Source organism: Blennius ocellaris, assembly GCF_963422515.1.
Source record: "Blennius ocellaris genome assembly, chromosome: 14".
Lineage (NCBI taxonomy): Eukaryota > Metazoa > Chordata > Actinopteri > Blenniiformes > Blenniidae > Blennius > Blennius ocellaris.
In genome coordinates this window covers 8,714,579-8,857,563 of record NC_137663.1, presented here as the reverse complement: position 1 = coordinate 8,857,563, position 142,985 = coordinate 8,714,579, and the positions used below count along the sequence as shown (strand labels likewise).

Below are 142,985 nucleotides of genomic sequence, written 5' to 3'. Positions count from 1 at the left end.
ATTGAATCCAGAAATGTAACTATTCACACTCCAGTTGATCAGGTTTTTAGAAACACAGCAGCACCAGAGGCTTCAACCAGAATCTCACATGAATTATTGAGATTCATCAGATTTTTTTCAACAACTGAAATGAGACAACGGACTTAGTCCAACAGTTTTTGTTCCAAATTAAAGCTTTTTGTTATTCTATATCAGATCTGACTACAAGTAACTACTTGCTTTAATTAACTTTAATTAACACATTTTAAATGACTTAACCTCTGCACTCGGCTGTGGAGAAGAACACGTCAAGGAGGCCTACTTGTTTGAATAACGTGTCTTTAAATATTTTCTTTTTTTCAGGCTTAACATATGGAAATGATGTGGAAACTTTATAGAAAAGTGTTTATTTCAGTAGAATAGTTAACATAAAGTGAGTCGAATGGTTTTCACTGTTTTGCACAGATCAGTGCAGACATAAGATATATATCTATCTTCTAATTCACATAAAATACAGAGGACTGGAGCTCACAATGAGACACTGAATGAATGAATGCATAAACATTTAGTTTTAAAAACAACAATAGAAAAACAAACGCCCCCCACCCCCAAAGAAATACAAATAAGGGTGGAAGTAAATGTCAAAATGCATGAATTTTTCAGTTTAAATTAACTTTTCATTACCAAAAAAAATCATCCAGTCATTCACTGTTAAACTCACAGAGCAAACAAAGACAACTACTTCTTGCACATATTCAGACAAGCACTTTAGAGTCACCAGTTAAACTAACCGGCCCGTTTGGGAAGCTGGTGCACCTGAGAAAACCACACATACGCAGGAAAAAAAGGTGCGAACTTGAAGAGAGAACGTCGCAGCACGGACTCAGACTGGGAGACCCGTGGCGTGAGGCGGGACGACCGACCACCGCGTCCCCGTGAACTTTTGTTACAAGCAACAACTGGAAGGGAACGTCAGTGCTGAAAGGATACTGGCCAATGTCGTGACCCTGGTCTGAATGGACTTCAGCATCCCACGTTGAAATGTCATGCTCTCTTTGGTCGCCATGGCGATGCTGGAGGGAGAGAAAAAAAAAAAAAAACCCCACGAGGAAACGTCATCATCAGCTTCTGTTGAGGAACCTTAAAAGGCGAGGAGGTGGGCCTGTCTGAATGATCTGTGTTTGCACGTGAGGGTGAGTGAGTGAGCGTAAAAGCAAGAAACAGGAGGCGGCTGAGGAGAGCAATTAAGCAGCTTACCTTATTGCATTGTCAATAAGTCGATCTGAGCTGTGGACATGAAGCAGGACACAGGCAAAAAGTAAGATCATGTGTCTGGTTATAGACGTACACTGCCGAAAATACACCTTCTGAGAACAATTTCACATTAAAACGTCTTCATTCGGAGTCGTGAAACGGCAAAGGCGGACACAAGGGAAGCCCTGATTCACCAAACCACACAGCTCGTCTGCTCTATCATCCCTACAGAGGCACTCGGTCTGCCTCCTCGGAGAGACAACAAAGTGCTGGTTAATGGAGGATTGGGGGTGGGGGGTCGATTAATGTCACTTAATGTGTGCAATACGTCTGCATACATAAGTTTTATGACAGTGACGTCATCCCGGTTATTTCTTCTCGGCACCTGTAAGCAAAACGGCCGTTAAGACGTGGGCGAACGGCGAGTGGACGAGGTTTCCTCTGCTCGCCATTAGTGACGGGCCGAAAGACCAAGTGTTTGGGCTCAGAGCGTATCGGGGCAGCAGCGTGCATCCTGTTCGCTGGAAGACAGAAATCAATAAGGCGCTTTCTGCTCCCTCCCTCCCTCCCTCCCTCCCTCCCTCCCTCCATCCGCTTCTCCCACCGTTGCTCTGCTGCTACGCTTTCGCCGCCCGGCCTTCATTCGCGGCTGGAAAACCACAGGGACGGCTTCCGACTCTGCACATTCACACTTTACTCATTAGTTCTTTCGGTTCGAGTGACAACTTTTACCAACGGATGTTTCGGGTCTACTCTGGGTGGTGCAGTGGTTTTAGACACTCCCGTGTCCTGGCTTGGCTTCCTGTGTGGAGCTTGCATGTTCTCATGTGCACGACTGGTCTCTCTCCGTGCAATTCAGTCACAGCTAAAACATACGTTTGAGGTTCATTGGCGATCGTTCAGTTTCTCATCGGTACGAGTGGGTCATTCAGTACTTATTTACATCCGCTCTTTTAGTCTTGTGTTATATTTGTGACTTGCGTGTCCCCGGGACACTCACTCATTGAACTGTCTGATTTGACATTAGTGAAAATGTGTTTTTTATTTATTTTTTTCAAAGAAAGGGTGTGGTACAAAACCTTTCATTCACTCTGTGTGAAAGGATGGACATAAACAATCCACCATGTAACAAACAAGGATATCAGATACCATGGACCTTTTTGAACACCGAAATATTAATATCCTGTTCTCTTATCTGAGTGATGTGCTGTTTTTTAAAAAAAATAAAAAAACAAAAAAACTACTTACCTTCTTAGATGTTCATGCTCCTTCAGGAAGAGCTCTGTCTTTCTGTTATTCACCCCCGTGCTGCTCTTGTAGGACCTGAGCAGGAAATTAGGGGGAAAATGAAAAAAGGGAAGACCAGACTGTGCACAGAGAATACACTGGAAAACATTCAGTCTTTATTTGTGGAAGAATTAGGATTGTAGATGACACCGAAACCATGACGACACGACCAGGAGAGCATGGAAAACAGCCATGTGGGTGTTTGCATGGACATGGTGTCTGGATGAGATAGATGTTGAGGAAATGATTATACAAAAACTAGTCTGTAACTGAAGCCTGAATGAGTCTAAAAAGGTTATTTCACTCCTGTTTAACAGACGCCTGGATGCTGATGTACTTCCTGTGTTAAAGCTTTTAAGGGAGTCGCTCTTCCTTAAGCCAAAGCACCGTTCCTCCAGCTCTTATTTACAGTGTCCACGCCCTTTTCTGGACTGATCATTGAGTCAATTCATCATCTGCCCTGCTCCTCCAGCCCCTTCATCGTTTCCTCACATACTTGTCAGCTCCATGTCAATTATTAAAACTCGCCGTCATCATTTTCTGCGATCGGTCAACGTCAGACCACGATGACTTTGTCTCCCTCGCTCCGTCTGACTGCCGTGTCGCCCCCCTTTCCTCCGCTGATGAAGCATTTCTGTGCATCAGCAGGCCAGATGTAACCACTCTCCCTCAGCTCGGGCTGAATGAAAGCCTTGTGGTTTGATTTACTGTAGGAGGCACTTAGGAAGGATGTCCCATGAGGAAGACAGAGATGCAATGAGAGAGAGCGAGAGAGAGAGCGAGAGAGAGAGCGAGAGAGAGCGAGAGAGAGAGAGGAGGGTGATCTGCTAATAAGAGGAGGTGCCTCCTATTAGAGGATGAAACATGATCAAGGGGATGGAGAGTAGTAAAGGGTGGAGGACGTTCAGAAGACAACTGTGAATTTCTGCCTCCTGCTGGTCAAGAAAATATAGCAACTCACTTCATGGGGGGGGGAAGAACCAGGCAGAGGACATAAAAGGAGAATAAATGTTGGCAGTTCCAAAAGAATGTGGACTAAAAATGTAGTGTACTTATTTAATATTAAGCTTCTGCAAGTATAGACACAGTCTCTCTGACAGCACTGCCTCTCTGGAGCTAAAGCGAGACAGACCAGGTCAGATATCGTAGACGAATCAAGGCAGAAGGAGACGAGGAAGACCTCAGAGAAGAATCATGATAAATTAAAGGAGGACATGAAGATGGTTGGTGAAGCAGTAAAGGAGGCAGCGGAGACGGTGAGAGTGAAGCTAGTGATCCACTGTGGCGACTGTGCGCTTTTCTTTTTCTCACAAGCAGCATTTCTCTTGATTCCCGTGCTTCTTGCCATCTCTTCTGATGTAACGTTGAAAGAAATCATGTGAATTATGACACGCTGCCAACAACACAAGCCAGATCAATAAGGCTCCACCTGATTGGCCAAATGCGTTGAAACACACAGAGAATGGAAACCTAATCCAGCTATTTATTTTTTACACCCTAACCCGAGTGTTGTTTTTTTTTTTTTACTTATCATTGACTGATGTGAATGATTACTGTGAAACCGAACCACAAAACTATGTCTGTTCAGCAGGAATACAGTGTTTTCTTTGGTTGTGAGATGTTTGAAGGTGCTTACTCAATGTCTCTATGAACTGAGCCCAGCAGATCCTCTCGCTCACGCAGACTGAAGAAGTTACTTTTGGTTTTGTGGAACTCGTGACTGTAATCCTGAGGGATTAAAAAAAACAACCAATGAGATAATCAACTACCAATCTATGAGACCTGCACCTCTTTAATGTACTCCGAGCATGAGAAATGAGAAATTTGGCATACTGTACCTGTAGAATATCCCTGTGTCTCTGCAAGGTGTGCATCAATGCAGCGTTATGTGACACACCTCCTGGGATGTTTATGTATTCCACCATTTTTTCATTCACAGATGTCAGCTGGCAGAAAAGGACAAAATCACCATCAAGCTAAAACATGAACATTTCAAGGTTCGAAAAGTTTTAACATCTTGGAAAGATTACAATTTGAAGTGCCAGACTGAATAGAAATATGTATATGATGAGGGAGATGCATTGTGATTCTAAGAGTCTTTACAGCTGTAAAACAATCTATAAGAAAAGCACAGTAAGCAGCTACTGGTGACCATTTCTCTATGATGTCTCACTTACATTTGTCAACAACTGTTCCAGCTCGGCAGTCATGGCCACCAGCATGTTGTCATGTGATGAACCAAGAGAATCAGTCCTGAGTGACAGAAAAATAGATGGGAGATAAAATGAGCTTTGTGTGAAAAACAGCGAAGCACAGTTCAATTTTACTTTTCCATTGTAAAAGTGAATTCAGGAGTGTCGTTCTGACCTGCTGTCTCTGGTACGAAGGCCTTGGCTGCTGCTGCCGCTGCTGCTATAACTGGTGCAGAGCTTACTGAAGGAAACCAGCTTCAGGTCCAGCTCATTTTCCAGCTGTCTGGCCTGCTTCCGCAAATCTGAACACATGGTAACAGTCAAATATAAGTTATAAAGTCCTTGCCATATGAAGGGGGTTCTCAAATTGAGGAAACTTGGTAATAAAAGGTCAAGGCAACCATGCTTTTATTATATATTTCATCTACATAAAGAGCCTGGTGATCTACTGAAAATGGCAACGTCTTTAAGATCATATAAACGTGGATTACTGAGTTTGAAAATCTATTTTAACGTCATAAAACTTTCTAAAAATAAAATGAGGTTGAACACTGCTGGTCAGTAAACATAAAGACGTGTAATGCTCCGCTTTAGAACTAAGTTAGAATATTTTGTAACATATCAAGAAATAAACAACAATTAAATAATGAACAAACAAACAACAGATAATCAATTATTGGTGGTATCCCTGAATATTTTAATAAATAATTAGAAGAAAGCTTTTAGACAAAACCACATACTTGTTAGATTGCCTGTAATATAACAGAATATACAGTAGAAAGTGGGACACATTTTCTACATTGATCAAGTGGATCAAGTGATTAAAAAAATACTGTTTTACATTTACCAAAACAACAATATTGTGATTTTATGACCAGCAATGACGTCAAAGGCTGCTCTGATTTGTTTATCCCGTATATAATCATATACAACGTGTATTAGAAGACAGAGCAGCATAGTTATACAACGTTTGACAGAATTTGAGTGAGCTTGAAGGATGAAGTTATTAAAGATCTTTTAATCACCGCGGGACAACTTTTTAACTTCGACGTTAGCAGGCTAACAGATTAACATATATCTCTCTCTATATATATATATACCCGCGCCCCGATACGAGACAGTTTATTAACGCAGTATGTAAACTGTTTACCGTGGCTGATGTCAGTGGGAGGAATAATACAGAACGGTAAACAATCAGTTTTAAAGAAGATGACGATTTATTTACCTTCCCAGTAGCTGCTTCCGGTCGCCATGTTTGTTGTAGATATGTCATCAGCCGTCAAGCAGGGAGAACTGTCGCGGCACTTCACCGGGCTCCCACACTGCCATCTAGCGGCCGGTATGCTGAACTGCTTATCGTTACGAACCATAGGGGGAAATATGAAATAAAATCATTACGTTTTTATTTTAATTCTTTCTCTAAAACATCCAATTTAAAAAAAAAAAAAATTCTTCACAGTGCTTTTCAAGAAAATAAAGGAAATACACGAAAACAAGGCAAATGAGAATCTTAATCTGAGGCAATTAAGATTATAGAATACATCAAAACAAAGGCATGAACAGGAGAACAACTAAAGTGAAGGCTTTATTAAGATGAAGGTACTAAAATAATTAAAAACTATTATTTAATGCAAAGCCTGAACAAATAATTATGTTTTAAATTCTGATTTAAAAGAAGTGTCAGCAGTCCTCAGGTGTTTCAAGGTGTTTTTTGTTTTTGTAGGTGACAAGAATATGAACTCAAGGCTGCTTCACCTTGTCTCTTCTGACTCTGAAACACTGAGTAAACCTCTTCCAGAGGACCTCAGTGGTCCCAATATTTCATTTTCTACAAATATATCTGAGATGTATTTAGGCCCGAGACCATTCAAACCTTTGGAGACAAGATGTGAGATGTTAAAGTGGATCCTTTGACACTCAGGCAGCCAGTGCAAAGATTGAAGCTTGGGTGTAATGTTCTCCATCCTCTTTGTGTTGGTGGGGATTCTGGATTAGCTGAAGATGTCGAACTGTTGGTTTTTTTTTGTTTTCTTTTTTTATTTACTGAGACCTGTAAATACACTGTTCGAATAATCCAGCCCCTGGTGAAAATAAATGCATGAATCCTTTAATTATTGCAATAGTTCTCACGTTGTGATAACCTTATTACATTATTGTCTTGATGTGGTTGTTGATAGGGTGAAACTTTAAAACGCTAAAACCTTTTTCTGAGTTTTATGTATTGAGTAAACAAAGCAGAAAACCTGAAAAGCAAGTACATAACTTGCATGTATGGATGTTCCCTAATGTTTAGTGAGACAGACTTCAGCTTCTATGTCACGACAAAGTAAGTAAATATGGGAATCATACGATGAAATGTGTATAATAATTCTATCAACTGGGCTATGATCAGTGAATAAAAAGTTTTTTGATGTTGTGGGTGTTGCTCAGGTTTTGAAATTACTTGTGGGAATATTGTCCATGAATAAAAACACCTTCTATGACTGGAAGGTGTTTATATTCATAAGCAAGGTTAGCAAATAGAACTCAACTAAAACTTTGTCATTAACCCTTTATGAGACAAGTAAAATACATAAAACTAAATAAAAAAAACAAAAACTTCCTGTGTCATATGGCTCAGTTATTCCGTGACTTCAGGCATTAACAACAAAGGCTTTTCCTCAGTGTTTTCATCAGGATTATGAGATTTGGATGTGGATATTTCTCTTAGATTATTAAAAACTGTGACTCCCTCAAGCTTTATTTTAATCTTCTTACTTCTAGTGTATTCATCTACTGCGGTTTCCATAACACATGTTTCAAATTGCACTTCAAAGCTTTGGTATATTTTCAAAATGTTTCTAAAAAGGTTTAATTTTCATCACAAAATAATTGTAATCATTCTAAAAATGTAGTTTTTGTGCATATTTAACTTTATTATGTATATGAATACCCTTTAATGAGCATTAATTGAAATAAAATCATATTCTACATTGTCTTGGCTGTATTTTAGATAATCTGTTGCTCTTCACTTTCATACCTTTAAATAAGTGCAGCCATATTGCTGCCGATTACTATAAATGATATCTTTGGAAAATTCTAACCTCTTTCTTATCGAATACGAGTTTCAAACAATTTTGAGGTTTTAACAAACATTATAATGAAGCACTATTGTGTTTATCTGGGAAAGGAAGTTGTATGATGGGTCTGTTTTGTTGGTTGAGTTGTAAACTGTCAGGTGTTTGCTGCTGCATCAGTGTGTAAAACCAGAACACAGGCGTGGTTGAGGTGAACGTCAGTATCGTGAATCTCTTCGTCTCTTTGCTCATTCTCTTTATTCATCGTCTTGAAACACAGGCAGTCATGGGTATCACAGTAACAGCAAGACTGGAGGTTGTGTTGATGTAGGAGAAGCTGACGATGGTGGAGACGATGACGGCGTCGTCATCAGTGGTGGAGGTGAAAAAGAGCGAGGGGAAAAAAAAACAACCACCTTAGGATGTTTTCACCGGCGTGTGGCCGACCTCAGAGGAAGAGGTCGCTCTCTCACATTGATTCAACTTTTTCTTTCAATGCGGTCGTTCCTATTTTCTGTCTTTCTTACATCTTTCAATTTTCTTGTGATGTTTTTCTTAGAAAAAAAAAATGCAGTGCTGGCGAGCAGCTGACACCAGCGAGCACCTTAAGTCCAGTCCCAGGTCCCGCTTTGACTCGCTGGACCAGCGGAGACCCGGGGAGATGGAGGTCTGCGGGAGCGGTGGAGTTGAAGGAGGGATGGGAGTGTAGGAGGAGGAGGGGGGGGGGTGTGGGAGCTGGGCGGCGGGGGGGACCTCTCACTGCTGGATCCTCCTGATGGACTGAATCTGGGGAGTCTGGGAGTGGGAGCCAAACTCACGGTAACACTTGTACTCTCCTCCGCGGCAGTCACACTCCATGATGTACTGGTGGCCACGGTAGCCGGGGTACTGGTAGCACACAAAGCTGCAGAGACACACACACACACACACGTTGTACTTATTGATACACACTCATTGATTCATATTGCCACTTAGTACTGTTGTAGGCAGAGGTGGAAATAATGTAAGGAGGCGTGCATGTCTTGATTTACTTAACAAAAACAGGTCTTTCTTACCCCTAATAGATTTGATTACACAATGTTTTGAACATTTTCATTCCTCTCATAGCACAGCTTTTGGAATTTGTTTCTTTCATAAGCAAAACTCCCAGATCAGACATGGACGACAGGCGTCCCCAAATCAATTGATCCAGTATCACAGGATCTACAAATTATTGGCTTCACAGGTAAAGGAAAGTCATTGTAGGCATGTTTCAATCAGGTATCGATTGACAAGACATACTGTTAGTTGTTTTTGTTAAATTGGCTTCTACGATCCTCACTGTGGCCTTATGGGAGTGAGGAGGAACTCTATGTGGCCCTCGCAATGGAACATTAGACAGTTCAGGATATTAAGGAAATTCCAAAAACTCCAGAAGGCAGAGAAAAAAAGCTTTGCACCAAAACCATGACAAAGACCTGGAACAGCTGCAGTATGAGCCTCAATATCATCTATTTGATTTACAAGAGTGTCACGCAATTGTAACGTGCAGTCAAAAACACACTGTGAGGATGCACTCTGACTTGGTGCAGTCAAAAGACCTGAATTCTAAAAGCAGCATTTCTGAAACAATTGACAACAACTCAGACTCTTCAGTTCAGAGTATTCATATTTAGTTGCATGAACAGTGGTTGTGTATGTGTAATTCTGTTCATCGTCGGACCAGGTCTCTGGTAGACTCATTGTGGTTTTTAAATTTAAATTTATTTACTTTTTACTGTTTTTGACCTCCTGAACAATAATCGGTGGGGTTTCCACCTGTTGAATCCAGAGACTGTCTGAGCTCGCTGTAGTAAAGTACTTCCTGTCACAGCTCGTATGCTTTAAATGTTTGCGTCACGTCAAGCACCATGTGAAAAGACTTACGCTCCACTCTGGATGTGCATGGATCCAACCTGGTTGTTCATCCAGCCCATGGCCTGCAGGGAGGGGTAGTCGTCGCACAGCTCGAACTGACGACCCATCATGTTCTCCATCTCGAAGACGGTCATGCGGGACTCCTTGTGGTTCTGTTCAAAGGAGAGACAACGGAGGTTTGAGCCCCACTGGCCCCAGTGATGAAGATGTGATGGCAGGACGTCTCAGGCTGAACTCACAGCGCAGCAGATGGGCCTGAAGGAGATCATCCTCTCGATGCGGTAGGAGTTGCTGCCGCTGTAGGCCTCGAAGCGAGGGTAGTCTCCCTTCTCCAGGACGAACTGCTGGCCGCAGAAGCTGGAGTGCTCGTAGCCAACCCAGCTGAAGAAGAGGTGGAATATAAACTTTGTCTTTAACCCTTGATGGGACACTCATTGAAATAACTGAATATAGTAAATGAACACTTAAGATGTAGTCACTGCCTATAATCTATTGGAATTGATCATATTTGAAAGTTTATGGCTAAAAACACTCCATATGATTATATTTGTAACTACAACCATGTCATAATAATAATAATATATCTAGAAAAGGGAAGAAATTCAGAATTTACTAAATATGGTAAGTTGCCCCCCAAAAAATAAAATGGCATTATACCCCAAGTATCTCAACAATTATTGAGGTATCATTTCTATATCTTTACAATCAGATGAAGTGAAGGTAAGATCTTTGGACACGTACGCGCCACACTCGACCTTCAGGGAGCGGATGTTCTCCATCCCACACTCCATGATGTTCTGGCAGCTGGCGGTGAACTCCATACGCCTGCCCTGGAAGAACTCCTGATCGTACACAGTGATCTGTGACGCACCAAACACAACGCACAAGATAAGTCACTATTTGTCAGAGCACTGTCCAGTGTTGTTATAGTGTTAAATCGGTCCGTGTCGCCTGTGCTGGTGGGAGAGGGAGTGTGAAGCTTACCTTCCAAGGGCCCATGGGCATGGGGTTTATCTGAGCCATGTTGTCTTCTGTTATTGCAGTGCCTATGATGAAAACACACACACACACACACACACACACACACACACACACACACACACACACACACACACACACACACACACACACACACACACACACACACACACACACACACACACACACACACACACACACACACACACACACACACACACGCCGTCAGAAGGAACATTAAAGAAAAAACAAGCCACTGTCACCAAACTATTCTTATTTCTGCAACCTCCTTCTATGTATAGTTTCACTCCCAGCTTCAGTTTAAGTTTAAAAATCACGTTTTTCTTCTCCTTCATACACCACTAAAGTAATAAATAAGCTCTTCCATTTCATCCAGTTAGTTAAAACTCTATGTTGTTGTTGATATATTCCTTCAGGCTGAACCGTGTCCACACACTGTATTGTTGAACTAATCTGACCTACCCAAACCGGGAAGCTGTGTGTCGCAGGGTTTCACTGACGGGTCTGCAGAGGCAGTGAGTGTGGGGGTATATATACACCCCCGGGTGTCGGGGCGGGGGGCCGGGGGGGCATGCACGCCCTCCCGGCTCGTGTCAGCACTTTGCTTTTGACTCCATTGTTTTGTTGTGTGAGCTACACAGGGGTTAACACGCAGACACACAGTGATTCATGCAAACACAAAGACGGCGTGCGGCTATAGTGCGCTGGAAAGGTAAAAAAACGCAAAAAAACAGGCCTATGTGTGGATCTATTATCACATTGCATGAAGTGCAGTTCTGTTCGTGATTTATCATTTATTATCAAATGATTATTGAAGGTTTGTTGCAGATGACTTGCAGCTGAAAACTGAAATGAGACGTGACCGAAGGCGGGGTGAGGGTGTAGATTGTGATTTGTATTGTAATTATTGAGAAGAGGCTGTATATGTAGAGGAGTTTTCCCAAGAAGACTTTAGTAAATGAAATGAAAGCAGTGAGTGTGTCTGTTTATCAGGGAATACAAGCAGCGATGGTGAGTGCTGAAATGAGCTCCAGTCACGAAGCAATTGGAAGAGCTACAGTATCATTTTAAGCAGAAGTTGTGTGGCGGAATGTGTGAAGGAGGATTTGTTACAGTAAAGAAAAGCAATGCGACCACTCAGTCTCAGAACGATCCAAGGAGGACATTTGTTAGAAAAAAAAAATCATACATTAAAACCATATTTGTATTGGAAACAAAGGAAAACATCTTAAGCTGACACCATTTTCATGCTTGTAAAGTAGAAATACATACATACACAGACTTATTCCTTCTTTTGATGGATGATCAACATATTTTCTTTGACATTTCATGAGATCATACAGTTTCAGCACTGTGCTTCGGGGGGGTTACTGCCCCCACCTTACAGTAGGAACATCCAAGGTTCAAGTCCAGAATAGAGCTTTCAATGCAGACTTCATGTGGTTTAACTGTGCTCACATGGGTTTTTCTCAAGGTTCTGCCACTGTGTGTCTCTAAATTGTCCCGAGGTGTGAATGTGACTGTGTGTGTGTGTGTGTGTGTGTGTGTGTGTGTGTGTGTGTGTGTGTGTGTGTGTGTGTGTGTGTGTGTGTGTGTGTGTGTGTGTGTGTGTGTGTGTGTGTGTGTGTGTGTGTGTGTGTGTGTGTGTGTGTGTGTGTGTGTGTTTCTGTGATCTGTCCACGCTGCATCCTAGAGTTTGCACATAGTCAGCTGGGATTTGCTCCACTGACTCACCATCTTGAGATGAATAATGAGAGAAAGATGAATGGATGGTTTCATGAAGTGACACCAAGGTAATAAACCCTGGTGACCAAGGGGTTGCAAAAAAAAAAAGAAAAAAAGATTGAAGTGGGATGTATCCTCAATCATGTTGGGATGAAAACCCTTTGACTGGAACAGGAGTGTGAAGGATTGTTCAGAAAATATACTGTGACCATAGGAACCGCCCTCGCTTCAGTTTAAGATGGAGACAGCACAGGATTGAGCACGAAAGGTTTTTGAAAGGCATCAGGGCTGAAAGATTCACAGATAAGTGGAAAAACCAGCTACGAAGTGTATGGATAACACCGTCCCTCCTGTCTGAAACTGCTGCTGATACTCAAGCTCCACCCTCACTGGCCTTCTCCATCAGCTTGTTGAGTCTGCAGCTAAATAACACGACAGACTCATAAAGCATCCTCAGCGTGGTCTGACCTGACGGTCCTCGCCGAGGCCGTCAGTGTTTTTCGTCCAACACTGCCAGTTATTTGTAACGTACCGTCATATCAACGCTGTGCCTTCGTATGTGGACTGGGGTCAAAACCTGACTGGATTTTTAACACAATACCTCCAGGATGAGAGGGGAAATGAAATATGACAGAAAGTCTCTACAAGCTATTGAACATCTTATGTATATATATAAATGTGTAGTGAGTAGAAGGTTTAATTGATTTTATTTCATTGCACTGGCATCATTCTCACACTAAATGTACATGGTGATAATTAGCAATAATCCTTTAAATAGATCAAACTCGGCTCATGGGGATTAATCGTGTGCAGGACATTTGGCAAAAGTATAGTTTTCTTGTAATTTCATGGCAGTTTGACAAACTGCGTTAATGATGGTTACTTGTGGACATTAAGAGGCAAAAGCTGCATTAGAAGAATCTTTTCTTCTTTCATACCTGCTGTATCCTCGGTGGGTTTGCAGCAGTGGCCGCAGTCCAGCCCAGCTGACATGAGGGGCTTCCACCACTCAGCCGGATATCCAAACTACTAAATGTGAACAAAGACAGTCCAAACCAGATCGTCCAAACTGAGCGACTCTCTCCTCGGTGGCTCCGTCCTGCTTTTACTCGTGAATGAAAGCAGCCGTTGCTATTTCGGGAAATTCTGCACAACTGAATAAATCAACCATAAAGGTTAACGGGGGGCAATGGCACCAATTCAAAGACCTGGTTGGCAGCTCTGGCAGAGGTTTGGCATGGAGCTGTAATTGGCGCTTTACTTTCAGACAGCTGTGTGCAATAGATTATTATTAAACCGGAAGGACATGGAGATGACTGCGGAGCACAAAGAGGAACACATCAATGCTGTCACGTTGTCATCAAAACAACCAACAGTGATTTTGTACCCAGAATTCTGTCTTGATATTGGCGATAAGGCGTCATTTTATGGAAATCACTTTTGCAGTGTATCATTAAATAAACAGTGTGAGCAGCTGGTAGGTTCAAAACTGACCGCTCACCCTCTCTCCTCTGGCAACGGCGAACAATAAACATTTTGGAATGGCTTACCGAGGTCAGCACATTGTCCAGACTCTATGTCTGTGTCGGTGTATTTGTGTGTGTGTGTGTGTGTGTGTGTGTGTGTGTGTGTGTGTGTGTGTGTGTGTGTGTGTGTGTGTGTGTGTGTGTGTGTATGTGTGCATGTGTGTGTGTGTGTGTGTGTTTGTTTACTTGGGTAACCATATAATTTTCTGATCATTGGTTGAAAACTGCATTTGAGAGAACAATAGAACTGTCAGAACTAATGTCATCACACATTTAATATCAAAGTGGATTTATTCAGGCCTGAGACAGTCCGTGTGTGTGTGTGTGTGTGTGTGTGTGTGTGTGTGTGTGTGTGTGTGTGTGTGTGTGTGTGCGTGTGCGTGTGCGTGCGTGTGTGTTTCTGCTGATGACAGCAGCAGCAGCTCAGACGTGACAAAGAGTCCAGCCAACTCAGCAGGCCGGTGTGAAGAGACCACGGTGACCATATAGTGGACTGTGAGCGGGCGGACGAGCGCGTACAGACATCACGCTCACACCCCACCAAGCCTGCGTGTCTTCTGTACATCAACCACCTGCTGAACATTAGACTGCAGCACACGCAGTGTCTGACGGACACACAGACAAGATGTAACAAATACTAATTACAATACAGCAAACGTACAAATCAGTTTGGAGGAGACTGTATTAATTCAAACGAGTCTCACTGGTCTAAATAAGTAAAACAAGCTGACTTTTAACAGTTCAGATGTGCATACTCACTGCTTTTTGTCACCTATCTTAACAGCTACAAATAATTCTGTCCCTTCTTTGGAGAGTAAAGGACAAACTGAAGATAACGTTGGACACATTTTGTAGTAAATGCAGGCTGCCTGTAGAGTGCAACATTTCTACATAAATCTCTCAGACCTCTGGAGATTGAGAGGAAGCAGATTTCTCTGCATTTCACCAGTGGCACTCATAGTTGAACCTGAGCTACACGTAGTAGAAGAGGTGAGGTGCAGGTCGAGGCCGAACTCAGTGGAAAGCTCTGAACCCGCTAACCTCTGATCACAGACTCACTCCTCTATGGCCTGTCGTCATCCACGACTCAGGAAAACCTCAGTTTGGTTCAAGCGATCGCTCTCACTTAAAGAGTTTCTGTCTTTAATGACATTTTTCTTATTGCGGTTGCTGCTAAATAAAGTTACAGTTGGTTAAATACTGTTTTCATCAGACGATTCCCGGGTGAGGTGGAGTGTACAGTCTTCAAGGACTGAGTCAGGAGAGGGCGAGAGAGGGCGAGAGAGAGAGAGAGAGAGAGAGATTAGTGACAGAACTGCTTCCATCCAGCTTCTAGACATGTCTTTTCATAATGACAAAAATATTTCTTGAGCTAAAAATGTCAATTTTGGAAAAAAACAGCAACATTTACAACTTTTCTCAGTCATAATTATGTTTAACCCTGAAATATTTATTCTAAATCAATGAAAACATTTACATTGAATGACCAAATTTCTTTTTATGGTGCTTTTTTTTTTTTTTTTTTTACTTCATGACATGAATTTCCTTCGCTTTTGGAAACTTAAGGTTTCTTCAGTTACTATCATTCTTCACACAAAAAACTAATCATATTACTGTATTTATGTAACAGGCCATCATATTCTTTAAGTTGCTTTGTGATGTATTACAAATTCGATGAGCATATCACCTAAGTTTTTAATAACTAACATTGTGCTATTTGTGAAATATGTGGAAAGCTTCGATACTGATCTCAACACCCACAAATGCTTTGCTTGATAAGCTTCCCCGTTTATAAATGTTTTTTAAGTGAAAGTCGATTGTTACTTTTTGATGCAATGTGATGGGTTTGACGTGACACTGTGTGTTCACCGTTCTGATGTGAACTGACAGTTGGTCATGTATCTGTATATTTCTATTAGATATAGAATTAGGAATTATTTAGGAAACACTCACAAGTGTTCACAGGAATTTTAAAAAAAGGGAATTTGATGTGAAAACACTCAAACAAGACTCATTATTCAAGTATTTAAGTTATAGCGTGACTGTTAAGTTGACTTCATGAGAGTGAGGTTTGTTTCGAGCCAAAGCTTAAAAGAGGAGGTTTATACCTGAAAATGTTCATGATGGTCATTTATGTATCATGTATATTTCAACAACCCTTCTGAAGTTTGGCTTTTGTTATTGGGAGTTCCAGAGGTCCAGATTTGCTCCATTGGCTGAAACGCGTAAACCTGCGTGGATTTCAGCTTAAAGGTATAGTAGAGGATTTTCTTCTTCCGGGTGGATCATCAAAATAACTGGTCCTCCCAATTGTCAATCATTCTGGTGATATATGACGTAAGCCCGTCGTACGTGCCCGTCCCTGCGCGCAGCTCACTCCACACGGTCCTCATCATGCCGGTGGCCGACCCGACGCATTATTCTCGGACATTTTTACACAGTTTCACCCCCTCTGGTGCAAATCTTCTTGTAAAGTGAGCTTATGTGAGCGATGCCGACTTGTGACTTGTAAACAGAGCGTGCACGAGGAGAACTGGGCTCGTGCATGTCTCTCGCACGCGTTTTAGTAGGCGTTCCGTCTCGGGAGCAGGTACAGCGTTGCGCATGCGCATTTTTTTCAAACAGTGGAGAGGGCGGTTCTTTCCTAAAATTCCTGAAAATCCTCCTGTATACCTTTAATTTCTTATTCCACATTTTGTTTCTTTCACAGACTCAATACACCATCTTGAGGCACAATCTTGTATTGCAAGACCAACTTTTTCTCTAAATTCATTTGGGACTGATGTTCAGCTTAGTGGCAGAATGATTTACATTCAACCAAAGGAAATATATTTTGTAATTTGCAAACACTTGTTGGAAGTTTTGCATTTCAATTCAGCTTGGACCTTTCTGTGTCGAGTTTACATGATAGTGACGTGTGAGTTGAATTAATGAATTAATCGATGACTTTAATTGGTGACTCTTAAACTCCCTGCGTGAATGTGACTGTGCGGTGTTGTCTGATCATGTTTGCTCTGTGGTTCACAACTAGTCCAATGCAGCCTGTCTCCATTCAGTCAATTCATTCCCTCTGACCATTGGATGGAGAGAGAAAAAAAAGATGGTTTCAATGATTGCCAAGACGGGATTTTTTCCAGGTTTCCGCTATCATTAGAAACCAGACACTGCACATATTGGCAGCGTTTTGAATGAATCAGCTGCGAGTCACATCAATTAATGCGCGCCGTCAGTTGGAGCGCAAGGTTTGCGCGCAGCAGCAGCACCGCCCGGTCCCCCCCCCTCTCCTCCTCCTCCTCCTCCTCCTCCTCATCGTTGACATCAACAACCATCTGCCGCCTCTTTTTCAGTTTCAAACCCGGCAGATTTATTCCCCACAAGCGTCCAGCTTCACTTGACACAACCGAAGGAGCGTCTGACTGAGCAGCTGCGCAGAAAGAGTGCGCGCTCTCCGCAGACTGCGCGCAGCAGAGAGAGAGAGAGAGAGAGAGAGAGAGAGAGAGAGAGAGAGAGAGAGAGAGAGAGAGAGAGAGAGAGAGAGAGAGAGAGAGAGAGAGAGAGAGAGAGAGAGCGAGCGAGCTGTTTGCATGCACACCGGCTGCAGAGGAGACAGACTGCTGGGATCATAAAGACGAAGCGGATTGGAATTAAGCACAGGATAACAGACAGCAACTCTGCATCCTTTGGCGAGGGAGGGAGGGAGGAAGGGAGGAAGGGAGGGAGGGAAGGAGGCAACTGTTTAGTATCTTGGAAGCTTTGGGTAAAGGAGAGAGGGGGGAGGAGGAGGAGCGGAGAATGAGCTATTCCTGTACCAGCAGAGGCAACAGCCAGGACCCATCAAGCGCTAAGAAGCCCGCCGGTGGTAATCCGGGCAGAGACACCGGAGGCACCGACAGCGGCACAGACAGCACCAGCAACGGCAGCCCGAAGCAACCGGCGGCGATGAAAGTGAAGAAAGGCTGCAACTCCGCCGAGGTGGGGGTCCCGGCGACCACCGAGGAAGACCTGCTCGCCAACACGGTGATCAGTCCGGAGGATGTCCTGGGCTTGCAGAAGATCACGGAGAGTAAGTTCACCGAGAGGGAGAGAGAGAGAGAGAGAGAGAGAGAGAGAGAGAGAGAGAGAGAGAGAGAGAGAGAGAGAGAGAGAGAGAGAGAGAGAGAGAGAGAGAGAGAGAGAGAGGACAAACGCTGCTGGAGATGTGACAGCTATGACTCAGGCATCACGTCACCGCCGTGTCCCCTTATTCATGCGATCTATACCCGGGCCCCGCTCAAACTACTGTCTGTGATGTGCCGTCAAACCCTCGACACGCTGGCCAACGTGCGTGCAGATCTGCAGTCTGACAAGCTCCCCGGTTGGCATCTCGCGTGCCCTGTGACCCGTGGAGGTGCCAGCCCACTGCTGCGTGCGTCTGTGCGCGCGCGTAAATACGCGCGCGCGTGGAGGTGGATGAGTGGCGCTTGACAACAAAAACGTGTGCAGTTCGAAGAAGTGCAGACGGGTTGTAAAGAGCGGGGCTCCATGGCCTCTGAAACAGTTCAGTTTGATTAAAATGCACAGATGATTTGCTTGACATTTCTTATTCAGCGTTCTTTCGTCATGCAACCAAGCAAGATTATTACATTATACAGCAAATACTAGATGGATATGCATGGGTCACTCTATATCTCATTAAATTACATTTAACTTGAATGCCCGTGCTCAGCCCATTATAGGAAAACTACAATATGTGTATATTAAGAAAAAATGTTTTGCTTCAAGACTTTAAAGCAAGTTCGTAGATTCAGAATTAAATGCCAAATAAATCTTTGGATAAGTAATGTGAAAATGATCAAAATAACACACATTTCAACATTCTTAGAATGTCATAATGGCCAATGATGTAATAAATCTGATACCTCAAAAAAAAACCTGCCAATAAAGTGAAATAGTAAACACTCATTACAACTATGACAGAGAGAGTACTGCATAATCTGTATCTTCAATGAATGAGTGTGAAGATGATACCTCACTTTTATTACATTATTAGCCGCATTTTTACATTTAGAAATTTTTTTTCTTCAATATTACTCCTTCCTGTAATGATTTCGATGGTTACAGTGCTTAAGTCCACCCTTAAAGAATGGCTATATTGAATACCACAGAAAGCACAGAAGTGGGATTATTTCTACTGATTCGCTGTGTTTCAAATAAAAACAGTCAATTTGCATTCATAAGAATATGTATCAACCAGTTCCATATTTAGCATTTCCTTCGATTTATCATTGCTAATTTAGAACAGTACATAAAGAGATGAGATGAAATGACCAACTGTGGACCGTTGTGTGATAAAGTAATGAGGCTGGATTAACCTGAGAGTTAAGGCTTGAGGTGTCGGGGTGACTGAGCATCAGAGCAGCACGAGTCCTTATTCAGCATCAGTTCTCTCTTAGTTCAGTGTAAAATAAATGCACTTCTTAAAGTTGATCAAATTGGCAACAAACATGAAATAATTCCATTGCAAGTTTTAATGTAAATAAATAGAAATCAAGTTGTTTTACTGGCCTAAAGGCGCTGTGATTGTTACACATGTATAAGTAGTCTTATGCTGCCTAATTCTAACCAGATTATGTTGTTTTGGGATTTTTCCTTTCAACTTTTAAAGTCTCGATCCTTAGATTCATTCAAATTTGCAACATGTTCCTCTTTTTTTTTTAAAGTGTTTCTTTGTTGTTGTTGTTTTTTTTACTTGTCGGTTTGGTCTATTTTTAATGTTTGACACAAACAGATCTGCTGATTTCACAACAAGTTTCTTAATGCAGCTGTTTTGTGTGAACGAGGTCACAAACCACCAGGAAGCTCTTATGTGCACAAGAACACCTCCATCCATCACCAGCACAGGTCTTAGTGAGCTAACAGGTGGCAGAGGGCATCAGACTATTTAAAGGCCGGTGTAATACCTGACTTACACAACCCAAGCGAATAACATGCAAACATTGGAGGCTTTTCTCACGGCTGTTTTTGAAAAGAAAAAAAAAAAAAAGTGTTTGTGAATTTAAACAAATAGCAAATCTGATGATGTCCTTATTGCCTGACTTGGCAAAGCAACCCAAAAACAAAGTGTTTGTGTTGTGACTTACTCTCTTCTAATTTCTTTAAAAAAAAAAGTTTTTTTATCTTGTTATATGTTATTATTGTGTTTGTGGCCGTGGCTTCTAAAAGAAGATAAAGCTATCCCTTCCTCGTCCACTCCAACGTAATCACAGCTTACTGAGCTGCGGGAACATCCCTTGGCTGCGCTCGCACCCAAAAACTCTTTAATTCCTTTATTGATCCTTTAACTCGGTCATTTTTAGAAACGGAGGAGAAATTTCATCTGATGACGGCGTGAGTCTGTGTGTCCAGCTGCTCGGGGACGCACACATGCACCATGGTAATTATTCCGTCTCCCACGACTGGACCTTATTATGGTCTTGGAAACTCTCCCTTTCCTGTCTCGCAGCGTCACTGCTGGAGGCGAGAGGAGACTTGCGTTGAATCACCACGGCAACGTGGATACACGCTCGGGTCACTACGGCAACGCGAAGCATCTCCCCTTGGTTACAACCAGCGGAGCGTGCACCTCGGCGCTCCCACATGCTTCCTCTTCCTCCTTCCTCCTCCTCTTCAGCAGTGTAGGTGTGCTGTCCCCCGACGGGTGACGAGGAGAGAAGTGGAAACACATGCCAGCACTTGTTTGACGTCGTTACTGACAAACAGATTCAACATGCAAGCTTTCTATGTACATCAGAACTGTACTGGTGTTCGTTCCGGGACACAAAAGACCCCGTTGGTATCTCACAATGAGCCCGTCTGCGGTTTGAATCTGAGCTCGGGGACCTTTCTGTGCAGAAGTTGCACGTATTTCCTGTGCATGAGTGGGTTTCCTCTGTGGAACTCATGAGCGTTATTGGGGATTTGTACTTGTGTGCGCTTCTGTGAATGTGAAGGTGTGGAGGTCGTCCGTCTCTCTGTCTCTGCCCCGTTGGTCTGATGACCTGTCCCGGATGTGATCTGCGTTCGCCCATCACCAGCTGTGACTTTAAGTTGCACGAGATGACGCTGATGGGTTGTTTTGTTCATGAAACTTTCCCTGCTTAAACTCTCACAATGAGCAAACACGCCTGTGTGGGATCAATCCTCTCGAGGGCTGCGGTCGCTCAGCATTAATAGTCCACAAGGGACGACACAAGTCGAGGATGGGAAACATATTTCACCTCATTTAAGTCACACGTTTGACGTTGAACTTTAAGGTAAGAGTCTCTTTTGAAAGATTGTCAGCTGTGTGGACATAAGCTGGCGATTACATGTCCCTCCCCAGTAACCAAAAGACCACAAACACTGGAAATGATCATCTTGCAAATAAATACACTAAAATTAAAAATAATTAATTAGTTAATTAATTGATTAATTAATTACAAGCAAATGTACATAAAGATAATATGGTATTATCAAAGAGCAGCAGAGCTCCAGAGCCACCCATCCATCCTCGGGTAAGGATAACGATATAAAGACGTACTGTAGTTATCAGTGCCTTTCACAACACCGAAGTCAAGATAACCTGTTAAATAAGCCAAATTAATCCATATTCTTCACCGGTATCTCAAAAACATAAAAGTTTTTGGTCTGTGTGAGGAACCCTGGAGACAGCACACAGAAAGGACCACCAGAACATAATCGATTGGGGAATTCTCACTGTGAGGAACTAGATAGCTTATCACAGCTATCTAAAAATACCTTTTGCCACTTGTTTCAACATTTAGTGCTTGAAAATTGTATTTTGTCCCAAAAGTCTTAGAGTTCAGTCACAAACAGCAGAGATAAAGGGGAAAAAAAACAGAATTTCAGAAGAGGCAGCATTTCTTGTCAGTTTTTCTCTCCTGGAATCGGTTAAATAATCAGTAACATAACACATCTAACAATACCCAGGACTTTACAGCTGAGCCAGAGGGAATTCCTCTCTGTGTGGTGTTGAGGCAGATACATTTTCAGAACAATGGCCTTTTACCAGCGTGGCGTTGCCACTAATTGTTTCCCCCCCTCCACCGTTTTAATAATCAAAGACAGCTTCTAAGACTGATGGAGACAGAACAGACTTTCTGCTCTGTTCAATGACTTGATCCAAATGTTCTTCAACCGAATCCAAAACTTAATTTCTGATGTCAGCATGGAGCCTCACAGGTATGGTATATTTGAAGGATTATTATTTTCATATCACTTATCAGTCGTGCACAAATTATCCTGATAGAAGATGAATTACCAGGCTAAAAATGTCATATGAAACCACGTTTAAAATCTGTCTTTCTTTTGAAGCCAATAGAATGCCCCAAAATACAAAGTGAATAGAAATCACTGGTTCCAAGAAGCAAATCTGTGACAACAACAAACCCTGAACAAAACACAAGCTCCAGCAAATGGATGTTTTTGACAGTTTTTTGTTTGGTTTTTTTCCGTTATAAACAGCGTCAAGAGGACAGTGTTTCTCAATGATGAGATATCTTATTGCATTTGCAGGTGAAGAACAGTTTCTTGATGCATTTGGCTTCACCTTGAGCAGTGGAAGCACGACTGCACAGAGCTTCTGCAGAGCTCAGCTCGCATTAGCAGATTGGCAACAGTTGTTTCCAATCACAATCAGGCAGGTTTACAGCACGGAGATCATTACCCCGACACTTACCGCCGTTCGTCTAATGATTACACTCATTCAAATTACATTTCTTGGCAGGGATTTTGACAGCTGGCCAACAGTCTCCTCCTTATGTGGGGTGTTGGATTCAGCTGGTGTTCATTTATGTGTTACTAAATATGATTAGCTCTTTAGCAGACGCAGCGGTGCTCCTGAAGAATCTTTGAGACCTCCTGTACAGTATTTCATTGGAATATAAACACAAAACACATTGGATGTGCTTGCAAATAGCGAGAAACAGTTTGAATGTATTTATGTAGCGGATGGATGGATGGATGGATGGATGGATGGATGGATGGATGGATGGATGGACGGATGGCTGGACAGTTAAAAACTGAAATATAACAGAAACATTCATATATTCTATATATTTTAGTTTATTCACACATAAACTGAAAGATTTCACAATTCCTGTTTCGTTTAGCTTAAAGGTCGTGATATCGTATCCCAAACTATTAGAATACTTCATCAGATCAGATGTTTTCTCTATTTGTTGAAATGCAAGCCATATTTATGACAAGTGAAACTTTAAAAATGCTATAAGATTGTAGTTTGTATGTATATATGTATGGATATATTCAGCATTTGATGATTTCGCCTCAAAATTAGAGCAGGGATAATTAATCACTAAATGTAATAATAATGTGCTTAACTAAAATATATTCTTAATTAAGTTTTTTGAAGCAAGCAATATAAAAATAACCTGTATAAGGAACATGGTGATTCGTTTTATAAGTCAATAATTAAAAGTCACAAAGGTCAAATCCTGAGGTCTCGTCATTATTTTTAGTTCATTTGCAGCACTGTCAAGGCTTCCTAGCCAACAAAATCATAACTTTACAGTTCAGGATATTATCAATTCACTGAAAATGTCATTTTTTTGTTTTGCATAAATATTAATTATTATTATTATTTTCAATATTTCTCATTGGAAACAATATAATTCAGAGCTTGTCTCTCTAGTTCAGAGGACACTAATAATAATACTATATGGCTGCTTTAAATGACATTTCCTTTTTAAAAAAACGCCTCAATAGCCGTAAGACCTGACCCAAGACTGTGTGAACGTCCCCCGTGACTTGTGAGAGTCTGTGGTGTGAAAGTAAAATAACTAAGCGGTGCTGTGTCAAAATCAACTCCAGTCAACGACCCATAAGATGCTCTAACGCATCATGAGCTCGGATGGCCCAGTAAGGCCCGCAGCACATTTGGCTTGTGTGCGACGTTAACAACTGTTAAAATATTCTGGTGAACATCTGATGCAGTAAATGCTCCACACTGTGAGGTGAGATTGTTTTGGAGTTATTGTATTTATTTCACATAAAACCATACCGATTTTCACCATGTCGCCGTTAGAATGTGACTTCGGTCCTCGACTGTCAAAAAATTAAAAAATGACTATACATGCAAAATAGGTTGAAATACATTTGAATCAAATTTAAATCTAATCAGAGTGATGTGTTTAAGTTGAGAGCGTGGATAGAAAAAATGTAAGTGGACTCATCCAGTCCAGTGAAATAAATCACACGAACCTGAATACTGACATTTTCACTTTTCCCTTTATTTGAATGGAAAAAAAGATGTGAGTACGTTATGAAAATATAAAAAATGTCTTGCACCGTTTACAAAGTCTATTTGACGCGGAACAGGTGTGTGTGTGTGTCAAACATCGGGATGTTTGACATTTCGCAGCCTGGTGAAAAGTTTAATCTGAAACGTCTTCCACTTGTAATTTGAGAAATCTCCCCAGATGTTAAAATGATCACATCGCAGAAAAGACCATTTAAGCACCTCAGACTCATTTCATTACTTATCAGTGCCTTCATGGCACACCTGCTGTCCCCCCCCCCCCCCCCCCCCCCCCACCACCACCACCACCTCCTTCCACCCCACCAGTGATTAGTTGGATTTGCCTTCATACAAGGAACTAAACCAGATTAACCCAGGCGAGCCGTGCTGTGTCAGTGTCTTTGTCCTTTGCCTTTGTCCAGCCAATCTTCCACTGCATCTCTGTGACCGTCATCATTTCTTGCTTTTAATTTATCGCACAGCCTTAAAAGTGTTTTATACCTCAGTCTGTTCAGCTGCCATTATTAGTTCGTCACGCTCAAAGGTCAGATACCTCATATTTATGCAGTTCTTGTGGTTGCTGAGTACAGCTGTTACTTTATCACCAAGCAACATTTTTGCATAACTTCAGCTGAGCACGCTGTCCTTCTCTTCCACCTTCAGCTTTGGATCAATTGTTCAATAACTGATCTGTAATGCAGTTAATAGGACGCATAAGACCTGCTGAATAGAAGCACATTTCCTTATTACCGTGTTCACATGTGTACAGTTCTAAAACACATGTAACCAGTCTGCAGGTAATTATCCTCAGTTTCTCAGGAAAAAGTGTTTCGAAACGCAATTTTTTTTTCATTAACTTTTGCAACTTTTTGAGGTTGGTGCAATTTCTTTAAGTACATTGCACACAAAAGTCAGACAAGAAGTGTTTAAAGGTGACAGAAGGAGCTCACATGACGTCTGGTCACAGAAAGCTAAGAATAGAAAAGAGTGAGAATAGAAGACACTGCTGATTTTACTTCCTCTAAGTAAAAACACTGAAATAGCTTGTTTCATGTGACAAGTTTTAAGTTCCAGTTCATGCATACATATATATATATATATATTAAAAAATCAAATTAAACTGGATAAGCATGGAAAAGTAGCACATGCTTTCATTATAGAGCTGTCGTTTGGACAAAAGCTGAGTTTAAAAATTTTTTTTTTTATAGTATAAAGGTCATTAAACATCCAGGACGATGTTTAACATGGATAACTTGTGTGAGGATGAACTGGTCTGCAGCTCAAGTGGGACACGGAGCTCGATCCCATTACCAGTGTCAGCTGTTCTCCTCACCAGCATGTTGTTGTGTTTATAAGCCTTTAATATGGTTCGATGTGCCGGTGAATTTAAAGCCGTCATGATGCATCCTAACTGGGTGAACTGCTAAAAATGAGCTCCGGACGGCGTATTTTAGCCACATCTGGGTCATTCTGGTTCTGGATGTTGTGAACTGTGCGTCTGACCCAGTCCGGCTCTCCACTGGTAGTTTGACACATCTGCTGTAAACATCTTTAAAAAAAACAGTTTTCATTTGCTGATAAAGCGCTGAAGCATCTCTTCCTCTTTTTGTCAGCGTGTTGTTCTATGAGTTGCACATTTATTGTTGACAACAGATGATGAAATGAAGCTTTTAACTCCTGAGATGCTTGAGCAACATCTGCAGTTCTTCACAGACAGCGGTGCCAATTTGCTGAAGAAATTGTATTTAGTAACATTTGTTTGTGTTTCATTGGAACTTATAGTTCGTTGGTGACAATAGAATAAATACATAGCTATGTTGTTAGGCTGAATTGGGTGAAGTGTGAGTTCGCGTGATTGAAGCGTTAAAAAATGAAAGTGAAGCGTCGGACAGATGTTTGCTCAATGTTTCAGCAAGTCAAATTCAAAGAAATGTATTTAATGAAGTAACCTTCTCAGCTAAAAATGACTAAATGTGCAGTTTTTAGACGGTATGTAGATTTTTTTTAACATATTATATTCTGGATAAATGGTTTATTGATACATGACCACACTGAGATGAAGCTCAATGAGAAGGTTAATTCATGTGGATCCATCTCCAACAGCAACAGCCCAACATTCTGATGAAGTCTGCATCGTCTGCAGACACACAAACTTTTAGGCTTCAATTAAACCAGAGATTTAACATTTTTGTCCTTCGGGGCCAAAAAAAACAACAGTCTCAGTTCTGGCACATCCAAGTATTGACTTTCACTTCAGTAAATCACCATTTTAAGTTTGAAGGAGTGCTTTACACGTTTCCTCGTTCCAGAGTGACCACCAAGCAGCTCTGTGATCTTATCTCAGCCATGTTTTGCAATTCAGCTTCTGCTGCAGCCGCCGGACTCTTTAGAATTTACATAATAAACGTGTCCATCCGTCCCCCCACAGAGACTGTGAAAGCTGGCGACGTGCTCTGTGTGGAGGTGTTTACTACGGCGGTCCAGAAGGAGCGCTGACAGTGACGAACCGGAGTCTCCTGCCGGCTTCGGCTGAGAGTTATCTTGGATGGTTCCGTAGTTGCGTGTGCTGTGTGCACGTACCACAGAAATCTGTTCACACGTTGACATTTTGGACACTGTTTGTCCCTGTGAAGGCAGAAAATCGACATATTTTCGTGTTGCGCTGGGGTTGAGGTGGTGTTACGGGTGGAAGGTTTGGCTTTCGGGTGAGGGTGAGTGTAAACGATGAGCAAATAGCAGTTCCGGTCAAAATGAGAACAGTTCTAAAGAAAATGAAAGGAAGTCAATTGCGATATGTGTGGGCAGAGAGCTCTCGGTTGTGGGGCCCCACAAGTCAGCCAAACACACAGACACACACTCTTGCGTGCACACACATACACACCAATTCCATTGTCTCCTCTGCTGCCTCATTGCCCTCGCGGGACTTCATTAGCAGGCTCAAAGGTAACTATTAGCAGTAGGTTAGAAAAAGGACAAGGAAAACACCAGCTGTGCCACAGCCGGTCGCACCGCACACTCCTGCAAATCTGGTTTTAATTTCCCCCCTCAAACTTCACCAGCAGACTTTTGTTTGTTGTGAACTCAAAGCGTGCGGCCGCCGAGGGCGTCTGTGTCGGTCTCGGTGCGTGTGGGCGCCACGTGCACGTCCACGTGTTGCACGGCTGTTAAATAGGACGGCGTGTTTAGAAGAGCCGAGCTCAGCGTTCAGACTGACAGAGGAGCGGAGGCATGGCGGCATCACGGCGGATCAGGTCAGCTCCGTCAGGAGCGCTCACCTCCCGCAGCAAAACGAGCTGACAGCATGCAGCCACTTGAGGCTACGCGTCTTTTCTTCTTCTTCTTCTTCTTCTTCTTCTTCTTTTGGGGATGCTTCATACGTAAACATGAAAAATAACATGCAGGGAGGTTTAATGTGAATAATCCCAAGTACAGGCCCGGGCTTCAGCTTGGTGATGTCACATTACATCATTAATAACAAGTTAAGCTAAACATTTTTGGACCATCTTCCATGTTTCATTTCTCGTTTTGTTTTTCATCTCAGCACTGGCGTGTCGTCACCAGTTTCATAACAGGAAGAAAGTGCATTTTAATTCCAAGCCCAATGAACTACGGTACTTTAATCTATGTGGATTTAAGTGTGAGACCTGATAAATGCTCTGCTGTGTCAGTTGTTTGGTGCCCAGGAAGGATTTTAAATCAACTCACTTTGGCGGGGAAGTAAAACTATCAGACACATTTTGGAATCAAACAAAAAAAGTGATCTGAAACCCAGCTGTGACTTACTCAGCAGTATCTCTTCATTCTTTGTGGATTTGTTCCCGTGACTCCTCTGACACTGACGCTATCGTTTGACTCAAAAATGAAGATTTTATTGCTTTAAAAAAAAAAACAAAGATGCAACTGATTGTGATTGTTGCAACTCATTACTGACGCCTCAGTCCCGATCAGTCATCTTCCACACCATGTTCATCCTGTAACAATGCCATTGGCTACTTGAAGCTGCCATCATCAGGAATTAAAATGCCTTCAGACACCATCTCCTCTGTTCGCTGACAAAAAAACCCCCAAACATGCTCCTTGTGAAAAACAATTGTGTGCCAACTCTGAACCCCGAGATAATGAACACATGGAATCACTGACTTTTGTCAGTTTTCTACTCTTAAAGTGTCTAATCTTTCTGTTTTGTTGTAGTTCCTCCGTTTAAACGCGCTCAAATGAATATCACACAAAACTAAGAAAATCTGTGTGTTTCTGGTGCCGTACAGATGTATTTGAAAACATTGGCATAAATCACACATTATTAGAGTTATATATTGTTAGTGTAATAACTGGAGAGGAAAAAAAAAACAATACACTTTTCAATTATGATTCCTTCTTGGAAATAATTCTTATATGGTGATGCCTTTTGTTTGTGTTTGAAATGGTAAGGGGGAATGCATTTGTGGGATAAGCAGCAGAGGGAGAAGAAATTCACCAAACGCAGACGCCCTTGCCGGCAGCATGGCGTTGAGCTTTGCAGCTTTCGGTGTGACACAAGAGAGCAGCAGCGTCTCTCCGGTGGAGGGGTTGACGGACAGACCTTCTCGTGGTGTCGGATCAGGCGGTGAGCAGGAAGTGTCTGCTCTGCTGGGGAGTTTAATAAGGAGCGACACTGCCTGGTGAGGACAGGAAGGATTAACAGAATAAAAATAACTTCACTTCCCTTTCTTACTGGGTGTGTGTGTGTGTGTGTGAGGAGCACAAGTTGTCATCAAGACTCACATATATATAAATGGAGGGACGTTTTTTAATGCTTCTACCAGTTGTCGTTAACTTAAAACTGCCTTTGAGGAGGGTTTTCTTCACTCCTTCGGTGTTTTCTGAACATTTGCATGCCGTCATTCATCTAAACAAAACGCAGTTTTCCTTGTGTATGTGTGTTCCACCTTTAAAGGTCTGTGTCCTCTCCCAGAATGGAGTGAAAGTCCAGGTTTATGACTGCAGGTTCAATTGGTGCCTGGTGAATCACCCTGGTGTTGTATTTAGTGATATCTGGATGTACAGTACACTATAATCAACTTATTACCTCCCCTACCTCCTCAGAGCTCCTCCTCTTCACCAAGCCAGTCAGAGCCTTGAGATGAAATTAAGTGTGTAAAAGTTAACAGGAATGACCCAAACAAACAGATAAACACAGTGAACATGTTAGAAAAATATAATAACACAATATAATGAGGCTAATTGACTAAAATGTGTCATTGGTATGAATGTGAGTGTGTCCAGGATGTCCCCTGCTTCAGTCTTTACTGGGATTTAATAGGAAAACTTTCATCAGATGTCATCTTCAGGTTCTTCTTTTTTGTATTTGATGGAGGCGAAATCTGGCGAGCTTTAAAAGTGAAGAAGAAATCTCCAAATCAAGGATAACATACACAGGTAGATAATGGAAGGAAGCTTTAATCTGGGTTATGTGACTCTGCCGTTTCCTGTACGTGTGCATGTGACTGTGTGTGTTTATCTCGCTGTGTTTGCCCTGTGATCGGCTGCTGACTTGCCCTGAATGCACCTTGCCATCTCTAATAATCAGCTTGGATAAAGCGACATGGAAGATTTATGGGTGGAGGAAATAGGACAATGCACAAAGCCACGACAGAAGGACCAGTCCTTAACTGCCAACTGACGTTGGGTTTTTCTTCTTCTCATTTTGCTTAATTTTGTTCTGAAATTGTTTGTTTTCAATCACTCTTGTTCAACTATATCCTGAATTAATTCATAAAATAAAAATTAAAAAAGTTTCTCTTGGGTTTTCCTGAGAAACAGCATTGCTCTTAATTCTATTTCAAAAACCTTCATCAGATACGTTCTCACGTGTCGCTCTTCTCTCTCTCTGTCTTCCTCAGATTATCTTTGCAGCCCGGATGAGAACATCTTCAACATCGATTTCACCCGGTTCAAGATCAGAGACATGGAGACTGGCACGGTGCTGTTCGAAATCACCAAACCCCCGTCTGCAGGCGAGTCTTACAAATATTCAGTTCACTCATTTTACAACGAAAGTACTTGAAAGAAAAAAAACCCCACACACACACATTTAAGAAGCAATTCATTATGGAAACTGTCCAGTCCTAAACCTGAAGATCACATTTGTAATGGAAGTTTTATATTAAGACCTACTGGAACACAGAGGAGACAATGATTCATCGTGTGGAGAACAGGATAAATGCGAACTAAAAAAGACATAATATTATTGTTTTTGACATCACAAAAATAAGCTATAATGAAGTCCTATCGCTTGTCAGTAATTAACTCTTGCACAAAATTGAAGAACTTTCATCTCTCATGAGAAAGTATTGGCTTACCCAAGAAATAAAACGACTTGAAATAAAACTTTCATTGGACTAAAACCTTTCATGATATAAGAGAATATATGTCTTTGTTGTTTTAGCAGTGAGGAGCACATTTGTCATGTTTTATCATTTCAGCGAGCAGAAGAAGCTATTATTCTTCAAAATAAAGCGAACTGAGCTCAGAGTTACATCACACTTTGTTTATACCACAAACATCAGCTTGCAGGGACATTTGTTTCATTCCATAACATGTGCGCGCACACACACACATAAACATGCATCTATTATGTACCGGTAATCTGTCTTTATTAAGATTAAAGTCGGCTGTGAGAAGATGCTAATTTATCATCTAAATTCCACATTTAGGAATACAATTTTAAATACTGTTTTGGAACTACCTGATGTAAATGGAATATGCTCTGCGTCTTTCACTGTGACGCATGAAATTCAGCATTAAGGAGCTTCATATCTCAGAGTAGGAAAAGGTCCTGTGAGTTCAGAGTCAAATGCAGGAGTTGTGCCGTCCGTTTTAGTCCTGCTATGTTATAAATCCTCATTGAATTCCATAGAAATTAGATGGGAGGCTAAATAAAAGGAAATCTACAGTCCTGAGTTCCAGATTGCGTGAACATAAAAGAACTGCAGGTATTAAGTGAGACTCAGTTAAATTGTTTCATAAGGCATGACGCATGTACATGTACAAATAATAGACGCCATCGGTCAGCCATAACATTATGACAACCGCCAAATATTGTGTCAGTTTGCCTCATCTTCCATTTGCAGCAATGCGCTTTATTCTGTCACCTTTCCATCAGAACCAGGATTCATCTTTACACATGTGACAGAATTTGCTCCCCATTTACATCAGATAGTCACATCTGCCCACGCCTTTGTCGTTGGTTCACCATTTCACCAATTTTGGACAGATACCTTGTAAAATGATCGTATTTCCTGCTTCTAAGGCACCAATTTTAAGGACAAAATGGTCACTTGCTGCCTAAATATATCACATTGACTGATATTCAGTGGTACCCGGCTCATCTGTCAGCGGTCATAGTCTTATGGCTGATCGGTGCCTACGATATTGAAAGAGGTCAAGTTTTTAAAGGGACTTCTTTCGTTCTTTCATTCATCAAGTTTTAAAAAAGATCACAAGCCTCTGGTCTTTTTCACCGAGTCGTTTCATGCTCTTTATTACTTGGTCACTGCACACAAAGAGGAATATTATTAAATTTTTATGAGCTTTTATTTGATTTTTTTTGGACATATTGGGAGGTTTCTATTTCTGATCATATTTTCCCTCTATTTTTTTCCTTTCCTGGGCCGACCAAACCGTGTGTTTACCTTTAGATAAAGCAGGAGAGAAGAGGGATATTGACCCAAACGCTGGCCGGTTTGTCCGCTATCAGTTCACTCCTGCTTTTCTCAGACTGCGGCAGGTTGGAGCCACGTAAGTGAGAACGTGTGTTGCTTTGTCCTTAAAAATTCAGTGGCTGATTGATATTGAACACAAGGAGCTTTTTCTAACATTAGTAGAATCAAGCACCATCATATGCTGCTTATATTGAGCTACATTGGCTGGATCATGGAAAATAGTGGGTATTCTTACTTATTGAGTCCAGCAGACAAAAACATGGAATGAAATTCATTTATTAGAAGCTTTAACCTGAACCCAAAGATCTAAAACTCACATATACACCCTTGATAATGTCTAAACATAAAACAACCAGAAACTAAGAAATACATGGTTTACTGTAAGATGAAACACAAAATGAAATGATGAAATGCTACAACTTAACCTGGCCTAACCCTGACTTTTTTTTTTTACATATATTTCAATATTTTTTGCTCATAAATCATTAAATAAGTGAATTTCTGATTGGCTTTGTGTAAGAAGTTCGACAGCATAATGCTGCTGGAACATCCTGCACACAGTAATGACTGGTAGTTTCCTTTAAATGATTTGACAATTAAAATGGCTGTTACATGTCTGGGACGGTGAAACAGTGGTTTCATTTGCGATCATTTTCACAAATTGTACAAGTGCCAGCCAGCCAACACCTCTTTATTCGTTAAATGAGACTTAAAAGAAAAAAAGATAATCCGCTGATGTTTGTCTCGCCCACCTTTGTCTCCCTGCCTGTGTCCGTTCAGCGTGGAGTTCACAGTCGGAGACATGCCGATAGAGAACTTCCGGATGATCGAGAGACATTATTTCAGAGAGAAGCTGCTCAAGAGTTTTGACTTTGAGTTCGGCTTCTGCATGCCGAGCAGCAAGAACACCTGCGAACACATCTACGAATTCCCGCCGCTATCCGAGGACATTAGTGAGTCCACACACACACACATGCATGACAAAACCAGTAGGATGATGATGATGATGATGATGATGATGATGATGATGATGATGATGATGATGATGATGATGATGATGATCATCATCATCATCATCATCATCATCATCATCATCATCATCATCATCATCATCATCATCATCATCATCATCAGAACCAAACCAGAATATTAATGAAGAGTTTTAGAGTTTTAATATATTAAGAAACTAGATTATGCTGGTATTAAACCGTGTGTGTGGGTGTGTGTGTGTGTGTGTGTGTGTGTGTGTGTGTGTGTGTGTGTGTGTGTGTAGATTAGGGGGCTTTTGGTCACAATGTTCGAAAGAGGCTCATGAGTTTGGTTTATCTTGTTTTTGTTGTCTATGTTGTTTATGTTGTTTGCGGTGGGGACCCCCGGGGGTTCGTTTTCTAACGACTGTGTGACGCTCCTGTGTGATTCCTCGCAGTCAGAGAGATGGTCCTGCATCCCTACGAGACGCAGTCCGACAGCTTCTACTTTGTGGACAATAAGCTGGTGATGCACAACAAAGCAGATTACTCGTACAACGGCGGCACGTAGAGACGACGCCCGGCGGCGAGGGAGACGGGCGCATCATTGGACTGACCCTGGTGGAGGGAGGGGGTGGGGGGAGGGGGGGTACGAACACTGGTGGAGGTTCGCATGCTGTCAATCCAGTAGTCTCTTTCTTTCTTTCTCTTATCTTTCCTCCTGTTGAGAGAACATCCAAATAACAGCAGCACACACACACACACACACACACACACACACACACACACACACACACACACACACACACACACACACACACACACACACACACACACACACACACACACACACACACACACACACAGAGCTTGCTGCGTCTATAAAGTTTATTTGCAAAATGATAAACCAGCAGGAAATCAACTTTTTGATGATTTCATCATGAAGTGGAAAAAAAAAAGAGTCTTAATATCCTGATAGAAATAATTTTTATTCATTCCAGTAAAAGTTAGGATTTAGGAACAAATCTTGTGTGTTTTTAGGATGTTAAAGACTTGTTTCTTTCCCCTCAGATTTGGTGTGTGTGTGTGTGTGTGTGTGTGTGTGTGTGTGTGTGTGTGTGTGTGTGTGTGTGTGTGTGTGTGTGTGTGTGTGTGTGTGTGTGTGCGTGTGCGTGTGTGCGTGTCAGTTTGAAGCATGAGTCCTAATCTGGAGAGTAAAACAATATGAACATGAGGTTTGCAGAATTCAAATAGTTTTCCACAAACCTTGTTAGAACATTTTCTACACAGCAGATATTTAGTAGAAATTTTGATTGAATCGGTTTCTTTCTTTCTTTCATTAGACTTTCTGGAGTCGTGTGACCCACGTTATTAACAGTAGAGCAGATGTGTTTATCGTGTTCGCTCAAAGCACAACATTTCTACAGACCCGACAGCGAGCAGACGTACGAAGGCGAGCCCATCTGATATGACTGTACCTGTACTTTGTCATCTGAGCTCTGCGTGAACTTCTCCAGCCTTGTGTCTCATTGTTTGGGTGATTGACATCTTAACGGTTCACAGTGGACTTTGCAGTTTGGAGACTTTTCATAGGAGCGAGAAAGAAAAAAAAAATCACAAAAAAACTTGAATATGTTGTTTTTAAGGTGGAATTTCATTAAAAAAAAAAAAAAAAAAAAGCAGAAGAAGAAAATGGTGAATGTAGCAAAAAGTTGTTCAAAGATCAAATCACTGTTTAATGTTTTTGTTTTCATGTACTTTACATGTTTGGTCAGTGTTGGTTCTCTGCCGTCTGATTCCTGCCTCCGTCTTATTGCTGCTCTCACTTGGACTCTTTCTTGTGTTGATCTTCGAGGGCCTTCGTCATCCTGAACCATCTCGGGATTCCTCCAAACTATAAAAAGAGTCCAACTGTCTCGCTCTCTCTCTCTCTCTCTGTCTTTCTCTCTCTCTCTCTCTCTTTCTCTGTACGTCATGAGACACAACCCGATCATGTGCATCGCTGTTTTCTTCTTCATACCTTCTCATTAGCGCCACTTTGATGCACATGAAAGTCGCTTTCAAAACGGGCGACTTTTCTCTCAATGTACATGCGACGTGTCCAAAGACGATTCAGGAAAATAGACGATTCAGGAGCGACAGCAGCCGGTGAAGAAGAGCATTGGACCCCGGGTACAGGTCGACGAGGGCTCAGGTTTTGTCGGCAATCGTTGCACAAGCTGCACGATAAGAGGTGAAATGTTAAACTGTGGTAAGAAGCAGAGAGGAGGGAACTCAGACTAAACTGCTTGACTTTGATTGTTTCAACAACATTTAGAATTAAAAAAAAAAAAAAAGGTAACACAGATGTTTAGAGCAGATTTACGTGCGGCTGATTGTGACTCATGAATTGTTTTGAGCTCATGTGAAGTTTTTGACGAGACAAATGTTGGCGTGACGGAAATGAAGTAAACATTTAAAAAATAAAATAAATAAATAAAGATTTATGGGACTGTTTTTGAAATACGACGGCGTCTGGAGCGTTATTGATCAGATGTTGAGTGAATGAAGGGGACGCTCTGTTCATCACTTGTGCTTGATTCCCGTAATATAAATGACTCATCTGTCACTCGCAGGGATGGAAAAAAACAAGCTCATCTGCCGCGCCGCCCTCCGTATTGTCACTTTATTACTTTGACTTGTGATAAACGTGATAGAAACGGGCCTCTCGGCAGCCTCTTATCTCACAGTTGTCCTTCAACTAACCTTTCCTTCTGCTCTGTACACATTAAGAATCTCACTTTGTTATTATTGATCCCTTCATCTTTATCGGCATATTTTAGATCTCATGAAAGATAAAAAGGAGAGGGTTTGGAATCATTTTAAACAATACAGTGACATCAAACATTATAAACATTAAAATAAATAATAATAATTAAAAAAAAGCAATGGAGTTTACCTGATTTGAGTTTTATTTTGACAATTTGAGGGCAGAAAAAGTCAAACATGTTCATGTTATCTCACTGGCAAAGTAGCAGCTCACAATACAAAATATACGAGAAATTACGGATAAAGATTCACTCATGAATTCCATCTTCTTTACCGTATACGGATCAAATCTCAAAACATGTTGTCATATTCACACTTACAAGTAAATTTATCTTGATCTTGATTTTCCTTCAACTGCATTTTGTTTGGACTGGAGAAGGAAACCAGAGTTCAAAACTCAAGTGCAGAGAAAACATGCAAACTCAGACTCAAATTACACATTTTACAGTAAAATCTTCCATTTTAATTTCCTAGCACACAAAACTTACCTGCTGTATGTACAGTTAACTGAACTAACTTAAAGACATTTTCTTCTCCAGAGTTTAGAGTTAATAACTTATATTTGGGCTATATTCGGGAACTTTAATTGAATCTTGAACTATAATATTGAAGTCAGAAACATTTGATGTGAGCCAATCTTTTTAAATTCATCCACACACAAAAAATTGATCTGTGTTTTCTTTGTTATTTCAAAACACCAAATACTACAATACCCATAAGATATCCGTGTTATAAAGCACCACGGAAAGATGCAATAAAGATATACAAAGAGGCTGTATTAGTGGAAGATACACTGTCTAACAAACACAAAAACCAGTTCATACAGAGGATTTAATGATCCTGAGAAGGAAAAACACGAAGTTCCCTTGTTAGAGAAATCTTGTTTCGTCTCATAAAGAATGATGTAATTTGCAGTCTGTGTTCAAGGATGAGCTGTGTCAGCACTTTTGGAACGTCCGCTTTTGATGTCCTTCACTACAAGACTCAAAACACACTAAAGCTGGTTGGTACACGGAAAACACTCAGGAAGCAAAATCCCTTTGACTTATTGTCTTTTCAAATGTTCCTTACAGTGCAGTTGTTTTAGCGAGTTTAATTTGCTTGTTTAATTTTAGGTGTTTTGGGTGATTTAGAGTCTTATTTTTTAATCGTTTCAGCCATTTTGTCTCGTTTTGAGCTTGTTGGAGCTTCAGTTCTTTTGCAGTCTGTGTGTAAAGGGACACTTTGCCACACTGAACAACCTCGGGACCTGCTATTTGATTATGTGTGTGAATGAGATGTGATTAACTTTACTTGAAATTTATTTTTCATGTAAAAATTAAGTAATTAAAAAATAAAAACAACAATCGTGGTTCTGTCACAATTTATAAAAGTTTCAGAAACAGGAGCAGAGCCAAATATCATATCGAACATTAATCATCTATGATGAACGGAAGTTTTCCACTGCGATGCCCCCTCTAAATAAATAGTTTAATAAAGATGTGTAATGTGATTCATGACTTGCAGATCAGGCATGGAAACAACAAATCTGTGGGTGTAGGGAAGTTTATTTCATAAATGCAGTGCAAACAGGCTGGAAAATACTTCTTTACACTTGTTTTTACACCAACCTGCGTTATCATAATCATTTCTGAGCTTTTGTTGGACATATTGTGTCACTGGGAAAAAAAACAAAAAACAAACTCTGTAGTCTTAAAGTGAACTGACAGTGATAAAAAAAAATTTAACTGTATTCCAACCTGGTAAAAACAGTCATAACAAAAAAGAACAAATGCAACAAATATTCATGGTAAAACAAAATGGACATGGTAATAAGTTAAATTATTTTAAACAATTATCATTCATCCCTTTTGCATTTATATAGCAAACACAGTTTCACTTGCAGTAATCATGATATTTTAAATAATCAGCCAAACACAGAGTGCAGTGTCTCATCTGTAAATGATAACTAGCTTCATACGTCACATTCAGGGAAATGGCAACAAGGAAATGACCTTGGCTTTCAGATAAATATCTAACATGTAATTCGATTTTTTTTTTTTGTTCTGTCACAACAATAACATTCATTGATTTCTGTATCCGCTTTCTAAAGTGAGGGTATGTGGTGCTGTTTTTCATGTGCAACAATTAAAATCTATCCATTCTGAATGATTCTGTCCTTTCAATCACAGCTGCTCGAGCCACGACACCAAATGCAACATGGAGTGGAAATACTGAAGACGACGATATTGTTCACACTGATTCCTCTCAGTCTTACTCAGGGTGTTGTGTGTGTGGTGTTTGCCCAGTCGGGGAAGGTTCCCATATCAAACAGGGCGTATCCCCACGTGTTGATGCCCAGATTAGTGGTCAAGATGCCGATAATGTTCAGAATGAAGCCGGCTTTCACCTGAGGGAGCAGGCAACAGGAAATTCACAGTCGGAGGGCGTCAGTGCAAACATTCATTGTTTTACCAAAAAGGAAATAAACAGGACGTTCAGATGAGAAAGTTAGATTCTTCAATGGAAAATCCCAGCAGCACAGTAGAAGGTACATTATGTATTGCATGAGTGCACATCTCACCATATCCAGGACTTTGAGGTTCCCAAAGGAGAAGGCGATGGCGTTGGGTGGCGTGGCCACGGGAAGCATGAAGGCCAGGGAGGCGGAGATGGTGCAGGGCAGCATCACGTAAAGCGGGTGTATCTTGATCGCCGTGGCCTAGGACGAGAGCCGGAGCGGTCAGAGACAAGCTGGGGGGGTGAAGGCATTGATGGAGAGGCGTGGGATGTCGGCTCACCATGGAGCCCAGGATGGGCAGGAACAGGGTGGTGGTGGCCGTGTTGCTGGAGCACTCGGTGAACGTCGCCACCAGCAGGCAGAGGAGGATGGAGATGGCGGCGGGAGGAATGCTCTCCAGGGGAGCTAAACTTTCACCCAGCCAGGCCGAGAGCTTTGACTCCTGCAGCAGCAATTCAATTAATTATTAATGGTCCGATTCATAAAAAGACAACTTTTAGCTCCCGACATGTACAATGGAGGGCTAACATCCAAAATGTAGAAGTTGAAAAAGCAATTTTCTTTGATAGATGACCCACAAAATACAGGAAATAACTTTCAAGGTGAAAAATAAGATGTGTTTGGTTTCATCAAGTCCATCTGGGTGGGCTCATTCTGGTCAGTAGGCCTCTTTGTTTGACGCCTCTAATACGGGACAGATGTGAATCACATTTCAACGAACAGTTGTAGAATTAACTGGGAATCACTCGTTCCAATCCCACTGCTCGCCTGCTGTGAAACTGTACATATGGATCCAATGTGTGTCACTTCTGTGCAGGAAAATCTGCGATATGCATTAAACTGACAAAAGTCAAACTCATTTTTTCTATTTCTTACTCTGGAAAATTGGATAATTCTCTCACTGGATTTCTGTTAAAGTTTGATATAACTTATAATGACAAAAAAAAAATCCCCTGCAAGTTCAAAATAAGTGTTTTAAAAACTTGTCATTTACTATGCAGTCACTGGTAACAGTTTTATATGGGCACTGCTTAGTTTTCATTATCAAGCAAACAGATCCTCAATTTACACCTTTTGTCCAAACCATCTCCAGATAATAATAGATAAGAATTTTGCCAATAATCTTCCTTCTATTTTTAGGATTTATCACACAGGAACTGAAATACCATTTTGTTTTATTCTTAAGGTCAATAATAGGACGCTCACTTTTCAGTTCACATGTATAATAATAGAGTACAAAAATCCTTTCAATTACAATATTGTCTTGTTTTGTTTATTTCCAGAACATCCCATTTTTTTGGTTATTTTGGTTTAAGCTATGTAGAATATTATTAATATGATGTTTCATAAGTTATAGTGTCGTTGTCAGGTATCACTTGTGTTTGACCTCAGTGTGATATGATGAAACAGGTATTTTATCACAACAGTCCAGCAACATAAGAAGCCTTTAATTCAATTTCCCGTCCAGAAATCGTCCCTTTGTGACGGTGAGAACCAAAGCCTGTCCGTGTGTTGTGGGTCTTCACCTCACTGCCTTTAGCCAGAGCGAAGCCTCCTCCCAGCAGCAGGATGATGTTCCAGGGCATCCGCTCATGAACCACCTGCCAGTTCAGCAGAGCCGGGGGAGCCTTCACCAGCTTCCCTGCGAGCCCCCGCAGGAGTGTGAACATGAAACAGGAAATTAGTTGGAAAAAGGGGGGGGGGGGGCGAATGTGACGTTACAACTACCGAGTCTCACCGTCCTCTCCGTAGCCGTAGCTGCCGAACGTGGGCAGCCGAGACGGGATGACGAAGAAGAGCATCGACATCAATATGGCAATGGTTCCATCCGACACAAACCTGAACGACACGAGATGAGATTATGTCACTGCTTCTGTAACGGTGCAGAAACATTTGTTTGAACATCCATCCATTTTTTTCCCCCATTGTTGCTTCAGTTCTATTCAACCGGATGGCTCAACAATTCTGCACACAAAAAGAGAAAACAAAAAAATCTAAAACCATGTCAAATAATAATGCAAACACTGGAGTCACGGTGTCCAGCGTGTGTCCCACCTTTGCCCACAGTCAGAGCCCAGCAACCCTCGGGGAGATAAAGAGGTATAGAAGATGGATCGATGTATAATTTTGTGTTGGGCACGATGCATTTTCAGAAGGAATCGTCAGATCCTTGGGTTTCAGCAGTCTGTTTTGCTTGAGCGGTGTGTTATCGTTCTGTTTCTGCAGGTCCACCTTATCAGGCCCCTGCTAATCTTTATGGTCATTTGTGTGGAGAATCTAAAACACGCTGGGGCCGTTGGTGTCCGGCGTTGGTTGCACTTTGACGCGAGGCTCAAGCGGGAAAAATGGCTAAACCCATCTGCACTCACGTATCCGTCTGGTTGAAGAGCACTGTCGCCCAGCCGTCAATGAAGCCCGGCTCCCTGGTGAACCACAGGAGCACCAGCAGGACGAAGATGGTGAGGACGGCGCCCTCGGCAAACTTCATTTTGCCCAGCTTCGCGTACTCTTCCTTCATCACGGCGTACGCCTCCTTGTCTCTGTCGGTTTTCCCCCCACAGCCAAAACTCTGCTTCAGGCTGAGGAGGAAAACACAAAGATGCTGCAGATTGAATCCCCCTGAATAAACTATTTGCTCACAGGTTGGTAGAGACGCTGCTGCGAAACGATGCAGCCACATGTGACTTTTAGAAAGTCTCACTTACTTGCAGCCCAGGAACATGAACTGGAGCCACATCCACGAGAGCACCAGCATGATCACCATGTTGGGAAAAGCAAAGGCGAACCAGCTGGCAAAGTTGATCACGCCGTCGCTGCCGGGGAAGATGCTTCAGAGGAAGGAGCAACAGAGAGTAAAGCACGTGTCAATACCAGATAAGATTCTTCCTCCACATTTGGACTTGTGTCATGCACGGTCGCGTCTTACTCCTCGATCTGGCCCTTCAGGATGATGTTGGGCGTGGTGCCAGTGAGAGTCGCCGTGCCGCCGATGCTGGCAGAGTAACACACACACAGACTCATGCCTTTGGTCAGGAGTTCATACTTTGACTCTATCCTTTTCCTTGTGTCCTCCTGCAGAGACTCTGGGTCGTGCTCTTCCACATCTGCGCATCAAATTAAAAGTTAGTCGAGGGGAAGGCGTGTTCAGGCCCTCGCTTCCTCCGCCGAGCAGAAGTTCGACTCACACGATTGGTCCTCCGGGGACGATTCCATGTCCAGCTTTTTGTTGTCGGTGATTTCGGGCTTGGACTCGGTGACCTCCAGCTCGAACGCCGGGTTCTCGGCCATGGAGATCCGCAGGTCTCGCTCCTCCGCCCGCATCTCCGTGGCTCTGAGCTGCTGGAGCACGGCGTTGGCGATGGGCAGCATCATGGCCGTGGTGGCCGTGTTGCTGATCCACATGGACAGGAAGGCTGAGACCATCATGAAGCCGATCATCAGCCTGGAGTGAGGGAGGAGCGAAGGGCGGGGACGGTGAGGAGAATAGAGCACAAAATGTGGTGAGAAGCATTGACGTATCGGCGATAACATTATGACCACTGACAGTCCCAGTGATGAGCTCTGTGTCATGGCGCCTGTGAACCGCAAGTAAGGTATGATAAAGGTAAATAAAGGAGTGAAGGTTGAATCTTGACATGAAGTCAGTGCATCATATTTTTTTTAATATAAAAGAAACAAAAGGGAAACTCTCACAATATTAGGCAGGTGGTCATAATGCCATGGCTGATGGTTGGATAGAGAAAAGTGAAAATATATACAGATGTAATGACTGAATCAAAAACAACAGAAACATTTTCATACAATAGTATTAACAGGAAAACCAAAATCCATTTCGGTTGTCCCTGACAGCTAAAAGTGCAGTGCAACTTGCAAAAATACAACAAAAGGAAATCAAACAAACAAAACTGAAGGTAGAATTTAATAAAAACAACTGAGTTGCGAGGCTCTTTGTTTTCCTTTCATTATATTTTTACTCATCTTTTCTTGCGTATTCAGACGATTCAGAATCCGCACACTTGGCGAAGTGCTGCATTTCTTTATTTGATTACTCGCTTCTATAAGCTTGTGTTTTATTAAGATGCCAAATGAGCCCAGCGCTGCAAAAACAGAAAAATAACTATAGATATGATCCATAAAATGCTGCAGATTAAAAAAAAAAAAGAAAAACAAACATAATTTACAGGACTCATTGTGCCTGAACAAAACTATGAGATCATAGAGTATGTGTTCATGACTTTTAAGGCGGCCACCCGTGAGTGTTCTTCGGGGGCTCTGAGCAACCACTTGGGGGCGCTACGTCGCGAGGCTCTCTTACAGCGAGGGACGAACACCAACCAGCAGCAAGACTCGCAGGGCGATGCGCTTGTGGAGGTTCCAGTGCTCCACCGCGATGGCCACCAGCAGCCCGCCGATGAACAGCATGTTGGAGTCTTTCAGATACTCGACGCTGACCTGGAACAGAGACACGCCCACACGAAGACGGAAACATTTTCAGCATTCGTTTTGGCATTAGCACTGGTGAAGAGCAGCTCTGTTACTGTTTCACTCAACTCCGGTTTACTGGAGGGTGACAGCAACCGTCAAACTCAAAGAACCACATTGATCCGCCTCTTAAGTGATTTTCCTGAATGCTGAATGACTCTCTGATGTTTTTCCACATTATAATATAATATCGCTAATGGTTGTTGGGTTTCATCAGACATCTGATAGACATCTGAGGTGAACTGAAACAGAAGTTATTCTACAAAATAATATGTAACTTGTTCTACAAAAAAGTAGCTCCACAAATTAAAATTTTTCTCTTTGCATGTTTTTCTTCACTCTCTATATAGACTGTATGTCCATTGTAAATATATTTGTCAATACTTAATGTCGTTTTTTTTCTTTTCTCTGGTTTGTATAGTTGTGTTTGTGCTGTGCATGAAGGAAGCCCATTCATATACAGGGAGAACATGCAAACTCTACAAATAAAGCTGTGAGGTATTACCTTTGTATTTTGGTTATATGTGTTAATTGCTGCACTACTGTGCATCTTTGTACAAATTTAACGCACAGTCACACTCATTTTATGAGCAATAAATCTAAAACTGTGGCATCAGCTGCTGCCTGCATGACAATAAAAAAAAAAAAAAAATGTGGTGCCTGCTGTGGGTTTTTTCCATTCAACTTCAATAATCTTGTTTTCCTGGTCATAAACTCATTGTCTTAACAGAACACTCTGGTCTATTAAAGTGAATAAATGAGGAATTGATTCTAAATGAGGTCTCAGTTTCTTCTCGTATTTTGTTCAGTTTGTCCGTCGGGGACGAGACACATGAGGACTGTGGACTTAGATTTCGGTCCAAGTGTGATCTCACTTTGTTATCAGAGGGAGATCTTTTAGATAACGGAAACAATAAACTGAACCAGAAGAGGAAGAACCACGGGCCGGGCCGTACCGCTCCAGCTGTCATGATGCCCATCATGGGGAGAAGGACGACCGGCAGCAGGGCCGTCACGGCCAGAGGCATGCACTCTGTGCACCAGTACAGGGCCATGAGGATGATGACATACCCACATCTCGCCTCCTGCACACACATACACATAAATATTGAAATGCATAAGGATACAGATGTAGACACACACACACACACACACACACAGTCACAACACTCATTGAGCTTACTTGATCTTTGTTTTTTTATCTCCGGTGTCTCTTTAGGAGGCAATAAAGATTTTTCACATGCAGATACGACTGAGCCGCAGTCGTGGACTTATCTTACAAGATAACTCAAGTTCCTCCGGGAAAGACGACCGTTTGATTACCTGACATAAAACGACACACAAGTCTCGTCACAATTTGCTCCGAGAAAGATTATGATTGGAAAAAAAAAAATCTGGGTTTTAGGAGTTAATTCACCATCATACAACCAAATAAACAACGGTAATATAGTTTATTTAAAACACATATTTCTTTTTTTCCCTACTTTTTTCCTATTTCCTACATCACTTGTTTATACAAAATATAGATTTTGAATTATTCGTGCTTGTTATTTTTTAATTGTCATTTTCCTTGAATTATTTTAAACTCAATATTAAAATCAAGTTAGAACTGATCTACACCTAGTGATATACATAATATATAATATATATATATATATATATATATATATATATATATATATATATATATATACATATATATATATAAAATATACACACACACACATATATATATATGTGTGTGTGTGTGTATATATATATATATATGTATATATATATATATAACCGATTATGTCACCATCTTTATGTGTCTTTTTCGACTCTGTAAATTCACAAAGTTTGACACGTGATTCATAAACGCCTGTTTGATTCTCACTTTTCTTGAAGTTTACAAATTTCATGATTCACATGTCTGCTGACTTTAATATCCAGTAGGTTCCCGTTGAATTGTTTATTATCTCACACAAAGAAGCAAAGAGAGATTCATTTATGTTTTTATTTTTTGTATTGAGTTTTTTTGGCTGTTGTTGTTTTCAATATTTTGATTTTCTTTTCACATGTCCGAGATAAAAACTTTGTGTAATCAACTACTGCTGAATAACTGACGCGCCGTCATATAAAATGACTGCACATATTTAAAAGGGTTGATTAATTGTCTTTGATAAGAACATTTATGATATCTGACAAAGCTACTTTGCCGACCTCTTATGAATGAGACCTTTTCAGTGTGAGTTGAACAGACCGCCTGATGTTTTCATGTCAGTTAAGAATAATCAATGTGACTTAATTGTTGAAGTGCACTGAAAATCCTGTACGTACATGGATGTATAGAGAGAACATGAAACTCCACACAAAAGCCACATCTTCAGGGATCAATCATTTTGAAACTGTTTCTTTGCAGGATGTAAAAAGGTTTTTTTTTCTTCTCTAGTCCAGACATGAGCCACAGGCTGCCCCTTTACCTTTCTTGAACTGTGAGACAATCTCCAAAAATGTATGTTTGCAATTATTCTGTTAATATTGTGATTCAATGCATTTTAAGGTGGAAAAAATAGATGTATGTATGCATGATGATTTATTATATTGCAGATAGTAATTTTCAATTAATCAGAAGTCATTATTCTCAAATACTGGTTGGGGTGACTATTGTCAATGTGCAGGGAGTTTCAGGAAATGTTCTGGAATCTCATTCAGATCGCAATGTCACATTTTTCCTAAGTACCACGATTAAAAAAGAAAAGAAACAAAGAGAGGATTTCCATAGTGTCTAACTGGCTGCTGCTTTTATGCAGGACATCCTCCCTGTGGACTCTGAGATACACATTGAGGATCAAGGCCACATTTGGCCATCTCAAATCTCATTTTCCCAATTTCAAGTCAAGTCAATTTGTTGTCATCCAAATGTGTGAAAAACATTTCTTATATATTTGACTTTATTTCATTTCCTTTCTCTGACCACTAAATATCAGTGTTGAACTGTAAAGAAAGTCGGTAATATTAAGAAATGATGCAATGCTCCGTAAGCACAGCTTTGTGCTTTACACTTGTGTTTAATTTATTTATTTTTGGTTAAATTAAAGTCGTGCTGTGTCCGGCAGGATGCAACAAGTCTCAACAACGCTGGGTTTTGTCGTGTGGCTTTAGAAGATCCTGTTTTCTGCTGCTGTGCTGCTGATGGTCAAAACATGTGACAAACATGTCTTCTATTGTTGTCACATTGCAGATGAATGAAAAAGTTCACTTCAATCCACCAATCCGCTGTGAGTCTTTAACTGTATTTGACCCAGCTCTCTTTTAAGTCCCCTTTATGAAGTTCACGTGAAAAACAAATCACACTTTATTGCTGGATGCAACCTCAACACTTTACGAGGGCGAGATAGAGAGAGGGAGGAGCAATTCCAGGGAGGGGAAACCCTTTAAAATGTCCTCTGGTAACTGAGTGCCAACATGTAGTAAAACGTCAGCGCACCTGTCAAGTTCTACTAAAATGAAAACGCCTCCTGTCCACTGCACTGATCCTACTAAAGATTTATTAAAACACATTTATTACTATAAAATTTAGTAGATCTCATAAAAAAAAACATTTTTCATTCTGGTGATTCAGCAGCCTTGACGGAGCAATAAAGATCTATTTGATGTTTTATATTGAACTATTTATCCTGCATATCTTCACTTTATTTATTTAATTGTTTTTAATAATTTTGGATTGTTGAAACCTGTATTCAAATTCCTGCCGTCTGTTTTCATGGGTTGTTTGGATATTTTATATATTGAAGAAAGTAAAACAAAGAACTCTTGAACTGATCTCATCTCAAAAAAATTATTGTATTTATATAGTGCCAAATACACACAAATGATAAATTAAATTGAGTCAATTAAAATGAATGTATTGTACAGATTTTATATTCTTTCATCCATTCTATTTGATGAGTAATTTTTCTTAATTATATTATATTTTTAATGTACGAATATAGTTTATTCCAATTCATTCAATTATTAACTAGATTAACTAATGTTGCTCATGTGAGACTAGTAATTTCATACACATTTCTAACTCAGTGCAACTTATATATTTGCATTGATCCAATATAATTATTTTTCCCCCCATTCAACAGGTTTAATAAATTATGAATATATTTAATAAAATCCTTTACCCAGACATCTTCCGTCAACAGAATGAATCAATTCAGCTCATCTTTTTAAATTTAAAATGATACAAAAGTGGATGATTTTAATATCATTTTCAAACACATGTTGAGGAGGCAAGTTGGTAGAGTCATGGAACAAGTGTTGCTCCAAAAAATAATCCCACAGACCTTCACAGGACTGTTGATGAAGGCTCACGTTTCTCGCACGCGCGCGCACGCACGCACGCACGCACGCACACACACACACACACACACACACACACACACACACACACACACACACACACACACACACACACACACACACACACACACACACACTCACCGATGTGGGACTGAGGAGCGGCAGGGGGAGCAGCACCAGAGGAGTGATGATGATGATGAAGTAGTTTCTGTGGTACCAGAACCACTTCAACCAGCTTTCCATGATGCTTTCAGAGAAGTCAGATTAGTAATCCAGAGGTGGAGGAGGACGGCGGCTGGAAGACGACGAGCTCCACTGAGAGCATCTGAGTTAAAGGAACAAGGAGATCTCGATGTGTGTGTATATCTGTGGTGGCTTGTCAAACATTAACTCAACCCACCAAAAGAGATGACACTCCTCGACGGGGAGGCAGGTGAAGCTATTGGCAAAGAGGGAAAGGTGGAGGTGGAGGTGGAGGGCAAAGGAGGAGAAAGAATGAAAGTGTACACGGGTTTATTATAAGAGGAACGCTTAAGCTGGTTTTAACCAAAGGTCAGGAGCTGCGGATGAACTGGAGTTCACTGCAGTTGATCAATACTGGCTTTGCCAATACTCTTATTTTGAAGAAAACTTTGATTTACAATCACTCTACTCTGCAGCCAGCAAAAATCCGCCTGGAAGCACTGCTAAAGTCAAGTAGCCCTTTTATTAACACTACATTATAAATCATATAAATCCCTATTGAAACTGCATGACGTTGCATATGGTTTAAACTCTTAGTATTTGCATTTCTCAAAATGTTTACCCCTCTGTTGTGCACCAACAGCTGTGTTTGAGTTGTTTGTATAGTAAAGCTCTTCTTTTTGTTTATCATTGCCATATTTCAGATCGGGTCCAATGGGAAAACCATCACTCTTCTATGGACAACACGACTGTGATGAAGTGAAGAGCTTCAGCTATAAATATGTTTTTTTTTAATGTAATTTTTCCAGCAACTGTTTATGTGAGCGACTCAACACACCACCCTGTGGTGCAAAACCCACATTACAAGGTTTTACCAGTGCTGGATAACTTGCTGACTTTGCTGGTCACAAAAGTGCTGTTAATTTACATAACATATTACTGACATATTGCATAATCGTACCTTTAAGGTCAGATGGTACCGCCTTCGATTGTCGTGCTGCGTGTTTTAATATGTCAGTAAAGAGATAAAGATCTCCTCTTTACTGGAGAGACGTATTACCGCAAACCTTTTATGATCTTATACAAGGACATCACTGCAGACTTTCCGTTGTTTTATAACTTGCTTATTCCAACTCTACCGACTTGTGTCAAGATAAGAGATACCTTCAAACAAGTCGTAAAATGCACGAGGCGCTCGTGTTGTTCACACAAAGACTCAAAAAGAAGTCGGGGAAAAGTGATTCATAAACAACAAAAACACCAACTGAATGTCTCTCAAACACTAAAACTCCTCCCTCTGTGAACACATACGTCTACGACTCTACCGAGACTCCAAATATTCACAATTTCACATAATTTGGCTTTTTAAACGGGACGAATTCCAACAGCTTGATACTGCGAAACTGAACGTTTTACAACTGGATGTGTTACAGTCCATAATGATCAACTCAAAGGTTTAGTGGTCTTTGTGCAGAAGCCCACGCCTCCACCCCATCAACAACAGCACTGCGGGCCCGATCAATGACCAGATTAATATTTGACATTCAAATTGGCACGCAGTGACAAGAGCACATTCATGAGGATACATGCATGAGTAATCCCTGATGATCTCTGGTGTCCACTGTGCTCTGCTGCAACAGCAACATAAACTGATGATACGCTCGACCGTGTTTAACGTTTGACTCACTCGCTGATCAGTATCTACAATTAGACGGCGTGGACTCATCCTCTGGCGTAAAGCTGTGGACCCTCTTTGAGCTCACAGGGTGTCAAACAAAGTATAAAAATATCGAAGAAGAGATTCCCCCCCCCCCCCCAACAAGAAAACAACTGCTGGTGTAAACACGTGCAACACCGACACCCAACAACATCGGTGATGCAGCGGCACTGATTGCTTCCTTATTGCTGAGTTAATGGCACTGAAGTCAAATATGAGGTTTTGGTTTCTGAAAAGATCGACGAGGTTTTATTTCTAAAGAGCATTTGAGATTGCTCATATAAGATTTTGTCAAACAATAAACAAAGAGTGAAGTAAAGAATAATTTCAGGATGCACTTTCGGCACTGAAACTATGGGGGGGGGGGTATATTATCGTCTGTTTTTAATTATTGTTTATTTTCCCACTCATGTGAGAGTGAGACTCTTCCATCACAGTGAAACCAGACGACTAGATGTTTTCCAGGTTCATGAAAAATGTCGTACCGCCTTACTTGACATGTGGAAATCAATATTTTGACAACCTGAGAGCAGGTAAAGCTGGCACAGGTCCCAAACACGTGTGTGTGTGTGTGTGTGTGTGTGTGTGTGAGAGAATTGTGCCTTGTCGGGTTAGTGTTGGCCAACACGGAGGCTCAGAAGGTTCCAACAGTGTCAACTTGCCACATGAACAAACATTTTCTCGTCAGCTGATTTATTTGTGCAGATTAGACGGTTTCTCTCAGCTAGTTTTAAAAAGTAGAAAACAAATGCATAGTTCAAACACGCTATGCAAAAACAAAGTGTACTTGTTGAAATTCTCACTGCAAATTTGTTTGATTTAAACTCCAGAACAGAACCTTTATCTTACAAAAGCAAAAAAAAAAAAAGATACAGGGCTTATTTTGTTTGTTGGATTTTTTTGTTTTTGTTTTTTGTTAACATGACAGTTACAATGAGCAGTAACACGTGTTCTCCTCATTCTCATCCGGGTTTGCCTTGTGTTCAAGCTTTCTTCTGGATCCCATAAGTGTTGTTGAGGGTTTTTAGTTTTTTTTCCTGTTACAAAGTCAGTCTAAACAAAATACAGTTCATCTGATGATAAAACTCGTCCGTTAGCGAAGGAGCCGCTCTGGAAAACCACCAGGTGATCAACCGGCCCCGGGTGGATGGTTCTGAGACGACGTACGGTGACTCCAGATAAAACCCAAATATGTTATTTTATACATGTGTAAATGTCTCGCAGGTAACAATAAAAAATATACTGAACCGGTGTGTTTGGAGGCTGAGTTTACAGCTGGTTGAGTCTTTAACTCGCCCCCACGTCAGGCAACCAAAAAAAAAACAAACAAAAAAAAAACACGTGCCATCAGTCGTGGGAAGGAAAACAAACTAACACATATTATATACATAGATTTTTTTGTTTTGTTGTTGTTTTTTTTTTTTTTTAAAGACAAGAAACGGCGACTCATTGTCCTCAGTCGGCTTGTTCCAAGTGGAAATGTGTGTGTGTGTGTGTCGGGTGCTACGGCTGGTCGGGGGGGCTCGCTGCCGCGGCCTCGTCGTTGCTGCTGTCCACCTCCTGCTCCATGGGGCTGTCGTCCTCCAGCTGCTGGCTGGTGTAGTTGGTGATCTCCAGGAAGCCGCTGGGCTCCACCACCACGTTGGACTGGCTGGAGTCCGGCAGGATGGAGTACTGGGGGATCACCTGCGTGAGGCGGGCTCCGGTCAGATCACTTTATTCAGTCCAACGAGAATGCAAACCGGTACGGTGTCAAACAAGAGTTAAATGAAGGCGACATGAAAATCTAAATTGCAATGTGCTTCTTGTGCTGCTCGACATGTGGAAAGAGTTCATTCAAGAGGTCTGAGCTGGTTTATTTGTGATTATTGTGAATATAAAAGGTTTTATCTTATAAAGTTAGTTTATTTAGCTGCACTGTCCCTTTAAGACAATTTTGACAAAGACAAAACAATTTCAAAATATAATTTGCTCTTAGTTTAAATTCATCTTCTCTATCCCAGTCGATTTAAATCCTAAATCATGGCAGAAATGAAGCTTGAGTGATTTATTGACAGTATTATTGTGAAAAGAATTAAATGAATCACCTCAATGACTTCCAGGTCTTCTTTGCTCCTCTGTGCCGTGAGGCCCTGCACGCAGCCGAACTTCTGCGGCTTGGTGTGGGAGTGATGCATGGAGGCGCCGGAGCTGCTGATGAACTGGCCGGCGTCCAGCGTGCCGGACACGGCCTGCACCTCCAGCGCTTTGCCCAGGGGGCCGCAGTCACTGGAAGAGTCCACCACCATGGGCTCCGTGCTCGGGTCGATCTCCGCCTCCATCATGGAGATCTTCAGGATGTCCGACACCGAGGGCTTCTCCCCCGAGGGCCCGGAGCTGGACTCCGGGATCAGCTTGGCCGCGGCCTCGCCGCTGCTGAACACCGGCGACGTGTGGTGGGAACCGCCGAACGTGATCTTAGTGACGGTGGCACTCTGCGTGATGATTGGCTGCTGTGGGAGGAGAGAGGAGGAGGAGGAGGAGAGTATCACTTAGTGAAGCGAACATCTCGGGAGACGTGACGTTGGGAAAGCCCAGCATGGTTTTAATCTCTCCGGGAAGGAGCCGTGACGAACGCCTGCATCAGACACCCACCTGGCTGGAGGTCATCTTCTCGGTGCTGACAGGGTGGTGCGCCTGGAGGGGAGGTGGGTGTGACATGGGTGTGTGCAGAGGCCTGTGGTGGGACGTGGGGGCCTGCTGGAGCTTCGGGAGCTGAGGTGTCACCAGAGGCTTGGTGGGCGTGACCGGCGCCGTGACCTTCGCCCCGGCCTGAGGCGGCGCGGTCAGCGGCCTGTCTTTGGGGCTCTGAGTTAAGGCCTGAGGTTTGGGCTGACTCTGCTCTCGCAGTTTGGGGATCTTCTTGGTCAGAGGAGGAGTGGAGGGGAAAGCAGAGGAGGAGGAAGAGGAGGAGGAGGAGGAGGAGGGCTGGCTGATCTGAGGTTTGCTCTGGAGCTGTGGGGGTGGAGGAGGCTGCTGCTGCTGCTGCTGCTGCTGAGTGGAGGTGGAGGAGGAGGTGGAGGTGGAGGAGGCAGCGGAGGTGTGCCGGCTCTGTTCTGCCACTGCCTGGCTGGACGGAGGTGGCTGGGCGACCACGGAGTGAACCGCTGGCTTCCCAGGATCTGAAGTCTGTTGGCTGGAGCGGTAGAACAAACCGGTCTGAGGGTCCAGGGTGTCGCCCTCCAGCTCGCCCACCTCCAACACGGCCTCCGATTTACTGTGGCTGTCGGAGGGCTGAAACACAACAGAGACGACTCCTGAGTGATGTCATCAAGTGGAGACGGACATGTAACTAAAGCTAAAAGGAGCTCTGCAGGAGTACAAAAAATAAATAAATACAAAAACAGCATTGATGTGAATCACAAGAAGTTAAATATGATTGATCAGTTGGTTTGTTTCCCTCAATCCAACCGGTGGAAGCAGTTCAGCGTCTTGCTGAAGGACACGTCCGCACACTGACTGGGGATTCGCACCTGCAACATGCGACTGCAATACAATCGAATGAAGCCAAATAACTTATTTCTTCTTTTTATGTTAGCTTCACTGGGAACTGCAATCTATACGATCTCCGGAGAGTTGGCCAGCTCCATACACAGCCAGGAAAACTCATTCATTCAATAACCAAACGTGCATGTCTTTACATTTTGGGTGAGAGTTTATCTTTCTCGAAATCTCTGTATGTCAAGAGAATAAAGTGAGTATAATTTTAGAGAAATCGTAAGGGGGTTAGTCACCGAGACCGAGGCGCTCACATGCGAAGCTGCGGCTGCAGACGAGACGACCACCGGTTTGGTTGCCACGGTGACTTGGCTGATGCTTTTATAAGGCTTCCCCAGCTGCTGGCTGGATGACATGACCACGTTGTCGTCCTCTGAGGATGCTCCCACTCTGCTGGTTTTACCTGCAGGACGGGCCCAGGGAGTCAGTCGACGGCAAACATCAAGCCGCTTTTCTGGCATTAATGGCTGATGTGATGACGGTTCCGGATGCGAGTGAAGCAGACTGGAGCGCAGTACCTGCTGGGACGTACTCGGTGCTGGGCTCGGCCTCTGACGTGGAGGGTCGCGGAGATTCTGGGGTGGACTTCTTCTCCTGGGCCAGCTGGATGGGCACGGCCATCTGGCTCAGGTCGATGGTGTGCTGCCGAGGTTTAGACTCTCCTTTCTCTTTCACTGTTCAGGGGAAGAGGGAAAAAAAACACTTCTGAATCGTATTTCATTTTTGAGAGGGGAATCTTCAAGTTTAGACTCTAAACTGTCCATAGGTGTGTGTATATTTCTGTGTTAACCCTGTGATGGACGACTGTGTCGTGCAGTGTTACAGATCTGCCACTGACAAGTATGCACTTTATTTATTATCCTGGTTATTATAATTAAATTAACAGTGATATTTTTCCCCTTTGATTCGTTTTATTTATTCCGTCAGTTAACCTGACTGATTCATTTCACCGAAAATATATTTTTTTTTAAAGAAAACCGTGTTGCTGACAACACATGACAGGTACATTTAAGAAACTTTCTCGAGGATCCTTTAGGGAAAGAAACACTATTGTTGTGTACTACTATGTGCAGAAATATTGACAACTGTGTTATTTTGGTCAGCAGGTTTTATTACATAGAAATTAAAGCCTGATCTAAAGTGTTAAAAGGAAACTGTAAAATACACCTTGAATTGAAAAAAATGTGATGAATTGACATTAAAATTAACAAACCTGAGAGGACTGCTGTGGAACTTTGTTCAACCGCAACTTAAAAAAGGCAGCAGATCAGCAATTATATTGACATGAGAAGATTTAAGACTTTAAGAAGTTTAATCTTTCTTTTTGTGTCTGTTGAGGTGAAGTCTATTCTTTTCTGTTCTTTACTATTGTTCATCAGATGTTTGCACGACCCGAAGTTTCACCAGCTCATTGGCAGTTGAAGCTTGTGTGCAACATAAAGGACTCACCTGTCTGTTGGAGCTCCAGCAGTGCTTTAATGGTGGAAGTGGCCGACTGCGAGTCCCCTGCAGACACCTCCTGGTAGATGATAGTGGGGCTGGACTCCACCGCCACTTCCTGCTCGGTCCAATCCTGCTCCCTGGAGGACACCACGTGCACTACAGGCTGTACCTCTGAAGGACACAGAAGTGAGAGCATTTTTGTTTTTGAAAGCTTCTCACAGGAAATGCATGAACCTAATAGTTACGTCCACATTTCTCGGGTGTGTGAAAGAAGTTGTACCTTGAGAGCTGTTGTGGGGGGCGTCGCCGGCTAAGCTGCTGGCCTCCGGGAGGCCGCCGGCATCGTCCTTGGCGGACCCGTCCTGGCCAGAGGTCTGACCCTGGATCAGCTCGGCGGAGCGCGTCACCTGCTGCAGCGTCTCCGTGACCAGTTGCCTCGTCTGTTCGCTGACCACCGCCGTCTGAAAGACTGGCTTCGGCTTGATGAGAACCTGCAGGGAAGTCAAGAGGAGCAGACGGGGACGGGAGGAAGAATCGTAAGAACGACGGTGCACGTGCTCAACTCGCGCGCTCAGAGAAAAGGTTTCTCGCCTGTGTCTTGCCCTGCTGGCCGTAGACGATCTTGGTTGGAATGATCTTGGTGGCGGTGGACTGGGCCCCCGAGCTCATGCCTTTGGGCTGCGTGACGATCATCTTGGTGATGGGCCTGGAGGCCGTGATGATGGCCGGCTTGGTTCCCTGGACTGCCTGCAGGCTCTTTTCGCCCTGCGGCACACACACAGCGACATGCTTTGGTAAAACACATCGCAGAGTTTGTGTCAGAAGGTTGCACTCAGACAAGACAGTCAAACAACAAGCACATTGCTAAAAAAGGCAAGTTCATGCTTCATTTAGATTATGTGACACGTTTATCAATCTGATACTGAATAAATCACTTATCATTGATTTAATTCCTCCCCGTCTGGTAATAAACAGTTTAGTAAGAGGACCGTCTGAATAATATAGTAACTCTATATATTGTCTAAAGAAATGCTGCACCTGATACACTTTCATAATCTCGCTTTCCGTTTTCTGGCAATTCTATCTTTTTAAATTCCAAACATATCATGTCTTCTTCAAATCTAGGCTGAGGACAGTTCGTGTCTGTGTGGTGTTTGACTGACCCCGGCGTTCAGTAGCGTGGTGACCACGTTCTTGCCCGGCAGTCCTTGGATAGTCGCTCCTTTCCCGGTGGTTTTCTGCACAACGATGACGTTCGGTTTGGACGTCATTGGGATGGTGGTAATCTTCGTAGTCGTGCCTGCGGAGGAGAAAAGATGATAGTCCGTCGAGGGAACAAAACATGAAGAAGTAAAGAGTCTTCCACGGAGTTGATAGGAAATTCACCGGACACGATGTTGCTGCTGATTATCTTCCCGCCCAGAGTGGCCAGAGACTTGGGCACCACGGTGATGATGCTGCCGCTGGTGGTCTTGACGTAAGTCGCCCCTCCGCTGGAGGCCGATATCCTGGCGCCGATGCTGGGGCTGACAGTCGGCCGCGTGTAGGTGGCCTGGGTCGCTGCACACAAGAGACGTAGAGGCGGGGGGACCTAATCAGTGAGGTTTGTTTAACCTTCGTGACAAAGACCTGAGAAGAGGAGTTTTTGCGACGTTCATACGAAGAACTGATTCTGAAATCACGGGTAACTACAGTTTCCAAAGATTATTATTATTTTTTTTTTTTAATGGCTCTGCAAAGTCAGAATGACTGAGAAAGAACAACTCAATGTCTAATAAATCAGATTTTATCACTTGTATTTTCAACATTCCCTTCACGACATTTGATTTCGTGGTTTGGGGGTTTTGGCGTCCCAACCTGTGGGCTGAGTGACCAGCTTGGTTGTCATGATGGCTCCGTTGCTACTGACGACCATGATGGGAGAGGAGCTGCTGCTGGACAGGGCCACTGATGACGGCTTGGGCAGGATTTTGCTGGGCTGCACCTGCTGAGTGATGATCTTCACCCCTGTACACACACACACACACACACACACACACACACACACACACACACACACACACACACACACACACACACACACACACACACACACACACACACACACACACACACACACACACACACACACACACACACACACACACACACACACACACACACACACACACACACACACACACACACACACACACACACACATATTGGCAGGCATTCAATTTTACAATGAAGTACACACATTCTATTAATATAGGAAACATCTTCTGGACAAATGATCCAATCTTGCATTCATGTTTTTTGTGATTTCTGTGTTTTTGGGAATGATGATAAGACTTTTGACAAATAGTAAATAAAAGTGAAAAAGGTTATTTTCTGCATTTTGATTCGAAGAAACATAAATAAATAAATTACTACTAATAATGATATATTCAAAAAATACATTAAACAAACTCAGAATTCAGCGGCAAAATGAATTAATGCAAATGTTTTGTAGAATTGAAGTTGGTGCTGGTGAAAAGATTTTAAAGTAGCATTTCCACACACTTTTGTAGTCATTTAAATAGAAATAAAAACAGATTAGTTCAGTAGAAAACAAAACAAACAAAAAAAACTGCCTACCAGACTCCTGCTTGATCTGAATGGTGGGTTTGGCTCCCGGCGGGGTGGAGGTGGCGGTTTGCGTCTGGCTGATGCTCGCACCACCTAAAGGCGAGCTCTGCTGCAGCTGTTTGGGCGACTGCTGTTTGGGGAACTGGGCGAGGATCTGCGTGGGCGAGCCCACCAGGGTCTTGGGCGAGGGGAGTCTGGCCGAGGCGACCTTCACTCCAGCCGAAGCTGCACCTACAGTAGGAAACGGCGACGGTCAGGTGGCGATCACATTGTTCACACGTTGCAGCTTTGAGTGGTGGAGGAGCGTCTTTACATGTTGCCATCGTCGACATGACCACCGAGGGCGTCGAGGAGACCACCGTTGTGACGGCGACGGTGTTGGCGGAAGAGCTGCTGGAGCTCGCCGGAAACACCACCGTTTGCTTCTGAGTGGGTGCGGCGAGCATGGAGGTGGCGCCGTGCTTGGACACGGCGGCGTTGTTGTGCGCGTGAGACTTGGACAGGATGTTGGGCACAAAGTTGGAGCTCGGAGAAGTCGTCACGATGATCACCTGCGCAGACACAGGAGCATAAACTCGGATTTAGCGCGCCGAGAGCCGAGTCGGGGGGGCGCGTCACCCACCTTCTGCGTGGTGGTGCTGGTGGTCTGGATGGTGGGCTTGGTGAACGTGATCTTCACGGGGGACAGGTGGGGCGGCAGGGAGTTGGCGATGCTCTGCATGATGTTGCTCATCTTGGGGCTGCCGCTCACAGGCACCGTGATGTTCTTGGACACCTGCGGCGACACTTTGGAGACCTCCTTCAGCATGACTGGCGAGGAGCTGGAGGAGTTGGTGCGCCGTCGCTTTCGAGGCTTCTCGTCTTCATCGGAGCAACTTACGCCTGCAGGGACAAGACATTTTAAGATGTGGCGTGATGGGAGAGCAAGAAAGGCCTGTTGCTTTTGGAAAGACGATTTGCCATATTCATGCAAATCTTTCATTACTTTTTTTAACCATCATGACTTTTTAAAATTTGTTTACCAAGCAAATCATTTTCTTGTAATATCTTCCATATCCTGTATACTGCCTCCACGTTCTTCCCCATTTTTTGAAATATAAATAATGATTAGAATAAAAATAACAATAAGAATTAATTGGAAAAACTGTTGAGCAGGTTTGTTCATTAACTTCTTTAGCTCAGCTTAAATCACTATAATGTAAAATAAATCTACTCTTTACTGAGGTGCAAGATCTAAATACTCCAATTCAATAACAGTAATACAAATGTAAAAGCAGGAAGTAGTTTGTGTGAAAAAAACAAAGAGGTTAAAGGTGAAAAAAGCTAATCTGCATGTGGAAACAGGGAAATGTCAGATCAAGGCTAAAAGACACTGAAATACTAAAATAGAGTTAAAAAAAAAACTCAACATATGATTTCTGAAGTAGAAATAATGTGACTTGGCCTGTTTTACTGTATGTACACAGTGCATTTGCTCACATATTAGAATATTGTACATTTTTGAGTTCGATGCATTCCTCGGCTGCCATGAGTGTGGGAAAGACATGCATCGTACACTGTGAAGCAGAAATGTCATCCACTTTCAACATTTTTCACTAATTCTAGAAATCCTGCAAAAGCAGCCTCGATTGCAATGTGTCCCACAGCGACTTCGTCTCGTGTTCACCAACTGTCTTCATTGTTGCTTGCTTGAAACAAATGTAAAACTCAAAGTATGTCGCCATGCGACAAAAAAAAAAAAAGGTTTTACAAATAAAGCTGTCCAATTATAATTCAATTGAAAAACAGTTTGTTCGCACCATTTGACCCCCCCCACTACCTTTTCAAATGCCGACACTCACTTTTCACGTAAACCGTGCTCCCGCTGGGCAGAACCACCACGTTGGACGAGGGGCTGGGCGGCCGCGGAGACTTCACCGCTGCGCCGATGGGGCCGCTGGCCGCCGTGGCGCTGGTGGAGGTGCAGGTGGTGCTCGTGTAGGAGTAACACACCACCACTGCGCAGAGGGGAGAGCACAATCATCCACCGTCCGGCGACGTTTCGACGCACCCGCAGTGCGACGCCAAGACGTTTCCCTCACCTTCCTTGTTTCCCGTTTCGGCCGGCAGCAGCAGCGAGGCGTTCTGAGTGGCCGTGGCGCTGGCCACGGCGTTCGCGGTGACCGTGAAGGCCGTCTGGGGGACGAGCCGTGGCATCAAGGGAACGAGCCGTCGGCCTTCGATGGACCACTCGGACGAACTGTTGGGACCGGACATGCTGGAAAAGATCCAAAACATTTCTAAGGATTAGCACAAGCTTGATACTGCAGGTAGGCAAAAGCTGAGCCACTTGTGGCTTTTACATTAAATCTAATACTTGTTTCTACAGTGCTTCTGCATTCATCACTGGGTATTACCATTCCCTGATTTTGTAGAATGAACCAGCTGCCAGTGGTGTGTCCGTGTGTGTTAATGTGTGAAACTGAGTCATCATGTAAAGCAAGTTTAGATTCCGGAAGCAGGATCAGTCACACACTTACTGATATGCGATGGTGGTGAGGCGCTCATCGTTGACGGCCCTGCGGACTTCTGCACGGTGGCGTTCTGTTGAGATCCTGAAACGAGCAAAAGAGTTTATTTTAACATGCAATGTTTTGGGGTTTTTTCAATGAATGAAAGAACATCTGTGATAAAAGTGAAAATGAATCACCCAAGGATTTTAGTGAGCTCCCCCAGCAGGTCCTTCTTGTCCTTCGTCAGGTCTCCTTGGGCCCGCAGGGCGCTGATGACTCCGGCGTAGGCCTCCAGCTCTGAGAGACAGAAACACACATGAGGAGTCCAGACAACACTACAGCAGCTCACTGACAAGCTCAAACACAGACTTCTCCTACATATGCAAGGATCTGTATGTATCTCCTGCAGTTTAAACATTTTAGAACTCCCTGTTGTAAGTCTGGATGGGCAATTTTCATTAATGTGAGGATCACAAAAAATGGAAGTTGATATCCATTTAAAATGCCCTTTCCTCCTATCAATCACCTATTAAAAAGATATAGTCATAATAATCATAATACAGAAATAACCACAATAATTCATGGATTTAAGGAACTTGTCTTGCTTGGCGCCAAACAATCAGTTGTCCACACTATTGATTCTTCCCTTGTAACCACGATTGTTTGCCATGTGACCTCAGTCTCACCCAGTTTGCGGAGAATCCTCTTGCATTCGTCCCTGCCCAAGTCGAGGATGGTGGGCCATACCACCGGCATGGTACCAGTCAGCACCGGTTTCTCCAACTGAATCATGTGCTGAATAATGAGAGCCGACAGGAATGCAGATTGAGATCGCATTTCTTCCTCTGCTGCGTGTTCATATCTCACTTGTATCGTTCATTTCAGTTAAACAGCAAGGAAGCGACCCATTTTTGACAGCTGTTTCGTGTTTGTGCGGGAGAATGACTACTATTGCATGACATGGTGATGTTATGTTTATGTCAAGATGATCATTTATGGCCAATATGCTGTACAGGAAGAGTTCATGTTAAATACTGTACACAAGGCAAGGCAGGTTGTACCATGGACAGGTTGTCAGTCCATCACTTTGATGTAAACACAGACATCCACACACACACAAGCAATCGAGGGCCACCAATTTGCCTCAAGTTATTGTTTTTGAACTGTAGGAGAAAACCTGTGTACCTACATACTCGAACATGCAAACAGCACAAGATAAGGAACGTGAAAGATCACCACCATTATGCAGTAAATCACCTTTTTTTGATTGACTTAAAAATTAATTATAAGGCTATGATTTGCAGAGTGTGTGACAGACGTGCCTCAGTCTTGCCTATAGCTGTTTACAGTAGCAGTACTCGCCCACCGGGCCTGTGAGGGAGAACAAGGCCAAGCTGACCCACACAACTAATAATATATTCTTACATTTAAGGAGCAGATAAGACTTCAATACATGAGCCCAAAGTACGAGAGGGACACTGTCACATGCAACTGCATATTTGCTGGTCGGTCATGTTTAGGCGTTTGCTTGAAAAGACAAAGTTTAAACACAAGTGTTTCCTTTTGTGGATCGAATTCTGACAGTACAGCGCAAAGCGGGTCGTCAAGCCGGCTCGACGTTTTCATTCCTTTATCTAATGATCCACTGCGATGTAAAACACTCAATGGCATTAAATTACCAGAGTGAAATTGTCCGAGACATGGCCACAGGATGAAGCTTCGATAAATGCACATGACATTTTAAAATCCCAAATAATTCACCTTTGTGAGAGCTGTTGTTAGCCTAGCTTCCCCTAGCTCCGAACCCCATCCAATGTCTTACCGTCCGTTAGCAGGGCGACATTAGGGCCTCCGTAAATCCCACATGAAAGCAAACATGGTTGATCGAAAGACGTCCAGTTAACCGATCACATCATGGGTTGGGTTTCCAGTCAAAAACGAGAAGAAAATAGGAGCCGAGCTGCTAAAATCTTCCGATCCACCCAGAGATGTGGCAGTGTTTATGTTATCCGCTGAGTGGCTACAGCTAGCCTGTGGATGGATGGTTTCTTCTTCGTGTTGTTTTTTATTAGTATGCCATCGTCTCAGCATGCGCCGTGCTGCCAGCTACAGGCAGGAGATGTAACTGCAAGGGAGCTCCACTCAAATATTAGCATTATTACGGTAAACCAACATCATGTTCCATGTGTCATTACTTTGATTTATAATCGAACTACTACCAAGCAACGTAAAAAAAAAAAAAGCCATTTCCTATTTTACGTATTATTTAGCTTTATTTCACATATTGGTTGAGTTATCGTTTTGTATATATATCAAATCATTTTATATTGTTTAGACAATTTCTGTATAGTTTATGTTGTGCACCGGATAGATAGATAGATAGATAGATAGATAGATAGATAGATAGATAGATAGATAAATGTTTGCTGAACAACCACAAAGAAGCAAAGTCACGAAAACTGATTTCCAACTATCCCCTTATAAATTCTATGAATACATCTCAAAACCACTCCGTTTTGTCCACAAAACCATGACAGGCCACAAAGGAAACTCCAAATGACATAATATATATATGAAAACAACACATAAGGAACAGTGAAAAAGCACGAAAAACAAAAACATTTAAATCGACACCCACAAAATACTCCAATTGAGCTCAGAAGCCCACCAAAGATATAAAGACAACTTAAAAAGAAGAAAAAGAAAATGCATGCTAAATTAAATACGTGTCGAATTGGGAAACATTGTTTAAACTTTAAAGCAGCCAGAAACATTTAGAACCTAACAGCAGAATTTTATTTGAAATAACCTCTAAAACATAAAATCACTCAGGTGCGATCTAAAATATGGGCAAATGTTTACAAACAACACATTCTAAACACGAACATATTCCCCACATTCCTAGTAACAACTTGAATTGATCCAAAGATGATATAAATGGATTTACAGTCATTTGAAAGAAGGTTAAAAAAAATGTGGATGGAATTGTTGCTTTTATGAAGAACTTACATTTACGTTTTGTTGCCTGGTTATGCATAAATACACTCAAACTAATTAAATACAACATGTTTTCAAATAATTTATACTTTCTAGGTGAAGTTCGGTAAACTTATACTGAAGAGTGATAGTTTAGCAAACTCCGAGGCGTCCCTGAATGCAACATCACGGAAGGTGGGTTTTTCTCCTCTCTTTTTTTTCAACTTTTTTTGGGGAGGGGGCACGAAGCATTTCCTTTTTTTCCCCCCCTCCTCATTTGCATTACACACAGCAGAGAAACAATCGAGGCAGTTTGCAGGAATTAGTGATCTTTCCAATGCGGCGGATCGGGCGGAGGATGCGGCAGTAGACTGCGGTGCGTCGCAGGGAGCGCAGCGGACTGCGCGAAATAAAACTTCATTCTGGGCTTTAGCAGCCAAACTTTGACGTAATTCTTTCCCTGATCGCAGGACTGGACAGGAGGATCATCATGGAAACATTTCCCAAGGAGAAATTGGAAGATTTTATCATCTCTGAACTTGGACGTAATTGTAGAAGTTGGGAAATGAGCGTTTTGTAGCCCGCTTTGTAACTTTTTTTTCTCCACCCCCCCCCCCCACATTTCCCATCTGATGCAAACTGCGGCTGCTTTTTGACATGCATTCACACCCTGAGACAAAAATACCACTTTTCCCCCACATGTCTGGATGTTAGACAACCTCACCCATCGTTTGTGCTTTAGAGGACTTTTAGAAATCTTCATGCTGGATGTAACGTGGACATGGACGAGGAGACAAAATAAAGACGCTGGTTTAATTATTAACTAATAATCAGACTTTGACATTAAAAAAAAATGTTAATCGGGTGAAGTCCTCGGAAACACACAGGGAAGCCCAATGAGTGGCACACAGTCAACACTCACTGACAGGTAGGCCAAATGTCCTATTTTCTCCCTTTTCTGTGTTTTGGCACAGCTGCTGATGGGATTTAGTCACACGCCAAACTCAATTTTAAAACATCCATATTTAATGTTTCAAGTGTTATGAGAAGATACTAATCTCTAACTCAACTGGAAATTCTATTACTAAATACAGAGTAGTTATTGGTGTAATACGGCAATAAAATGAATCAATGTAAAGCTTCATAGTTTCCACAAAGTTACGTTTTTTTTAACTGTCTAGCAGCTGGATGTCCTCACGCCACTCAGTCAGCAGCCTTGTGAACACTTGAGAATACCATCTAAAAGCATAATTAAGTACCTTTTATCGGGATGTTTCATCCGATATTTGTAAGCCGATTTAACTATAAGGGTGTCTTGAATCGAGTTTCTTTCTTTGCTGATTCGAAGTAATTTATAAAGTACAGATACATCAGCAAAATTCTGAATTTGTTGATTTGTTAATGGAGTTCGGAACATCAAAGTCCTGAGAGAACAGGGCTGGGTTTTCTGCCTTTTTACTGAACAATCCGGTTGGCACAGTTGAACCTGTAGGGGGCAATTTCCTTTCATGACATTTTGTTTTTAACGGTGCCCCCCCTAAAGTATTTCCTGAATTAATAGCTTCAATACTTGTACATTGAGTCCAGGACGAAGGAGAACATGTGAGCAACTATCTCAGAAACATCTTGTTCAGTCAGTGACACATCTGCATGTACAGGTGACACCTAAAGATCATTTCATTGACCAGAGAATCACATTGGTTCTCACTTTCACCATGTTCATTATTCAAAAGCCAAAAATGTACAAAACCTGAACTAATATCGCCACAAAAAAAACAGAGCCTCACAAGAAGAAGTAACCTTCTTAAGCATATTTATAATAAAGGCTTGGCAGTTTTTGTTTTGTTTTTGCAACAAGCTGAGATAATTTGGGGAACTTTTCACTTTATATAAGATCCATGTGATGTGGATCATTGTGTGAAAACATCAATAATTGACTTTGCAGTTAGATTCCATCCCTCCTAAGTCACTTGTGTATTTTTACTCTCAGTCATCAGCCGACTCCTTTGATGAATAGCCAGAATAAAAGCACACATGACTACCTCGGAAAGTCAAACAGAGTCATTTGATTTCTTGACCTACAGCCTGCAGTAAGAGCGCTACAACAATGGGCCTCTTCTGTGTTTTCTTTGCAGGATCCACTTTTGAAAAGTTCAGTTCAAGAAACCTTTAACAGACTCTGTATCTTCATTTATCAGCCGCACATGGAGGAATTATCTAAAAAAAAGGACTCTGTGAGCAAAAAACCAGAATCATTAATGATCAGCGTGACGCAGAAAGCGAAGCACAAGATGCATATTACAACCATTTGAAGAAGTTATGAAATCAACTTGGTGGTTTTCCTCTAAGAGCTGGTTGAAAAATAAATACAAACATAGTTTTCCCGATTATGACTATTCATCAGAGTGACGTTTCATGATACCGTTTAAAAAAAAAAGTTTTTTCTACAGCAATTTGCAGTCGCTTGATACACAGTGTGAAACAAGCTATCTGATGGCCTCCTTCTCCATGAATTCACTTTCTTCCAAATGGAAATCTACCACTTGCCGATGATTTGACACCAGCCTCATGACTTTTCATAAGGTCAGAGCAGCAGCCAGCAAGGCTATGAGGCTGGTGTCAAATTACAAGCCTCATAACCTTACTCGCTGCTGCTCTGACCTTGTAAAATTGAACAAGCACAATGCCTATGCATAATGACACTAATGATGCTACGTTTCTCGCACCTGAAGCTTAGAAGAACTCTGACAAGCTTATGTAATGGCGGGACTAATGTCAGGTTTGGCACAAGAGAGGGATTGAAGCCAAAAATCTGTAGTGTACCACCTGATCCACCCCCCAAAAAACACAATTTGACTACAACAGTAGTACTACGACGAATCTGAGAAGCTTGATATTTTGAATATATGTTAATTTCTGTGCAGGTAAATTAAAGTTGTTCACGGTACATTTAGTTCAAAATATGTTCATCATAAACTGGTAATCGATTCATTTCGCTGAAGGCATTGGAGTATAGTTGACCTTCAGTGTGGTGGACACTGGTTCGATTCCCAGTGTAAAAGTGGAGCTGCTCGATAGATGCCAGTAATTTTACCACTTGCTTTTTCACAAGCAAAAATGTTCAGTTAAAATCTCCATTCCATGAAAGTTTTCATTACTGCAGATGAATCTTTTTAGATCAAAAATGTGACAAATAAAAATTTAATTTGTGTTTCTCGCGATGCTTTTTGGAAATAAATGCAATATTTTTGAATAATGCTTTCCCAAGTTTCCCTCCCTCTCCGGTAGAGAAGCCATATTTATTCATTATTAAGTGAATTCTTGTCATACTGGTGACTCTGATCAGTTTTATTGCCTTTAAATGAAACATTATTCTCCCTCAACAAAGCATTACTTGCTACATATGTCTAAAGTCACGTTGGTTCTGCGTACCTACCGGAAAACAATAACCACACATGAATGTGAATCTCACCATGTGAGTTTTTTTTTTAAACTGAGCTTTATGTGGTATGAATCCCTCCTGTAACAACAAAGAGGCTCTGGACTCTCTGTGAATCCATAAATCCTTTCACTTATGTGGTTTTGCGGCGAGCTGATTCAGCTTTTTTTTTAATCTAAACAACACACTCATCTGTGGATTTGGAAGGTTATTACTCATGTCTTTTTTTTTTTTCCCCACATAAGCGAAGTGTTGCCTGGCAGACTGTGTGCCAGCTCTGGTGGTGGTTGGTCACGTCTTGGACGTCAGTCAAGTGTTACTCCGTGAGAAGAATCTGCTTCCAGCAGGATGAGAAGTTGTGGCATTTCCTGTGGTGGAGTTTGCGTTATTCTACATGTGTGTGTGTGTTTTCAATTTCTCTCTGTGATACCATATACCTGTCATAAGAATCACGTGTCTACTAAGAAAGATGTATTCATGCCAGACATGGTCGAACTCTTGTTCATGTCAGATGATGTCATGAACATGAGCACCTCCATACATGCAAACACATGCAGATGTGTCCAGTTGAATTTGCATGGAGAGACGAGGGAGGATGTAAAACTGGATGAATTGGATCTGATGTGCTTTTGTCTAAAGCCGGCGTCTCTGTTCAGTGTATTTACAGTCGATTTTTTTTTTTTTTTTTTTTTGGTCGCTCAGTTTTGCTGATCTTTGTGTTTTTCCCGCCTGTAGTCCTCCCGTCAACCCCTCCCTCCTCCGGCGATATGCACCCGGACCCTGACAGGAAGCGCTGACATCACTGTAAAACAATGTCCGTCCTGATGGACGCTGCTGCTCCTGGTGACACATCAGAGAAGCCGGGCGCCCGGTCAGGCTGAACACAATGAGGCTGCAGTGCTTCATTTGTGAACCTTTCAATGATACGGAATCTGTCCTTTTACAGCAGTCAACACTGTTGTTAAAGGTAAAAGTCTGAGTTTTGCGGCTCTCGTTGATTCCTTGAGTCTGGATGTTGCTGCTGGAAGTAGAGTGACGTGAGACGAAAGTGTGCATCAAATCAGGTCTGAATAAACAATCCTAATATGAATAGTTTTCTGTGGATTTGAACCCTTTGCGCATTTTCTGTTGGTCAGAGTCGGTCGTCTTTGAGGTGCTTGTGCAAGAAACAAGTCTAACCATTTTCTATGTAAGTGGATTACTGTCAAATTGATTGGGAACTCTTCCCGTCAGCTGCTTTGGTCGCTTCACTGTCATTCTAAATCGTCCTCCGTCTCTAGTCTTAATCACTGTGTACTCAACATGTAGTACAAGAACTTCCTGGAGAGGTTCAATTCATCAGCACGGTTAATCGTCGGCAAATGTTTATCCTGACGCGTCGTGCTCTTTCCTCTGGATGTCCAGTTGGCCAGCGTGTGCTTGATTCCACTGAGCAGCTGCTGTCGTTCTGCAGGTTGGATGTGTTTGTCTCCATGTGCTCTCTGGCCAAGCTGATGTGCTACTGAAAGTACTGGAAAAACTGCTCATAGCTGCCGTCTGATGACTCTGTAGCGCAACCTAGTGGCGCTTATTTGATCTTATCCTTGTACTCGTGGAGGCTTAAAGAAGTGATGTCCTCATTTTAGGAATGTACAAAAAGTACGTATAGGTTTACTCAACTATAACGGCTGAAATGGGAGCTTAACCTCCTCCGTATGGAGCGTTGATTGAAGTGGCTTTACGGCCATAAAGCCGATATAAAATCAGTATTTTCTCACAGGAACAGACAGATAGCGGCGGGTTCAGGTTACAGATAGTCAGATTAGCTATCAGATGAAGTTAAAGCGTAAATGCTCTCGTGTTTCAGTAAAGCCTCTCGCTTTCATAATAAATGGCGAGCTCTTCTATATTTGGAGTTTCTGCTCCATCGTCGTTGGACCTCCAGCTCTCCAGGCCTCTGCAGCTACTTTGCCGTTATCATCCCAGAGGAATCGTCTGGTATTTTTGGCATTTGAGGCTCAAGTGGATTTCTGAGTGTTTTCTGGGTCCTACTTTGATAACTGTGCACAAAGTAATTGAAGAGAAACAGACCTGAATCCCAGCTGCTCAGATAATTCTGATTCCCGCGGGTCAGTGTGCCAGTTTTCATATGAAAACAAGCAGGTTTGTTGTTTATAATCCCACCAAAATGGAGGTTTTGGGCACTTTCCACCCTGAAGGTTGTGAAGAAGAAGGGATTCTGGCATGAAGAGCGTTTATTGAGCTGTTCTGACCAAAATAGGTGCAGTAGGGTTTGTTTTTTTTCTCTTTTTTTGTTAGACTTTTTGTTTAACTTCAAATTTTCCATCCGTCTCTGTTCATCCCGATGTGGACGTAATACACCTATGAGAGGAAACACAGGTTTCCTTATTTACAGTCTTGCAGTTCCAGCATTTTTTTTAGAAAAAAAAATCCCAGTAATTTGTCATATTTGAATTTTTTTTACAGTACTTTTTTTTTCTTCTTTATTTATGAAACTCATGCTTTAAACTCGGTAGTACATTTTGATTTTATGCCTGACAAACAGACATTGTTGTTGTATGCTGAACTATAGACAATTAATGGTTCAAGGGGCTTTTACTTTGAAAGTTATGGTACATCTCTTCACCTTGAAGCAGCTGCAACTGCTGCAATTATGTTTTGCACTAGAAACTATTTTCTATTTTTAATTTGACTGCATTACATCACATGCTATTATTGAGCCAGAACAGACAACAAAGTGCACGGAACCAAAGAAATCACATCTGTGCGTTTTAGTGCAAAGATGCACATTTTGACCAAACTCTCTCCTTCCTTCACACAGAAGCAAAACTCCTGATTCAACTTATTCCATCAAGTATCTGTGCTTTAACTCTGAATTTTCATAATGTGGGTTCACGCTAGTTTTTCTGCATGTGGAAAACCTTTGATATTTTAGATTTTTAAAGACATTTTCACCTTTACCAACCTTTAAAAATCTGTTGTTTTGGGGGTTTTTTTTGCGGATAAGCCAGCTAAACGCTGAATTCCTCCCTCTTATCTCACAATTACTTAAATGCCACCCACTGAGCAGGATGCAGGCCGCCCCCATCTCGTTGTGCTTTATCAGTTTCTGATCTCGTCCAACCCCCGGCCAGAAAAAGTTCTCTAAAACGAGCCTTAAGTGACCACTGTGGTGTCTCTTTTGCCCAGCCCACTTCTAATTGTGTCTTTTTTGTCAATCATCCGCCGCATGTTCAGTTTGTGAAATGAGAAAGGGGAAGGGGAAAAAAAAGGGACACTTCATGAGCTTGTTTCTGCACCCTGACGATTGTTTAGACATGGCTGCTCACTCTGGGTGCTCACTTGAAGTTTCCTCTGTATTCCCTCAGACACCTCCTCCTCCTCCTCCTCCTCCTCCTCCTCTTTTCCGTCTGCCTCCTCGTGCTTCTTTCCCAGCCTCCTCTTGCATTCAGGAAGCTGAAGCCGAGCCAAAAAAACCCGGAGTCTCTGTTTCCGGGAATCAGTCCCACAGAGCAGCAGCATAGTAAGTCGGCTCTGACGTGGGAGCCATTGTTAAAAGCCCGGGGCCCCCATTGTCCAGAGGAGGAACAGCAGCACAAACAAAACCCCCTCTTATGGAACGAGGAGGAGCTGGAGGGGCCGACGATGAGGAGAGGGAACCTCTGCTATTAATACATGAACTATACCATCCACAAGGACAACAAGTCCAGCTCCCAGAAGTGCAGAGAAGAAAATTGCTCTTTAAAAAGTCACTCCCTCTGTCATTGCTATTTTTTTGTAAAAAGTAAACACTTGTTTTCGACGTTGGGGTGGATTTTTGAAGGCTCAATATAAATCAGCAGACGCATCGGTGGAAACTATAGGACTTTTTAAAACAAGCGTTGGTATAAACTTGACATAAAGTTCTTGTTTTAAGAGCTGATCTGGTGCCTTCGGGCTTTACAAACACTTTCTCCATTTAAAATAGGGTTCCGCTCTGTTTTTCCGCCCAAACTTTGAGGCTAGACAAACATTTTAGATAAGATTGTTTTCTTTTGGAAGCACAAGCAAAGTTAATTTAGATGAACTATACGTTGGTGGACTCACTTAGTCTGTTTTCTCTGGCTTCTATATGTTTCTGCCCATTTTTCAGATCATTTTTTTTCAACTAACTTTCCACATAGTTATTTGAATTTCATTTATTTCCTACCTTTCAAAATGACTTTCTTTTTCTTTTCTTCTTCTATTCTTTTTACATTCTAAAACACTTTACAGGTGGTTTACCTGTCAAAAGGCTTCCAAAAACTCAGAAAGCAGCTTACAGTTTTTTTGGTTTCTTAATAATAAACCAATTATAATTTAGTTTCAATCATCAGGCCGGTCAAATTCATGTCATGACTATAAAACTATAATAAATATAGTTTTATTGTATAGTAATAGTATAGTTTACTTTTTTACATTTCAAAAAACAAATTAAAAGCCAAACAACAACATACCAATGAGTTGGTAGTTTTTTAAAGGTTTTTTTTTATGTATTGATCTACATAAACAAGAGAAAAGATGAGATGTATTAAAAATGAAAAAAACAAAAAAAAACACAACAAAATAAGCAAAAACTCATTCAAACTTAAATTGCCCGCATGGTAATTTAACACCAGGATTCTCTCCTTCACCACAAATGCTTCCACTGTGTTTCCAGCTGAGGGCGGGATTAATGCTGCCTGGAGCATTAAAATACATTTCCTATGGCTCATAAATTACAAACCATTACATGACCTGAGAATTGATGAGCAGGACTTTTAGTCATTATATATTTCTACCACAACATTACAGATATGACTGCTTCAATGATCAAAATCAAAGTTTAGATGTTGACAAGCAGCAGTTTGATTTTGATTATTTTTCCTCCCCATCGTCTCTGCAGGACCCCAAACTTCCTCAACAAGGACCCGGCCGACAAGAAGCCAAAGAATGAGAAATCCTCGGTTTCCATCAAAAATGAGTTCGACCCAACAGGTAAACACTCCTTAAATAAACTCTGCTCATGCTTTGGGTTCTCCGTTTCCATAATATGCTCCACGCTTTTAGGTTTGCAAACTCAGACATCCCATGGAAACGACGTCTGGTTCATGATTTCATGTCATTTTCTTGCTTTTCATGATTTATATTTGTTACATTTCAGCGTGCAAATCGGATCCGTTCATGTGATTTTAGGTTTTTTGACGAGCAGCCAAAGCAGCCAGACGCTAAATCAGTGAACAATTTTAGGTTTTAAGCAGCAGATTACAGTGTTTCTATAGCCCATAAAACAATGTCATGTTCTGTATATTTGTTATTCTCTGTTAAAAAAAGTAAAAAGCAGAATTATAATCACATTAAAGGACAGGGGTGTTTCCCAGATTTGGTTGATGTCCTCCGTTACCATTCACACTACATCTGCATCAGTCGATTTCCAGGAGACGCAACATAAACCTGCATAACGACGACATTATGTAAGAGGTTTCTATTGGATACTGATTTATGTTGCAGGACGAGCCACGGTCTCTGAACTCGAAAGATAAAGCCGAGAGAAAAGTATTTTCCATTTCATGGAGTATTCTTGCTCTCGACTTGTTTCTCACGTCAAAGTATGAATCGTCCAGGTGTTGATGAGTACAGAGTCGGTCTCGGCGGTTGAAGCGTGAGGACGGCCGGCCCAGGCGGCACTCAGAGACGAGTTGTTGAGGTGGTTGCCCCGGCTGCAGGGTTGACATTAATCCTCGCTGCCCTTTTGTTCACCCTGGAGACTTGAGGCTCCTCACGGAGTCCAGAAGACAACCAATTATCCACTCAGCTCTGTCAGATCATTCTTTGAAGTGGGAGAAGGGGGGGGGGGGGATAAAAGGGAGAAACCGGACGGGCAGATTGAGAATCGCTAAACTTGTGCAGGAAGAGTTTGTCCCGATCCTCCAGATGATCTGCAAAGATTTCAGGATGTTCATGGAGTTGGTTTTGAAGGAGTCAGTCATCCCTGAAGGTCGCAGTGTTTTTCAGCAGTGCTCCTGCTCTTTTCAACTGCACACAAACACATTTAGATCATGTCGGAATTAACAACCTTGTAATTCACGTTGTCAATTGAGTTTTGCCACTGAACTTACTTAAAGAGGACTTACGTGCTGGACTGGTCCTCCACAAAGACAGTCTCGTGACGTGAGACATCACATTCTATGTCATTGTTAAATTACAGTATTCAGTTTCAATCCCGGGCCGATGTTTTCACTATATTTCATTACTGAGGTCAAAATTTTCCATGAACTGTGGAGAGACACAGGAATGTATGTCGTCAGTCTGTTTTGAAGTATTTGGCTCTGTTTGTTTCTTTTCAATTATTAAGTCATTTAGGGATCAAATTGAGTTTTAAAATCGTTGGTTCCAGCTGATCTGAGGACATTTTCACCTGAATATCTGAGTCACAGCAGCAGTTTTTATTTTGTATTTTTTTTTTATCACATATACATACTTTTATTTATATTTTCTTTCCCTGTGTTATAATACGAGACCTGGGGATTGAAACAAGCTTATATAACTGTTTAAATGTCACAAACCTGCAGTACAGAGATGTTTCTCAAAATACACAAACCTCGATGTATCAGCTTGTTGGCCTTAATATGCTATATTTGTTCAAGGTGTATAAATCAATTTATTTAGTGTATTTTAACAGCCTGTTGCCACAATTGCAGCGTATTCTGAGCTCACAATGTCAAGCAGGTACGAGACTTGACAGGCTGAAACCTTCTAATCTTATAATCCACTTTTTGTTCCTTAAAGCTGATTGGCTATAAGTTAGTGCTTGCTGTATTTCTTGTGATTTTCAGAAATGAAATGTATGTAGACAAGAATCATTTTACCGATTTTCAAAATGTGTCAAATTTTGACTTTTTGTATAAGTCAGGGTGTCGTCTGCTTAATATAGGTTCCAGCTGAATATCTGAAGCATATAAAGGAGGGAAAGTAGAGGACCTGACACAGAACCCTGTGGCACACCATTTAAATTTATTTATTTATTTATTTTTATGCTCGTTTGAATGATGAATCAGATCTTCAGGATGAGTGCATGGCATGAAGCTTAAATGTGACCTTTCGTCACTCACAAAAGAATCTTCTTTTTTTTTTCTTTTCCTGGCACAGTTTCTTTCTTCTTCTTCTTTTTTTAAATTGAGATGAAAAGCGAACTTGAAAGGAAACATAACAATGGCTTTCTATGGAGAACCATTTATAGATTTGTTTAACAGCATCACAGTGAGTGGAGCTTATTTTTAGGCGTCTCCATCGGTGGGATTTGCTTGTTCGGGGTCTCAAAGAGACGAGGGAGCATCGGGATGTCTCGGTGGCGAGGGCAGTTCTCACCAGAGAGCAGCAGGCTGCTATTTAAGATGCTGCCGCTTCTGCTGCTTCAGTCTCCTGATTTGTCATTTCCTGTGTGGAGACTTTTCCCACAAGTGACTGCATCAGGCCGAGGTCGACCAAAATGATTAAAAACCTCACGATTACAGTTAATAGTCTACATGCATGTTGATTTTTAAAGCCTGTTTTGGCGTGCGAAGGGAACACAATATCCACTATTAACTGGGAACTTGTCCTTCTCTCATGAAATGTATATTTCTGCGTGTGTGTGTGTGTTGGCAAACGGCAGGTCTGGTCCAGCGCTGTGTGATAATCCAGAGAGATGAAAATGGCTTCGGGCTGACAGTGAGTGGAGACAACCCTGTGTTTGTGCAGCTGGTCAAAGAAGGTGAGGCTCCGGCTCACACCACCAGATCACTCCTGCGGACACAACATTTCCAACAGGTTTCTAACTCTCTTGCTTTGCGTGACAGATGGAGCGGCGATGCGAGCTGGTGTCCAGACAGGAGATAGGATCATTAAGGTCAGCCTTATGAGTCTGATGACGAGAGATGAAAACCAATTTTTTACCAATTTACGTGTTTTTTTATGTTTTTCTTTTCAAATTCTTTTCGTCTTGATCGACAAAATCGAGACATAAAACGGTGTTACAAAGCATCAAATCACCTTGTGGGGGAAACGAAGGGTCAAAAGTGTCAGTTCAGTCTGATGGTTTGATGAAACATGCTCTGAATAATACATTTCAAAAAGGATTATAATCAGTCTGACACCTTTTATTTAACTTTTTGTCTCCTGGCAGGTTAATGGGACCTTGGTCACTCATTCAAACCACATAGAGGTTGTGAAGTTGATCAAATGTAAGTATTTCCTCTTGTAAAGATATTTAATATTTACTTCACATTAACACTCTACACTCTGGATCCTTATTATTTTTTGCTTGGTTTTGATATTTGTGGTGTTAGTAGTGTTAGCAGTTTCCGGTTACAAATTCTTGTTTCAACTCTATTTTTAAGGTTTGTTATGATATGAAATCACTGCTTCTTACTGTGATCAGTTCATGAATTAAAAATAGATAAGGAAGGCAAAGTCTCTCAGATGTAAAGATATTTCAATTATAATGTCATCGATTGCACATCAATTGATAAGCTGTGGTCATAAAAAAAACAAAAACAATTTTGTCCACACTTTTCTAATAAAGTTGATGGTTTCCTAGTTGGCAATACATCTAAAGTTTGTCAAACAAATATTTCCACCAATGCTAACAGGAAAATATTTATAAGGATCAATAGAGTACCTTCTGGAGCAAACAGCCCACATAGGACAACCATCATTGTGCATGTTGTGACAGAAGATATCAATATACTTTAAATAGTTGCTTTAGTTTCTGTGATTTTTTTTTTTCTTCTATGATTCCTCCCTTCCCGTGCCTCTTCCTCTGGCAGCGGGTTCGTATGTGGCTCTGACGGTGCTCGGGAGGCCGCCGGGGCTTCCTCACATGACCCTGGACGAGGAGGAGGAGGAGGAGGAGAAGGAAGGGAAGGATGAAGGAGGAGAGGTCAGCACCTCCTCCTCTCTGTCGGCGCCTCAGTCACCTGCGCTGTCAGGTGGGGAACGAAGCAGCAGCGCCGCCTGCAGTCCGGACCGGCCCGCCTCCTCCCCGCCCGAAGGGGTAAGAGAGAGTGATGTAACGACGCGGTGTGGTTACAGCCAGGACAGGAAAACACACTAATATTTCACTTATTGTGATTGTAAAACATTTAGTTTTTTTTGTTCCAGAGGAAGCAGCCTGTGGACTTTTCCTTTGGATGTAATAAACCTGATTTGACAGATTTTATAGCCACTGGGCTCATCCTGGAGGCAGCAGCAGTCTGCGTCATAGTGTCACTGGAGGATACTTGTTTTCACTTTTGCATTTCCAGTCAGAGAATTAAAAACACAATAACTGTAATGTTATCATATCATTATCTTCTCTGTTGTAAAATTTGACCAAACTGAGCCTGATGCCAAAGCAGGAAATACAAAAATCAGTTTGTAGGAAGCGATTAATGGGGGGGGGGGGGTGGGACTCGATGGTAGCGAGGACGCAGCATCTCTCAGCCCTCTTCCTTGTTATTTCTGCCAATAAATCATGATAAAACAGCAATAAATTGAGGACAAAACCATATGTGTATGACTACATGTGATGTGTTTTTTTAAACAATCCTCCACATACGTAAATAATTGTTCAAATATCTGGAGAAGGAGGTTGTTTCCACCAATGCCAGCTTACAGTGTCGACTTTAAAAGTAGTTTTATTGTTTTCAAAATGACTTTTGAGCGGTTTTATTCCATGACAGTGAACCTGTGGCCTTCAAATGTTGTGTTTTAGTTACAGACTCCCTTTCATGTGATTTGTCGCATAAAAGCCTCTTCTTCTGTCTTCGGAGAAGTGTCAAGGATGTTTTGAAGATCCGAATGACACCGAAGTTTAAACTGTATTTACTTCACCTGAGGGCAGTTATTGTTAAAGCTCTCCCAATATAACCACCCGGTGCACTTAGACCCCCTGAGTTTCCTTTTGTAGACAGTGATCTAAATAAACCTCCTTTCATTTGTCTCCACTTCCAGTCTCACATGTAAACACCTGGTGGTCTGCACAGCTCGTCCTGCTCGCCTCCTCTGTATTTGTTAGAATCACATCATCTGAACGTCGCATAAGTCAAAAGAGGAAAACCTTCCCTGCGTGCAGCTTTTGCACGCTCATGTGGAAACGGCTATAATCACCTCTCAAGATATGTCCAGACCCCCATTTTTAATGCTTTTATGGGCTGGGACAAGTTGAACGACATGTTTTCTCTGAGGATTAGATCATTTCCAGGAACACAGGTCACCACAGGCGCTGTCATCTGCAGGACCTTTTCTAATTATAACTGATGAGAGAGGGAACACATTCTTCTTGCATTCCTCTTTTGGGCCAGAAAACTGGGAAGACATACATTCGAGGGGTCCCATATACAAAATAGATGTCGGCTTACAGTTAAGGTTAGGGACTTACTTTGGGATGGTTCGTTAGGGGGGTACAGAAACAAGTTATTTTTAGTTCAAGACATTTTTCTGGGAAAGGTCAGGGTGAGACATCTTCTAGTTTTGACTTAAGTTCACAAAACCATTACAGGTATTTGAGTTTTATATGAATTACAGCTAATATAGAGATTTGTCGCAGATTGAACTGTGGTAAATAAGGTTTCCATGCAGTATATGCATTCATGCTTCAAATTTGAAATGACGGAAAATTTAAATATGAAAGAACAATTATTATTAATGAACAGCATTATTACATTTCACATGTTATACCAAATGTTTTTAGGTTAGTCTCTCTGGAGGCACATGGTGCTCTTCAGCTCCTCTGTAGTGACTCCCTGAAGCTTTTCATCAGGTTATACGTGAACAAATATTTTTTAATAAGGAATCATATCTTTTTCTTTTGTTTTTAAACACAGGTCTATGGCTATAACAAGTAAGAAATACAAAACTTCTAAAAAGAAATGGGAAAATAAAATACATTTAAAATAGCAGTTAAAGTACTGAAAACTCAATGACTATAAATAGTCTAAAAAAATGGCTAAAATAAGACTTAATAACTAGTTATTAACAAAAATAACATTTCTTTAATGTGTGTTTTTTTGTGTGCATACATTGATAAATATAATACAGTACAAATGTATACAAGCAAGCAAGCAACGTTATTTATATGACACTTTAAAATAATGCAGTTTATATTCAATTTATTTATTTTTTTAAATGTTTGTACAGCTACTAATCTTCATGATGATTAAGTGTCTAAATATACCTAAGAAGCTGTATTTATCGCTGTGACAAGTTAAATAAAAATTGTCAAAAAGGCTAAGATGACCCCAAATATAATTAATAACTAAAATGGTGAAAACAACTGGCATGTTTAAGTCAGCTGAATCAATTCAGTGTGTGTGTGTGTGTGTGTGTGTGTGTGTGTGTGTGTGTGTGTGTGTGTGTGTGTGTGTGTGTGTGTGTGTGTGTGTGTGCGCGTGCGCGTGTGCGTGTGTGTGTGCGTGTGCGTGTGTGTGTCAGGACTCCGGGTGCAGGAGCAGCGATGCAGACGAGAGGGACGGAGCTCTTCCTGCAGCTCGGGGGGGCCAGACGTCGCCCCCGCGGTGTGAAAGTGGGAATGTGATCAATAACAACTCTGTAAGAGGTTTTCTTTCTGTTGTATTTTGGATAGTCGGCATGTTTGGTTTTGGACTGTCATCAGAAACATGACGAACATTATAAATTCTTCTTCTCATGGCTGCGATCAAAAATGCCTCATGGCTCTACATTTCCCAGCGATGTGTCCTGTCCATTAAAGTTAATTAAAGAAAAACAAATAGCTGCATTTAGTGCATAAACCTTTTATGATAAATGTAGGGTTTTTTTTGTTGTTGTTTTTTCAACTCAGGTGACCAGACTTTGTTGATAATAACATGTAGTGGTCAAACATTTGAGGGCACCACAAAGCCTCCCTAAAACCACTGCCCATACGCACTCCTTTGTAATAACAATCTGTTTTATCACAACTTCTATAAATAGGAATGAAATGGCCCTGCTTTGCAATCTCAGGGGGATTTCCCAGCATTCAGCTGCAGACTAAACAATCAATTTGGTTTAAGTGTGGTGTTTTCCTTGTGTGTGTGTGTGTGTGTGTGTGTGTGTGTGTGTGTGTGTGTGTGTGTGTGTGTGTGTGTGTGTGTGTGTGTGTGTGTGTGTGTGTGTGTGTGTGTGTGTGTGTGTGTGTTTAGGTGCACTGCAGCCCCCCACCGGAGAGTCCCGGCACAAGAGAGACGCCCTGTCAGAGCCCGGACGTCAGCCGGAGAGACGGTCCTAACGTCTGCTCGTCACCGGACGCCGAGGACACACCTGACACTGTATGACACACACACACACACACACACACACACACACACACACACACACACACACACACACACACACACACACACACTCACACACACCGTCGTACATTTAGAAGAAAACAAAAACTAATTTTGAATGTTCTCCTTCATTTTCACCTTTTAGAATGAGATATTTTTCAAGCTGAAGTGACTATTTGAAATTAATTCAGGCTAAAGATCACCTGTGTGGTTCTAGTGTATTTCTTAATAATAAAATGTGTGTCACAAACCTGATTTGACTGTGTCTACACAATAGCAGTGAATTATTATCAGAAATGTCAACCTACATGTAGAATAACTCCATGTAGGAATGTTTATCTCGGCTCCAAATAAATCTTCCACCAACTAACTCGTGTAAATTCAGTGGAACTTAATGTGTGACGGTATGATCACACAGTGAACGTGCAGACAGGTTTTATATTTTTGTTCAACTTCCTGTCTTCCCTCAGGAATCCAGTCCCCAGAGCATTGTGGGTAGTCCTCCCTACCTCCTCAACCTGCAGATCATCGGAGCGGAGGATGATTACTTTGACTCGCAGCAGGAGCAGGTACCCGAAGGGAGTGTTTCACAGCCCGTGGACGCTTCAACCCGCGTGGTGACGGTGTGATGAACGGATTTCTCCCCGCAGATCAACGGACAGTGCAGCTGCTTTGAGAGCATCGACTTGTTGAAGTGTCGTCCTGCCCACCTCGCCGTCTTCCTCCATCACGTGGTCTCGCAGTTCGACCCCACACCTCTGGTACGGACACAATCAGTGTAAACATCCCACAAGCCAGTGGAAATCAAAGTGGGTTATTTTTAAAGCTGCAGATTAACACGCATTTTCATGTTGTGGCCAGAGATTCCAGAAGCGGGAAAGTACATGTTCGTCTTCCTAAATATAAACTACAAAGTGACTCTTAATGAGGGAACATGTCACTCAGTGCAGCGGCGGGGCTCATTAATGTGGTTTAAATAGTTGAACAACAATGGGGCTTAATGGCAGAGTGTTAAAGATGAATGTGTGACGGATAAAAAGAGGTTAAAACGTGAAGCTCTCTCTCTCGTCACAACTTCAATAGGGACATCTCAACTGAATAGATGTTTAATGAAAAAGTATTCATTTAGAAATCATTTAATACAGTTTATACATTGCGCTATGTGGGAAAATGTTATTTTATTTCAAATATAAGTGGGCCAAGGACAGAGCCTTGAGGAACCCCACACTGACGCAGGTCTAATTAAGTCCTGACACTAGACCGTCGTGGTTAAAATGCACTTTTTGTCCTTTCCTCCCTGACTAGCTGTGTTATCTCTACGCTGACATGCACAAACAAACCACCTCCAAAGAAAGTCGACGCTTCTTCATGGAGTTTCACTCACTGTTCATGGATCGAACGGCTGTGAGTCACTCTCTCGCTTCACCTCTATTAGTCTGTCTTTCCTCTCTTAGATTAAAAAAAAAAAAAAAGACATGTTTTTGTATTTGTGGCTGTAATTCACTTTCTATTTCTGGTGGTTGTTTCTAGAATCTGAAAGTACCTATACCAGAGGCAGTGGCAGCTGAACTGGGTAAGAAAGAGAACAAGAAGAAAAAGGAAAAAAAAACAAAATTGTAAATATGTATTTATTGTATTACAAACTATGGAGATAATGTGGGCGTTGTGATAAAAGTACACCAGTTAGAAGACGATGTTACTATCTGTCATTAGAAAGCAGGTTCAAAGAGGTTGTACTAATCAACACAGCATTTTGAAGTTACATTTTTGTTGTTGTTGTTGTTGTTGTGTCAGAGAAACGGAGGCTGGAGTTGATCCCGGAGGAGCTGTGTAAGCAGTACACTCACACTCTGCAGGACACACTTTTAACAGACCTGCACAAGAACCTGGAGGACTTCAGGTAACAGCTCCTCTAACGCTCCAATATAATACTCTGATTATCAGTCAGTTCTGATGTTCATCATTCTATAGAGCTCTTCTTTTTTTTTTTTTTTGTTGCTTCATGATCAAGAGATCTAAACACTGGAAATTAGTTTAACATGAGAGAAAACAGTGTGTAAAAGACTGCTATAGAAGCTAAAATCACTAAAGGAGTAAGAAACTTTCTGATATATGTTCTTTTCCTTGTATTTCATTCCGTCTGTCACTTTATGTAGTATTTTTTTAAGTAAGTTTGTGTTCTGTGTTTAAACAAGTCTCTTGATAATGAGAATTTACTTAAAGTAAAGGTGAAATAAGAAAAAAGAAAATGTAAAAAGAGAATTATTATTATTATTATTTTTTTTTTTTAATAGTTTAATACTCTTTCATTGGTTGTTGTTTTTTCTTCTTCTTCTTCAAATAAACCACACAGGTAATTAATCATCGGTAGAAAGCCCAAAAATGTACGTCGATGATCAGAATTACAATTATTTTTGTTTGGAGAGATCAATAGACCACTGACACATCTTGATTTGAAGACGTGCGCACGTGTTGCACAATTAAAAGTTCCGTTTACAGCTTTGTTCCTTTTAAAACGAGGAGCCCCGACTGGAGCCCGTATAGAAAACTCTTCTACAAAACCCCCGTCAAGCAATACACCTGTCATGTCAAAATATAATGGTTTACACATGAACTTTACCTCGGGTGGAAGAATTGAGTTGCAATCACTCTGCAACTTTATGAAATACTCACATGTCACAGCACGTACCTTGAGTTGGATTCAGTTTGTGTGCGTGTGTGTGTGTTTGCGTGCAGACAGAAGCGCAGCATGGGGCTGACGCTGGCCGAGGACGAGCTCTGCAAACTGGACTGGGAGGGAGGAAAAGAGCAACAGGCCCTGGAGAAGGAGTGCTGCTGCGCCGAACACATCCTGTCCAAGATAGAGGACATCCTGTGAGTCCCGCCATTTGTACACGTAAAGCGTAAAACCCTAAAACGCCGCCACGTCTCTGACGCCGCTCGTGTCCCGTTGCAGGATGACATCGCAGCCGTCAGAAGAGGAGAAGTGGTAAGAAGACACAGTCTTTTTATATATATATATATATATATATATATATATATATATATATATATATATATATATATATATAATGCATTCAGGGTGGGGTAATAAAAAAAATAAAATAAAATTTCCATACACAGAAATCAATGATAATGGTTTTTAGTATTCATAAACAATAATTAAAAAAAAAAACTCAAAAATATGTTTTGAACTTATTCAATCATTTAGATTTGTCAGAATTTTTCAAAACATGTTCTAACTGAATATTTATTAGTTTCACCCTGTCACAACAACTAATGTATTAATGTTGACCTTTTTCAATGTAATAAAGCCAATAATATAATAACTTTCTAACAGTGTGAATACCTGATTAAAGTGGCATTCATAAATATGTTTTCAAAATGTCATAACTTAAGCCAATAATATGCATAAACAAAACTGCATTTCTAGGAAATAAACACATTTTTGCAGGCTTTGCGTAGTTTGCTTATCTCACAGGTATAGTGAGCGTAGTCAGGAGCGTACGCTGCAGCAGTCTCTGAATTACGGTTGGAAAAAAAGTCTATTTCATTACATTATCGGCAAGTAATTACTTTAAGTTGTTGGCTTTATTGAATTACAAAATGACCAGAATTGTTATGTTATTGGTCATTAGACAGTCGCTACCTATTCTTTTTTTATATTATATATTATTTTTTGATTCTTCTTTCAAAAATTTTAATGTGAACAATGACACTTTGAAAAGTTTATTCGACACTTTATTCACATGTTGGTTTTTTTGTGGCCTGAAATAGGCTTTTTGTGTTTGGTGACATTTGAACTGATTCTTCATTCATCCAGACAAGCTCCTCATTGTTGCGTGTGAAGAGTGAAAACTTATTTCCCGTTGTGTTTGCAGCCAAACGATGCAGTATGTGATTCTCACTTACATGAAGCACCTCGGGGTGAAAGTGAAGGAGCCTCGCGGCCTCGAGCATAAGCGTGCACGCATCAATTTCCTGCCCAAAATTAAGGTTCACCCTCTTCTCCATGCCTTTGTGGGATCGATACGTATTATTAATTCATGCCAATACGAATTATTGTCATTACAACCTTGTGTGTGGGATTGTATTTTTTTTTCTATGAGCAGAAAAGCATCAAGCCAGAGAAGGAGGGTGAGGAGAAGGTGAAAAAGCCTCGATTTCCCAACATCCTGGGTCCGCCTCGCCGTCTGAGCAGAGTGGACTCCACGTCGGGTGAGAAGCGACAACGGCCGCCTCCCCGATGTGAACGGACGCCGGGTTCAGCGCTCCATTGAGTGTGTGTGTGTGTGTGTTGTTTTTTGCGTCTTCCCGCAGTGGGTAAGGCGGTGGAACTGAACAAGCAGCGCTCGCCGAAGCTCTCCCAGCCGGCCTTCGGCATCCCCGAGCTGTCCGACTCCCCCGCCTCCACTCCTGGGCGGACCCGTGCAAATCAGCTCAGTGAGGGATCGGACATCAGCGCCCAGTCTCCGACGTCCGCCACCTCCCCGACTCACAGCTCCCCGGTCGGCCTCATCTCAGACACCAGCGGACAGGAGTCCGACTCCAGTGAGAGAGTCGCCTTTTTTAGTGCTTCCACTGAGTTTCAGGGGCTTTTTTTTTTTCTTCTAGCACAGGGGTAGGGAACCCTGGTCCTGGAGAGCCATAGTCCTGCACGTTTTCCACGTCTCCCTCCTCTGAACGTCCTGATGCTTCATCACCAAGTTCAGCACAAAGCCAGATAACGAGCTGCTCATTGGAATCAGCTGTGTGGAAGCAGGGAGACATGCAAAACGTGCAGGACTATGGCTCTCCAGGACCAGGGTTCCCTACCCCTGTTCTAGTGTATGAATGGAATGCGAACGTGAGAAAACAGGTCAATGAGTTGGTGATATCCTTTTGTTTTGTTTTAAAGAGCTGAAAATGGAGGGGCATCGGCCATTTTCAGTCATTTATTATATATTTCACATTGCACATAGCAGGATTAACGCCCCAGTAGGAATATCTCATTGTTAACAAAACTCTTATCAAGTGACGCACCTAGTTGAAAGTACCTACAAGTGTATTTATCACTTTAAATGATTTTATGTTGTTCGCACTGTTGAGTAGCGTAGTGAAGTTACTCTTTATTTAGTAGCTGGACTCTCTGAGGAAGCCTCAACAAAACACAGAACGTCACACAGACATCATGGATATGATATTATTTGAGGTAGTTTGATGCCTCATGGATAACTTTAGGATTACTGGTGCATTCTAGTAAACAGGAGTTAGTGAAATAGTCACGTGCTTTTTTCTTGAAACAGTCTATTGATATGATGCTAATAGTTGGATAAGTGAGCAGGAAACGGAAGAGACAACAGCTGTGAGACAGTTTCTCACATATCGAGAAACAAGTTCACCGAAGCGTCATTAACTGGGAAGGAGTTAATCGTCGTGTTTTAGTTAATAAGACGATGCTGCTTAAAGACGTAGTGTCATTCGCTTCTGTTTGTTTCCTCCTTTCCTCTACAGATCTGTCTCCATTCTGCATCCAGCCCAGAATCGGCGATGCTCTGCAGTCCGCCGACCAGCAGGACGTCTCCAGTCCGACCGGCACTCAGTTTGACTTCAGTCCCTCCAACTTGGAGCAGCGTGACGACGATCAGGACGCTTTCAGGTGCTCACATTTGGATGTTCTCTTAACAGTTGACCCAGGAAAAAAAAAAAAAGCTCTTCAGGTCCCACACTATAGTGTTTATTTCATGGTGTCCATCCGTGTAAGCAGGATGGATCTGCAGTGTGCCGGTCCGGCCGACATTCAGAGCGAAGACGACCAGGCCGGCGAGGGCGATCGCGAGGAGGATCCCCTGAACTGGCAGAGGCTCGTCAGCCGAGGCGTCCTGGCCACTTTAACGCCGCAGGAGATCAAACGGCAGGAGGTCATCAACGGTGAGCCGCCGGCGCCTGGAGTCGCGCGGGAGCCCGTCGCTAACTTCGCCCCACCCCCCCCCTCACACGAGCCCCTCTGCCCTTCCTCCAGAGCTCTTCTACACCGAGCGAGCCCACCTGCGCATGCTCAAAGTGCTGGACTGCGTTTTCCACCAGAGGCTGAGCCGAGACGGCGTCCTCCCTCCAGAGGACATCAGACACATCTTCAGTAACTTGGAGGAAATCATCCAGCTGCACGGTAAGCTGTGATCTTTTTGCTCAGGAAGTCCAGAGTGAAAGTACAAAGTTTAACCTGGGATTTCCTGTTCGGCGCTTCGCAGTTTCCATAACGGAGCAAATGACTGCAATCAGGAAGAGGAGCGAGACGTCGGTGATCGGCCTCATCGGAGATGATCTCCTGGCCTGGGTAAGACGGGCTCCGGTCCACGTATGAGGCAGAATTCACATAGATAAACGAGCAGAAGGACCCAAGAGCTGATATTTCTAACCGCGCTGCTGATTTCAGTTCAGCGAGGAGGAAGAGGAGAAGATCCAGAGAGCGTTGGGAACTTTCTGCAGTAACCAGCCGTCTGCGCTGGAGCTCATAAAGACGAGGCAGAAAAAGGACCAGCGGTTCAACGTGTTCATGCAGGTCAGCGTGAGCAAAAGAAAAATCACCAGTCTGTGATCACTATGAAGGCTGCAAGAGACCTGAGAAATGTTACAGATGCACAATACTAAGTTAGTATTGGTGTTTTGAGGTTTTAATGTTCTGTGGTTTTAAACGGATCAAATCTCTGGGATGGATGATAATAGTTCCTATAATTGATCAGTGGTTTTAGTTTACTCGTAACGGTTTTCAGCGGCTGATCTTTCTATGGGACTGCTGCAGTGACTGAAAAATGATTAAATAGTGATTAAAAGAACAAAGTACAGCCCTGTTAGAAGTTAATTTGTAGTGCATGATAATATAGTTAACTTTTGAAACATGGAAGGCAAATATGAGAATAGTAATATTACTCAACCTAAATAAAGAAAGATTTATAGTCATAGGGCCTGATCTACTGAAGCTTTGCACGTATAATAACAATATTGCATGCACAAGCATGGAAACTTTGATTTGATGTGTTTGTCTTCATGAATTCTTAACACCGGGCACATATTTCACATACTGATTTTGATCATTCATGCTTTAATGGATCCCTAATCATTTCTAATATATACAAAATTTTATATTTTCCATTTATTGTATGTAAAAAGAATAATATATCGCTAAATATTCTTTTTTTTTTTTGTTCTTCAGGAAGCTGAAAGCAACCGTTTGTGTCGCAGGCTGCAACTCAAAGACATCATCCCTGTAGAAATGCAGAGAGTCACCAAGTATCCACTCCTGCTGGACAAGATTGCCAAGTACACGGGTATAAACGCGCCTGCACGTGTCTGTTTTTGTCCCTCGTGCACGTTGTTTCTGTTCAGTGCATCAGCTACGTGTGTGTTTTGTTCTTTCAGAGGACGGCGAGGAGCGGGAGAAGGTGGCGAAAGCCGCCGAATGTTGCAAAAAGGTCCTCAATAACGTCAATCAGGCTGTAAAAGAGGCTGAAAACAAACAGGTGCTGACATGAAAAGCAATGAAGCGTGTGTGTGTGTGTGTGTGTGTGTGTGTGTGTGTGTGTGTGTGTGTGTGTGTGTGTGTGTGTGTGTGTGTGTGTGTACACTCATTGGCCACTACATTAAGTACTCACTGGTAGTACCAGGTTTAAAAAGAAAAAAAATTGAAGCTGCAGATTTATATTTTGCACTTCTGTTATGTGAATTTCCCGTTTCAAAATATCAGAAAGTTGCTGTTATATTAAGAAACTCTTAACTCCAGTAAACACAACATGTTGAAGAAGCTAGTCCCTACTTTTTATGAGAGGAGTCCCCTGAGACCATAAATAATTGGACATGTTCAGTAAGAATGATCCAAGTGTCCAAAATGTGGCAGCGAAATATCGGCGACTCTGCCGGGACAAAGCAGGACGGATCCACTCATTTCATATTGATTACATCCAGTTTTCCTGATTTTCTTTTGGCCCACTTTAACGATTCCGTGTTAAAGTTGTATTTATTTTTTGTATTTTGTCTGATGGTTTTTCTCAGCGGTTGGAGGAGTACCAGCGACGGTTGGACTTCTCGTCTCTCAAACAGAGTGAAAACCCCGTGATCCTCGAGCTCAAGGTAACCAAGACTTTCAGCACACAGTGACTCCGCCTGCAGGAGGTTTATCACCTTTTATTGCACATTTTAGATTGTGAGATGGTGGATTGTTTTACAGGTAAAGTTTGTTTTTCCGTCTGCAGAATCTGGACCTCACCAAAAGGACGATGGTTCATGAGGGACCTCTCTCCTGGAAAGTCAATAAGGACAAGGCGATTGGTGCGCAAATAGATTTATAGGATGAATGATATCAAGTACTTTAAATATGGAATAAAAGCAACCAATAAGTTTTCATTGTTTTTTGTTTTTGTTTTTTTTAACAAGTATAATTATAACAATAAAATCTACATTGCATTTGTCTTTGGTCTTCAGAGCTCTACACGATCCTCCTGGAGGACATCATGGTTTTACTGCAGAAGCAGGACGAGCGACTCGTCCTCAAGTTTCACGGTAAAAATCTGGCCAGCGTCACAGACACCAAGCACATCTTCAGCCCCATCATCAAACTCAACACCGTCCTAGTGCGTCCTGTGGCCACGGGTAAGAACCAGCAGCCAGTGAATTGTGTGTTTGCATATGTGTGTGTTTGTGTTTGTTTTTTAATAACATATATTTATTGATCCATATATAAACCTAGCATTATGTATTATGTATGCACAACACTTTAACACACAAATATATATATTAGCGTGTGTTTATTTCAGCATGTGTAACAAAATGTATGCACGTAGGTCTCTTGGGTATCCTTTGCCCTGAGTGTAGACTGACAGGCTCCCTGTCATCACTCTGCAGAGAGCTGAACATCCATTATATTACTAAGCAACAGATCACTGTGATTACAAACATTCTATATTTAAGGCCATAATGTGGAAGAAATGGGCAATTAGAGGCATGAAAACTTTATTTACTGATATCTTGTGTTGACATTGTAAACCCCCCATATTTTCCATTTTGAAAATGTTATATAATGTAAATGTAAATTGCACCTGTAGCAGACATAACCGTGCAGATAAACTCTCCACATGTACATATCAAAACCAAAAGCTACTTTTAAGCCAACCACGTTATTGATGTATAAGAACAAAAGGCTGATTGTGGCATCGAAATAACTAATTTATTATAACGTATTAGACGCTAAAGACTTTTTAATGACGCACAAATATGATTACATGTACATATTTTGTTATGAGCATGCAAATCTGTGTGTGCACATATTAATGTGCACACACACCAATCTTAGTCTTTTCACTTCAGTACCGACCCTGTAATGTTGCACATTTCTGTGTATTCCGTGTGTTTTGTTGAAAAACGCGGTTGTCGGGCAATGCGCAGCAGGTCCTGTCTGAAACCTTTTGTCCCCGCCAGACAACAAGTCGTTCTTCGTCCTGTCCATGTCGGAGAACGGAGCTCAGATCTACGAGCTGACGGCTCAGACGGTGTCCGATCAGAGAACGTGAGTCTGAAGCAGAACGCCGCGCTGTGATTTGTCGCCCTGCTTTTCCTCACCGCGCTGCTCTGGTCGTTCAGGTGGCAGTGTCTCATCACCCAGTGCGCCGACGCCATGAAGGCCAAACCTCACTGCACCGCCTCCGAGTGAGTTCTCCCATCATGCATCTGTGTTCACCGCTGGTGGAGTTTCCTGATTTTTGCTTTTTTTTAACAGTGTGTGTGTGTGTGTGTTTCAGTGCTGAGCGAGATGCGATCGAGATCATCAACGGAGGGATTCCCAAACCGAGCAAAGAGCCTAACGAGACGCCGACCGGAGAGATCCACTCTCCAGGTATCAGGAGGATTGTGTTTTTATACCTGTACAATTTAAATCAACTCGTTTCGAGTTTGTTTGTTTTTTATTTGTAGTTTGTAGTTTTTCAATATTGCTGTGTGTTTTTGAAGCTACTACAGTTCTAAATCTATTCCGTGTGATTTCGTAGTCATACTGCACAACTCCCGGGGTCCACTGACCAGTATGACTGCAAACCTCGATGTCCAGTTTTTGTCAGACTTGTTGAGTTATGAGACGTATGTATGGCGTGTAAAAGTTAATAAAGTGCAGGAGAAATGATGTATTTCAAAGCAATCCAATTAGGATACATTTAAAATCATCTATTTTCTTTGAATTGTTAGCGAAAAATTGTGGAGAAATTATATTCATCCCAAAATACTAACATTTGTCAATTGCAAAGTTAATTTTCCCCAAACAGATTTGCTTGATGATAAACAACAAAAGTAAACCACGTGGACATTATTTTTCCATCTTGTAACTTATTGATTTAATACGATGTCAGTATGTATATAAATGTATGAATATGTCAAAAGATCGGAAGACAACACAGAATGAAAACTTTTTTTTTTTAATTGATTCTACTATGAAGCCTCAGTGAAGTATTTCTTTGAAAAAAAATGCAAACTTTTACGTTAAATTCTATAAAGTTTTTTTTTGTCATTATTATATCGAATCTCAGATTAAAATGAGTGTTATTTTTCAGACATTCAATCTCCAGCCGGCGTAAACCCCTTTGACGGCTTGAAATCGGAGGATGAGGAAGAGGACTTGACGGCGGCGAGCAGACGGGAGGAAGAGGAGGATGAGGAAGAGGTGGATGAAGCCGAACTGGAGGCCTTCCTGGACGGGCGGCTGGTGGAAATGGAAAACGATGAGCACGGTTCTTTTGCGGTTCCTTCCTCCAAAGCCGAAGAAGCGCTAAAAACACGTAAGACTTGCAGATCTTCCTCTGAGACTTTTGCGAGGGTTTTTTTTTTTTTCACGGTAGAAGCAAAGAGAGATAAAACGTTTTCCTTGTTGTAGTGGCGACGCTGAGACAGGCTCTGTTCACCCACCTGATGGGCAGAGATGCAGAAGAGGAGAAGGACGAGGCGGAGGAGGAGGAGGAGGAGGAGGAGGAGCAGGAGAGGAGGCGGAGCCAGCAGAGTGCATCATCTCCCGACACCCCCGATTGCCCGCCTGCTCCGTGTGACGAGAGCGGGGGGGCCGAAAGTTTACACAAAGAAGAACCGACGTCTGAAACAACCGAACGCAACGGTACGTCTTCGCCGAACACGTCAAAACCATTAAACCCATTAAACCACCCCCCCCCCCCCCCCCAAGTGTTTAAATAACCGCCGCTGGTGGGCTCCTCCTCCATCCAGGTGGCTTCGTGGTGCTGGATCTGGGAGGGGCCCCCGAGGAGAGCAGCACGGACGACGACGTCAGGGTCGGCTGTGACGTGGGAATCGACATGAGGAAGCTGCTGTCCTCCTCCTCACAGACGGGGAGCGGCGGCCCCAACCTCAGCCGGCAGCTGATGACCCACCTTCGCCTCCTGCAGGCCGACCTGCAGTACCTGAAGGTACCGTCAAAGTGGGGGGGCAGCCACACACTTTTATCCCGTTTAGAGGTTTTGCTTTAGCTGTCATTTGTGAAATAGTAGTCTTCGTTGGTTAGTTTGACATTATGCAACCACTTATTATCATACAAATGTTACTGCGTGACCCTAAAAAGTCACAAATGTGGAAAAGAATTGGTCTTGAAATGTTCGACATCCACGTTAGGAATGTCAATTTTCCTAAATATTCAGCGAGTGTGCTGGAGACGGTCTGACGCATGAAGTGTTTTGGAAACGTTTGTCTGATCACATTACGTTTGTTATTCCAGGACGTGGAGACGAAATACAACGAGCTGCGGCACCTGCAAAGCGACGCCACTACTGACTCGGACGACAACAACGGTGCGTTTTGAACTGGAGCGTAGACCGTACACATGTACCATGCATCCAAAACTCCCCCCTTTTCTTTTCCAGACGGGATTCAGTGAGGACGACTGTCCCGCTTCCTCAAGCCAAATTTCACATGCGAGCTCACATTCCTCCGTTTCCACCCTCGACCGTTTGGAGCCCAATTAGAAGGACGTTTCAGATCTGAGGTCTGGTCGGGATCCGGATCGTCCCACTTTAAACTCCCGACGCGGAAGAGGAACATCACGGAGTGAACCATGGACACATTGTGCTATAATAATATAAGATAATATTCAACTGCATAACTTATCTGAAACACTGGATATACAGCAGCAAATGGAAAAAGGGGCAAGTTTATGGTTTGTAGTCGCACACGTGTCCAGAAGAGGAGACTTTAGGAGAAATTTAGGAGAATTTAGGTAAAAGTCTACAAACGAGACCAGCGATGATCCGTATTTAATCAAAACTATTTGCCTTACAAATATAACCTCTCAAGGGATTGGCCGCATATCTACCCACGTCTAATTTACAAAGAGAGAGCAGCTGTTTAGCAGCCGGTTTTCCTCCTCCTGCAGTACTTGAATGTAGCATAAACCGTTTTCAAAGCAAAGACAGACTAACGTGGAAGACGACGGCCCAGATGAGTGTGGCAGTGTTTCCTCCTCCGGTTCACAGCCACGTGTGATGTGATCCTTCCAACAAGTAAAAATACATAGTTTCTTTTCAGCCAATCCCCACCAGGAGGGACTTACAAGTTAAGGGAAAAATAGTTGATAAAATGGAGTTTTTAGAGGAGAAAGGCGCTGTTTTTTTTTTTTTTTACCAAATCAACTACGTTTTACTCAATCATGCACATTTGATTTAAAACATAAAAAATTAAAAAATTAAAAAAATCAATCGAATGATGGCTTCAGTGGTCATTTATGCATTAATCTGCTTCCTGTGTGGAAGTCTTTCTACCCTGAGGCTTTATGATTCCTAATGAATTTCAAATCTAATTTTTATGGACCGAAAAGATTGTTGATGATATTTTCACTGGCCGCTAAATGGAAACATGAGCCTGAAAAGTAAGTAGTGGAGTTTTAAGTGTTCACAGAAAAGGCACGCAAGATTTTAATGACTACACCCGATTTTACTTGTCCCGTTTTTCTATTTGCACACCTTGAGATCATTTATTGTTTTAACACAAACTACTTCAAAAGAGGATAAAATATGCAGCAGTATTAATCTGTTTTATAAATGTACTTTTAAATGATATATTTTTATTCCATTGTTATTAACCCTGTTAACACATTTGCTGAGACACACAACGAATAGAGAAAACTATTGTTTCATTGATGATTTATGGGGGGAAAGTGTTGGATCGTGTCCACGAGAAGCATTAAAGGACCAATAAAAAAAATAGGAAATGGGTTTGCGTGTGTTTCGTCAAAGGTTATTCCAACAAATGAACTTTTTTGTAGCTTTCGGCAAAATCACGGGGAATAAAAAGCTGAACATATTTTAGCTGTTTATGATTGCATTTGTTTTTACTGAGATAGAAAATCAGATGCTGATGAGAAGCGCCAACATTTTTATTTGCATCGTAAAAGTTGCAGCTCAAACATCCCCCAGATTGCATTTCTCTTCTTAGTATTGTTTATAAGTGAATTGGCAAAACCATAATGAAAGCAATACTATTTCCAGCACGTCAGTCTCATCCAAACAGGCTCTGACGTGCATAAAACCCTCATAAATACTGTTTCATGGGATTTTACTCATGAGGTTATTCTTTGGAGAGCGCCTGCAAAGTGAACACAAACGAAAAGCAACAATCTGAATGCAGCAGCTTGAACTTTGGATTTTAGTGAGATTTTAGGCCCTTCGTGAGCACAAAGAAGAAAGCTGCAGGAGCAAAAGGGCAGTTGCAGGGCAGTTCGATGGATTAATGGATGATGCAGTAGATGAGGGAGGGAGAGATGGCGATAGAGATGGATGGATGGAGAGATGAAAGAAACAGATGTGATGATGCCGATAGAAATATTGACTGGCAAACCGTTTAAGGTTCAATGCAGAATTTTATTTTGACAATGTAGCCGAACTGAAAATCTTTGAAAAAAAGTTGAAAACGGGTTGACCAAGTCATGTTTGTCTTGTTCTGATAAGACTTTGATGAATAGATTTGAACGCTTTAACACAACATGACTTAAGTCTCATTTGGTTAAAAAAAATACACTTAATACTAACTATAACTCCTACATTTTTGAGGAGTTGGGTTGATTTCTTACGAGAAGTATCTTACTATAAATTTGAAAGATACTACAGTTTACTTGTAGATTTAAGTATGTTTTTAGCCGCTACATGTCGTTGGTCACTGTCCTTGATTGTTTGTGAATCTTACGAGATGCAGGATTTAGATCTATTATTGGCAGAGATATAAGGAGATATTCCAAAATTGGAAAAACAATTTACCACTGCCTGTGAGACATGATGAATTACGCTGTAAACCTGTGGATCTTCTGCCAGGCGCGTTGCAGGAAACTTCCCAGACGGGATCCAACGTTACCTATGGAGATGCTTCGAGCTGCATGAGAAATCCTTCAATCTGCTTCAAGATTTGAGCCACGAGGAATTTTACTGTCAAGATTAATATAAATAAAAAAAACTCTCCAGCTGGATTCTGATGCTGAGTTTTTGAGAAAACAGAAGATTTTCAAAGCACAAGTGGTCGACGGGAGGAATAAACCATTTCTGAAAATACACACCCCGTGATTTGTCCTATCCTGGAGGGTTTGATAGTGATGAACAAGTCTTTTGGCCTGTGAGGCTTCGATGACTGCTGTGAGTTCACCACACGAACTGTTTATTTAGACGTGTGAATGATTTAATTACATAGAAATAATAAAGTTTAAATATGCCAACGTGGTACAAAAAGTCAGTGATGTTTGTGTTTTGTCGATCATTTCTTTGACATAGTATAACATGTTGTCAATGTGAGAAAACAATACAATATATAAATAGGGAAATAGGGTTTTGTTTCATGCTCTGGTCAACATGGACACTCAATCCAACTATCTGGAGAAGTTTGTGGTAAAATGTCTTGCTCAAGGGCACTGAGGCATATAAAGAGGGGGAGATGGGAGTGAAGAGAGATGGGTTGTCACCCTCTATGCTCATCCCCTCCCTTCTGTTTTCCTTCACATGCTCAGACCAAACTCTCAGACTGACTCATCTGTCACTACGTTGTTTGGTGTGTCTGGAGACGTCAATAAAAAACTCCTGACAGAAAGACTTAGTTTAGCCACTTTACTTTAGTGGACCGGAAGGTTTTTTTATTCTGGCCATTCGATCGTTAGGTTAAAGATGATCTCAGGTTCAACTCCTTCCTCTGTATTCAAATTTATCACCTCGAACTCCAGTTCAACTTCGTACCTGTGAACACAAAAGAAAAAGTGTTACTCCCAGGCACAGACACGTTTCTTGTTTTCAGAGGTTCACAGTTGTTTAGTTCCTGGTGTCATACAGAAGGTGGAGGAACCGTTAGACAGAGGAGAGGCTTCAGCTCTCTTTCACCCCGACTGCTGACTAAATTGAAAGTGAGGCCGGCCTCTAGGTGTCACCACCCTGTTGCATTGTGGGTTTGTCCCACACATTCACCAGCTCAAGAGGCCCACAGGTCACATGACCTGGATGGTGAAATCACATGACTGACAATGTGCCAGTGTGGCGTCGCCACGGTGACATAAAAACCTTTAAAATGACTCTATAACTAGTAATGAGGTGTGTAAATACTCCAGTTTACTAAATGTGAAACAATCCCACATCAGGAGGATTCTCAGTATGGACACTGATTGCAGAGGCTTCAGTATAGAAAGAAAATCTAAATAGAGTAGCAATTGTCACAATATCCTCAGAAATGTATTTACTAAAAGCCACATTTATAATGTTTGTCTTTTTAACTGTGTGCTAAAGAAAAGAGAATCAATGCTTCAACATCTTTCTCTGAATATTCACTGGTGTACTTACTCTTGGTTTTCAAGTTTGGGGTCAGGGTCAGGGAAGTAATCCTGGCTATCCAGGATCTCCTGTAGCTTCTCATCAGCGTCTGTCAAAACACAACGAGGCAGACATGAGACAACTTCACACACAACAGCATAAAGATATTTAAATACCACAAGTTTTTTTCTTCCAGCACCTAAAGACACAGAGTGTCTAAAGCCAGGACTTTTGTCTCAAGTACATTTGTGTAAACATGTTTAATTTTCACTGTGAGTTGTGCGAAAGAGAAAACAACTGGAGCTGTGCAGTACAACTACCAGCTTCTATGTGAGTAAAGCAGTAGAAGGTAGTGGGCCTATGTTATATCAACATTGTTCCTCATTGAACACGTTTTATAGGATGTTATTTCCCTTAAAGAAACTGTTACAAACAATAATAACAGAGTTACACAAAACCTCATAACAATCTTTCACATGTGTGAATTTGGCATATAATGGTTGTTGTATAAAGTATTCAGTCTACATGAGGTTACATAACTTGAGCAGTCTAATGACTTTACCCTGGAGTCCATGTTAACAATGTCAAGTTGTTTTTCTTCAACGTTCACCCAGAAGGTTGTGATCTAAGCTCAGAATCAGTAAATGTAGATGGACTCACCAGGGTCTGAGGCCCTGAAAGGAACTGCCTCTTCTGTGTAGAAGATGATTTCATCCTGGAAGGGAAACACTCAGTGACCGATGTTCACAAACCAGGACAGGAAATATGTGGCTGAATTTACTTCAGTTGAGAAAATGTAGTGAACCAAAGTCGACACTGACCATAAGGGGGTCGGGGTCATTGGTGGGGGTGTCTTCGGGGTTGTTGTCGTGGCCTTTCTCAGGACCGTTCTCAGGCGCAGCGTTGCTGGAGGCTGAAGCAGAAGCGATCCTGCCCCAGTGGCTAAAGCGTAACTTCAGCAGTTGAATCACCATCTGCCTCACGTCTCTGAGGAGAAAATGAAGCCAAACATTCAATTTGTGACCAACCTGCTGATTTATATGAGCACTTTCAGTGTAGATATTAAATAACATCCTCATATCTAATTAAACTCTTTGATATATATTATGATGCTTTTTGACGATAAAGGATCATCAAAACATGTTTTTATGTTCATGTCTCACATGGACTTACTGTGAAGACAATACAAAAGATGAATGATCAGCTTCAGCATCAATCCACACAGACGACCATAGTGACGGACACACCTGCTGAAATCGGCCTCCACCAGGACCTTTTCCAGGGTGTGGACCAGCTGGGTCATGTGTGGTTTCCCTCTCTCTCTCCACACCTCCTCCATCACGGACCCTGTCGCCTAGAAGGTTCAGACACATTGTGCTTTACTGCCCAACCTTCAACAGTCATACAAACATTTTAAAGACATATTTGAATGAGTTTTTGCACCTTGAGCAGCTCCAGAGCACACGTGACGTCGGCGTCCCCTGGACTGGACTGTGGAGCACATCCTTCAGTCCAGTCAGGAGGATGTCTGCCGAGAATAAGTCCCATTGGAGCTCTTCACCTTAAAATAACATCAACACATGTGTTTATCATGGGGTATCTTTTTGTGACTTTTTCCCTTCAATATGAATACATGTAATGGGAACGGCAATGTATTTACAGTGGTGGAAAATGTTTCTAGACGCCCTTAAAATTTTACATAATCTCAAATATCATGAAACATTTGCAGAAACATTTTTTTGTCTTTCAAGCAACGCTCTCATGCAGCCACACCTCTTGTAGAGGTGAAAGATGATGACAACAGGCTCACATACACGGGATAACACAGGTGTATTCTTACCTCCAGATGCAGGTAAAGATCTCCCAGGAAGCGCACAAAGTTGTGAAACTTCTCCTGAGAGGCCGCGTCTCCTCGGACCGCCACATCTCGGCCCTCGTACTCCAGTCTGCACCTATATCAAAATAATAAAGAGATAACAAACTAAATGTAAACATTTCATGCTGATGAGGGGTGTCATCAGTCAAAGGCTTTTCTCTGAGACCAAAGAAATCTGAGTTAGTAGTATGTGATCAAAACTGGCATATAAAGGGTTACGTTTCAGTGGTGGAGGATCAGATCATGACATAGAATAAACAAGAACCAATTCACAAAGAAGAAAATAAGATTTTATTCCAATTTAAGGTTCAAAGTACAAATCGTCTTTTTAACAGACCCAATATAACTTTATCGGCATAAGTGTTAGCCCAAGTGCATAACTTCAGGTATTTATCTGCATCTGTTTGAGATGTGAACGTTCATATTTTACATGAAGGTTGAATTCCATCCATCCATCCATCCATTGACTACCGCTTATCCGGGGCCGGGTCGCGGAGGCAGCAGTCTGAGCAGAGTTGCCCAGACTTCCCTCACCCCAGACACTTCCTCCAGCTCCTCCGGTGGCACCCCAAGACGTTCCCAGGCCAGCCGAGAGACATAGTCCCTCAACGTGTCCTGGGTCTGCCCCGAGGCCTCCTACCGGAGGTACATGCCCAGAACACCTCCCTAGGAAGGCGTCCGGGGGGCATCCGAAATAGATGCCCGAGCCACCTCAGCTGGCTCCTCTCGATGTGGAGGAGCAGCGGCTCTACTCCGAGCTCCTCCCTGGTGGCTGAGCTCCTCACCCTATCTCTAAGGGTACACCCAGCCACCCGACGGAGGAAGCTCATTTCAGCCGCTTGTATCCAGGATCTCGTTCTTTCGGTCATGACCCATAGTTCATGACCATAGGTAAGGGTAGGAATGAAGGTCGACCGGTAAATCGAGAGCTTCGCTTTTTGGCTCAGCTCCTTCTTCACCACGACGGACCGATACAACGTCCGCATGACTGCAGACGCTGCACCGATCCGCCTGTCGATCTCACGCTCCATCTTTCCCCCACTCGTGAACAAGACCCCAAGATACTTGAACTCCTCCACTTGGGACAAGGGCACTCCACCGACCTGGAGGGGGCAAGCCACCTTTTTCCGGTCGAGAACCATGGCCTCGGATTTAGAGGTGCTGATCTTCATCCCAGCTGCTTCACACTCGGTTGCGAACCGTGTCAGTGCACGCTGGAGATCCAGGCTTGATGGGGCCAACAGAACCACATCATCCGCAAATAGCAGAGATGAGATCCTGTGGTCCCCAAACTGGACCCCCTTCGGCCCCCGGCTGTGCCTAGATATTCTGTCCATAAAAGTAATGAACAGAACCGGTGATAAAGGACACCCCTGCCGGAGGCCAACGTGCACTGGGAACAGGTCCGACTTACTGCCGGCAATGCGAACCAAACTCCTACTCCGGGAATACAAAGACCGAACAGCCCTCAACAAGGGACCCCGGACTCCATACTCCCGGAGCACCCCCCACAGGACATCTCGGGGGATCTCCAGATCCACAAAACACATGTGGACTGGTTGGGCGAACTCCCACGAACCCTCAAGTACCTGGTGGAGGGTATAGAGCTGGTCCAGTGTTCCACGACCAGGACGAAAACCGCATTGTTCCTCTTGGATCCGAGGTTCGACTAATGGCCGGACCCTCCTCTCCAGTACCCTGGAATAGACTTTCCCGGGGAGGCTGAGGAGTGTGAACCCTCTGTAGTTGGAACACACCCTCCGATCCCCCTTCTGGAAGAGAGGGACCACCACCCCGGTCTGCCAGTCCAGAGGTACTGTCCCCGCCCGCCACGCGATGTTGCAGAGACGAGTCAGCCACGACAGTCCCTGCCCATCCAGAGACTTAAGGAACTCTGGGCGAATCTCATCCACTCCAAGTGCCTTACCACCAAGGAGCTTAGCAACAACCTCGGTGACTTCAGCTTGGGAAATGGACGAGTCCACCTCTGAGAACCCAGTCTCTGCTTCCTCAATGGAAGACGTGGTGGTGGGATTGAGGAGGTCCTCGAAGTATTCCTTCCACCGCCCAACAATGTCCCCAGTTGAGGTCAACAGCTCCCCACGTCCACTGTAAACAGTGTTGGTGGAGAACTGCTTCCCCCGCCTGAGGCGCCGGACGGTTTGCCAGAATTTCCTCGAGGCCGACCAAAAGTCCTCCTCCATGGCCTCTCCGAACTCCTCCCAGACCCGAGTTTTTGCCTCCACCACAGCCCGGGCTGCGGCTCGCTTGGCCTGCCGGTACCTGTCAATTGCCTCGGGAGTCCTATGAGCTAACAGTGCCCGGTAGGACTCCTTCTTCAGCTTGACGGCATCCCTTACTTCCGGTTTGAGCCAGAGTCTGTGTCCAGGGATCGGGTCGTCGAGGCCCCTGCCGTCGACTGCCACCCAATCTACACTGCACCCGACCCCTACGACAGCCTCTGTAGGTGGTGGGCCCACAGGAGGATGAGGAGAAGGAGGGGCCCGCGTCGTCCCTTTGGGCTGAGCCCGGCCAAGTCCCGCGGGCAAGAACCCGGCCACCAGGCGCTCGCGTGCGAGCCTCCACCCCGGGCCTGGCTCCAGGGTGTGGCCCCGGCTGCGCCAATCCGGGCGACATCTCCATGCTCCTCGTAGGTTGAATTCCAATCAGGTAAAATGTCATGTCAGGTCATTGAACCAACTTGTGGCCTCTCTTAACCTGCATACCAAACAGCTGCTGGAGTGATTGTTTACCTTTTTATTGCTTCATTAAATAGTGTTATTACCCAAAGGAACATTTAAAATTTCAAGTATGCATTGTCCTACGTTACAAATGCTTGAATTCATCAAATAATGTATTAGTTACATAACCCGATCAGTGAAAAACACTGTTTCTGTGCAAATGAGTTTTTTTTCTGACAAAATCATCTAAAAAGTAGAATTTAAAGTGTATTGCTTTTAGTTGGCTGCTTCAGATCCATGGCATAACAGTAAAAACTGGACAGTTTCTCTATGTTTTTCTCTATGAGAGTAAACTTTGCAGACCAGAGACAACATTTGTCCATCGGGAAGGTTTCTTCTACATCTTGATCCTCTTCTGCTGAAGCAAGGAGACCAGAGTGGGACCTTTGCAGCTTTTACTGGTTTGGATTTCCTCTTGGACACGCAGCAGACGGATCTTCTCCACCTTGGACTCCTTTTCGTAGTAAGGACACACCTTCAGGTGCTCTGAGATGGACGGGACATCTTTGAAGCTCCAAATATCCACAGGAGAGAACAAAGTGCTGAACTGCCATACCTGTTTCCAGAAAGAGATGGTAAGAGTGAGGAAGACCAGTCTACACATTTAGAGCCGTAAAATGCCTTCTTTCATGTTCTCGTACCTTCTGCTTCACCCTCCACTTGGTTCCTCGGTGAGAGGAGGTCTTCCTCTCCCAGAGGAGGGTGACCATCCCTCGGTCCTGCAGCAGAGACCAGCACACCTGCCTCATGAGGCGGGACACCAAAGCCAGCTGGGACAGGGACAGGCTGTCCAGGAAGCTGGACATGTGGCACAGCACCTCGTAGGGCAGCGAGCTCAGGGAGTCCTCCCCTCCTCCTCCTCCCCTTCCTCCTCCTACCCTTCCTCCTCTTCCAGGGATGGAGGGATGCAGGCTGAAGCAGCCCAGATCCTCACTGAGTGTCACAACATGTGTGAGGTCATTCACTCATTCTTTTACAAATCACATCAAAGTGCTTGTTTATTAAGACTCTAAACCATGGAGTACAAAAGAACATAATGCAGGTGATCGCTTTGGTTTTACAAGATGAACTGACCAGGGTGATGAGGTCAATTCAACTTTACAGATTTTGCAGCACACTTTATTCAATGCTGATGCTTGTCTACACTCTTGCCTACGAATGTTTCACTTTATCATGCATACAGCACAGGAGCAGAGTAGTAAAACTCTATTTTTTCTCTCTGACATCTACAAAACAGCTATTTTCTCCACTATTAACAAATCAATTAAGCAACAAGCTGCATTAAACATGAGAAATGGACTGTAATGAAGCAACCCGGACTTAAAAATGCTATCAAACAGATATAAAATGTGAATATATTTCACATTTATGGTTTCAAAAGGGTATGTTTTGCCTTACTTGTAGTTTACATTGGCATCATGCGTTGAGGGCCGGAACCTCTTCTGGCTATAGGTGCATCCCAAATAAGCCAGTGGGCATCTGTGTTCAAACCATCCATTCACACCCATCTGGACGTCACTGTGGATGTTTCTGGTTTGAAAAACAATATATCTTGAATACTGCACACAGAATTGCTTCCCCACATAATAAAGTCATCTACTTAGATTGAGACTTCCAGATGCCAACTCACTTGTAGTGTGTGCAGAACTCTCTGCGCTGGAAGGTGTGTCCACAGAGGAAGGTGAAGGCGGAGCTGGCCTTGTGGTGACGACTGGTGACGCCCTCTACCTGCAGCTGGAGGTGCAGCTCCAGGCGTTTCCCTGCTGTCAGATCAGCCAGGGAGGTTTTCCTCTGGAACGGAGCAGACGGAAAGTTGTAGGTCTGAGTGCCTTCATCCTGTAGCAGGGCGTCGGAGCACACGCTCTCCGCAATGAGGTGACCCCTCAGTTCTCTTTCCAGGGAGCACAGCAGGGAGGCCTGCAAAGCAAAACCATCATATTTATTGTCCTATTGTCTCACTGTTGTGGATCAGTCTCAGCTCGTAGATGTTGGATGGAAGTTTTGAGAACATAGCTCATGCATCTCACCTGGACTTCCTCCCACACTGGCATGTCATTCAGTGCCACTCCCAGGTCACTGGTATCCACAGCCTTGCTCTCTCTCCTGTAGAAGCTGGGGTTACGGATGCGCCCCTGCCTGGCAGCGAAGCTGGTCGGGATTTTAAAGGTGCGTACAGTGATAATCTTTATGGGCTCCACATGTCCGTACACAAAATTCTTTGCTTGACAGGGAAACAAGGAAGACGATAGAGAAGGAGAAGCACATGCGCCAGGATGTGGAACCGTGGCAGCCATACAAGCTGTGTCTTCCTCCATAAGAGGCCCGAGGCCTTTCCCTCGGCCACGGCCGGCTGCAGCCGTCCCTCCAGCTTCCCTGCACCCTCCCATCTCCATACTGAACATGCGCTCCCAGGCGTTGTAGTTTTCCAAAAGATTTGCATCCACTCCCGATGTTCTGGCAATCGCATCTCTCTCCTCCTGAGAGAGCTCCTGCTCATCTTCAAGCTGAACCTCATCACCCATTTCATCATCAATCTCTTTTGATTCCTGGCTTTGGATGTTTAAAAAGGCGAAAGACTCCCAGGTGTGACTGCTGGCTTGTTTTGCAGTCGCCTCCTTCTCCAACAGGGCCTTTCTCTGTCTCTCCTTTCTCCTCCTCTCCTCCATCTTCTCTTCTTCTCTCTCCTCCTCCTCCTCCTCCACAGTCTGGATCAGCTCCGGAAACAACTTCTTCATCTTCAAGGAATGAAACAGGCGGTCCTGGTCATTCAGGGCCATGGCCAGGTCCAGGCCTCCTCCCCGATGTCTTTCCTTCAGCAGGTTTTCATGCAGCTCGGTGTTCAGGTGGGAGTGGGCGTCGTTGGCCGGCCAGCGGTTCCACTCCATGGAGCAGCACACCACGCTGGCCGGACAGGCCTGCAGGTGGGCCGCCCGCGAGGAGCGTGGCAGCTGGAGGGGGCAGCCGTACTCAGCGTTGATGCAGGGGACTCTGACGTTGGGGCAGAGCAGCAGGTGGTCCTCCTCCTTGCAGAGGTGGAAGAGAGCCCCGCAGTGCAGACGGCAGGGGGTGAGCGCACAGCTCACAGAGACCTCCACCCGGGCCCTGCAGCGCCGGCTGAAGCAGGAGTCACAGTGGACATGGCCTCTGGACCTGGAGGCCCGAGATCGGTCACTCTGATTTGGATACATAAAGAGTCACAGGAAGTCAGGACATCTTGACGGTGCCACGGGGTGAACATGGTACTTTTAAATAAACTTTTGCACGACAAATACATTTTCCTGGCTCTTTGTGTTTGAAGCAGTAATTCTGTACCATACACTCAATATGAAACAGTGTGAAATACGGTTATTAAAACCACTATACAACCTAATGGAAATGTTCCTGAACATAGTTGCGAAATGAAAACACACCATCTGTCAGATCTTCCTGCGCCGGGCCTCTATATCAGCCCCGTCCTGCAAGCAGAGAAGATATTCATTTACACATTTCCAAGCACAACGTCCTTGAAAGAAGTGCATGCATACACAGAATGGCAGAATACCAACAGTGTCCAGCGTCTAAAGTCATTGAAAAGTGTGGATTACCAAGCATGAGCTGGAAAGCTGGAAACACGCTTCTATCGTGCTTCTTCCTGTGCTGTTAAAGACGGAGTGACTGTGTGTGTGTGTGTGTGTGTTTGTCTGTGTTATAAATAGAGCCGACGGCCGACCAAGAAAATGTTACACAGGTGGTCAGGAACATGGTTTGAATTACCACCTCTCCCGTTGATTCACATCAAGAGATCTGTCTCACTATCTTTGATCTAATTGATACTGCTCTACTGTGAGAAAGTCAATACAAACAGTGGAAAATCACCCTGAGGTTCAAATAAGACCAAAAACTCCAGTTTGCCAGCATATTCCAAAATATTATATCCGTGAATATTTTACTGCAGTGACACCAACAGATAAACTCCTCTGTATGGAAACTAGATGATAAGGTGCAAAACTCCCAAAGTCTTACAGACTTAAATTAATTGAACCACAGAAAGACTAAGGGGGGGGGCGGGGGAGTTATTTCTACCCTTGAACCTGCTCGGTGGTGCTTGTCTAATTTTAACCTTCCAGTTTAAAGAACACACGGACGGAAAGTTTTAAAACCAAAGACACAACACAACTCGTCTGTGGTGGCAGCCTGGTAAGACGCCCGGTGGGAAAGTTTGATCTTGTATTTGCAAAGAATCTTTGATTTTGTTCAATTAAATTGAGTGAAATGCATTGAAACAGCCGGGATTAATTATTAAAAAAAAAGTAGAGATTTGATATTTTAGTTGCTCTGAGTATTGTGTTACAACAACACACAGTTTAAGCGCCTGCCCTATATTTCATTGTATGTTTAATGAAATGTATGTATATATGAGACAGTTAAATGCAGTTTAATTAGTGCAAAACGGCTTATCTGTATTGTGATTAGCGGTTACTGGTCCTCGAAGGACACGGTGAACGAAGCTGAGGGGTATTGAGATCAACAGGACAAAGAAATCCCCGCAGAAGGAGAATAATATCTTTATGTTTCACGTGTGAGATTACATTCATGTATTTTCAGAAGCCACAAAGAGGAAAAACGTTTGCCTTTTCTATCATCAATCAATCAATCACGGTTTTGAACCAATGTCACAGATTTGAACGTCAAATTGTCTCTATGTTTATTTCAGGACAATAAAAACATCCTTCGAATATGGTAAGTCAAGACTGTGCATCTTAAGTTAACATTATGTGACATTATTTCATCCATCCATCATTTTGTATTCATTTCACACTGACCCCATCTCACAGGCGCTACAGGCCTCAACCTGGTGGAGTAGAACTATTGACATATGACACCATGTGGCCCAGGTCAGCGGCTTTGTAATTCATGTAGTCATTCTAGTAAACAGTGTTGTTCTGTTCTCCTTTCACACCTCAATCCAAACCAGAGTCACCGATCTCGGGCCTCCAGGTCCAGAGGCCATGTCCACTGTGACTCCTGCTTCAGCCGGCGCTGCAGGACTCGGGTGGAGGTCTCTGTGAGCTGTGCGCTCACCCCCTGCCGTCTGCACTGCGGCGCTCTCTTCCACCTCTGCAAGGAGGAGGACCACCTGCTGCTCTGCCCCAACGTCAGAGTCCCCTGCATCAACGCTGAGTACGGCTGCCCCCTCCAGCTGCCCCGCTCCTCGCGGGCGGCCCACCTGCAGGCCTGTCCGGCCAGCGTGGTGTGCTGCTCCATGGAGTGGCTCCGCTGGCCCACCGACGACACCCACCCACACAACGACAAGGCCCTGCAGGACAACGTGCTGCGGGAGAGAGAGGAGCAGCAGGCGGAGGCTCTAGACCTCGCCATGGCCTTGGTGGATCAGTCAGAGCTCTACAGCCGCCTGAAGATGAAGCCCCTCTATCCAGAGCTGATGGAGGAGGAGCAGGAGGAGGAGGAGGAGGAGGTGGAGGAGACACAGGAAGAAGAAAAGAAGGAGTCAGCAGTGGGAGGACTGATGAACGGCGTCGAAAACAAGGAGACCAGTGAAGGTGACAGAAAGTCCTGCTCTGATCCAACGCTGCAAAACAGTGTTTAACGAAGCAAGTTTGTGTTCAGAAGTTCACTAGTTTGAATTCTGCTACCGACAAATCACTACTGTGGGTCGCTGAGCAAGGCCCTTAAAGCCGGAGCTGAGGAGCCCACTGCTACCAGAACGTACAGTGAGAAGGTTAGCTATGAAGAGGAAGGGTTCAATACAGAAGAATAACCATCAAGAAAGTTTCTAGATCCTTAAAAACAAGCAGCTTTGGATGGAAACGTTGATTTCATAAAATTACAAAACATTAGCTTGCAAATATATAGGCATTTTTTAATGTATGTAAGTGTATAAATTTGCAATATGTCATACTTTGCTGCTTTTAAAATTCTAAACGTTTCTGATTACTGCATGTCCACGATAATACTCAGACCATTTCATGTGCACTTTTGTTGCCATTAACTTTTACATTAACGGAACAAATGCTTGCTTTATAAATACATTTATACTATTAATAACTTGCAATGGTGTTATCTTTCAAATGTAATTTAGTTTTCTAATCATTTTTGAAATAGTGTCCTATACTGAGAAATAGAAATGTGCTTTAAATGTGAATAGTTAATACAGATAAATAACATCAAATGTCTGCTATTGATAAAGTAATTCTATGTGGTATACGAAATAACCACTGCTTAAATTTGTAACAGTAATTGCACATAGATATACTTTTATGTTTAAGATTTTAAATTGTGCACGTTTAGTGTGTATTAAAACCATATTTTGTTACCTTACGAATTCAAGAGTCACTCATAATTTTTATGCAAAATCTTCACATATAGTAACAACTTACTAATTACTGGAGTGTCCGTATATTTCAAACAGTAGTTTTTTTTTTTCCCTTATCTGTTTTTATCCAGTGTGTGCCTTTATTTCTCACAGATCACCATGAAAGCAACGTGTGTGGGACCAAAGCTGCAGAGGAGACGGATCCCACCCAGATCAGTGCGAGGCCCAGTTCAGGCGTCAACGTGGAAAAACACAAACTGTTGGAGATGATGTTCAGCATGGATAAAGGCGCCTGCGCCGTCGCTGAGGAGAAACTCAACAATAGAGAGCAACCTGAGGAGAGGGAGAAGACCCGGAGTGAGAGAGGCTCAGGGGAGGCTGAGAGACGGGAGAAAGCACGAATAGACGACGAGGATTCAAAGGAGGAACTTGGCGGCCCTGACGGAAACGGTCCCCCACCAGACACCAGCAAGACGGGCTTGGCTCCGTGGCAGGAGGGCGTGCTGGACCGGCTGAGGGAGGACCTCACTCCGCAGGAGTACAACATGTACATGGTGCATCACGGCCGCATGCTGCTCGCCTTTGGGCAAATCGAGGCCTGCACCCCGAGGGATAAAGACTTTGTTTACGGCAGCCTGGAGCCCATTCCAGTCCAGACCCTGCGCTCCTTTAAGGTGATTTCAAGTTTATTTAACGGAAACCAGAGATCAGCCGTATCAAATTCAGACCGGTAATACCGTTGCCTTTAAATTTAAATTCCAACATTTTTCTTTGTTGTGGCACAACGTATATGCATTGATAAGGTATATTTTTCCAAATCTCAAAAATCTGTACTTGAAATTACGGCAATCTCGACAAAAAGCCAATTTCAATATTGAAAAATACACTGAAATGTCCAAAACAAGAACACCTATAACTGATTTTGCATCTTCTTCTTCTTCTTCTTCTTCTTCTTCTTCTTCTTCTTCTTCTTCTTCTTCTTCTTCTTCTTCTTCTTCTTCTTCTTCTTCTTCTTCTTCTTCTTCTTCTTCTTCTTCTTCTTCTTCTTCTTCTTCTTCTTCTTCTTCTTCTTCTTCTTCTTCTTCTTCTTCTTCTTCTTCTTCTTCTTCTTCTTCTTCTTCTTCTTCTTCTTCTTCTTCTTCTTCTTCTTCTTCTTCTTCATTAATAATCATAATAATCATAATAATGCATGAAAGCTGTGTTAAAAATCAGTTGTTTCTCTGTTATTTTTGTAATTTACTTGGTGGGTTGATGGTACCATATTGCAGGCTCTTGCAGGCCAGTTTTGGCCCACGGGCCTTATGTTTGACCCCCCTGGCATCGATCATCAGAGTGTTGTTACATCGTAATTGGTGCTCAAGCATGTACTGAGCACTTTACTTCACACCAAAGAAAAAGAAAAATACAGTCGAATGTACAGTTAATAGTGTCATAATGTAGATGTAATCATTCAGGCGGAGACATATTTCTAATTTAATCATTGTTATGGCTTTAGCTTACTGCATTTCAGACATTACAACTAAAAAGATAACCCTAACCAGTTGAAACGGTGAGTCACCCAAGATGTGTCCACTGTCCTCCGGTGTGTTTCTTCCTGTAAGATACCAGACAGCTATCACTACAGGCGGCGGGTCCACCTGTACGACACAGCTTCGCGGGCTCAGACTGAAACTCGCAGCTTGGACACGTCGGACCTCAGAGCTGATGAAGACGAGTGGTTCACTGACGAAGCAGCGGACACCCTGCTGGGCTACGCTGAGAGCGAGGTCATGGGTCACAAGGTACAAAATAGTACTGAAAAAAAAAATGCATGAACGAACAAGGAAAACATTTTATAACAGTGGTTAACCAAATTGCATCACTGCACACATACTCCATTGTCCTGAGTGGCGTTTGCATGTTCTTCCTGTGCCTGAAGAGGTTTTTACGCCATCCTGCTTGGTTCCACAGTCAAAGAACAGTGTGATTGTCTTCCTCTCTGATGACCTTGGTGATTGACTGGTCTCCACGCAGGTCAGCGAGCCGGGGGCGGCCGACGGCCTCTACTACGACGTGGGAACACAGACTCACTCATTCCGCTCGGCTCCGTTCAGGAGGAAGACCACGCTGGCCGAGGTGATGGCGGGCCGGCCGCTGAAGCTGCAGCTGCAACTGCAGGCGCAGAGCGTGAACAGCAGGCACAACAGAGGCAGCTCTGTCTTCACCTTCCTCTGCGGCCACACCTTCCACCGCAAAGAGTTCGCGGCACACTTCAGGTCGGCGAGGATCACACGGGTCGAGTGAATGATAGGAAAAAAAATTGTAAAAAAAAACCTGACATGAACTAAAAGTTAAACGGATGCTCATGTTTGTTCCATCATGTTGAGTGTGCGCACTGAAAGCTTGATCTGTTTCCCAGAAACGTGCACAGTGACATCCAGACTTGCCTGAGCGGCTGGTTCGAGCAGAGATGCCCTCTGGCTTACCTGGGATGCACCTACAGCCAGCGAAGGTTTCAGCCCTCCACACATGAAGCCACGGTCATCTACAAGTGAGCTCACACCCCGAAAGGCTCATTTCTATTAACTTCACGACTTCGAATCAACACAACGTGACTCAGAATGCTTGCTAAAGTCGTGATATGAGTTTGCTGTTTGTTACTTTGATTAACTAAATTCAGTGGTGAGTTTATGTGACACAATCTAAATTTACAGAATTCAGAATGTCCAGGAAAATATGGCAAACCATCTAAATGTTAACCAGACCGAAATATGTTTCAGCCAGGGAAAAGTAAAAAAATGACCAAATAGACATTTTTTTAGGAAGGAGTTTCAAGTTTTTCATACCAGTGACCAATTTTATAGTCTACTTGTACTTTTGACTCCACCAAATTGACCAAAATAGGATCCAACACAAAAGAAGAGATGTAAAAAAACAACAATATTTAATAAAAACATCGACAAGGTGGAAACACAACCATAACTGTAAAAAGGAAATATATTCTTTTATTGACAGATTTTTTTATTCAATAAAATCTAAAGGCAGATTGTTGTTTTGTTTTTGTTTTTTTGTTTTTTTCTTTAACAAACTGACTATTCAGTGGAGATCATTAATACATGTGCTGCCCTCATGTGGCTGCCTGAGATTATTTCAAATGATAGTGACAATATTTACAACAAACCCTTAAAGTTGGAAATGGAAATTATAATGCAAACACTGTAAGACATGATGCACTTTTAATAATTTCACTTCATTCAATCAGTTTGATATTAGATTGGCAGTTTGTATCAAACATAAAGGAGTAACATGAAGTCTAGAACTGTAAATGTCATAGTATTAAAGTTGGCCTGGTGGAATGTTTGCCTTGCTGGATGAAATCTTCACTTTCAGGGCATCTTCAGCTTCTGTTGAAGGTTCCTCTCCATTGTGGCCAATGCTTATTCGTGCGAGCTAGTCAGTGAACTGCATGATGACTGTGTTGATATTACTGCCTTGCAAACAAACTAATTGAAACTTTGCTTCACAACAGCCAGGAACTGAGGAGTTTCAACTTGCGTCCGACCATTAAATCTGCAGTGGATGAAAACTCCTCCAGAGGAGGAGGAGGAGGAGGAGGAGGAGGAGGAGGGGAGGACTCTCTGAGCTTGCTGCCCTACGAGGTGCTGTGCCACATATCCAGCTTCCTGGACAGCCTGTCCCTGTCCCAGCTGGCTCTGGTGTCCCGCCTCATGAGGCAGGTGTGCTGGTCTCTGCTGCAGGACCGAGGGATGGTCACCCTCCTCTGGGAGAGGAAGACCTCCTCTCACCGAGGAGCCAAGTGGACGTCAAAGCCTGTGAGAAAGCTTCACTCATCATCACAAGCCGTGATCCTCGGCGTTTCCCGTCCTCATTCTGCCTCTGTGCCCTGCAGGTGTGGCAGTTCAGTCGTCTGTTCTCCTCTGTGGATTCGTGGCTCATGGCAGATGTTGCTCCGATATCTTCTCATCTGAAAGTGTGTCCTTACTACGAGGCGTCGGTACACAGTGAGCCGGTTCTCCTCCCCAGCATGAGTGAGAAACAGAGGAGCAGCCAGGAGAGTCTCAGCCTGGTCGACCATTTCACAAGTAAAGGATGGAAATAGTGAAGCACTTAATGCCGTCGTACAACCTTTTGTGTTGCATTACAATGATCTTATCAGTATGTGTCACAGTGTCAATAAAATCCACCAAAACTTCCCATTGTGTATTAGTTCGATTTATTTGCTGCAACAATGTTATCGCAACAAATGTATTTAATACAATTGAGTGAATAAAGTACAGTGAATAGTGATACAGTGAATACATTTTTCTTTTTCTGTATTTGTCATGACGTGGCTCTGCTAGGAGAAGGATGTCGGTGTAGGAAGTAACAAGCACCGGGTGAGTTTGGGTGACGTGAGGGTTTATTAGTAGTTCTCAGGTTTACAATAATCAAACAGAGACCCAAGATGCAATAACAATAATAATAACAAAGGAGGGACAGACATGTAATGCCCAATACCAACTACACTGATTGATTTAATATAGAAGCCTCGAGAAGGCCTTTATCTAAAGTTTCAACAAACGCAAATATACTAAATACAAGTGGCAAAAAGGAAAACACCGAATCAACTCAATACAGAAAAGCTGGTTGAAGGTTCAGGTTGACTAAATTTTAACTAAAATTCACACTCAAACATCAGACTGGACCAGAGTTCAATAGATCACATGAGCTAGTCCAAACACACAAAGGTTTTCTCGAGGCAGACTGAGCAGTCACCTTCCACATCAGCCGCAATAACATAACCATGTATTATATGTCAAACTAACTGGAGGAGATTTTAAATAGACGTACTGTGCGGGGAGAAAAACAGGTTTTGGTACGTTGGAAATAGTGGCCTGAAAAGTTCCAACAGCTGGGTCCACCTTTCCCTTTTTTCACTCCGAATTTTACCCATTACCCCTCCAGCATCATGGAGTTCCAAGAAAAAACAATCGGACAGAATTCTGTACCACAAACACCAGCTTCAATAAGTCATGTCCACCATACGTGAGCATCACTGCATTTATTATCTCTGCCACCGAGCCTGCAGATTATCTTAAATCCTTTATTCTCTTTACTGTCTATGTATCATGATGTGATAAAAAAAAAAAAAGAAACTACCTGGATGTATTGTTTGTGAAAAAGCATAGTCACTGTAGCAAAAATTGAGGCTCTGAGCCTCTTAACTACATGACCGGCTCGTTACAAATGTTTAGAGATTGTCATAACCTCTCATCTGTTTTATACATGTTGAAAAGAGACACTGCAAACACATTTACTTGATCAATAAACATTTTATTCCAAATTTCTTTATACTGACTTATTTTTTTAATTTAAAAAGTATGTATTACAAAACGTTCAGCAGAGAAATTTAAGCCAGACCAGTGAAGTCTCTGCAGCTCCCGAGTCCGTCTGCGCATTGTTCCAGCGTGCAGACAGGCTGTCATTCTCTTCCAAAATCATCTTTTTGGAGGCATCTGTACTGCTCGGGAGCTTGAGAATTATTGCTCACCATTACAGGAATGTTTAGTGCCACCAGAGTATGTAAGAAACTCATCCAGCCTTTTGGTGGGGTCTGATGTTTTTTTTAAAAGCAGATGAGATTTTTTAAGAAATCGATCATGTGCGACATTCCCTCTAAGCAAATTCACCTCTCGAGGTCCACTCGAAGATAATTTACCCCACGTTCTTCTGATCATGCTTCGGCAAAACTTAATACTTCCCACCTCCCTCCCCGGCACGAATGCCTCGCCGGTGCAGGTCCAGTTGCAGGATCTCGTCTTGATTGACAGTCACTCGCTGCTCGTCCCTCTGACCCCGATTCATTTAAGACGGCTCGCATTTTCTCATTAAAATCATCCTTGGCCTGTTGTTGGATGGATGACTCAGGCTGAGTCAGTCTCTTTAACTGATGGGGTGAAATCATTTTTATTTGCAGTCTTCAGAGACATTGTTTTCTTACCAAACCATGAGGATATTCCAGAGGAGTGGGACTACTGCTGCGAGGAGGGACAGGATAAACCTGTCTGACTGTTGCTGCAGGGCATTTTAAAGGAATGTTCCCTTAAAGGTTAAAAGCAATTTTGCACAAAACTTGCAGAAAATCAGGGAAAGGAGTGGCTGAGCTTTATGTTTTGAATTTTAAACGATTTTGTCAGAAAAAAAACTCATTTGCACAGAAACAGTGTTTTTCACTGATCGGGGGCTTCATACGTTATGTAACTAATACATTATTTGATGAATTCAAGCATTTGTAACGTAAGACAATGCATGCTTGAAATTAAAAATGTTCCTTTGGGTAATAACACTATTTAATGAAGCAATAAAAAGGTAAACAATCACTCCAGCAGCTGTTTGGTGTGCAGGTTAAGAGAGGCCACAAGTTGGTTCAATGACCTGACATGACATTTTACCTGATTGGAATTCAACCTTCATGTACAATATGAATGTTCACATCTCAAATAGATGCAGATAAATACCTGAAGTTATGCACTTGGGCTCACACCTATACCGATAAAGTTATATTGGGTCTGATATAAATCAGCAGGTTGGTCACAAATTGAATGTTTGGCTTCATTTTCTCCTCAGAGACGTGAGGCAGATGCTGCTGCAACTGCTGAAGGTACGCTTTAGCCACTGGGGCAGAATTGGTTCTGCTGCAGTTTCCAGTAACGCTGCGCCTGAGAACGGTCCTGACATCAACCAAGACGTCAACGTTGACGACACCCCCACCAACGAGCCCGACCCCCTTATGGTCAGTATCGACTTTGGTTCACTACATTTTCTCAACTGAAGTAAATTCAGCCACATATTTCCTGTCCTGGTTTGTGAACATCGGTCACTGAGAGTTTCCCTTCCAGGATGAAATCATCTTCTACACAGAAGAGGCAGTTCCCTTCAGAGCCTCAGACCCTGGTGAGTCCATCTACATTTACTGATTCTGAGCTTAGATCACAACCTTCTGGGTGAACGTTGAAGAAAAACAACTTGACTTTGTTAACATGGACTCCAGGGTAAAGTCATTAGACTGTTCAAGTTATGTAACCTCATGTAGACTGAATACTTTATACAACAATCATTATATGCCAAATTCACACATGTGAAAAATTGTTATGAGGTTTTGTGTAACTCTGTTATTATTGTTTGTAACAGTTTCTTTAAGGGAAACAATGTCCAATAAAACGTGTTCAGTGAGGAACAATGTTGATATAACATAGGCCCACTACCTTCTACTGCTTTACTCACATAGAAGCTGGTAGTTGTACTGCACAGCTCCAGTTGTTTTCTCTTTCGCACAAATCACAGTGAAAATTAAACATGTTTACACAAATGTACTTGAGACAAAAGTCCTGGCTTTAGACACTCTGTGTCTTTAGATGCTGGAAGAAAAAAACATGTGGCATTTAAATATCTTTATGCTGTTGTGTGTGAAGTTGTCTCATGTCTGCCTCGTTGTGTTTTGACAGACGCTGGTGAGAAGCTACAGGAGATCCTGGACAGCCAGGATTACTTCCCTGACCCTGACCCCGAACTTGAAAACCAAGAGTAAGTACACCAGTGAATATTCAGAGAAAGATGTTGACGCATTGATTCTCTTTTCTTTAGCACACAGTTAAACAGACAAACATAATAAATGTGGCTTTTAGTAAATACATTTCTGAGGATATTGTGACAATTGCTACTCTATTTAGATTTTCTTTCTATACTGAAACAAGAAACGTGTCTGTGCCTGGGAGTAACACTTCTTCTTTTGTGTTCACAGGTACGAAATTGAACTGGAGTTCGAGGTGATAAATTTGAATACAGAGGAAGGAGTTGAACCTGAGATCATCTTTAACCTAACGATCGAATGGCCAGAATAAAAAAACCTTCCGGTCCACTAAAATAAAGTGGCTAAACTCAGTCTTTCTGTCAGGAGTTTTTTATTGACGTCTCCAGACACACCAAACAACGTAGTGACAGATGAGTCAGCCTGAGAGTTTGGTCTGAGCATGTGAAGGAACACTGAAGGGAAGGGGTGTTGCATGACAGAACTTCTATATCTCAAATTCTCAATGAAGACAATCAGCCGAGGATTCCTTTTTCATTTGGGTTTTTTTCTTTTCTTTTCACACAGACACACAAAACATGAATGACAAACATTTGTAGATTTAGCCACGCCCCCAGCAGGAAATCAGCCCATTGAGAACTGCTGAGGCCCGAGTAAAGGTGCGCTTGTTTTAAACACCAGAAAAGCTGCGACACACTCCCGGCAGATGAGAGTGACTACAGTCAGTTCATCACTAAGAGAGTTCAAGAGGGTAAAGCAGCTGCACCGGACTTCTCAAAGTCGTCCTAGAAGGAAGCATAACAAGGCATGAACTTTTCCATCCCTCCCCGAATAAACTTCTGTGATTCTGCCAATTCTCCAGAGATGCTTTGGCAGTTTATCTTCATGGATTAACACAACATCTCCAGTCTTTAAGTCAGAAGGTCTTTTTACTGAAGAGGAGATGTGTGCAGATCTCAGTTCCAAAGATATTCTTTTCGCCATCGACACCAGAACATTTCCACAATCCGTTGCCTGTAACTCCAACGTTTTACCAGCTGAGTTTTACTCACATCAGGAACCGTAGATGTCATTACTGCAGGGGGGAGCGCTGTGAGACGCTGACCAATCAAAGAGTGAGAAGGAGATAGAGCAGGGGTGTCAAACGTACGGCCCGCGGGCCAGACCCGGCCCACAAGCGGGTTTGATCCGGCCCGCAAGGTGTTTATGTGAAGTATAAAAATGAGCTGCAATTTTCAACAAACTGCTGTTCTAATTGCGTCCACTGGGTGGTGCACTAGCAATTGTGTTAAGCAAACACCCCCGGTGTATTCCGGGGCAGAGCAAGCAAGCAAGGTCAAGCAAGCAAGGTCAAGCAAGCGCTGCCAATCAGGATGAGCTACTTTGTGTTTTGCCCGCCCTAATTATTACGGCTTCTACTTTTAGCATTATATGCTTTGTCACCCTCCTTGTCCCAATATGTCACTGTCAAAAAAGAGAAACGTGGACACAGAGTGCAGAGTTCCAAGAAAAATGGTCATCCTCCTATTTTTTCACAGAAGTGACTGGAAAGCAGTCGGTTTGGTGTGTTCACAGGATGTTGCAGTGCTGAAAGAATAGAACCTTCGTCGCCACTATGTGAGTCTTCATGCCGACAAATATGACAACTTTCAAGGACGGCGGAGAAAAGAGAAGGTGGATGAACTGTTGTCGGGTCTGAAGAAACAGCAGTGTTCTTTGTCGGCAGAATTTTCAAAAAAATTGAAGGGATTTATGATTAATAGTATTGTTGTTTGCACTATTTTGGATACACTGTCCTCAGGCTCCAGCTTTGTGTTTATATGTTTTTATGTTGATGTGCTATTGTTTTTAATTACATTTATTTAATTTTATTTGTATATTTAACCTATTCTTGATTTGTGACTGGTTCTTGCACTTGTTGGGGCAACAGGATTTTATTATTTGTATCTACATTGCTGCCTGAGAAATGACACCCTGATGTAGTTCTGTGGTCTGTGATCCTGTTCTGGTTCTGTGAATCACTGAGGCATTGTGTGTTCTTTGTCCTCAGAATTTTGTGAACAGTGTTTTATGATTTATAGTGATGATGTGTTTGCACTATTTTGGACAGTATTAAAACAAAGAAAGCCATCTGAAGTTGTTGTTTTTAAGTTATATACCATGATTTGACTGGTCCGGCCTGCTTGGGAATAGAATTTCCTCCATGTGGCCCCTGAGCTCAAATGAGTTTGACACCACTGGGTTACACACTCCTCCTTATAAGTTTACAAATATTGTAGTTAACAGTTCCATAGTAACAGAAAACATCTCATACAGTGAAGATGGAGAAAATCAAATATTTCTAAAAACAACATTTTCATGGCTAAGAAAACAACAACAACAACAAGAAAGGTTTCTGTGCCTGAGAAAGAGACATTTCCTGCACAGGGCTTCAGGGTTGAATGGAGTGTTTGTCTCCCTCTAGTGTCAAAGTCTGCACTCAACAGCTATGAGCAAATGCCTTGAGTTAAAATGATAAATTGATTTGAAAGACAAAGCAATTACCCTACATTGTTGAAAATGACAGTTGAAATGGCCAAAACAGCAATGATGGCTAAATTATTGAGTGAAACTAAAGCAGATTTATTACTAAAAGATTTAAGTAAAACTAAAAAGAACAAAATGAATTCCTTTAATTTCATCAATGCAACACAAGTCACCGTTTTGGTACATTTAGAAAAAAAAATCTAATAAAGGTTGTATTGACTTTGCATTTTTTCAAGGTTTTATTTGGTGTAAAGTGTGAAAAACATGTTTTTAGGCTGCGAGGACTTATTTCAGCAGTGGGTTCAGGCGCTCCTGAGCTCGCGGAGGGCCAATCAGCTTCTTCTTCTGTGACTTGTTCCCGTCTGGCCTTTCCGCCCCAGTCTCTAGGTTCCTGTCTTCCCTCCAGTCCTGTGTTTCCTGTCTTCTCCCCAGTCCTTTGCCTTTGGGCCATCAGGTGCTGGCCCTTGAAGGGGGGGGTCCTTAAACCCCTCTCTCTCCCTCTGTTGTCTTTGCAGCTCGTCTTGGCAACCTGTTGCTCCCCGTGGTTTCTCGTCTTCACTGGACTTTTCCAACAATAAACTCTGGTTTTTATGGAACTCTGAGTCTGCGCTTGGGTCCATCCGCACACCACTTGCAATTCCGGCACACAAAGAGGTATACAAAATAAATACTAAATAAAATGTAACTTCAGAAGCCACATACAGTCCAGTTTCATCTTAAGTGTTGAATCTTAAGTCTCAACCACCTTGCTTGGTAGTTACTGGGGCTGTATGGGAGCTTTTTGTGGCCGGTTTTGGTCCATGGGTGTTGTGTTTGACTGAAGTAAACTCCACAGAAGCACCGAGCTGCAGGAGGTTGTCCGTTAATGGTTAACACACCTACGCTCGATTATTTGTCTGCTCATTACCAGGGCCCTCCTCCAAGGTTCTACTATACACATAAGCTAGACGGCTTTGAGCAAGCTGTGCTTTAATTATTACTGTTACTTGTACCCGCACATATACTTTTGTTATCTTTTTTTGTGTTCTTTTTCCTGCTTGCTCATGTGCTCAATGGTGTCCCCGCAGGTCATCAGTGGTATTACTCAATTACCTGAGCAGCCATTTGAATTTGGCTAACCTGGAACTCCACAGGCTGGCAGCAGGACGATCCTATTTCCTGCCACATATGAAGAGTCTGCCCACCGCCGCGAAGTACCTGCGCACAATGTTCTTCTTCTTCCTGGGTTTTCTTTTGCAGGACACGATGTGTTGGACAACGGCTGTGTTCTGAGTCATCAGAGCTCCAAGTAAATCCTCGACATCATCATACTCGTCACAAAGCTCCTTGAAGATGTCCTTGACAAGGTGTTAGGAGTCTCACACCTCGCTCCAGCCCCGGATCCTCTCTGACACTCCTGCAGGCAATCAGCTGATTGATTGCCTTGCATTCTTTAGCCCTGCAGTGAGGTGGGTCCGGTGCCAGAGGATTGTCTTGGTCTTCAGTCCGTGTGGTTAGTCTCCTGTTGGCTGCTGCCGCAGGTGAGTCGGTGTTGTCCTCCCCGGGGAGTGAGTGTCCTCCCCGGGGTGGTTCCCGTTCCCGTTCCTGTTCCGACGCCCGGGTCCCGTCCCGGTTCCAAGAAGTCCCCCCGGGTCCCGTCCTGGTTACAAGAAGTTCCCCCCGGGTCCCGTCCCGGTTACAAGAAGTTCCCCCCGGGTCCCGTCCCGGTTACAAGAAGTTCCCCCCGGGTTCCGTCCCGGTTACAAGAAGTTCCCCCCGGGTTCCGTCCCGGTTACAAGAAGTTCCCCCGGGTTTCGTCCCGGTTACAAGAAGTTCCCCCCGGTTCCGTCCCGGTTCCAAGAAGTTCCGTCCCGGTTCCAAGAAGTTCCCCCCGGGTTCCGTCCCGGTTCCAAGAAGTTCCCCCCAGGTCCCGTCCCGGGTGCAAGAGGCCCCCCAGAGATTCCCCGGGTCCCGTCCCGGTTCCAAGAAGTTCCGTCCCGGTTCCAAGAAGTTCCCCCCGGGTTCCGTCCCGGTTCCAAGAAGTTCCCCCCGGGTCCCGTCCCGGGTGCAAGAAGCCCCCCAGAGATTCCCCGGGTCCCGTCCCGGTTCCAAGAGGCCCCCCCAGAGATTCCCCGGGTCCCGTCCCGGTTCCAAGAGGCCCCCCCAGAGATTCCCCGGGTCCCGTCCCGGTTCCAAGAGGCCTCCCAGAGATTCCCCGGGTCCTGTCCCAGTTCCAAGAGGCCCCCCAGAGATTCCCCGGGTCCCGTCCCGGTTCCAAGAAGTTCCCCCCGGGTCCCGTCCCGGTTCCAAGAAGTTCCGTCCCGGTTCCAAGAAGTTCCCCCCGGGTTCCGTCCCGGTTCCAAGAAGTTCCCCCCGGGTCCCGTCCCGGGTGCAAGAAGCCCCCCAGAGATTCCCCGGGTCCCGTCCCGGTTCCAAGAGGCCCCCCCAGAGATTCCCCGGGTCCCGTCCCGGTTCCAAGAGGCCCCCCCAGAGATTCCCCAGGTCCCGTCCCGGTTCCAAGAGGCCTCCCAGAGATTCCCCGGGTCCTGTCCCAGTTCCAAGAGGCCCCCCAGAGATTCCCCGGGTCCCGTCCCGGTTCCAAGAAGTTCCCCCCGGGTCCCGTCCCGGTTCCAAGAAGTTCCGTCCCGGTTCCAAGAAGTTCCGTACCGGTTCCAAGAAGTTCCCCCGGGTTCCGTCCCGGTTCCAAGAAGTTCCGTCCCGGTTCCCAGAAGTTCCCCGTCCGGGTCCCGTCCCGGTTCCAAGAGGCCCCCCAGAGATTCCCCGGGTCCCGTCCCGGTTCCAAGAGGCCCCCCAGAGATTCCCCGGGTTCCGTCTCCGTTCCAGCTCCCCTTTCCCTCCCTGCACAATAAAACTTTGACGTTTGCAAACAATTCTCTGCTTTGAGGTCTGCTTCTGGGTTCTAGCTCCACGCACCGGCTCCCAGCCGTGACACAAGGAGTCTGCTTTTTCTTGACTGACGCTATTATGACACTGAAATCCAGGTGCTTCATCTCCTTCCAGACCAGCAGGGTCATCTTTGTAGACCGGAGGTTCATCTTCTCAGTCAGCAGGGTCATGTTCGCAGACCGAGCGCCTCTAAAGGCCTGGCATGTGTACTGCATGCCCTGAAGCCTTGTGTTGAGCCATAGTCATAGTGACCTGTGGATGGAGGTTTTTTTTGGAGAAGGCTGGGGTGAAAAAAGAAAATTTTTTCATCATGTGGATGTACCCTTGGTCTCCTCTTCTGTCTGTCAAGCCTTCAACTTGTCCTTGTTGCCATTTTTCTTGAAGAACAGCCTCCTCCAGAAGCCTCTTTTCTTGTTTTTCTTGGCCTGGATTTCCTCCTCTAAGACCTTCTTTTCCTCCTCTAGCTTGATCTGCTCAGCGTTGATGGTCTTCTTCTCAGCCACCAGTGTCATGTTCACAGACTGGAGGGTTTCCTTTTCAGTCAGCAGGGTCATGATCGCAGACTTGAGGGTCTCCTTCTCAGCCAGCAGGTTCTTGTTGTCAAACTTGAGGGTCTCCTTCTCAGACTGGAGGGATTCCTTCTCAGACTGGAGGGTCTTCTTTTCAGACTGGAGGATCTCGTGCATTTCTAGCAAGGTCTCACTCTTAACCATCAGGTGCTCACTGTCAGCCAGCAGGTTCGTGTTCTGAACCAGCAGGGTCTCCTTCTGAGCCAGCAGGTTCTTCCTCTCAGAGAGGAGGGCCTCCTTCTCAGACTGGAGGGACTCCTTCTCAGACTGGAGGGTCTTCTTTTCAGACTGGAGGATCTTGTGCATTTCTAGCAAGGTCTCACTCTCAACCATCAGGTGCTCACTGTCAGCCAGCAGGTTCGTGTTCTGAACCAGCAGGGTCTCCTTCTGAGCCAGCAGGGTCTTCCTCTCAGAGAGGAGGGCCTCCTTCTCAGACTGGATGGTCTTGTTCTGAACCTTCAGGGACTTATTCTGAGCCAGCAGCCTTTTTCTCTCCTTCACCTCCTGCTGGAACTTCTCTTCCAGAGCTCTGGGCTCCACCGTCCTGTCCCCTGCTTCCTGGAGGTCCCGTTTTTTTCTGTCACCTAGCTGTTCAGGGTTGTGCTCAACCATTGCCAGAAGACTCTCATCTGTCTTCTGGAGTTCAGAAATGGTGTGTTCTCTGTCAACGAGCCTCGCCTTCATCTCGGTCACTTCTTGTTGGAAGTTCCTATTTGTCCATTGAGGTTCCTGGCTGTCTGAGGAGGCCCTGACCTTCTCCTCTCTTTCTGCCTCTAACAGTCCACCCTTGGGCAAGCTGTCTATGATATTTTTCTCCTTCTCCTTCCTCAGCTCATCCTCTAGATTCAACATTTTCAGCTCCTGGTTCCTTTGAAATCGCAGAAATTCCTGAGTCATGCCGTGGTTGTTAGCCAGAATACCTTTCAGGTAATTCATTTCATGGTCACGGTCCTTAAGTGTATTGATGAGACCATCAATATGACAGCGCATCGCCATAACCTCTTCACTCGGCTGAGGAGCACAGTGAAGGCGCTGGCGAAATCTTCTACTTCTTCTTCTTCTTCTTGGTTGCTGATTTTTCGACATATCTCAAGCCTGTTCTTTTTTTTTTAAATATGAAAGCTGCTGCGTCCTTGCAATTGTGCTTAAAATTGGCACAAATGAGTTTGGGTGTCTATATATCTGCTTTTCACATCAAAGGCACAAAGTTCAGTTATGATGCCATGGACGTCTTCAGTCTTTCATCTTGGAACCAAAGCAATAAACATAAAAGCCACACACAATGATGTCATACTTGAGCGATGCCCCGTGACATCACAGCCAATTTAAGGCAACTATTAAATTGGCAACTATTGAGTGAAACTAAAGCAGATTTATTACTAAAAGATTTAAGCAAAACTAAAAAGAACAAAATTAATTCCTTTCATTTCATCAATGCAACACAAGCCACCGTTTTGGTACATTTACAAATAAAAAATCTAATAAAAGGTTGTATTGACTTTGCATTTATTCGAGGTTTTCCATCCATCCATCCATTGGCTACCGCTTTATCCGGGACCGGGTCGCGGAGGCAGCAGTCTGAGCAGAGTTGCCCAGACTTCCCTCGCCCCAGACACTTCCTCCAGCTCCTCCGGTGGCACCCCAAGGCGTTCCCAGGCCAGCCGAGAGACATAGTCCCTCCAGCGTGTCCTGGGTCTGCCCCGAGGCCTCCTACCGGAGGGACATGCCCGAAACACCTCCCTCGGGAGGCGTCCGGGGGGCATCCGAAATAGATGCCCGGGCCACCTCAGCTGGCTCCTCTCGATGTGGAGGAGCAGCGGCTCTACTCCGAGCTCCTCCCTGGTGACTGAGCTCCTCACCCTATCTCTAAGGGTACGCCCAGCCACCCTACGGAGGAAGCTCATTTCAGCCGCTTGTATCCGAGATCTCGTTCTTTCGGTCATGACCCATAGTTCATGACCATAGGTGAGGGTAGGAACGAAGATCGACCGGTAAATCGAGAGCTTCGCTTTTTGGCTCAGCTCCTTCTTCACCACGACGGACCGATACAACGTCCGCATGACTGCAGACGCTGCACCGATCCGCCTGTCGATCTCACGCTCCATCTTTCCCCCACTCGTGAACAAGACCCCAAGATACTTAAACTCCTCCACTTGGGACAAGGGCACTCCACCGACCTGGAGGGGGCAAGCCACCTTTTTCCGGTCGAGAACCATGGCCTCGGATTTAGAGGTGCTGATCCTCATCCCAGCTGCTTCACACTCGGCTGCGAACCGTGTCAGTGCACGCTGGAGATCCAGGCTTGATGGGGCCAACAGAACCACATCATCCGCAAATAGCAGAGATGAGATTCTGTGGTCCCCTAACCGGACCCCCTCTGGCCCCCGGCTGTGCCTAGAAATTCTGTCCATATATATGATGAACAGAACCGGTGACAAAGGACACCCCTGCCGGAGGCCAACGTGCACAGGAAACAGGTCCGACTTACTGCCGGCAATGCGAACCAGACTCCTGCTCCGGGAATACAAGGACCGAGGTTTTATTTGATGTAAAGTGTGAAAAACATGTTTTTAGGCTGCGAGGTGTGTCGACCTCAGTTCTGTCGCTTATCGCTGGTGTTTGTGAGGATGTCTGCTCGGAGCAGTCTGTAAAACAGCACCAGGCTCATGGTGGAGATGACGCTCAGGCCAGCTGTTCCCAACATCAGGACATATAGAGGCAATGTTGAGTCTGACGAGTCAGCCAGCGGGTCGTCCAGCAAAGTGTGCCAACCATGAACACCGCAAGCCTGAAACAGGAAGTGGAAAGCCAAGAGACACAGGACATGAATATGATGATAGAAAACACTGACAGGACATGATTAAAATATATTTGTGTGGCTTTATCTTAGTTCTGTGAATGTGTGAATTAAAAGACAATAAAAGAAACAAAGTGTTGTTGATGCTCTTCCAGCAGATCGCTGACTGAACAGGAGCTTCTGTTTGTGTAAATTAATAAATAATTGGTTGACTGATGACTCAGTTTGTGGTTTTCCTCTCTGTAGAGGGTCTGAGACCCCAAGTTTGATGAACTAGAACAGGAACATTTACAGTCTTTCTCGATTGCTTACACACATTTTCTGGTACTTGAGACACAATGACCACAACATGTAACTCATGCACCAACCCCCTGAACCATTTCTGCTATACTACAAGCACAATTCCTGCTTTACACTCAAATTGCAGTTCTAAAACACACTTTTTTCAAAACAGTACACACAATTCTCTGCATTAGGCACAATTTTCATGAAGAAAATCTCTTGTTTTCACAAGGAACACACTGTCATTCAAAATTCTAAACTTAATTGCCCTACTATGCACACTGACTCATCACATCAGCAAACACTTGCCTCACAGTTTTACAATTAGCAATCACAGCTTTAGCATAAAAGGGCAACAGGTGAGCTCTTGGATGCCAACAGAGGCAGAGGCAGAGGAGTGAGAGTAAGAGGAGGAGGAGGAGGAGGAGGAGGAGGAGGAGGAGGAGGAGGAGGAGGAGGAGGAGGAGGAGGAGGAGGAGGAGGAGGAGGAGGAGGAGGAGGAGGAGGAGGAGGAGGAGGAGGAGGAGGAGGAGGAGGAGGAGGAGGAGGAGGAGGAGGAGGAGGAGGAGGAGGAGGAGGACGACGACGACGACGACGACGACGACGACGACGACGACGACGACGACGACGACGACGACGACGACGACGACGACGACGACGACGACGACGACGACGACGACGACGACGACGACGACGACGACGACGACGACGACGACGACGACGACGACGACGACGACGACGACGACGACGACGACGACGACGACGACGACGACGACGACGACGACGACGACGACGACGACGACGACGACGACGAGGAGGAGGAAGGCCAAGGACTGTAATTTCAGATGAGATCCGATCCACTTTGGTTGACCATGTGGTCAATTATGGTCTCACAATGAGGGAAGCTGGACAACGAGTACAGCCACATTTGAGCAGATCCACTGTGGCATCCATCATCCGGACCTTCAGAAATGAGAATAGGTAAGAAATCTACTCTCACTAGAAAATGACAGTACTACATATCAATACAGTACTCAATGAGTACAGTTGTCTTGTCTGTGGACTGTTCTATAGTTCTCTGGTTCATAACTGGTTCACTGCCCACCCACGCGTTTTAGTTGTTTATCTCCCTCCATACTCTCCATTCCTCAATCCAATTGAGGAATTCTTTTCTGCCTGGAGATGGAAGGTGTATGAACGACAACCACAAACACGTATACCCCTTCTCCAAGCTATGGAAGATGCATGTGGTGATGTAACAGTCAATGCTTTTCATGGCTGGGTTCGCCATGCCAGGCGATATTTCCACCGCTGCTTGGCCAGGGAACACATTGCCTGTGATGTGATGAGGTGTTGTGGCCAGACCCAAACAGAAGACAGGATGCAGCATCCTTTCTTTTTCTTTTTTTTCTTACTGTAACTGCAATTTTCTATTTTGTATTTGCAACTTTGTGTTGGTTTGGATGTACACTGTGTACATTGTTTTTGTTGGGGAAAACTAAATATATTTGTTACCGTGTATTTGTCTGTTCTGAGTATAAAAACAATATTCTAAAATATTTTACAACACACTTATTTCTGTACTGTCTGTAGGAAGTGTAACACTGAACAAAAAAGGCCTCAGTCATAATGATGAATGCAGAAGAAGTGTTTCATCAGTGTTCAACTGATCCTTATAAATGTCTATTCATTTGATGGTTTGTGTTTGTCATTTGACAACAAAATACCATTTTGAGAAGAAATTATATTGTTTTGAAAGTAAAGCTTCATTTTGCAGGAGAAGTGAGGGGTTTTGCCCATTGTGTGTGTGTTTTTTGGATTTGTGTGTAGAGTTCTGAGAATATGAGGCATGCTTTCAGAAAATGTGTGTCATCAATCGAGAAAGACTGTAAAGTTAATGTTGTTGTGTTTTTTCATTTGCTGTTGTGTTTTTTAATTTGTGTTGTGTTTTTCAAATAGCTGTTGTGTTTTGTGATTTGTTGTTGTAGTTTGCACTTCAGGGCCACCGTATGAATGTAAACAATTTCATAAAACATCAATAACATTTTATATTCATTAATAATTTTTGCACTTTCAGTTGTGATTTTATCCATTTCAATGTTTTAACTCTTTAACTTTAATAGTTATTTTCATCATTTCAGCCATTTTGACAGTTTGAGCTCTTTTACCATCACAACTCTTTCAGACATTGTTGCTTTAGTTTCACTCAATAGTTTAGCCAGCATTGCTGTTTTGGTCATTTCAACTGTCATTTTCAACAATGGAGGGTAATTACTTTGTCTTTTAACCCTCCTTTCGTGTTCTGGTTGAATCTGACCGATTTAAACTTAAAACACTCAAAAGTATTGTGTTTTACATCTGATTGCCTCAAGGCCTAATGAAATCCTCCACACGATGCACTTGAACATATAAAAGTGATGAATTTTAAGTGTTTTAATCAACCTTGTTCCACCTGTAGTGTCCCGGTTAAAAGTGACCACCATAGGAAATGAATGGCAGCCCTACTATCTTCATCCATAGTCATCCTCCCTCATGATTCCTGGTGATACAATGCATCACATCTTCACACAGACGAGAAGGAGTCTGTTATGTGAACCACACCTTCCACACTCATCAACATCTTCACACAGACCTCATATATACAGCTACATGTTTGCTTTGCAATCCTTTTCCTCTGAGCACAATGAGGAGGCGACTGACCAAGCGGTTCTCTGTCGAAGACGTTCTGGTCCAGCTTTATGGACATGATGAAGAGGACACTGAAATTGAACCAGAGATAGAGTAGGATGTCTCAGAAGTGGAAGACAACACAGATTTTGATCCAGACTTTGAGGAGACTGGCCAGTCAGCAGATGGAGAGGGAGAGGCACCTGAAGAACATACCTGAGGAGACATTCCAGTCCCAGAGGACACTTGCTCTGGTCTTCATGCCCCCAGGACAGAGGAAATAGAGCGAGAGTGGAAAACATCATCAAGATGACGCCAGGCAACAACATCTCATGTGGATGACATCAAGTCCAGCTTCCAACTCTTTTTACCAGAGTCCATTGAGCGAATTCTACTGGAGATGACAAACCTGGAGGGGAAGCGTGCGTTTGGGGACACCTGGAGAGAAATGGACCTGGAAGACCTCCAAGTCTACATCAGTCTGTTGATTTTAGCAGGACGATATTGCTCAAACTATGAGGCTACAAAAAGTCTGTGGGATGCAGAGTCTGGCAGGTCTTTATTCCAGCAACTCTGTCCTGACAACAGTTTCATGTCCTGTCAAGAAGTCCTGTCTAATTTAAGAGTAGTTCAAACAGACCGGTCAATTTTGACCAGGAACACTAAAGTAAAGTAATGTCTCTTTCTCAGGCACAGAAAAAAAAACTTTCTTGTTGTTGTTGTTTTTATCTTAGCCATGAAAATGTTGTTTTTAGAAATGTTTGATTTTCTCCATATTCACTGTATGAGAGGCTTTCTGTCTGGAGGAAGAGTGGAGAGGCTCAGAATCTACGTTGCTTGAAGTCCAGCATGAGGTTTCCGCAGTCTGTGATGATTGGGGCGGCCATGTCCTCTGCTGGTGTCGCTCCACTGTGTTTTCTGAAGTCCACAGTCAACGCAGCGTCGAGCAGGAAACTTTAGAGCCCTTCATGCTTCCTTCCGCTGACAAGATTTATGGAGATGCTGACTTAGTTTTCCAGCAGGACTTGGGACCTGTCCACACTGCCAAAGGTACCAGACGTTGGTCGAATGACTGTGGTGTTACTGCGCTGTGATTGGACAGCAAACGGACCTGACCTGAACCTCAGAGAAAATCTCTGGGCTCTTGTCAAGAAGGCTGCTATCAAAGCAACCTGGGCTTCCATTACACTTGAGCAGTACCACAGGTTGATGGCCTCCAGGCCACACCGCTAAGACACAGTGATTCATGTAAAAGGAGGGCCTCCTTTTACATGAATCATGTCTTAACCAAGTATTGAGTGCATAGAAATGAACATACTTTTCAGAAGCCTTACATTTTTGTTAAAACATGTAATTATTATTATAACAATATTTAATATGGAAGTATGGGTCTGGAAGCAGCACAGTCAGGGGAGATTATTGAATAAGTGTTCATGGACAAAATAGAATCACTCATCAGTCTGTGATTCAGATATTTTTCTTAGGCCTGTAGAGAAGGCCTGGCAGAACCGCTTTCCTGATGGGAGGGGGGCAAACTAAATGCTTGCTTGAGATGAGGAGTGAGGAGGGACATTTGGGACATACCCATGGTGTCTGGGTTGAGTTCTGACCATGGACATTTTGGTGGCTCCCTCTGCAGGCGTCCAACAGACACTGCATCCAGGCAGGAAGCTCGGTCCCACTGATCTTCTGAGCTTCTTCACAACCCGGCCAAGGTTCATGTCGTTGATGGTGTCGAGCCATTCTCTGGCTGTGTGCGGGTCAGGGGGCTTCCAGTGCATAGTCATGATTTTCTTGGCAGGGATTGGGGGGATCCTTGATTAGATTATTTTCTAGGTCTTTCCATCTTGCTTGTTACATAAGTTTAATAGATTGGGCTCATCAAAAGTAATCTTTCAGATGTGGGATAGCCATTCCACCTTTATTTGGGAGTTGCAGTGTCTTCAACCTCACTCTCTCACTCTCTTTTCCTTGTCACATGAACCTGAAGGTTTATTTGGATTGTTAACAAAACAAAATGACCATGCTCACACTTTTCTCCTCTAAAATAGTCTCTTGTAAATTTTAAAAATAAGACCTGTATTTCACAAACTCCTGTGGGGCGTCGACTTTCCCTTTAACTTTCAATAACACTCAGCACATCTAACAAATGTTTCCCATTAAAAGCCTTCTAGTAAAGGTGGGATTTTCCCCTCTAAGCTGCTGTAATACTGCGATAGTGAAATATTTGTGTTGCTCAGACAGCAATTGAACACATGTGGAGAAAAAGCGGTAGAACTGAGGGTTGAAGGAGTAAACCCAGGTGGCACGTTGAACCGACCACTGTCCTCCAGTCAGTTTGGACTGAGGACCGGGATGGGATGAGATGCAGTCCCTTCCAGGTGTACAGAACATCCACCATCTTCTGTCCCGTCTGAATTCAGAATTAGAAACTTCCTGCATACTGCTTTCTGACACGCTTTTCCTTTCACATCCAACCAACACTGGTTGTGTTCAAGACATGATCTTTCAGAGCAGATAAACAGCTATGTTCATCACACCTTCACCTATTTGTTTCCACACTGTTTCTTCGGTGGCGCAGGCAGCGCAGCTTTGCTGCAGGAGGTCATCTTCATCACGGCCCCATGGTGGCAGTGTGTCTCAGGACGGTTTCCTGAGCAGGAGTTTTCATTGATGGACTTGGATTAACATTGGCCACATGACAAATAAACTCTGAATAGAATAGAATAGAATAGCATAGCACACCATGCTTTGACCTAGTCAGTGTCACTTACATCCCTTCACTCATCTCACCATTCACTTTCTGATAGACACACAGGCGAGTGGTCATTTAATAACATGATGGCTTCAATTGGTCAGAGACTGATTGTTGGTGGCTGATTGACGTTTCTTTTCTCTGGAGAACCAAAGAAAGAGACCTGACCACCAGGCCGGTGTCCTGCTGCTCCTGTAGATATTGCATAATCCAATGGTGACAGAGTGAAGCACTCTGAAAATAACACTCCTGCTTTGAACTGTGTTTGACTGTTTGTACCTCTCCGGGGCGGCAGTGGAATTAATGAGGCTGCACATCACAGGAAGTCATCCATGCAACACTTCCTCTGAAGGACGACGGTTTTTGCAGCGACAATGAAACAGCTAATATGGCTGTGTATGTAGTGAAGTATCCCCACTTCTCTAACATGACCTCTCTCCAAACACAGCCAGATGTGTTCACAGAGCGACTGCATCTCTTCACTGTTCTCCATCATGCTGTCCTGGAGCTAATGGCCGAGGAGCTGCTGGGAAGCATGAGTGCAAACACAACCGAGGAAAAGACCAGTGACGGACACAAAAGAACCAGTGAAGAGACAAAGAAATATGTCGTATGAACAATGGTATTGATAAGAAAATAAATAGCAACATGGAAATATTATCAATGCTGGTCATAAAAAGTGCCATTTCTGTATTTTTCACAATTGTAATTTTCACCTTGGAGCATTGTAACTGAAAAGCCATTGAGTCAAGTAATTGTTTAATTGTAACCATTTAAAAAGAAAAAAAAGTGTAGAAAAATATCAAACTAGTAAATATATATGGAATGAATACATGAATAAATGAATGTGGATGTATGTTAATACAACAATGAATAATAATGATAATATGAAGATTTCTACAGGTGAAGAAATAGTAAATGAACAAATGTGTCAAATTAAACAGCTGCAGAATCAGATCAATGAGAAAATGAATCAATTGTGAAAAGGTAGACAGACAGGCCACCAGTCCAGGTCTGTCCTGCTCTCGCCCACTGGAGATGGTTGGAAAAGTAAACGAACGAGGAAATACATTGATAAGTCTATAAATTATGCTAAAAGAAATAAAAACACAGAAATAGACTTTTTTGTGACAGAAAACAAAACAGATTGCGAATAAAACTACAAACACTTTTTATAATTTGCGAATACATCAGTGTGGAGGATTTAAAATAGAAACAAATGAAGGAATGCAAAAATGTATAAATATACTCAAGTAAAATGACGCTTCTCCCAGAATGTTTGTATCTTTTCCGATGCCTCCCAATTCTCCATTCCTAAAGCTTTTCTTCAACCACCAAAGCAGACTGGTGGAATGGCTGCAGCTGATTCCCAGTATGACTACTGGGCAGCAAAAACTCACTGTACGTTGTATTGGCTGTACTTTTACCTGGATCCGTGTCCATGAGCTGTTCTTTGATCATCAGTTTGCATGTTCTCTCAATGAAGTGAAGACTTTTTTTTTTTTTTTTTTACAGATTAGGCTTTTTACGGCACATTTTGGAGACGGGGAACCTGCAGCGCTGATTGTGAGGTGGTGAATTGACGCCAGATTCATCTCACACATCTAATATCTTCAAATACCAGACTTACAGATCCACGTCGTCATAAACAGCCAAGCTGCAGTGGTCCAGATGTTTCTTTAGTGGAACATTACTGCTGAATCAGCAGCACCATGTTCATATGTCAAACTTTCATGTTCAGATGATCCAGAGCGGTGGGAAGAACTGATGGATTATCAATTGTGACAAAGTGAGTAAGTCAGTCGGTCTCATTTCAGAGTGAGAACATAAATAGTGCAGTAAAGCTGCAGTGTTGTGCAAAAACTGATTCCTGTCCAGGGGAACGCACACTGACTGGCTGTCCACTGCCTGTTCTTTTCCAGCTGCTTTTATTAGGATTTAACGTACAAATATACTAAAGTGTATGAACACGGTAACAACTAACGTAAGTCTCTGGGAAAGTCTCATGCAAAAAACAAAGTGTAATTGAGATGATTTACCAATAGTAAAGTAATTGTATTAGTGGCGCACTATGTGACACATCACTGTCTACTAGCTATACTGACTATACTATACTATAATTACCATACTATATTCTTACTGTATCTACGTCATACAATTCTTACTTGAACCACTTTGTATTGTCCAGATTCAATCCAGTGATTTGCTGAGTGTACCACTACTTTGATTACCACTAACTAGTTTGACCAGTTTCCAAACTATTAACACTATTTTCCCCGATTACAGTTTTTGTAATTTTAAGACAGGCCTTTGTAGGCTGTAGTTTTCAATCTAATCATCCTTCTATGTAGTAAAGAATCCCAGTGATCATTGAAAAATGGCTCTTCTATAATTACACAAAAACTCTCATTTACACATAAAGTGTTGCCAAGGCGTGGCTTTTCACACTGAATGGGCCCGTCTGTGTCTCATATCTGCAAAACACCTTAAATGATCTTAATGAACTTTGACCATTATGTAAGAAAGTTAAATATATATATAGATAGATGTATATTTATGGGGGTATTTCTTTACATCACAGTGAGATCATCTGTCAGACCAAAATGCTTCCCCTTTGAGGATTGACTCATTCCACTCATTTCTTTTTCTGTCTTTTTATTTTGTATCAGTTAAACCAGACGGAGAGAAACACGTGGCAGGATGTCCAGGTGGAAGTGTCCTCTGCCGTTGGGATGCTGGCCTGGCGGGCTCCTTGCTCAGCAGTCCCCTCGCTCCTCCTCGGCCTTCAGCAGGATCACAAAGAAGGTCCTGAGGGACTCCAGGACCACGTCTCTCCCCTGCTGCTCGTCTGGATCTTCTCTGGTGTGCCACTTGTTGAAAGCCTCGACAGAGATCAGGCCCTGGTCAGCCAGCCATTCACAGAAGAACCGGAGAACATCTGGAGAGGACAGCAATGTCAGTTTTTACTCTTCTTGATGTTTATGTCTTTCTAACTTGAGTCTCTATGTTGGTGAAGAACAGAAGGTGTAAGAAAGCTCCAGTTCACTTACGTGGAGGATGACGGAGGGCAACGTCCAGCGCCTGAAGAGCATAAAGCGCCTGCAGCTGCTGCTCAGTGTCTGAGTCCAGGTATTCCAGCAGGACCGGCCGTCTCCTCTGCAGGACGCTCTGGTCCAGAAGGTAGTTGGTGCCAAAAGCTGTGCAGCAAAGCAGGAGGAAGAGTGAGTGCATGCTGAGCCTCCAAGTGGACATCTTTCAATCAGCGTTACTGTTTGAGCAGAACACAAGAGAAGCGTCTCCTCCAGGTGGTGGCCAGCTTACCTCTATACATATATGCTGACCGGCACACGCTGGTCATCAGAGCCCTCAGGAAGGGCGGCGACCTCCTCTGACCTTCATCCAGGTTGGCCTGATAAACAGCCCAGAGAAAGAAGAGGTCAGTACAGACGTCCACCATGAACATCATTTGGACTCAGGAGCAAAATGTAAAGCTCTGTCAAACAAAGAGGCTTGAAGCATTCTACATGTATAGATGTCAATACATCATCATCATCATCATCATCATCATCTGCTGAGTGAATTACTGGCCTGATCAGCAACAGATCATAACAAATAATCAATCAAACATCATCTACAGTCTTTCTTATGAGATATTTGAAAGGTGAACTTCGTACCTCCACCCAGTCAAAGACCTGCTGGTCACTGGCCGTGTCGTCCAGGAGGAGTCTGTCCAGCTGGCAGCTCAGCTCCTCAGGAAACATCTGGTCAGACGGCCTGGCGTCCATGAGCTCTTCTCTCTGCTCTCTCTCTCGCTGCTCTCTCTCTTGCTGCTCTCTTTCTTGCTGCTCTCTCTCTCTCTGCTCTCTCTCTCTCTGTTCTCTCTCTTGCTGCTCTCTCTCTCGCTGCTCTCTCTCTCGCTGCTCTCTTTCTTGCTGTTCCCTCTCTCGCTGCTCTCTCTCTCTCCGCTCTCTCTCTCGCTGCTTCTTCTGCTGTCTCTTTAACTGCTTTGCCTGCTCTCTCTCTCCCTGCTCTCTTTCTTGCTGTTCTCTCTGCTCTCTCTCTCTCTGCTCTCTTTCTTGCTGTTCTCTCTGCTCTCTCTCTTGCTGCTCTCTTTCTTGCTGTTCTCTCTCTCGCTGCTCTCTCTCTCTCTGCTCTCTCCACTCTCTCTCTCGCTGCTTCTTCTGCTCTCTCTTTAACTGCTTTGCCTGCTCTCTCTCTCGCTGCTCTCTCTCTCGCTGTTGTCTTTCTTGCTCTTCTCTCTGCTCTCTCTCTCTCTGCTCTCTTTCTTGCTGTTCTCTCTGCTCTCTCTCTCGCTGCTCTCTTTCTTGCTGTTCTCTCTCTCGCTGCTCTCTCTCTCTCCGCTCTCTCTCTCGCTGCTTCTTCTGCTCTCTCTTTAACTGCTTTGCCTGCTCTCTCTCTTGCTGCTCTCTCTCTTGCTGCTCTCTCTGCTCTCTCTCTTGCTGCTCTCTTTCTTCCTGCTCTCTCTGTCTCTGCTCTCTTTCCTGCTGCTCTCTCTTCTGCTCTCTCTTTAACTGTTTGGCCTGCTCTCTTTGTTGTTGCTCTCTCTGCTCTATCTCTTGCTGCTCTCTTTCTTCCTGCTCTCTCTGTCTCTGCTGTCTTTCCTGCTGCTCTCTCTTCTGCTGCTTTTTCTGTTCTCTCTTTGACTGCTTTGCCTGCTCTCTCTCTTGCTGCTCTCTCTCTTCCTGCTTTATCTCTCTCTGCTCCCTATTCCGCTGCTTTTTCTGCTCTCTCTTTAACTGCTTTGCCTCCTCTCTCTGTTGCTGCTCTCTCTGCTCTCTCTCTAGCTGCTCTCTTTCTTCCTGCTCTCTCTGTCTCTGCTCTCTCATTTGTTGATCTCTCTGTATCTGCTCTCTTTCTTGCTGCTCTCTCTTTCCCTGCTCTCTCTCTCTCTGCTCTCTCATTTGCTGCTTTTTCTGTTCTCTCTTTAACTGCTTTGCCTGCTCTCTCTGCACTCTCTCTTGCTGCTCTCTTTCTTCCTGCTTTCTCTGTCTCTGCTCTCTTTCTTGCTGCTCTCTCTGCTCTCTCTCTTCCTGCTTTCTCTCTCTCTGCTCCTTGTTTTGCTGATTTTTCTGCTCTCTCTTTAACTGCTTTGCCTGCTCTCTCTCTTGCTGCTCTCTCTGTCTCTGCTCTCTCTCTTGCTGCTCTCTTTCTTCCTGCTCTCTCTGTCTCTGCTCTCTTTCTTGCTGTTCTCTCTGCTCTATCTCTTCCTGCTCCCTCTGTCTCTGCTCTCTTTCTTGCTGCTCTCTTTCTTGCTGCTCTCTCTTTTGCTGCTCTCTCTCTCTCTGCTGTCTCTTTTCCTGCTCTGTCTGTCTCTGCTCTACCTCTTCCTCCTCTTCATCTCTCTGCTCTCCCACGAGCTGCTCCTCCTCTTCCATGTCATGTATCTCGTTGTGTATCTCCTGGATGGTCTCCAGACCCTGGACAGGTCTTCTAGGGACCCAGTTGTTCTGTGAAAAACAATTGTCTTTTAGTAATGTGAATCAACGAGTTGTGTCGTATTCTGCAGTTTGAACTCAGATGACCAAAGCACATTCAGCTTGTGTTGGGTGAGACTTAAGGGGGCTTTCAGGTATTTGACAGCACATATGTCTCTATTGAAATCATACATTTATATTCTCAGGACTAAAAATTTTCCCAACTTTTCAATATTTGTCAATATTTCAAACTGTAATATCACAAAAAAACTGTTTGGGTTTCTTTTTGTTTTACATTGCATTGACTCCAATCATACTTTCTGTCAAAATGAATTAAACATAACTCAGACTTCAAGTAGATGGGCAATCAAAACGTGAGCCGTACACAAATATTGTGTTTCAGGAAGTTAAAAAAATCAAGAAAATGAATCAATGTAGGGTAAAGCATGAGTTTGTAAGACTTCAGACTGTAGCAAACCTCTAAACCAAAGACTCACCATTCTCAGGTCTAAGACGTCCTGGAGCAGGAACCTTATCCGATTTGAGGTCTGGCGCCTCCTGATGATCTTTTTAATCTCATCGTGACACTGCTCCAGTTGAAGCTGACGGAAAAAACACAGAGGTGAGACATAGTTCTATAACAGCAGATCAATTCCCAACAGAGAGCCTCACTAATGTCTCTGCTAACTGTGCTGAATCCAGAACTGGGATTTTTCAGTCTCACCTGGGTTTTTGGAGAGTAGATGCTCTCGCCGATGGTTGTCAGCAGCGTGGAAAGACATTCCAGGGACACTTCATCCTGGTCCTCCAGAAACTTGTCCACACAGTACATTATGACGTCCTCTGTCATAATGTTCATCAGGAACAGCTCACCGATGAACTTTATATTCCCAATGGAGTGCATGCGGGCCTTGACCCGAGCTTCTTCCATCTCCTCCTGAATCTGCTGGCGCTCCATTGACTAAAGAAAACAAAAATAGATATTAATTAAATATGAATATTAGCCTTGGTAAGTTATTCAGACATGTCTTTGCAAGAGTTGTAGTAAAAATGTGGAGTTGAATCAATGCATACCGATTCAGCAGAGGCCAGCTCGCTCCGCCACAATCGAAACTCCTCGACTGTGATTTCCTCGTCCTCGAACTCCGTCTTGCAGCGTTTCACCAGCAGGTTGCGAAAGTCCAGTGCGCTGTAGGGATCGTCTTGGACTTGAATGTTTATCTGTGAACCACAGACAGAAGTTGAGGTTAGGAGAAGAAGTGGACTGCTGATAACGTGTAATATTGAATAATCCACCACACTGGTGTTTAGAGTGCTGATCTCTGCAGTGTGGCACAAAGCATTTCTACATTTATACAACTCTTTCAGTCGTCCATCTTGTTTTTTACAAGAAGATGTTTATACCTTCATACCATTTAAAAATACTCTTAAGACAAAGGTTTTTCTGAGATATTATTGACATTGGTTGGTTAAAATATCACATTCACCATATCGGGGCTTTCATTGAGGCTCAATTTGCTTCATCCTCGCAGTTTAACACATTTCTTAAAGCACTCATTTTCACAGCTTGCCCAAGGTGGCGATTCCAGACAACTGGTCGAAAACTGTATTTTTTCAAAGTCAAAAATGTATAAATCATACTTACATAGAGAAGGCACCAGCACATTCTCGCATAAACGACGGCGTATGTGGGCTCTGCGAGGGCCTTCTCAAAGATCAGGTCAACGACACCTTTCAGCCTCGTCACGGTGTTTATTTTCAGAGCTTTGACCTGTTTAACCACCTGGTTAAAGTTCTCGGGCGTCATCTTGTCGAGGATGCTCCTGAATTTCCCGAGGAGCTCCTGGGGGGAAAGCAATTAGAAAAAATGGTTAATCACTGAGATCATTAATCAGTTTGCTTGCTTACATGTACATCCAGTCATTATGTGAGTTCTGGAATTATCAGATTATTAACTCATCATGTAAACATAGTGAAACCTGCTCTATCAGATATGATGGTTGTCTGATAAGGAGTCACTTGTTTTAGGCTATTGTGGATGAAGCTCTTTCACAAACACATTGTTTTCAGGAATATTAGTGTGGTGTAGGTAGTGTGCTTCTCTTGTGATCTTATGCCATTACCTCTGTGCCCTGTGCTTCACGATCCAGCACTGGGCCCTTCTGGCTCTTCATGCTGGACATCCTCTGTGGAGGCAACAGAAAGACAGATACACACTCAATATACACAAAAACTCAAATGAAACAAATTAGAAGTAAATGCCTGGTTTGTATTCAGGAGTTATGATTGATTAAAGTCTCTGACAACGTCAAACACATTAGACTGGGCGGAGCGGCGACCGAACCACGATGGCGGCGCCACCGCTCGCCAGCGATAATACGGAGTGGAGGTCGCTGCGACATCTACTCTTGATGTCAATGATATTGCCACCATATTCACACTTTTCTGTCCTTTCTCTGCAAACACCTCGACCCGTGGGGATGTCGAACATGATGGCGCGAAGCTAACAGCCGATAGGTATACTAGGGATTACGGTAATACTGCTCTACGTTCTGCCAACACCTGATATACCAGTAACACAAGAGGTATTTCCAGGCAATATTTCAAATCAAATTCTTCAAATCCTAAAAATTGAATCCAATGATCTGACCTGTCGATTTTTGGAGACTTTCGTCACTGAAGGATTGAACGAGATGGGTTCTGAAGACACTTTGGTCCGTTGATGGTCTCAGAAAAGGAAAAGGCTTGTTTGTTGGTAGATTTTCTTGTGAAAACTCCAAAAAAGGCAACAATAACACTGTGAAGGCTGCTGGTTGGCTCGTTGAGTGCTATCAGGTCCTGCTCGAAAGTCAGAATGATGGGCGAATGTGAACTGGAGCTTTATAGCTGCGAAATGGTGACATCATAGGTCTTTCTGGCTTTGTTCAAGATCAAAGGAACTCAAACTATATCAATGCAGATCAAGGCATCTGCCTTGATCTGCTTTGAGATCAAGGCAGATCAAGGCAGATCAAAGCCATTCAAACTAAACAAAGTCACATCAAATCAATCCAAATCAAACCAAACTTTATTCATACAGCACTTTTTGTACAGATAACAATGCAATGCAAAGTGCTTCACAAAAAAATAAACACACACGCACGCACACACACACACACACACAACTGCCCATATCAAAATATAAAAACTGATGTAAGAATGAGCTACATTATAATTAATCAGATTATTGAGTGTATTTAAGTATGTGAGCTTTAAAAAAACATTTCTCTCCATTTATGGTGATCAGAAAAAGAAAAGAATAATTCCCCACACATTTTGCAACTTAGTCCTTTTAAAAAACAAACTTTATTATTAAAAGCAGCTTCAAATGTCCATTCTTACAGAAAGAAGGAACAATATAGAGGGAGTTACTGATGACTGATTAAAACTGATTAAAACTGTGTGTGTGTGTGTGTGTGTGTGTGTGTGTGTGTGTGTGTGTGTGTGTGTGTGTGTGTGTGTGTGTGTGTGTGTGTGTGTGTGTGTGTGTGTGTGTGTGTGTGTGTGTGTGTGTGTGTGTGTGTGTGTGTGTGTGTGTGTGTGTGTGTGTGTGTGGGGTTCTGACGCTCATGCACAGAAAAAGAAAATCTCCTTACATGCTAAAATATAGAAGAAAGTAGTCATCCGGCATGGAAACACAACGCCGGACATAATCATGTGAACAGAAGCCAGTCAGTTACCATCACGCATCAACCTGAGAGCGAAAACAACCACTTGCTGTCTCACTCACTCACTGGTGTCTTGTGGTTTTTTTATATTTTAAAGAAGGAGCTGGACATTGTGATAAGAATGTGGAACAGCTATAGGATCCCACCAGGTGCCAATGGATGTGATTTGTGCCATGGAAAACCTTTCCTCATGTTTCATGGAGCAGAACTTTACCAAGCACAGGACGACCTCCAGCCACTATGACAGACTGGACATTGTTTTGCAAGAGGATGTTTGCTTGTGTAAAACTGACATTTGTGTGATCCAGACCTTCATGAACTCTGAGTTGTGATAATGGAAGAACTTCATCTTGAGGCTGACCATCATGCTGCTGAGGCAACCACACTGTGCAGACAGCTGAGGCCCTGCATAAGAGGACAAGTGTCAGATTAACCCCCACTTGACAAGATTGGAGTTGATTCACACCAGCCGTTGCTAAAAAGTCAAGCCTACTATGAGCATCTTTCCAATTCCTGTGTTTTTTACCCACCTGTTTTCTGATTCTCATTTTACAGTGTTATTTTTGGATGAAACATACAGTGGATGCATCAGAAATAAATAACCAGCATGTGTTAAATTTGTATGCGTTGTTTGCATGTCCTTAAAATCCAAATGGGCTTCACAAATACCCTCATTTTCTTGAAGGAATCACATTATACATGCTTAATGGCTGCAAATGGAGAAAGGATTGTTCTTTATAAATGTTGTTTTTGCTTGTGAATAACCTCAGATGGAAGTGAAACATGTGTTCAGACCCCTGTGGGTCAGTCTCTCTGCTGGTTCGCTGGCTTTTTCCTTCTCTGCAGGCTCCTGGGTGGTGTCGTAATCGGGGTAATAGGCTACACCTATGCTAGGCGTTCTTTAATTCCTCCTCATCCCTTCAGCAGGTGGCTTCCTTTAAGACACACTCAGGTGGCTGGCTCCTTCCCACTCCTGGACTGACTGATGCTCCTGCACACGTCACCCATGCAGTCTTTTGTTGTCGTTTATTCACAGCCATCGTCCTGGCAACCTGCCATGGTTAAAACAAAAAACACTGAAATACTACATAATATTAAAATAATGTATAGTGGAGGTTCAGTCATGGCTGCATTGCTCGTCATCAATAGAATAACACCTGCTAAAGCTGGAACAATTGTTATATGAAAATGTAGAATGTGAAGAGAATAAACATGTTTACCTAAATGTAATGACATTTGGTTTTTCTGCATGGATAAAGCAAAAAAAGTGCATGAAGATGGGCGTTTCATTAGAAAAAGGTCAACTTCCTGTCAAGATTACATTGAGAGGTGTGTTGTTTACCTTGTCAAGCAACATTTTTTCAAGGTTCTCTTCAAGTGTCCCTCAAGGCAGCAAGGAAGGGATCATCCATTGTTGAGCAGGCAGCTGGATAAATGAAATGAATGTTAGTTCTGGGAGGCTCAGAAAATTAATAACAAGTTGACAACATGAAGGGCGAAGTAGGTCAAAGGTTGAGGTGATCCACATCCCTCAAAATCCAGTCTGGCCGTATGAGCCAACAAACAACTGAGGTGGAGACTCAGCAACTGTTACTGATGTGAAGATTCTGGCACAGAATGAACTACTGGCTCATTTGAAACAAGGAACTTCACATCATTGACTGTAATAAGCATAGATCTGTGGATAATAAAGTGGCTTCTTCTATTACCATCTGCCTGGGGGAAAAAATCAACAATGCAAAAGCAAGGTCATCACATGGAAAGCATGGAAGCAGCAGTATTTGTTAAAAAAAGAAAGAAAAAGGACTAATGTAACCATGCAGTACATGTACATATCTAATCTGAGGGGGAGAGAGGACCACTGAAGTAAAAGTCAAATATTTCTCATGAAGCACTAAAAGACATTAGAATGTGAGATATGTAATTAAATTACTATTAAGTGCTTAAAGCAGGGGTGTCAAACATAAGGCCTGTGGGCCAAAACCAGCCCACAAGAGGCTCCCAGCAAATTAGAACCATTTCAAAGAATACACAGCTTTGTGTTTTTCAACAGATCTTTTTAGAGTGAATTTATAAAAATACATATAGGAGATTGTTTCTTGACACGTCACTGCACCGGAAGGTTTCATGGGCTTGGTGTTGAGAATGTACAATTTATTTATTTTTTGGTAATAATTGTGTGATTTTGTGAAAACAGAGACATTTTCATCCTATTCTCTGCATCATAACAGAAAATCTTTAAAGTTTGAATTTAAATTTTGCAGTACTCAAAGTAAATGAAAGAATTTAGATTGTGGAAACTTGTTCATTTTGAGTTTGCAGGACTGAAACTGAAAGCTCATCTTTAGTCATTCATCATCACAATAATGCATCGGTGTTATATAGCACTTTTCTTGACACTCAAATATGCTTTACATTGCATATTATAGTGTCCACAGCTGCTCTGGCGCAGACTGATGGAAGTGAGGCTGCCAATCATCAGCCCCTCCAACCACTCACTCTCACACTTCATACACACAGAGGCAGTTCGCGGGTTCAGTGCCTTGCCCAAAGACACTTCGGCTGGTCGGCAGGCACTGAACACAGTAAGTGATGCTTTGCCTCTGCCGTGTGAAAAGAAGAGCCACGTGGCGCCGTGAGGCCCTGCAGCACAAACTGCTTGTAAAAGCCAAATGCTAACAGCCAAGTTCTACTGTTAGTCCAGGGACATTCAGTTCAGCCACGACCTTTGTGAAAACCTCACAAAGTATGGAGCCTTCAAAGATGACAGGAGCAGCCTTTTCCAAAACCGAGGCTGAATAAGTCTGTATTGTTCACAGAGGATCGGCCACAAAGCACTCCTTTATATCTTTACTTCCCACAATCAATGAAAGCTATTATTGCAGTATTGCATTCCTCATAAACCCAGAGATGAAAACACATGGTCTCTTATTGGAACGATGATAAATCTGTTTCCATGAGGGTCTGAAATCAAATCCATTTCAATGCCCAGTGTTGTCTGAAAAGCCTTACTACAGGGACGTGACAGGTTGATTTAGTTCTAATTCTCCTTTAACACACAAATGCATTGCAAGAAACGACTGACTGGACCTCCGGAAAAACTGTTTAGTTTGAACAACTTTGGTTCCCCACTCCAGATCTTCAAACATGTGTGACTTCAGAAGCTGATGGTTGCTCTCTACACACCATATTAGTCCCTTTATTGTTTTCTACTACGTTATTCTGTAGGATGCAAAGTGGCAATAGGTTATTGTTCTCCACATTGCCCTCTGGATTCTTCTTTTTTACTTCCCTTCTTATACATACATATACGTATTCTGTGCATTTTCACATCTTTACGAGACAAAATGTTTTCAGAACTTCTCAATATTTGTAGGGACTTTGAATGCAGTTATAAACACATAAAAAGGCTGGAAGCCGTCACATAATTCAAACTTATGATGTCTTTAGAAACCATTGAAAACAATTCTGCCCCAGAGTCTCGGGCAAGTCAAGTCACAACATGCTTTAGGGACTTGGAAAACTTTTATCATTTGATGGTTTTGTTTTCAAAAGCAGATTCCTAATTAAACTTCTATTCCCACATTCAATCCTTCAGAAACTAATTACACACAGAAAACAGGTGGTCATTTGTTTCCTTTTGTTTTTTATACAGTGGGGCAAAAAAGTATTTAGTCAGCCACCAATTGTGCAAGTTCTCCCACTTAAAAAGATGAGGGAGGCCTGTAATTTTCATCATAGGTATACCTCAACTATGAGAGACGGAATGAGAAAAGAAAATCCAGAAAATCACATTGTCTGATTTTTAAAGAATTTATTTGCAAATTATGGTGGAAAATAAGTATTTGTCACCTACAAACAAGCAAGATTTGTGTCTCTCACAGACTGTAACTCCTTTAAGAGGCTCCTCTGTCCTCCACTCGTTACCTGTATTAATGGCACCTGTTTGACCTCGTTATCAGCATGAAAGACACCTGCTGGGTTCCAGCTCACACAGGGCTGAAGGGCAATGAGGGGCAGATCACCAAGCAAAAAACACTGGATAAGAATAGAACAGTTAAAATACCCCATGGAAAAGGAGAGGGTAAAACCACGATAAGGAAAATGTGTATGAAAATATGGCAGGAAAGATGGAAAAAAGATGAGAAAGGAATGAAATACTACAATATAGAAAAATCAGTAAGAAGAAACATGTTTAAAGAAAGGAACAGAAGAGAAGAAATGATCATGATGAGACTCAGGGTTGGACATTCTGGTCTGAATGACATCCATCCATCCATCCATTGTCTACCGCTTTATCCGGGGCCGGGTCGCGGAGGCAGCAGTCTGAGCAGAGTTGCCCAGACTTCCCTCACCCCAGACGCTTCCTCCAGCTCCTCCGGTGGCACCCCAAGGCGTTCCCAGGCCAGCCGAGAGACATAGTCCCTCCAGCGTGTCCTGGGTCTGCCCCGAGGCCTCCTACCGGAGGGACATGCCCGGAACACCTCCCTAGGGAGGCGTCCGGGGGGCATCCGAAACAGATGCCCGAGCCACCTCAGCTGGCTCCTCTCAATGTGGAGGAGCAGCGGCTCTACTCCGAGCTCCTCCCTGGTGACTGAGCTCCTCACCCTATCTCTAAGGGTGCGCCCAGCCACTCTACGGAGGAAGCTCATTTCAGCCGCTTGTATCCGGTCTGAATGACATAATGAATATAATACTGACAAGTGTGAGAGATGTGGTGTGAAAGAGAATGTGGAACATGTATTTATGCACTGTGTAAAATCTCTCTCTCTCTCTCTCTCTCTCTCTCTCTCTCTCTCTCTCTCTCTCTCTCTCTCTCTCTCTCTCTCTCTCTCTCTCTCTCTCTCTCTCTCTCCTCAAATCAGCCACGAGTGTGAATAAAAAACAACCTCCAAATAGTTTATTTTGCCAAAACGTGGTGCCATGCTGTTAGTAAACTGCTGCATGGTTTACTGATGAACTATTATTTAAGCTATCTAAGACGATAAATTAGGAGTTTGACCTGAACAGACGTTCTATGATGAACATCAGGCCTGAAACGATCCCTTGTGATGAAGGTTCATTGTTAATAACGTATCACACAAAAACAATCGGTTCATCTCAACTGAATTCAATTTAAATTAGTTTTCTTGGGACTTTTCTTTGATTATTTTAATGCGAAGAAACAACTAAGAGGTAAACTTATGCTAGTAGTAGGAATCATTTTCTCCTAGCTAATGTTAAAAAGTAAATATTAAAGATTAATATAATGATTTCTGTAGATTTTTCCTTCTGAAATCTGGAAGCGAGCAGCTGTTTTCATCATGTTTTCAGTTTTCAACACAAAGTTGCATCCTTTGCTTACCTTGTTCTGACTCTCCTCTCCTTCTCCTCCGTTTCGACGCGGTTCTTATGTCCGTTTGTGAGTTTTGAGCTGAAATAAATGGAAAAACACGTCTGAAATTGACATTTTTAGGACTCTGTGTTAGTTTTGTACCTCCGCGGTAGCATCCTGACATTTGTTAGTTCCACTTCAAGTTCCTTTTCTTTCTTTCTTTCTTTCTTTCTTTCTTTCTTTCAATTGTATTAGTCAATTTGAATGAGTACAGGTCAGAATATGTCATAGATTCAAAACAAGATTAAATGGTGAAGTGATAAACAATTTGTAATTGCTAGCACACTGTTGGAAATGATTTCCTAATATTCCTATCCTCTGAGGTACATTCAAGTAAGTTAAATACAACAAAAAAACATTTTCAACAGAGATTAAATGTCATGTGCCAAATGTATCAAGTAAAATCTGAAATTAGTATTTGTTGGGAAAAATAAAAACTCAAACAAAAACTAACAAAGGCCAAGACAGTATTTGAACCCATGACCTGTTTATTTCATTTGATATATTTTTCTCTTCTATATACAGGTTATAATTAGTTTTACTTTTTGCTTCTTTGCTTCATAAAAACAAATGTGAAGAGGAAAATCTTGATCAACAGAATAAAAGCCGGAGTTTAGAGTAGCTTGTGTCAGCGAGTGTCATTTTACCCCTCATGAACATGAATCCAAACAGGAGTTGGATTTCTCCAACAAGGATCAAAGTCTAAAGTGAGCATCAGCAAACAGGAAGCCATCGTGTCACAGTGATTCTCCTCCTGCTGAAACATGGACGCTTCATCATGATGAAGCACTGACATCAGTCTGATGTCAAAAATCATTTACAGAACAAACTAATCTGATCATTCTGATAATGTAATGTTACAAGTATCTTTGAGTACAACATGAGGACACTGAACAGATTTAAAGGTTGAGAATAAACAACAATATGACTATAAAGAAGTGGATTTAAAGGTGTGAGACAGGCTTCCTCGTGAGGACATAAACACGGATTTGTGGGTTTTATTGTTTTGCCTTTAAATTTCAGAAAAGAAATGAAGATTTAAAACAATTGTAGGAGCTAAAACTTCTTACAAAACAAGCATTTTTGGCTCTGAATCAGTGTGTGTAATAAAAACAAAATAAAAAGACAAGCATAAGTATCACAACAGTTGTAAAATATAAAACTGCAAAAAAAAAAAACACAGTACAGCTGAATCTGACAATTAAAGCAGTAACTTCCTCTACATTACCTCAAACCAGACACTTCCTTTTCTAAATCAAATGATTCTGAGAGGATTAAAAATGGACAGACAGGAAAATCCATCCAGGAAATAAAGATTTCAAGCTCAATTCTTGAAACAAAAACAGGCAAGCTTGAGGACCAATGACATTCGATATGAGGGTGATGGTGCCTGAACACCACAAACCTGTGTCGGTATAAAAACTGGACAGAGGGGCCGAGCTGCACACACACACACACGCACACGCGCACGCGCACGCGCACGCACACGCACGCACGCACACACACACACACACACACACACACACAGGTAAGTGTATTTGAGGCTATTGTGTGAATATGAGAGTGTGACTGTAGATCAGAAGTGAGTAAATCCTCATCAATCAATGCCAGGAAATTTAACCCTTAACATACAGATGTAGTTAAATTAAAACTAAGAAAGACATGACGGAATACCAACTGGATCATAAGTCTTGACCAGGAGCAGATTTTATAAGTTAAGCAGGTTTTCATTTCTGCATCAACGTTTTGGACACATTTTGCACAAGTGAATTTTGAGACAAAGGAGCTCCAGCTGAGTGAACATCTGTATGATTGTGACTGGAAACAACAGACTTTCTCCTGCAGGATGGCGACGCAGGTCTGCAGAGTGACGCTGGGCTTGTTTGTGGGAGCTGTGTCCTTCATGTTGCTGTCGGCTCCATCAGGTGCCACAAACACTTTCAACCTGTATTCATTCATTTTGTGTCCATGAAAATACTTATTTCCCTTCGAAATACATGATATTATAGAGACAGTTTAGAGAAATGATCAGGACTGA

General features: G+C 43.0%; 8 protein-coding genes across 12 annotated transcripts in view; 3 read left to right on the top strand and 5 right to left on the bottom strand.

Annotated features, from left to right (window-relative positions):
* LOC308138947 (Golgi SNAP receptor complex member 1-like) overlaps positions 1-5,989 on the bottom strand; it is a 6,614-nt gene extending 625 nt beyond the window's left edge. The window contains exons 1-8 of the mRNA XM_080508235.1: positions 5,938-5,989; positions 4,888-5,014; positions 4,698-4,773; positions 4,359-4,466; positions 4,157-4,248; positions 2,482-2,556; positions 1,237-1,266; positions 970-1,052 (exon numbers count right to left, since the gene is read on the bottom strand). Coding sequence (XP_080364361.1) covers positions 970-1,052; positions 1,237-1,266; positions 2,482-2,556; positions 4,157-4,248; positions 4,359-4,466; positions 4,698-4,773; positions 4,888-5,014; positions 5,938-5,965 — 619 coding nt within the window. The 5' untranslated portion in view covers positions 5,966-5,989. The remainder of the gene's footprint in view (positions 1-969; positions 1,053-1,236; positions 1,267-2,481; positions 2,557-4,156; positions 4,249-4,358; positions 4,467-4,697; positions 4,774-4,887; positions 5,015-5,937) is intronic.
* Positions 5,990-8,524: 2,535 nt separating this feature from the next.
* LOC308139397 (beta-crystallin A1-like) lies at positions 8,525-10,687 on the bottom strand (the record flags this gene model as incomplete). The annotated part of the gene is made up of 5 exons (XM_080508839.1): positions 8,525-8,672; positions 9,674-9,816; positions 9,904-10,045; positions 10,406-10,524; positions 10,649-10,687. 5 exons carry the CDS (start codon positions 10,685-10,687, stop codon positions 8,525-8,527), a joined length of 591 nt encoding a protein of 196 aa, XP_080364965.1.
* A 7,019-nt stretch (positions 10,688-17,706) lies between these two features.
* LOC308139825 (protein unc-119 homolog A-like) lies at positions 17,707-33,426 on the top strand (the record flags this gene model as incomplete). The annotated part of the gene is made up of 5 exons (XM_080509379.1): positions 17,707-17,977; positions 30,067-30,180; positions 31,864-31,963; positions 32,668-32,840; positions 33,314-33,426. 5 exons carry the CDS (start codon positions 17,707-17,709, stop codon positions 33,424-33,426), a joined length of 771 nt encoding a protein of 256 aa, XP_080365505.1.
* A 4,494-nt stretch (positions 33,427-37,920) lies between these two features.
* Positions 37,921-47,220, bottom strand: LOC308139721 (solute carrier family 13 member 2-like; the record flags this gene model as incomplete). Its single annotated transcript, XM_080509226.1, has 12 exons — positions 37,921-38,052; positions 38,227-38,364; positions 38,444-38,605; positions 39,690-39,805; positions 39,902-40,002; positions 40,533-40,742; positions 40,869-40,991; positions 41,090-41,267; positions 41,349-41,605; positions 42,479-42,615; positions 43,602-43,730; positions 47,119-47,220. 12 exons carry the CDS (start codon positions 47,218-47,220, stop codon positions 37,921-37,923), a joined length of 1,785 nt encoding a protein of 594 aa, XP_080365352.1.
* A 2,346-nt stretch (positions 47,221-49,566) lies between these two features.
* emsy (EMSY transcriptional repressor, BRCA2 interacting) lies at positions 49,567-60,928 on the bottom strand. Of its 3 annotated transcripts, none has more exons than XM_080509534.1 (20): positions 60,782-60,928; positions 59,646-59,754; positions 59,157-59,256; positions 58,987-59,061; positions 58,549-58,724; positions 58,309-58,464; positions 57,090-57,349; positions 56,781-57,018; positions 56,477-56,698; positions 55,715-55,864; positions 55,244-55,417; positions 55,021-55,157; positions 54,449-54,646; positions 54,138-54,348; positions 53,864-54,028; positions 52,933-53,088; positions 52,669-52,817; positions 51,512-52,150; positions 50,965-51,369; positions 49,567-50,563 (listed from the first exon to the last, which is right to left on the bottom strand). In XM_080509534.1, exons 2-20 carry the CDS (start codon positions 59,749-59,751, stop codon positions 50,381-50,383), a joined length of 3,900 nt encoding a protein of 1,299 aa, XP_080365660.1. In that variant the 5' UTR covers positions 59,752-59,754; positions 60,782-60,928; the 3' UTR covers positions 49,567-50,380. The 3 variants fall into 3 exon arrangements, with proteins under 3 accessions (XP_080365660.1, XP_080365661.1, XP_080365662.1); XM_080509535.1 differs by having other exon boundaries at positions 54,449-54,622; XM_080509536.1 differs by having other exon boundaries at positions 50,437-50,591.
* Positions 60,929-62,245: 1,317 nt separating this feature from the next.
* LOC308139347 (rho guanine nucleotide exchange factor 12-like) lies at positions 62,246-90,890 on the top strand. 2 transcript variants are annotated; one of them, XM_080508759.1, is made up of 36 exons: positions 62,246-62,863; positions 70,278-70,369; positions 73,026-73,124; positions 73,210-73,259; positions 73,536-73,593; positions 74,179-74,405; positions 76,823-76,939; positions 77,530-77,655; positions 78,132-78,230; positions 78,312-78,422; positions 78,967-79,065; positions 79,192-79,234; positions 79,456-79,561; positions 80,398-80,535; positions 80,618-80,650; positions 81,543-81,657; positions 81,774-81,879; positions 81,982-82,212; positions 83,155-83,299; positions 83,408-83,571; positions 83,663-83,809; positions 83,892-83,977; positions 84,077-84,202; positions 84,854-84,968; positions 85,060-85,160; positions 85,690-85,767; positions 85,890-85,965; positions 86,119-86,286; positions 87,112-87,199; positions 87,274-87,339; positions 87,432-87,526; positions 88,233-88,457; positions 88,553-88,786; positions 88,894-89,093; positions 89,399-89,471; positions 89,544-90,890. In XM_080508759.1, the coding sequence occupies exons 1-36, from the start codon at positions 62,832-62,834 to the stop codon at positions 89,555-89,557; spliced, it is 4,083 nt and encodes a 1,360-aa protein (XP_080364885.1). In that variant the 5' UTR covers positions 62,246-62,831; the 3' UTR covers positions 89,558-90,890. The 2 variants fall into 2 exon arrangements, with proteins under 2 accessions (XP_080364885.1, XP_080364886.1); XM_080508760.1 differs by lacking the exon at positions 62,246-62,863 and adding an exon at positions 65,716-65,770.
* A 6,764-nt stretch (positions 90,891-97,654) lies between these two features.
* fbxo40.1 (F-box protein 40, tandem duplicate 1) lies at positions 97,655-101,719 on the bottom strand. Of its 2 annotated transcripts, none has more exons than XM_080508391.1 (7): positions 101,654-101,719; positions 101,480-101,524; positions 100,097-101,242; positions 99,700-99,986; positions 99,468-99,599; positions 98,711-99,002; positions 97,655-98,625 (listed from the first exon to the last, which is right to left on the bottom strand). In XM_080508391.1, exons 2-7 carry the CDS (start codon positions 101,480-101,482, stop codon positions 98,407-98,409), a joined length of 2,079 nt encoding a protein of 692 aa, XP_080364517.1. In that variant the 5' UTR covers positions 101,483-101,524; positions 101,654-101,719; the 3' UTR covers positions 97,655-98,406. The 2 variants fall into 2 exon arrangements, with proteins under 2 accessions (XP_080364517.1, XP_080364518.1); XM_080508392.1 differs by having other exon boundaries at positions 99,700-99,860.
* A 481-nt stretch (positions 101,720-102,200) lies between these two features.
* Positions 102,201-108,538, top strand: LOC308139399 (F-box only protein 40-like). The gene is made up of 9 exons (XM_080508841.1): positions 102,201-102,245; positions 102,763-102,788; positions 103,024-103,609; positions 104,536-105,056; positions 105,984-106,163; positions 106,396-106,637; positions 106,781-106,912; positions 107,891-108,194; positions 108,272-108,538. Exons 2-9 carry the CDS (start codon positions 102,786-102,788, stop codon positions 108,479-108,481), a joined length of 2,178 nt encoding a protein of 725 aa, XP_080364967.1. The 5' UTR covers positions 102,201-102,245; positions 102,763-102,785; the 3' UTR covers positions 108,482-108,538.
* The last annotated feature ends 34,447 nt before the right edge of the window (positions 108,539-142,985 follow it).

Excerpts from the sequence above, each read along its gene's own strand:
- fbxo40.1 (XM_080508391.1), bottom strand. Across the intron at positions 99,003-99,467 it reads GATGCCAATGTAAACTACAA|TGAGGATCTGGGCTGCTTCA; the intron begins GTAAGGCAAAAC and ends TGTGACACTCAG. Across the intron at positions 98,626-98,710 it reads AGTGGAGGGTGAAGCAGAAG|GTATGGCAGTTCAGCACTTT; the intron begins GTACGAGAACAT and ends TTCTGGAAACAG.
- emsy (XM_080509534.1), bottom strand. The coding sequence starts at position 59,751 with ATGATTCAGTTGGAGAAACCGGTGCTGACTGGTACCATGCCGGTGGTA. Across the intron at positions 57,019-57,089 it reads CCAGCACCACCACGCAGAAG|GTGATCATCGTGACGACTTC; the intron begins GTGGGTGACGCG and ends GTGTCTGCGCAG. Across the intron at positions 56,699-56,780 it reads CATGTCGACGATGGCAACAT|GTGCAGCTTCGGCTGGAGTG; the intron begins GTAAAGACGCTC and ends TTCCTACTGTAG.
- LOC308139399 (XM_080508841.1), top strand. Across the intron at positions 103,610-104,535 it reads AAACAAGGAGACCAGTGAAG|ATCACCATGAAAGCAACGTG; the intron begins GTGACAGAAAGT and ends TATTTCTCACAG. Across the intron at positions 106,913-107,890 it reads GAAGCCACGGTCATCTACAA|CCAGGAACTGAGGAGTTTCA; the intron begins GTGAGCTCACAC and ends GCTTCACAACAG.
- LOC308139347 (XM_080508759.1), top strand. The coding sequence starts at position 62,832 with ATGAGTGGCACACAGTCAACACTCACTGACAG. Across the intron at positions 77,656-78,131 it reads CCGAGGACACACCTGACACT|GAATCCAGTCCCCAGAGCAT; the intron begins GTATGACACACA and ends GTCTTCCCTCAG. Across the intron at positions 83,300-83,407 it reads GACGATCAGGACGCTTTCAG|GATGGATCTGCAGTGTGCCG; the intron begins GTGCTCACATTT and ends CCGTGTAAGCAG.